The 134,156-nt window shown below is 40.8% G+C and overlaps 4 protein-coding genes across 6 annotated transcripts; all 4 read right to left on the bottom strand.

The window, feature by feature from the left end:
* Nucleotides 1-25,777: 25,777 nt before the first annotated feature.
* Nucleotides 25,778-49,189, bottom strand: bace1 (beta-secretase 1). 2 transcript variants are annotated; one of them, XM_082181126.1, is made up of 9 exons: nucleotides 48,397-49,185; nucleotides 41,840-41,928; nucleotides 41,528-41,744; nucleotides 41,297-41,434; nucleotides 40,782-40,916; nucleotides 38,947-39,048; nucleotides 38,702-38,851; nucleotides 36,562-36,733; nucleotides 25,778-27,260 (listed from the first exon to the last, which is right to left on the bottom strand). In XM_082181126.1, the coding sequence occupies exons 1-9, from the start codon at nucleotides 48,661-48,663 to the stop codon at nucleotides 27,016-27,018; spliced, it is 1,515 nt and encodes a 504-aa protein (XP_082037252.1). In that variant the 5' UTR covers nucleotides 48,664-49,185; the 3' UTR covers nucleotides 25,778-27,015. The 2 variants fall into 2 exon arrangements, with proteins under 2 accessions (XP_082037252.1, XP_082037251.1); XM_082181125.1 differs by having other exon boundaries at nucleotides 41,297-41,744; nucleotides 48,397-49,189.
* LOC309507041 (T-box transcription factor TBX1) lies at nucleotides 48,839-56,918 on the bottom strand. Its single transcript, XM_082181130.1, has 8 exons — nucleotides 55,864-56,918; nucleotides 55,138-55,309; nucleotides 54,672-54,773; nucleotides 53,965-54,136; nucleotides 53,728-53,883; nucleotides 51,762-51,829; nucleotides 51,517-51,641; nucleotides 48,839-50,005 (listed from the first exon to the last, which is right to left on the bottom strand). Exons 1-8 carry the CDS (start codon nucleotides 55,949-55,951, stop codon nucleotides 49,818-49,820), a joined length of 1,071 nt encoding a protein of 356 aa, XP_082037256.1. The 5' UTR covers nucleotides 55,952-56,918; the 3' UTR covers nucleotides 48,839-49,817.
* Nucleotides 56,919-57,057: 139 nt separating this feature from the next.
* Nucleotides 57,058-59,492, bottom strand: apoa1b (apolipoprotein A-Ib). The gene is made up of 4 exons (XM_082181135.1): nucleotides 59,405-59,492; nucleotides 58,682-58,728; nucleotides 58,252-58,396; nucleotides 57,058-57,967 (listed from the first exon to the last, which is right to left on the bottom strand). Exons 2-4 carry the CDS (start codon nucleotides 58,719-58,721, stop codon nucleotides 57,382-57,384), a joined length of 771 nt encoding a protein of 256 aa, XP_082037261.1. The 5' UTR covers nucleotides 58,722-58,728; nucleotides 59,405-59,492; the 3' UTR covers nucleotides 57,058-57,381.
* A 9,593-nt stretch (nucleotides 59,493-69,085) lies between these two features.
* On the bottom strand, nucleotides 69,086-102,097 carry septin4b (septin 4b). Of its 2 annotated transcripts, XM_082181127.1 has the most exons (13): nucleotides 93,238-93,288; nucleotides 84,720-84,842; nucleotides 82,043-82,360; nucleotides 80,475-80,571; nucleotides 79,889-79,975; nucleotides 79,696-79,819; nucleotides 79,381-79,515; nucleotides 78,572-78,689; nucleotides 78,384-78,485; nucleotides 77,445-77,541; nucleotides 76,907-77,069; nucleotides 72,234-72,330; nucleotides 69,086-70,158 (listed from the first exon to the last, which is right to left on the bottom strand). In XM_082181127.1, the coding sequence occupies exons 1-13, from the start codon at nucleotides 93,271-93,273 to the stop codon at nucleotides 70,090-70,092; spliced, it is 1,566 nt and encodes a 521-aa protein (XP_082037253.1). In that variant the 5' UTR covers nucleotides 93,274-93,288; the 3' UTR covers nucleotides 69,086-70,089. The 2 variants fall into 2 exon arrangements, with proteins under 2 accessions (XP_082037253.1, XP_082037254.1); XM_082181128.1 differs by lacking the exons at nucleotides 82,043-82,360; nucleotides 84,720-84,842; nucleotides 93,238-93,288 and adding an exon at nucleotides 101,410-102,097.
* Nucleotides 102,098-134,156: the final 32,059 nt, after the last annotated feature.

The following is a 134,156-nucleotide window of genomic DNA, read 5'->3' as shown; positions in this document are numbered from 1 at the left end:
TATCTCAGGCATGTTTTACACACAATTTCAAGTTGTAAATTCAAAGACATACAAAACAGTGTTGGGACAATGATAGACCGTTTGGTTTGAATTATAGTGACCATTATAGTGATCAGTGTTTGCTTTAGTTGGGCTCTTGACCCTTGACTTGTTAACGTTAGCTTTTTTTCTGGCTGTTGTAGTGTCTGTAAGGTATATTTGCTATGGCAAAAAAACAAACAAAAAAACAATGAAAATCCTGAGGATGAGCTGTTGCCGAGAGTTTTAGTAAATAAGGATGACCCTTATTTACTGATGGTGTCATCATCATGTAGACTGATTCACAGACTATATACTGTATATACTATATAACATGGTATATTGTCATGGTCTGCCTGTTTGTTTTCGTTTTCATGAACTTTTAGCTTGTATTTCCTTAGAATAGTGAACAAGCAATCACATGCTGTGGAACAGTGAAACTGAGATTCACTTCTCTCTTCTGCAGAATATTACCAGATTGAACAATATTAAGAATTTAAACAAACTTACACAGCAAGAAGAAAAGAGATGTCTATGAAAGAGGACAACTAAAATAAAATAAAATTATTTGCTTTATCAGTGCAAGTAAAATTTGTGAAGTTAGTTTATACAGTTGATATAGGTATAGAGAGTACTGAACATTTAAGCTCACATGTAGACATTTTTATAGCTTTATCTATTGATTCTAAAGCTCATTACCCTTATATATTTATATTAATTTAAACTGCATGCTGAATAATAATTGATAAACTTAAATTGTACATGTGTAATGGATTAAGGGGATAATAATTATACATAAAAAATATCTAAATCTTATCATTATAAATAAGCATTGCTAAAAGACAGACCATTTTTTCTTTGGAAATCATTTGCTACATAGTGACATTTAATTTGGAGTTGAAACAAGGGGAGTGACTTTGTTGCATTAAACATGTGACTTTGCTAACATCTGATTGGTCCAAATTATGGGCTTGAGATCTCTTACCTGGAAGACCCGGAGCAGGTTAGGCGTGGAGTGTTAGTTACTATGGCGATGAAACCAGTTTCATGGCTAAAACCCAGGGTTGGCACAAACTCAACTTATGTAACACACCGGGCTAGTCACCTGAACAGCTTCATGGTCGCGGCCCCATGTATCTGCATAAACAACGACTGACAAAGCCAACAAAACAAGCTTAGCAAAACAACAAGTTAACGAGACACACCTGATGAAGACAAGGGGAAAAAACTGCAAACTGACTGCAAAATGTCACATGGGACAGAAAACAGGAACTAAAAGTCCATGGACAAACACAGAGAACATGACAAGTGCTCATATCCTGAGAATGTGCTTTCTTTTTCTGCAATCCATCCAAAAGTTATTACATTTGCTGACTCAATTCCCAGCAGTTTACCAATACTTTTTTTTTTTTATTATACAAGATTCATGCTGTCCCTTTACTGCCATCCAGTATGCCAACAATAATACCATTTCTTACATTTCTTAGCCTGGAAATCCTGACCTAAATCTAAAAGATTAAGGTCGAGGGGCGGCACCAAGCATGCATTTGAAGATCTCACTGCACGCAATTGGATAACACTACGACCAATCACAACAATAAACCCCATACGCTTAGCTTCCAGCGCAGCTAACTGGTAGATTATACTCTTGCCGTATCCGGTCGACAAAACAGCAAAAACGTCCTTCTTGCAAAGGAACGATTCGAGCGGCGTCTTCTGTTCCTGTTTTAGATAAAAAGCCAAGTCTAACTCGTTCATTGTAGCGGTCAAAGTCGTTTTAAAAAACTGGTGTTCATCCATAGGCATCTTGCAATGTTTACTGATGACTTGGACGTCACAACGCTGTCTCTGGTCCGCCTATATCAGATAACCCGATGTGATTGGTGCAGCTCAGATCGAGGGGCATATTTAATGAGCTCCATTGCTCGACACCAGAGTAACTCACTGAGCAAATTCAACTTGTGCTCTGGCGAGAACTCTGGTTTACCAGGTTACACATGTCTACCTGTAGAGCAGGAGTTGGAGATCTAATTGCTCTAATCTTACAGTAAATTTAGTAGGAAAAGTAATACACTTTGAGCTTTAATCTTACACTAGAACTTGCTCTCATTTGTGAGAAACAAATAACCAGAGTTTTAGATACTGATAAGCAAAATCTCCACTTATCAGCCCATTTTCCTCACCTCATCACCTTTTCAACTCCTGCATCAACCTGGAAAAAAAGAAAAGAAAAGAAGTTCTTGAACTTCAGACAAAAAGAGCAGGTGCTGAGAGAGTGGTTAGGTCCAAGGGGACGGTTTCATACAAGGAACACACTCTTCGTTTTCATCCAGATGTTTCTTCTGAAGTTCACAGTAGGCAGAGAGTTTACGATGGTGTAAGACAGAGGCTAGAAAGAAGGTTGCTTTGAAATAATACAGATTATATTCCACACATATTGTTATCCTCTTTTGGTGAGGACTGAATTAGCCTAACAGTAATTTATTCGATCTTGACTATAATTAAGCATATTCAGTTGTTATTGCTCTATGGAGGTGTGAAAATGTGTATTTATATTTTAATGTAAGTGAGAATAATTTTATAAACAGGGTTGTGATAAAAAAAAAAAAAAAAAATTATATAGGCTTAAAAGATTAGTTCACCTCAAAATGAAAATTTCCTGATAATTTACTCACCCCAGTGCCATCAAGATGTCCATGTCTTTCTTTCTTCAGTGGAAAAGAAAGGCAACAAAACAGCAAAAACGTCCTTCTTGCAAAGGAACAATTCTGTTGCCTTTGGCTTGCTCAGTTGGGGATATTTTGGGGATATTTAATTTAATTTTATCAATCAATAAATTCCTCTTGAAACAAACTTTGTTGTATTATTTTAATTTAATACTGTGAAGCTGCTTTTATACAATCTGTATTGTGAAAAGCGCTATACAAATAAACTTGACTTGACTTGACTTGAAAAGATATTACGTTTTTTGAGGAAAACATTTCAGGATTTTGACATTTGACATTTGAAAAAATAGGCAAGGCAAGGCAAGGCAAGTTTATTTATATAGCACATTTCATACACAATGGCAATTCAAAGTGCTTTACATAGAAGAAATTAAAATAATGAAAAGAAATAAGAATAATTAAAACAGTTTAGAAAAATAAAATAAAATACAGTACTTTTAAAAAATAAAAAAGAATATTTATTATAGATCTTTCTTTCAAAGGATTCCCTTAAGACTTAAATCTTTCAACCTTCTTTTAACCTTCAATCTTCTTACGACTTCCATCTATCAACTTTCCTTTAACTTTCTTTTCTCCCTCATTTACTCACACGTTCTTTTCACTTTCTTTAGCACTTTAGCACTGCGTTCACATTCTTTCTCAGACGAAAACTTTAATATCGTCATTTAAATACTGTTCTACTTTCAAACCCACATTAATCACTTTCACATTATCACCTTCTGAGTGGGCATTTACAGTTTCGGGCTAAATGCCCTGCTGACATAGGAGAAATTAAAATAATTAAAAGAAATAAGAATAATTAAAACAGTTTAGAAAAATAGAGTAAAATACAGTACAGTACAAACAGTCGGACGAACAGCGGCACAGTGCTCATTCAGTAAATGCACAGCTAAACAGAAGTGTTTTGAGTCTGGATTTGAATGTGACCACTGTAGGAGCACCTCTGATCTCTTCTGGAAGCTGGTTCCAGCTGTGGCTGGCATAATAGCTAAAAGCAGACTCACCATGTTTAGAATGAACCCTTGGTATTTCTAGCTGATATGATCCTAATGATCTGAGTGATCTGTTGGGTTTATATTCAGTGAGCATATCTGCAATGTATTGAGGTCCTAGGCCATTGAATGATTTATATACCAGTAATAATACTTTAAAATCAATCCTAAATCTAACTGGGAGCCAGTGTAAAGACCTGAGGACTGGTGTGATATGTTCATATTTTCTGGTTCTCTTACGAGAGGTACTCTCGTACTGCGTAAATCTTACGCTAGGGGAACATCTCTTTTCCGCGAGATACTGAAGCCAAAAAATTATCCTTAATTTTGAAATAATGTAAAACGCGTTGCGGCAGCATGCAGACACAGGCGAGACGGCTTGTGCGCCTATTGGCTGCCCTGCGGCAACTGCAGCAGCCTATCGATAAGGCCCACTCGTGACGTCAGCTCCAATGGGGGCGCTTCGCGCACAATACGTCACGTCCCGCCAGAATGGGCGTGGTCTAGGGCTATAAACATAGCTTCGAGAGGCTAGCTCACTGATTTTTCATCTCTTCAGCGAAGCTCTCGCATCGCTGGATCCGGAGAGAAGCCGCGCCGTCTGAAGAAGCCTTTCAGCGGGACGAGTCGACACTCTGAAGCCGCTGGCCGCGCCGCCTTCAGTCGCCTTCCTGCTGCGCTATCCGGCGTTATATCCTTTCTCTGCTACTGTGTTTTGTGTATGTGTGTGTGCTCGCCGCCGCGACACACACTCTCATTGCACTAAAAGAGCTGGGCGTCTTTTTCAAGACGCCCCTTTCCTGAGGATCACGCAGCTCTCGCGCTCGCGCTCGCGCTCGCTGACGGCGACCGCCCTCACTGCGAGCCAGTTACTGCCTATGGTGACTCTGAGGACTCACCTGGCATCCTTCTCCGAGACTGCTCCTCCGCCCCCCCCAACCCGCAAAGCTCGCCGGTTCGCCCGCTTGCCTTGCCTGCTTGGGGGATGATACCTGCTCTCCCTCTGTTCGAGCCGCGCAAACCGCGCCGTTCACAGGGGATGTCAGGAGCGGACGGTCACGGGGCTAGCTTTCTCTCTCCCTCTGTTCGAGCCGCGCAAACTGCGCCGTTCACAAGGGAGGCTGGAAGCGGACGATCGGGGTTAGTTTTTCTTTACGTTACAAGAAAGCTACCCTGCCCTTGCGCCCCATTCACGCGTCACTCACCGGCGAAAAGAGAACTCAGTTCCCTGATTAGGCGACTGGAAATATCAATATTGCAGCAAACGAGCCTGTTGTAACACGCACGCTTGCAAGCAAACGCCGAAGAAAACATGTTGACGCTCTCTTATATGCTCATGCATCTATACACCTTTGTGTTCCCCCCTGTGGCTCAGTGGCGGAATCTTAGGTTTTTCGCACGAGAGACCGGGGTTCGAATCCCGGTCTAACGGCAGATATATTATGCCGCCAATGCTTCGCTCTGTCAGTTCCCTGAAAGGCGACTGCAGATGTGCATTTTGCAGCCAACGAGCGCGCTGTACAACCTGCTCGCCTGCACCCAAACACCGTTTCTATGGTTCCCGTGCGTCACTGGCGAAAGGAGAAAAGGGTGTTTTTAGCCCCGCTGCGGCCGGGCCGACCTCCACTCCTGACACATTTCTCATTCCCCTCTTAAGTTCAGGTGACTGGAAATGTCAATATTGCAGTGAGCGAGCCTGTTGTTTTGCACGCACGCCTGCAAACAAACGCCAGCATGTTGACGCTCTTTGATAATACTCGCGCTACTGAATGTCTATGTGTCTTCCTCTGTGGTCCAGTGGTAGATCATCAGATTTTCGCGCGAGAGACCCGCGATCGAATCCCGGGTCTACCGGCAAAACACATTTTTGCCGTCAATTCTCGCTCTGGCAGTTCCCTGAAAAGGCGACTGCAGATGTGTATTTTGCAGCCAACGAGCGCGTGGTACAACCCGCTCGCCTGCACCCAAACTCTGTTTCTATGGTTTCCGCCTCTGAAGTTCAGACGACTGGAAATGTCAATATTGCAGTGAACAAGCCTGCTGTAATACACGCACGCCTGCAAACAAACGCCAGCATGTTGACGCTCTCTGTTTCTATGGCAACTTCTCGCTCGTTCAGTTCCAGTAAATGCGACTGTTCCAGTGTATTCTGCAGTAAACAAGTCGGCGAAGCAGCCCGCTTGCCTGCACACAAACGCCGCTTTTACGGCTACCCAGATAAATCCCATAAGAGTGTATTTTCTGGTGTCCCGGCCACGGCCGATGGTGTTACGAATGTAGACGAAATGCCCACTGCCCAGTGCTCATTCCTACACACAAACACAGCCCGTCACACAGGGCTCGCGCACATGAAATCGACCCAGGTCGATTGCGCATTAAACGTGGTAAATGTGCCCACTGCCCAGTGCCCACAAACACTACGTTCCGCATATCTCAAGGTTTCTGTAAAAACAAAACCAACGTGCATTCGCTCTGCTCAGGCGGACAATGCTCTCAGTGTTGAAAATGTGCCCGCTATCCCGCGCCCACATTCACACATAGACATGACAGGTCCTACGGGACTCGCCCAGCCCTCCCCTCTCGGTTGACTACCGCAAAGGAGTCGAGCGCGGGCAATCTGCCCGCTGTTATCAGCGCGCCCCCTGCCTCGAAGCGCGACGCTTATGTTACAGCACACCGAAGCCCCTCTGTCGCTGAGCGACCAGAGCGCGCTCCGCATTCAGCCCCTAGCCATTCGTGCAGATGCATGGGCAAGGCTACCCGGGGGTTTTGAAGTGGGTGCTAGACATTATAGAAAGAGGCTATTCGCTACAGTTTCGCCGACGCCCTCGCCGCTATGTGACGCGCGTCGAAGCTACGGTAAAAACAGAAGTAGCACCACCTACTTCGAGCCGAAATTTTGAAACTGTTGAGCAAAGGGGCCATAGAGCCTTTATCTCAAGCTCAGAGTGAAGGGGGGCTATACAGCAGATACTTCCTGGTACTGAAAAAAGACGGGGGTCTCAGACCCATACTAGATCTAAGGCAACTGAACAGAGTGCTTGCGAAGCAACAGTTCAGAATGCTCACGACCAGAAAAACCCTCACGCAGATTCGCCGAGGAGATTGGTTTGTGTCAATAGATCTGAAAGACGCATATTTCAAATACAAATAGCGTCACGTCACAGGCGACGTTTGAGATTCGCCTTCGAGGGCCAGGCATATCAATGCTCAGTCCTGGCTTGTCTCTAGCCGCTCGCACCCCTCAGACTACAGGGCATGCGAGTATTGAACTACTTGGACGATTGGCTGATTCTAGCTCAATCTCACTCGGTGCTCATAGAGCACAGGACCATTTTGCTCGATCACCTCGAGAATCTGGGTCAATTGGGCGAAGAGTTCTCTGTCTCCCAGACAGATAATATCTTTTCTGGGCACAGAACTGGACTCGCTGTCTATGATAGCGCGACTGTCACCAGAGCGCGTACTAGACATTCAGCGCGCAGCGAGCTCTTTCCGCTGCGGCGCATCTGTCCCGCTCAAGAAATTTCAGAGGATGCTAGGTCTCATGGCCTCAGCATCATCAGTACTTCAGCTGGGCTTGCTTCGCATGCGCCCGCTACAGTTCTGGCTGAAAGCGCGAGTACCGTGCCGAGCGTGGGCTTCCGGTCTGCTTCGTCTCAAGGTCAATCAGAAATGCATCGCAGCTCTGAAACCTTGGAAAGCAAACGACTTGTACCAATCAGGTGTTAGCCTGGGGACTTCCTCGAGTGTGAAGGTAGTGTCTACGGACGCCTCCACCTTGGGATGGGGAGCACTGCTCAAGGGCAGACCGTTCTTCGGCCAATGGTCAGAACGGGAGAAGCTTCTACACATAAACTGCCTCGAAATGTTGGCAGTAGACAACGCACTGACGCGTTTTTGTCCCTAAATACGAGGACACCACGTCCTGGTCCGCTCGGACAACATGTCAGTGGTGTCCTACATAAATCGCCAGGGCGGCCTCAGGTCCCGAAACCTGCACAGGCTGACAGAACGCCTCCTGGTGTGGGCTCAGCGCAACCCGCTCTCGCCGAGAGCAGCGCATGTGCCAGGACTCCTGAACGTAGGACCGAACAGACTGTCCAGGAACAATGTTCCGACAGGCGAATGGCCTCTACACCCACAGACAGTCCAGCTGCTGTGGAAGAAATTCGGCAGAGCGGAAGTAGACCTGTTCGCGTCTCAAGAAAACGCTCACTGTCTGGAATTTTTCTCCAAGAGCAGGGACGCGCTGGCTCACGTATGGCCCCGCCGCCCGCTCTATGCCTTTCCTCCCGTCTCTCTCCTGCCTCAGGTGATAGAACGGATCAGAGAAGGATGCTCAGTGCTACTCGTAGCGCCGTTCTGGAAAAACCAACCCTGGTTCCCAGTTCTGATGCAGCTAGCAAGCACTGCCCCATGGCCAGTGCCAGTGAGGAGGGACCTCCTCTCTCAGGCCAAGGGCTCGTTTTGGCATCCGCGCCCAGAGCTGTGGTCCCTTCATGTTTGGGCCATCAACGGGTACCCGCTGACCTCCCCAAGCGGAGTGTTAAACACGATCACGCAGGCTAGAGCTCCGTCTATGCGACGTCTCTATTCCTCGAAATGGTCAGTGTTCTCCAGCTGGTGCACAGCTCGTGGCGTGTCACCCCTAGACTGTGGGGTGACGGAGGTTCTCTCCTTCCTACAAGAGCTGTTGGACAAGGGCAGGACCCCTTCCACGCTCAAAGTGTATGTGGCGGCCATAGCAGCGTTCTCAAAAACAACGCTGGGTCAGTCAGTAGGAAGGAACGATTTAGTCATCGTCTTCCTTAGAGGAGCTAAGAGACTGAATCCTCCCAGACCTCCCTCAGTCCCTGTATGGAACCTTTCTACAGTGCTGGAAGCCATGAAAGGTGACCCATTCGAGCCTCTACAGACGATTGATCTTGAACACCTGTCTTTCAAGACAGTGTTTCTTCTGGCTCTCGCTTCAGTGAAGCGCACAGGGGACTTACACGCGCTCTCAGTAAGCGCGACGTGTATGGAGTTTGGGCCTAATGACTCAAGAGTTATACTCAAACCTAAGCACGGTTATGTTCCAAAATCCCTCAACACACCGTTTAGGGCGCAGGTCATTCCCTGTCAGCCCTACCGGTCTCTGACGAGGAAGGAGACGCAAGCTTCCTTTGCCCAGTCAGGGCATTAAGAGCTTATGTGTCTCGCACGTCTGTTTTCAGACAGACAGAGCAGCTCTTTGTTTTCACTCTACGGACGTTCTAAGGGACTTGCCGTGTCGAAACAGAGCCTATCCAGTTGGATAGTTGATGCTATAGCGCTGGCTTATACCTCTAAGGGCTTACAGTGCCCATTTGGAGTCAGAGCACACTCCACGAGAGGCGTGGCCTCGTCGTGGGCTTGGTCTAGTGGGATTGCCTTGCAAGATATCTGTATGGCGGCAGGCTGGGCCTCCCCGTCTACATTTATAAGGTTTTATAACCTAGAGGTTCCCGCCTTGCAGGCTAAGCTGCTTTCGGTCTAAAATCGGTACTGTCTGCCCTGATGTGTTCGGGCCAGAATACTGAAACTGCTTGAGCAAATGCTCGCTGTTGGATCGCGCAGCTCTATGGGCAGTGTGTAAGACCCACTATATTCGTCAGTCCAGGCCGGGGGTCGCCCTGACTGTACGACACATCATCAGTATAACTGCTCCTTATAAGATGTTATATTATTACGGGAATGATACTATTCTAGCCACTCTTTCCTGGGTTCTCTGTGAGTCCCTTATGATCATGTACTATATGAACCCGGGCACTTGCCCTTGGGACTTTGGTGCTGGATCTTAGCATGCACGGCGTTTTACACTGTTTCCCCTAGCGTAAGATTTACGCAGTACGAGAGTACCTCTCGTAAGAGAACGTACTCGGTTACTAACGTAACCTCGGTTCTCTCTAGAGAGGAAACGAGTACTGCGTATCTTGCCGTGCCTGCACACGCTCTGGTTCGCTTCGGCGATAAAAAACCAGTGAGCTAGCCTCTCGAAGCTATGTTTATAGCCCTAGACCACGCCCATTCTGGCGGGACGTGACGTATTGTGCGCGAAGCGCCCCCATTGGAGCTGACGTCACGAGTGGGCCTTATCGATAGGCTGCTGCAGTTGCCGCAGGGCAGCCAATAGGCGCACAAGCCGTCTCGCCTGTGTCTGCATGCTGCCGCAACGCGTTTTACATTATTTCAAAATTAAGGATAATTTTTTGGCTTCAGTATCTCGCGGAAAAGAGATTTTCCCCTAGCGTAAGATTTACGCAGTACTCGTTTCCTCTCTAGAGAGAACCGAGGTTACGTTAGTAACCGAGTACGTTCTGCTCAGAATCCTGGCGGCAGCGTTCTGTATGAGCTGCAACTGTCTTATGGTCTTTTTGGGAAGGCCAGTGAGGAGTCCATTACAATAATCCACCCTGCTGGTGATGAAAGCATGCACAAGTTTCTCTAAGTCTTGTCTGGAAACAAAGCATCTAATTCTTGCAATATTTTTCAGATGATAGTATGCTGATTTAGTTATTGCTTTGACATGACTACTGAAACTAAGGTCTGACTCTAGTGTCACACCAAGATTCCTGACTTGATGTTTAGTTGTTTGACCCCTAGAGTGAAGGTATGCGTTCACTTTGAGAACTTCATCTTTGTTTCCAAACGCAATAACTTCAGTTTTGTCTTTGTTTAATTGAAGAAAGTTTTGACACATCCAACTGTTGACCTCATCAATGCATCGGCACAGGGAGTCAATGGGGCTGTAATCGTTAGGCGATAGGGCTAAGTACAGCTGTGTGTCGTCTGCATAGCTGTGGTAAGCAATTTGGTTATTTCTCATTATTTGGCTCGTTGGGAGCATATACAGGTTGAACAGGAGTGGCGCAAGAATTGAGCCTTGAGGGACTCCGCATGTCATGGATGTCCACTCAGACTTATGGTCTCCTATACTCACATAATAACCTCTCCCATCTAAGTATGACCTGAACCATTTTAGGACTATCCCAGAAAGCCCCACCCAGTTTTCCAGCCTGTCAAGAAGTATGTTGTGATCGACAGTGTCAAATGCAGCACTGAGGTCGAGTAGTACCAGCACTGATAATTTTCCTGAATCAGTATTTAAGCGAATATCGTTTATTATCTTTATGAGCGCTGTCTCTGTGCTGTGGTGCGGTCGGAAACCAGATTGAAAATTGTCAAAGTATCCATTCGAGCTTAAGAGTTTGTTCAGCTGATTGAAGACAACTTTTTCAATGATCTTGCCTATGAAAGGAAGATTTGAGATCGGTCTATAGTTGCTTAATATGGTCTTATCCAGATTGCTCTTTTTCAGGAGGGGCTTGACAACTGCAGTTTTCAGGGAGTTTGGAAAACTCCCAGAGAGAAGTGAGGCATTTACCACTTCTAGAAGATCTGCTTCTAAACTGTTTAGCACAATTTTGAAGAAAGATGTGGGAAGTGTGTCAAGGGCGCATGTTGATGTTTTAAGGTGTTGTACGGTTTCTTCCAAAATTTTGCCATCAATTTCTTTGAAGTCAGACATAGTAACTACTTTCTCAGGTGGTCTGATCTGTCTGACCTCAGTGCAACTCAAGGATGTGCTGATCACCTTTCTGATATTATTGATTTTCTCAGAGAAGAAAGAAGCAAACTCACGGCACTTGCTGTCTGAGAGCATTTCACTGGGAATCTGGCTTGGGGGGTTTGTCAGTCTCTCTACAGTAGCAAAAAGAGTGCGTGTGTTGTTTAAATTGCTGTTTATAATATTTGAGAAGAAAGTCTGTCTAGCTTTGCCTAGTTCCATATTGAAAGCATGCAGGCTGTCTTTGTAGATGTTATAATGGACTACAAGTTTTGTCTTCCGCCACATGCGCTCTGCTTTTCTGCATTGTCTTTTCATATGTTGCATTTTCAAAAAATACATTTTCTTCTTCTTTTTTTTTTCGTGGCCTTTCCAACGTGATGACGTAATACGTGGCGCGTCGCAGACCAGCACAAGACGAACAAATGTAGTAAAAAACTTTATAATCATTTTTTTAAAATTTTTTTTTTTTAAATGATGAATCGTTTCGCTAGATAAGACCCCATTCCTCAGCTGGGATCGTGCAGAGCCCTTTGAAGCACTTCAGAGCTCTTTGAAACGGCATTGATTTGAACTTCAACATTCTGTTTGCCATTGAAGTCTATTGTGTGGAGAAAAATCCTGAAATGTTTTCCTCAAAAAACGTATTTTCTTTTCCACTGAAGAAAGAAAGACATGGACATCTTGGATGGCACTGGGGTGAGTAAATTATCAGGAAATTTTCATTTTGAGGTGAACTAATCCTTTAAGCACCTGATAGTTCCTCACTGTTGTGTGGACCAATCGACGCCATATAAGGCGTGTAAGGGGCGGGGTTTAAATGCAGTAGCAGGGACAGGTAATAGACAGGATCAAACAATTACAGGGGCAAGTAGTTTTTCTTCAGGAAACTCACATGGTAAAAAGTGAGACGATTAGGATTCGTCGGAGATGGCAAGGGCAAGTCTTTGCTGCCTGTCACACTTCTAATGCAAGGGGAGTAATGACTTTAATTCATAAATCAGTCCCAATACAGGTTCAGAAGTTGACTAAAGATCCATTAGGAAGATATATTTATGCTACAGTGTACCATTTTTTTAAAGAAAATATCAATTTAATTCATGCATATGGTCCAAATGATGACAACCCCAAATTTCTTAATGATTTGCATTTGCTAACTGCTAGTTTGCCTGGATACTGTCTTATCGCAGGGGATATGAATTGTGTACTAGATCCTATACCAAAGATCGTTCCACAGGGATTGATAGAACGCATACTAAAGCTAGGAAGTTGATACAGCAATTTATGTAAGAGCTTAATTTATCAGATGTTTGGAGGGATCTTAACCCAGCAGCAGTATCGTATCCATGTGACTCCGGTAGCCTATGCATCAGACATACTCATGTATTGATTATTTTCTTATATCGGCACAACTGCTTAACAGATTGTACATGTCACAGCATAGTCATCTCTGATCATGCAGCGGTATCTTTATCATACAAAACTACAAAATTCATAAAGAACCCCCCTAGATGGCGCTTTCAGATAGGATGGCTTCGGGATCCAGAGTTTATAGAATATATGAATAAACAAATTGAAACAAATTTAGAAATGAATCATTCAGAAACATCTGCTGGTATTAGATGGGACGCATTCAAAGCTGTTATTCGAGGACATATTATTTGTTTTTGCAGTTCAAAAGCCAGGAGGTCTAGACAGGAAATGAAAAAATTAGAAGATCAGATAAAAAAATTAGAAAATTATATTTTCCGGAAAGCTACAGACACAGTAGAAGCAAACGAGAAATTATTATTATTACTCGGGTCCTGATATAATGAATTATCAGCAAGTAGAGCAGCTTCAAAAGTTTTGAGATTGAAACAAATTTTTATGAATATGGAGATAAAACTGGTCGGTTACTCGCATCCGACAACAACAAGCAGAACGTACCATCACTGAGAGTTCAACAGGAACTATAGCTGACCCTATAGAGATCAATTAAGCATTTAGAATTTATTATAAGTAAAAAAAACTCTATAGTTCAGAGTGCTCATTAAATTTGGATACACAGACGCAATCTTTAGATAGTCTGAATACAGATTTCAATTAAAAAAAATGTAAAAAAAATTATTGGATGAAGACCTCACATTACAAGAAATTGGAGAAGCCATTGGTTCTATGAAACCAGGAAAAGCTGCGGGTCCAGATGGGCTTCCTATAGAAATGTATAATACATTGTTTTGTTTTTTAAGTTATTAACCCCGTTTTTGGAAAATGATAGTGGAGGCCTATCATCAAGGCCTTCTCCCTACATCAATGAGAGGAGCTTTAATCACATTATTACCAAAACCAGGGAAATCAGACACAAAGTGTGAAAATATGCGGCCAATTAGCTTGTTATATTCCGATACAAAAATATTATGTAAAGTTCTAGCCAAGAGGTTAGAAGGTATTCTACCAAATTTAATAGGAGAGGATCAATTATTTTTCTAAAACATCTTGATACATCAATACCTGCTTTATTAGATCTTATTAATACATTTGGAGAAATTTCTGGATACAAAATTAATAATTCTAAAAGTTCCATTCTACTGTATATCTAAATGAGATTGACAGACAGCAACCTAGTAATGCTGGGTACACACCAAAAGATAATCGGGCTGATTTTGGGCCGATTTCTCCCCTTCCGACAATCCTAGCTATGTCCCGATTATCTTGATGGTTCTACAGATTATTTTATCAGATTTTCCCTTGGTGTGAGGTGTGTTAAGAGTGTCCGAACCTGCTCGGAAGAACGTCGGAGCCGCTCCGATCGCGAATCGTAAATATTAAACATGTTTAATATTTACGATCAGAAATCCTGATGTGTGGGGGGAACTCCGAGGACAAACACGCGCACGCTCTGGAGATTATCACGTGAAACCAGAGCCATAGAGAGAGAGAGTTGCGACACTCTTTGATGTCGCCGCTATGGCTGTCACGTGGTTCATGTAAGCCCCAATAGTTCCAAAACGTACGCTGGCTGTCATGTTCTTCTATGGGACAGACAGCAGCGATTGCATTATTGAACGGTAAATATAAAATAAAACACACACCCAAGTACTTTTTCAGCTGTTATTGCATTTTGTTAATGTCAGTTTTGCATTTGGAGATAAGTTTTAAGCTATATTTTTGGAGGGAAAAGCTTAGTGTTCATGTTCGCATGGGTAGTAGCACTGGCTTTAGCGGCTCTAACTTAACTTTTCCATATCATTCATCTGATGATGGACGTCTCATGATATTTATTTTAGCACAACTGGGCTGTATTAGGCTATTGATTCCCGTGATTTTGCTTATAAATTTTGATTCAGCCATTAGCCTACCTTCGTGATCACGCAAAGAGGTCTGCCGTGGCGGTCCGTTCAGAATTCGCTTAGAAGCTAGCTCACTTCATCTGATGAAAGTGGCCACCCCCAGGACCACAACGTGAAACATGATCATGTTAAGACTAAGAATATTATTTTAAGATTAAGCCATACACATTATCAAAACTATAACAGATTAAAAACGAATTTAAGCATGGCTGATACAAATGAAGGTTTTCAAATAAAATATTTTTTATTAAACAATGACAGACAACAAAAATGTGTGCTTGTGTGTGTGAACAAGAAAAACAAAAACCAGGGGCAGGTGATCCATGAAACAGACAGGACTGGTGATGGCCATAACAATCCTAAAGGTCCAGCATTGTTCTCACAAGCCGCTTCACTCAAGACAATAATAACATAATGAAAAGTTAGTATATCCCAAAAAATTTAATTAAATAAAAGTTGCTATAAAGGTGGTAGCGATTCATTACCGAACTCTTAGCTGACGAAGTCGCGCTAGCTAACTAACGTTAGCTAGCAGGCAGTGCTTGAAAATTGGTTGAAACAACCAACATAAAATATAAATAATTACGCTGTGCATGTACAAATGAAGACCAGTATAAGCATCGCAAAGGGCCTCTGATACAATATAGACAGTTGACAATTCAAAAGAGGTCGATATTTCGGCAACTTAACTCTGGAACAACTCGACGCGCAGCAATGTAAGTGAATGGTGTCCAACGCCCAAATGACAGTGTTTGGAACTATTCCGATCTTCATATCCCGGAAGTAGGCGGTTAAAAGCGCCGCCATTATTTACAACGGAGGTCTATGGGAGTGTCGCAACTCTCTCTCTATGACTCTGCGTGAAACGAAACAATATCCAATCAGAAAGCGAGATGATGGAAGACACGGTCATTCTCACACACACACACACACACACACACACACTTGCAGGAAGCTTAATGTTAAGATTTAGTATTCATAAGTGTACATTTCGAGGAAACAAGCCTTTGTTTTTCATTTTAAGAGCAGAAATTTTACAATACCTAAACACAATATTGGGTTTGAAAAAAAGAAAGCTGCAAAGTGCGTTTCAATCTGTAAACATTTTCAAATTTTTGTTTAACTTTTAAGTTTGTCACTGTTTATGTATATGTCTTTTTATGTTTGTTTATCTGCTTTACTCTTTGTACCCCCCTGACTGTAATTGTATAATTCTTAAAATCAATAAAAAAATTTTTTTAAAAAAGCTGAGTGTTAAGGGTTCAGTGAGGTTCTATACACTAGAGGGATTAAATAACTTTTTCTAAAGAGACAATAAATCCAATAAAGAATAAATAAAGACAATAAAGAATGAATATATTTCTGTATAAAAGGTTATATATAATGGTAGGTACAATGGTTTTTTCACGTGAATTTTCTGTGAAAATCATTCCAAACACTATCGCAATTTCTTCCTGCATATCGTCCGTCATGCTTATTCTGAAGTCTCACGATATTTCGCGAGATTTCCTGTGTTCATAGTCGAGACTCTGGTTGAAAATCTGTTTGTGTGTGGTGTGCTGTCTTTGTCACATCATGGCACACCACACACTATAGGAGCAAAACGCTTAAATCTAGGATTTTTTGTCCTCATGTTTGTGGTCTGTCACATTTTGAAAATCTTATAAGATGTAAAAAATCTTTTGGTGTGTACCCAGCATCAGTGTGCTGCAACCTTCAGTATCGTTGATTGTTTTACATACCAGGGTGTAAAAATTGCACCAACATTAGTTGTGCAAGTAAATTATGATCCACTTCTTGAAAGTGTTAATAGCTCTATAGAAAGATGGATGTCCTTACCCATATCCTTTATTGGCAGAATAAATATCTCGAAAATGAATGTTTTGCCAAAATTTGTATATTTATTCCAGAACATTCCTCTGCCTCCCCCAAAAACTATTTTTCAAAGACTTAAAAAAAATTCTCTAAATTCATCTGGAATAACAGATGTTCCAGACTCCGTCTAAACTCCAATTTAAAGATAAAAAAAAAAAAAAAAAAAGTCTCCAATCCTATAGTTATAAATAAGACTGCCGTATGGTATGATGTGAAATTTATTTTAGGTGTCTCCTACCCTTTATCTTGCTTTAGTCCCATTTGGGACAATACAAAGTTTAAACCAGGAAGATTGGACGCAGGTTTCAAGATTTGGCCAGACAAGGGCATCCGAAAGATAGCAGATCTATATGTTAACAACACTCTTATGTCAATTGAGGAAATAGTCAATACATATAATATTCCTAAAAAACATTTCTTTAAGTATTTACAAATAAGAAAGTAAAGGCTTAATTTCATCATTATACAATATGCTGGTGTCAGGATCAAAGGAGTCTTCAAAATACAAACTGGAAGCCTGGAGATTGGAGATTGACGAGGATATTCAGATGGAGGACCGGATGGAGGACCGGATGGAGGACCGGATGGAGGACCGGATGGAGGACCGGATGGAGGACCGGATGGAGGACCGGATGGAGGCATGTAAAGAGGCTCAATCACAAACAACGAACACACGTCTGAAACTGCTACAATATAAGTGGTTGATGCGGATTTGTATAACTCCAGTTGTACTGCATAAATATAATAAAAATATCCCTGACACTTGCTTAAGATGCAGTGAGTTTAAAGGTACATTATATCATTGCATATGGGAGTGCAAAGAAGTAAAAAAAATTGGAAAGGTGTGAAAGAAATGATAGAGAAGATTCTTGATGTTAACATTCCATTGTCACCTTTACTTTTTCTATTACATTTGTTTCCTAAGGAGATCAAGTTAAAAAAGAAAGAGTATATATTTATAAATATATGCATTCTTCAAGCAAAACAGCTTATTTCTTTAAATTGGAAAAGTATTTGTGCACCAAGTATAGGACGTTGGCTAAAAGAAATGGTAACAAATATGTCAATGGAAAAGGTGACATATTTTAAGGGACAAATATACAGTTTTTGATGGAGTTTGGGGACCTTTCAGATCGTTCTTAAAATGTGGCGGACTTGGAAAGGTGTCAATAAAAGACTAAGAAAAGAGGAGGTATAGAAAATATAATAATTATTATATAAATTATTATAAATTATTTATTATAAAAAATAAAATAAAAAAACCTGGGAAAAAAGCATTAATCATTACATTAAATAGAATAGGACTACACACACTACATTGAGGAGTACCGTTTTTTTATGTAATATGTTTTGGAATATGATGATCTCACCCTAACTTGAACAGATCTGTCAAACAAAAATTATGAATCCAGTTAAACATTTTCCCTGCAATACCCATAACTATCTAATTTAACTAAAAGCCTTCTTTCCTAAACATATCATAAACTTTCTCCACATCCAAAAACACTCCTACTAGTACTTCCTTGTTGACTCGAGTCTTCTTAATATCAAACTCCAGACATAGAGCCCAATCCATAGCACAGGACTTGACATAATTAAACCATTCTCTCCATAATCTTGCACAGATTAGACACTAAGGCAATAGGTCTAAATAGCTACTGAATTGTCCTTTTCTGGTTTTGTCACTGGGACAATTATCCCATGTTTCCAACTTGTTGGAAGAATCCCCTTTTCCAAACTTTATATTAAAGAGGCATGACATTATATAGAGATGTTCTTTCTCAGTCTTTTACTCTCTGGCATAAAGAAATCTCCAACACAATACATATTCCCTGCCCGCCCTCTAGTGGCCAAGAATGACAACTAAACTAAGACACAGTTTACTGGAACATTAAAAAGAATATGATTATGGGCTGGTTTCAGTCATTAATAGTCTAAAACACTTACAAACAAAAACAGTGCACTAAAGAAGGAAAGGCAATAATACATGTGCCAAATATGGACCTACCCGTACAGTAATAAGTAAACTTCAAGTTCATTTTTATTAATTATACTTAAGTAATGTTCAAGTATATTTTAAGTATATTTATATCAATGTACTAGTAGTATACATGTACTGCTTCAATACTAGTGACTAATTTGGCCCACTTTTTAGTGTATAAAAGTATACTTTTAAGTATACTTTAGGTGTAACAGTAGTAAACTTTTGAGTACACAATTAGTTTTCAACTAAGTGTTTGTACTGCAACTATACTAAAAGTGAACATAGGTATAGCACAATTTTTTAGTTTATGAAAGTACACTTTGAAGTATACTCTCAATATATGTTTATACTGCCAGTATACTTGTGTTTACTTTAAGTCAACATAGCATCATACTTAAAGTGCAAAAATAATATATAAATAGTAAACTGTAAGCATACTACTATGTTCCTATATAGATATGCATTTTTATACTTGAAATATAGGCTACCTTTAACTGTAGCTACTTTAACTCTTTACATTTTAAAAACATTTTATTCTAGATTCATTCATCCTTCTTTATCAACATTTTATCAAGTTTCATTTTAAAAAGCAACATTTTATCAAAACTTAGGTTTTTAAGCTTTTACTATGAATATGTTAGCCTTAAAGTTATGAATAAGCTGGTGTGTTTCAAAACAATGACAAAATTCACATTTAGGAGATATAAGCATTTAAATCTTACAGTCTCTCACTTCCACTAAAATAGATCAATGGCTGTTTCTCAATATGCGTTCTTCAGTGATCTTGTGTCCTTGTGTTCTCGTACTACGTCATCATCAACCGTCGAAGTTCAATTCCAATACTCAAGAACGCAAGTACAGAGGACGCATGAAGTGCCCGGATGTGTCCTTGATATCGAGGATGCATCAAATGCAGACCTGAGAGAATCGAACCGCTAAAAATCCCAGAAGACGTTGCGGGCAGTCGACGTACGGAAGGCTATAAGCTTTAAACTTCTCGTTCTCACTTAAGAGATTCCCGCTGCAAGCTCGAAATACGTGACAGCTCGTGAAAGTTTACATTTGTCGGTCTCTTTTGCTTCATTTTAATAAAGTGATAAAGACCTTAAGAAAGCGGCAGTATTTTTATTGGCATATTAAAAAGAATCTTAACATTGACAAAACATAGGTAACACATTCATGGATTTCATCCGGTCCCTTTCCACTGGTGTGTTAATCAAGCACAATGCAGTCTGCATTCATAATCTAGGTGCTTGATTTTATACACCTGTGGAAAGGGACCGGATGAAACCCATGAATAGGCTACTCATAAATACACATGGTAAAATAAAAAAGATATAAACTATGAAAACAATGTCTAATATGAAAGAAATTTTTAAAAGGTTGTGACATATGTTTGTGATGTTGTGTTGTATTTGCCGAGATGGTCAGTTAAGCAGCATCGCAGCACATCTCAATTCTCATAAAGATGCGTTCTGTGTTCTCGCGTCCTTCCGAGTTCGTTCTTTCAAGGTCGCCTGGCAAGACCAGTCTCAAAGAGAACGCAAGTCTGTTCTTTGCGTTCTAGGAAATTGAGAAACAGCCAATGATTTTAATAACATCACTGAGGACTTCAGCTTCTCATCACATCTTCTGTCCAATCAAATGCTCTCTAGAATCTAAAGCTCCGCCCCCATGCTATAAACACCACCTGGCCAAAGCATGTTTCGGTTTCAGTGGAAATTACATCAACACATCATACAAAGCTGCATGTTCCAAGGCACTTCAGTGGGCCTTTAGGGTGATGAACTGAGAAATCAAATTTTCCTTGAGCTTTTGACATTTAAGAGGTCATCATATTATAAGAATATCCTGTAAGTTTCAGAACTGAAAACGTCCTTGTTAGTCCAATAAAAGCTTTTATTGACACCAGGCTCAGCAAACGACTCGTTTTTCAAAGTGGGGAACTATGACGACAAAGAGGATAAAACACCACCCCCGCAGAAGAAGATCAACGCCTACTTCAACACGGCCGGTTTAGCCCCGCCCACCGATTCGCGCATTACACGCATAGCTAAATAACATAGGCCTACCTCGTGATGACAAACCGGATCGAGCTACCGAGCAAAAATGTTGTGCAGTGCCTGGTTGTGGAAGAAGACAGTCGCTGCATAAGCTTCCTCTGGATTCCAATAGGAATGCATGGTTAAACTTTATTTTTAATGACGTTCCAGCTGATGTGGGTAAAACATTGTCCGTTTGTTCGCTTCATTTCACTGAGGATTGTTTTGTAAACAAGACACAGGTCGAGACTGGATTTGCAGACCGATTAAGATTAAAAAACGGTGCTGTGCCTTCTATATTGGCTCCGACAGGAATGGTGCAACACACTTATGTGAGTAAAACAGTGTTTTTTAAACAGAAACGGTGATGCGTTGAACACATTGTTCTGATGACGCAAGAGTTGCAACTATGGCAGCTGAGAAGGCCATTCTTTGTGTTCTTTGTGAAGAATTTTCGGAGCCTGATGAAGTCGGTATAAATATGTGTTTAATACTAACAAATATGGCCGATGTTACAGTTACTGCACTTGCCGCCCAGAACAAAAGAGAACATCCCAATCGAGTGAAGGGATTGCTGAAACTGAAATGGAAGCACACATCTTACCTAATTCAGACTAAAACACATCTATTTAGCCTCACATACTGACTTTATTTGTAGTTCATACTGTTTTAATACCCTGTATTTTCTTTCTCATTTTTAGGAAAAGCACTTAATTACCATTGTTTATTTCTATACCAAATGTCATACACTTGCAATGAAGCTAAAAATATAAACAACTACATCATTATGTTGATATCCTATATTTTTACAATAAAACTTACGACAAACATGTCTTCTAATATCCTCAGTTGTTGCGTATACCGAGCTACATCGAACACATTTGTAAATTACTTTCCTTGAACCCATTGTGCGAGTTCACTTTAATACCGCGTGCTTTATATACATGTTGCTGCTGATTGGACTGCAGTTCTGACACACCCACCAAACAACGTATCTCAACGTATCTCAAACCCTGTTGCACACCGGTGCACGCCGTTTCCAGGAAACATGACGTTCAACCCGGAAAGCTGCGTTCACACTACAAGTGACTATGTCGCCAGTGGCTGGCGGTGAGGTCGCTAGTGGGCTTTCCCACTACTGGTTGTCTAGTAATGTTTGTGAGTGACATTCATGGAACACGGATGTTACTCCATGCTGTAGACAAAAAATCTGTTTTCTTGCCACTACAAGCTAACATTTTGGAAGGAAAAGTCTAAATATAAATGGAATCAGTACATAAAATGCATAATATTAAAGATGAATGAGAAACAGTGAGTGCTCTTTGCTATCGCGGCTATTTAACTGCGGCAAATACTGGTCTTTCTGAGTTCACGAAACCATTCAGGCTCGGAGTCAGCACGGCGAGTACCACTATGTACATGGAGACATATCATAAATTATTGGACAGTTTCTGACTGCTAAAATAAACTTCTCATTCATCTTGCCTCGGTCGGACTCGGCACTGAAGAGTGACGGATCACGCGCGCCCTACTGACTTAACTCCTATTGGTTGTCGCTCCCGAAAGTCGCTCTTCATTTGCATAAAGTTGAACAGATCTCAACTTTGTCGCGTCGCTGGACACGCCCCATCGGTCACTGTCGCGCGTGTCGCCGGAAATCGCCCGCTCCCCATTGAAATGAATGGTATCGTGTCGCTTTGTCGCTTGTAGTGTGAACGGGGCTAAAACCATAGCAAAACGTTGCGCACCGTTTCGAACTTGAACGTACCCCAGGAAAGAAAATGCCTCTGCACTCAATTGGATAGACCTACAACCAATCAGAGCAACGGAGTAAGTGACGTATGTTTTTAATTTATGTTTCCGATCGACAAATGCCTTGATCGTGGTCGATATCCTCTATAAAAGACGCGATTGCGGAATCTACACATGATGTTTCATAAACAAAGTTCGGGAGGAGCACATTCAAATAATCAATCCAATCAACTTGTCATCAAAAAATTACAAGCATGTCTACCCTATCAGCATGAGAAGAAGCATATCACTCTGTCAACTCACCTAACATTCCTTGACAGTTTTCAGCATCCCTCCACTTACTCTCGGCTTGTTCTTCCACAGCCAGGAGTACTTTGGGTTCGGGCCGAATACCGATCCCGGAGCCTCTCCTCGGACAGCACGCCAAATATGCATTTATTCTATCTGACTTATTTGTAAGTGTGAACTCGTGAAATCTCAATTCTCCAGCGGCAGTCATCTTTGTTGTAAATGAATTCAACCCAAGCGCTCGTTGGTGACGTGGATGATTACGTTACTGTTGATCATCTCTCCATCATCGTATAAAGCCCGCCCTGACAATTTGATTGGTCCAAACAGCTTTTGTTCGGGCATAATAGCTCCACAACGGATCAAGTCCAGACCGAACTTCCCGACCTAAAATTTTTGTGGGCGGGGCTAAGTTCAGCTGGCATCCAGGCTTCCTTTAACCCTTCCTGCATCGACATTTCATTCAGTAATGTAAGGCAGTTTTGATTTATATATGCTGTCTAATGTTTGATGATCAAATTATTTCACATTTGTGTAAGCAATCTTCTATGACTTGTTTCTGCTTCTTCACTGGTGTTTTGATCCAGAAATTTTGTACTAGAAGATACATTATACCTAACTCCCTATCGTAGAACACAGAAAACATTGATAGCTGGAAAATTCAGTCAATGGCAGGGAAAGTGTAAAGAAGATTTTAAGTAAATTACACAACCAGTGGACTAGCCTACACAAAACTTCAGATACTCAGAAATAGAAACATATCTGGTTCCTTCAACAACAAAAAAAGGTGGATTCCTTTCAGGAATAAAGAATCATAATAAATCAAGTCTAGTTTGCAATATGATAGACTTGAACTTGATGCAAACAGCAACCAGTAGTGTCACATAACAGAAGGGAACAGACAGGTGAGTGGATAAGAAGATGTTTATTATAACAGAGGGTGGAACGGGAGCAGGAACCAGGCAATGGTGAGTCTATGGCAACAGGAATATTCAGATGGCGACTTAGCTCGATGTTTAATGTTTGGTTCTTGACAGGTAGTGGAAGAGAGGTGAGAGCTGGCTCTGTGACAGGTATAGCCACTGTAGAGAGATAATGAGGTGCAATACATTACTACTCGTTTTTTGTATCTCTTTAAGGGGTATTATTGATGCAATATTATTCATCTTGGAAACAATAAATTTGGTTGTAATTTAAATGTCAACTATAACAAAGCATTACAGGAGATAATATGCAATGCACAATATAGTCATTATTCAGTATAATCCACTTATTCTGTCTTCTGATTCGATAGCGTCATGTACAGCAATATGATTTACAGAGTATTAATTGTCTTTTAATTGACCGGTAAGCCCCTCCCCTCGAACGCAGATGAGCCAATGTCAGTTGAGTATCAGTTGCACGGGGACCGGAACTCGGATATCTTTAGATTTCAGCATCATAGAGAAACATTGGAAGATCCGAAGCTCTCATCGGTTTGATGGTGTTTATGGTACAAAAATGGTAAAACGATATGCCTGGGGTACTTGTTCCAAGTGATTCCAAGTATCCTGAGAGGATGGGCAATGGAATTTATTTTTACAGACTAGTGTATGATTGTTCATCTGTGGTATGCAGCAGGTTCACATGGTGTATTAATCAAATGATGTGGGCGCAGTAACCTGGTTCCCTAAGGATTCAACCCAACCCCAATGAAGACGAAAACATTAATTTTCTGGTTGTCATACTCTCTTAAGTTAATGTTTAGTGAGTCCATGCTAACGTACAAACCTAAATAGCTAACTGTTCTCACGTCATGTACAGTGTTGGTCAAAAACACATAAACGAAGGTCTAAATTTCAGTGCCTCTCCATATTAAACTGGTTAAATGTAAATTAATTGAATCTTACCCTGTGGTATATGAACAGTGTTGATCCTGGATGTTGTCATCTGCGATTGTGACGACCGTAACATGAGACATTTCCCGCTTGGATTGTGATCTGTAAACCCTTGCTTCCAAATTAATCTTGTTACTTACCCTATTTATTTTAAAATCTTTTATATTTCCCTCCATGGCATAATAAGTCCCACTTGAATGCTCCTCGATGTGAGGTGGTCCTTCTGCGTCCAAAATTGATCAAAAACATCTTGGGGCAAGGTTTTCACACTGACAGCTGTCATTGTAAGACAGTTAGCAACTCGTTTGTTTGTCTGAGTACGCAACAGTAACTAAGGAGGGCGGGGCTTACCAATAGGTCAATTGTGCCCAACTGACCAAGTCAATGTGTCAAGTAACTACATTAGGTGACCAGGAACCAGGCTCAGTTAGGAGTTCAGCTCTAACAGTTTGACACAATTTGATAGATGACTCCAGACTATAGCACAAGTCAGTGTTTTTGTAGACTGATGTTATTTAAAAATATTAGAAACAATTCCTTCTGCTTGGAGAAGGCATGGACAGTGACAGAATTTGGTGAGATCATTGATGTAGTCTGATGGGCAGATCGAAAACATAGACCAAATGACCAGCAAGTCTGTTGTGGGCTTAGCTGACCATAGTGGTTTGCACTGAGGGCTTTTCTGGTCATCGAGGTCAGTGTTGCTCAAGTTAACTATCTAGCCTGGATACAATGGCAGAACAAAGCATATCAATGGTAGGAGCAGCCATGTGTCTGTTAAATAGGTTGCAGGGATGTAGAGTACACGGAGAAGAGGAGGGGTCCAAGTACTGACCCTTGAGGTACCCCGGGACCAGTTGATGTGCTTCGGACACCTCTCTCCTCCAGCTAACTTTGAAAGACCCACCTCTGAGGTAAGATGCACTTCATCAAAGTGAAGTTTCTGGGATGTGCAGCGAAGAAAGTGTGGACAAAATTATCTGATGGTTAATTGTCAAACGTTGCAGATAAATCTAGCAGTATGAGAATTTATGATTATGAAAGTGTATGAGTAAATACATTTAAAGAAAAACTATTATTAAATCTTATATTCCATGTAATGTTGTATTAAATGTTATCTTCCATCAAATCCAGTGATGCTACAATTTTGAATAGAAACATTATCTTTATTCCCGGAATTCCTTTGTTGCAAACTTGGCGAAGGATTGAATGAACACCTCTGTTCACCGGCAAAAGAAGCAAAAAGCAGATTGCCATGCAATGTTTCACACAACTGCCAAGAAATGAGGCCAGACACTGCTGTATTATGCACTTTATTGGATGTAAGAGCTGCCAATCTGGATTTTCTTTAATACATGTTACGAGTTAGCAGTAGGAACCTGCTCTGCAGATTTTTCGGTTTAGACATGTTTAGTTCTGGCTTAATCTGAAGGTTTGGTTAAGATGATGTAAGAGTGTGTGTGCTTTTCCTAATATATGGGAGTTATTATATGCATAATAATAAGCAGCATTTGTTTTAGGTGCATATATTGTTCGGTTGCATGTGAGAGTGTGTGCAATAATATTTGCAATGTGAAGTCAGCATTTCAGCTCTATACGTGTCCAGAGTAATGATACAAAAGCTGATGAATTTGTTACATCATTTAGATATGAATGTTTGAGTAAATCTCTAGAAAACATGCCCAGATAAGATATAACTACAAAATCAAAAGAAATAAGAATTTTAAGATCCTATTTAAGTCCATTGCCTAAAATAAAATTAATTATAATATATTATGTATGCATTTACATACTTGTACTTATTTATTTGCATTGAGGTAATGAAAATTTGGGAGAAAATGTTATTGAAATGGTCATGAAAATAGTCACAATGCACCTCTTAGTCCCAAAATAGGCTTTGTTTTTAAATATAACTTCTTATTGTTTTCTTTTGATTTTGGGGTAAAATATGACTGGACATGTTCTCTCCCAGTGACATTCATTATTACATATCATATACGTGTATTTACTGTAAGCTTTCAATTAATATAGTCAGAAGATCATATTGTCTTAGTAAGTAATAATAATATGAGTTCCTTATGGTATTTTTAGGGTCATAAACAGTGACTCAAACAGTACTCTGTTACTCTATATTCATTTTGAAGATCAAACAATATTTGTATTATAGAATATGACATCTTAATATAGCACACAAACTCACTCTCACTTTCAAACACTGACACACCCACTCATATAGTTTACATAACTTTACATGAACAGTCCCAGGACAGCTATCCACACTTAAAAGTCTGTAAGATAAGGGATCATTCACATAATGTACTCAAAAAGGTTTAGAGGTTACGAAATCCCTCCAAGGTGGGACAGCCCATGTTTGTTTGTGTGTGTGTGTGTGTGTGTGTGTGTGTTTGTGTGTGCATATTCACAATTATAACATATGCAGTTATCATTTTTGTAGCCTCATTAATATTTTCCCTTCTTTGAGAACCTCAAGGATGGCCACCTGTACAAACAGTTTAAATGCTGTAAGTTTGATATGGCTCACTTTAGGAGAGATATGTCATCAGAGAAATCTCCAGCGCCCAGAGGATGAAGGCAGCGCGTAAAACGCCACTGACAGACCATGAGGCACAGAGGCAGCATAAATAGGGCACAGATGCCCGCCATAATGTAGGCGATGGTCATCAATGTGGACTCGTCGGTCTGAGGGACATTGTAGCCACAGTCCTCAAGGTCCACACCATGGAACGGTCCCTCCACTGAGGCCGTACGGAACTCATCGTGGACTAGAGAGAAGGAGAGAAGGAAAATAACAAAGACAAGAACATGAACAAACACAGAATAAGGAAAAGAAGTGGGGTTGGTAGGTGACATCTCATTGCAGTAATGTGCCCAGATCATTTATTCTTATGTTAGTAATTCTCAATCATCTCAATGATGATCTCATAAAATCCTCATTACTGTAATATTATGTGTTTATAATATATTATAATATGCAATGTGTTTTTTGTTTGTTTGTAAGTAGTTTTTTTCTTCTTATATTTATTTTGCATTGCATTAGATTTTTCATGTTGTTATTGTCCCCTTTTTTAGGGAACGAGACGCTGCGTCAATGATGCTTTGGGAACGCCCCTGCGTGATTTTGTCTAAAGCACTTGTGTCAACTAGTCCAATGGCGAGACAGAACATCACGGGCGGGTGATGTCATGACCAGGAAAGCATAACAGCACATCTGGAATGACCAGCGTTAGCTTTTGTGCCTCAGCAATCACTAGAGCTTAGATTCTCTGCCCGAGCCCGAACTTGCGAACCCACGGGCCGGGTCGGGCTGATATTTTCCACCACTATCCTCGGCCGGGCCGGGCCCTTGATCAAGCATTTGTGTTTTTTTAATCATTACTTTATTAGCCTTATTGGGTGGACAATGCAACACGTCACGTGTCATGCGCAGCGTCTCCTCCACTCACGCATCACTCCGGGCCTGCTGTGCTGTATTGTGTAGTTTAAAGCAACACTATGGAACTTTTCCTCTTCGGTCCCCCTACAGGTTGGAATGCTGAATTGTCCATTACCACTGTCGTAAATAATTTAGCCTACCGCTACCTACTGTCGCGCACACACGCACTGTTTATCCAGCACCGGCTTTGCAATGAACGATGTCCACAGACAAGGTAGAGTATGATGCATGATTTTATAAAAAGTATGATGTATTGCGACATCAGAAACGAAGAAAAACTAAATAATGACTATTGTAACGCTTGCCGTAAAGCTGGTCAAATTTGTAGTTTTCTTATGTCTCATTAGAACTACAGAAACACGACCCGATCTGGCTATCTTACATAGTGTGGTTATAGCAGATAAAGGACCGCAACGCGGAAGCATAAGTGCCTTTCACCCTGTTACGACTTGATGAACCACTGAAACGATTTTGGAAACATTATTTTAAGGTAAAAAATGTTACATAGTGTTGCTTTAAGTGCAACATGGAGCTTGAAGATGTAAAGAAAAAAAGAAAAACAGCAGAATTGACTTTGAGCAAGTTTGGAGGAAAGTCGGAGGCATGGAAACATTTTAAACAAGTCGTGGGCAGTGACAACATATGTGTTGGATTTGTCGAGTGTTGACGTTTTTTTAACCGTTTCTTCATTCGGATCCATTTGCGATCCGTTCCATTCTGAATAAACAAACAACGCAGTTTACATGCTTCGTCCTGGTTGCATTATTCATTAAGATAATTCTAAACAGATTTCTGTAGTTCAAACAACTCGGAATTGTAGTTGAGAACGTCAGTTATAACGGCCCACGTACAAAAAAATGGTTGGGTTTAAATCGGGCTCATAATTACAGTTCATGTGTCGGCTGGCCCAGGCTCGATTTTTTTGGGCCCGATCTAAGCTCTAGCAAGCACTCTGTGTAAAACTGTTTGTCTTATTTATTGTTGTCTGTCACTATATCAGTCAGCGGTATACGATATTATGGTGAGCAAGCAAACATTTAGATTGTGTGGTCCTCCCTACCTTCGTTTCATTACGGGAGGGTATACACACGATTTATGTGTTGTTTGTTTGGGAACGGAGCATGTTCTGTCCGCGCTCGAGGGTGCTGACTGTGAGCATTGCGAGATACTATCGCTTCGCTCCCACCTATCACTGGTTGATGATGTTGTTCAGTCTCGCGTTACTCGCAGTCCCGGCCCCGTTGCTGCCGAGGCTGGTATCGTGGGGTTTGCAAATGGATGGGAATGGGTTAGAGACGGGTGCGGCATTTTCTCTGCCTTCACCCGGGGGATCCAGCACTCTCTCTCTGGGATTGAAAGCCCGCGCTGCGGCTTCTTCTGCCCCGGTAGAGAGCCTGGTGCTTCTGCAGTCTAGCTCTGAGGAGGTAGAGGTGCTGGGGGAATTGCCACCCTCACCCTCATCTCCTGCATATAAGGAGCATGCACAGTCAGCTCTCACTCTCTCTCTCTCTCTATTTATATATATACAGTGGGTACGGAAAGTATTCAGACCCCTTACATTTTTCACTCTTTGTTATATTGCAGCCATTTTCTAAAATCATTTGCTCATTTTTTTTCCTCATTATTGTACACACAGCACCCCATATTGACAGAAAAACACAGAATTGTTGACATTTTTGCACATTTATTAAAAAAGAAAAACTGAAATATCACATGGTCCTAAGTATTCAGACCCTTTGCTCAGTATTTAGTAGAAGCACCCTTTGTCACGGTTGGTAAATCCGCTGTCTCATTCTAGTCTAGTGTGTTGGTGTGTGTGTGGGTGTGTCTCGTTACGTTCATTGTTTCGAGTGGGCGTGGCCGCCCATCATCCTGATCAGCGGCAGCTGTATGCCATCTAGCAGCCTATTTAATGCCCTCTCTCCTGTCTCATGTTGTCAGATCGTTGTTTGAGTATCCCGTCCTCGTGCCTGTTCCCTCGTGTTTCCTGTGTACTGGATTTTGGATTACTTAACCTCTGATCTCACCACGGACTTATCACGGATTCACCATCACCTTCACGCTGCACTTGGGATTTTGCCTGTCTCAGTCCATGCGTCACACTCTCCTGCTGGCTGTGTTCCTGACCCTCAACTCTCCCCAGAGAAGTGCCTACCATTCGCGCTGGAACATTTATTGCATCGATCTATCTTTACTCTTGAGTATTTGTTGTCTAATAAATACATCTTGCACTTGCATTTGCTTCCGTCCAGTTTATCATTACAGAACGATCTGACCAACCATGGAAGCAGCAAGCGCAGCAACATTTAAGGATTCCGTTGACCACAGCAACGCCAGGATGGATCAGCAGCAGGATAGTATATCTAACAACGGACGCGCTGTCCAAGCGCCCGTGACGCAGGTGTCCGGGCTCACCCAGCAGATCCAACTTCTTAACGCTCCCACTGTGCCACCCACACCGCCCGTTCCCCCTGCCATACCGGAGATAGGACATCGTCCAGAGCCACGTCTACCTGTTCCTGAGAGCTATGCTGGTGAGCCTAATTTTTGTAGAGCGTTTCTCACCAAGTGTTCTATGCACTTTTCACTACAGCCGAAGACGTTCGAGACTGAGGAATCTAAGGTGGCATTCGTCCTAACATTACTGAAGGGAAGAGCAGCTCTGTGGGGAACGGCGGTGTGGGAGAACCAAGACCAATGCTGCGCCTCGTTCCGCGCACTAGCCGCCGAGATGAAGAGAGTCTTCGACCGGGCGGTAGCAGGCAAGGAGGCTGCCAGAAGACTAGCCGACCTAAGACAAGGAAGCTCCTCGGTGGCAGATTATTCTATCGAGTTTCGCACTCTGGCGGCTGAGTGCAAGTGGAACGAGGAAGCACAGTGGGATATGTTCCTGCATGGGCTGGCCGACCGTGTTCAAAGGGAGATGTACATGCTCGACCTGCCTCCTCGCCTCAACGGGCTCATCGATCTGGCGCTGCGGGTGGACGGCCGCATTAACCAGTTGAACCAACATGTTCACTCCATTCGTACCCACGGAGGCACCGGACCTCGAGACGGCGATGAGGAGAACACGGTCGGTCCCATCCACGATCACAAGCCCATTCAGGTGGGGAGAGCCCGGCTTTCCCGGGAGGAGAGGGAAAGGCGGAGATCCCATGGACTCTGCCTTTACTGTGGTGGCCGCGGACATTTTCTACACTCGTGCCCGGTAAAAGAGCAAGCCCGATAGTAAAGTTGAGGCTACTATCGGGTGGGATCTCCGCCGGAAAGTCCTCACCATCTACCCTCCTTCCGGTAAGACTGAGATGGGCCAACAACAGGACACACACCTGTCAAGCACTTGTGGATTCCGGGGCCGAGGGGAACTTCATGGACATTCACCTGGCACACGAATTACATCTCCCCATCTCGTCTCTTCCTCACCAGATCTCGGTCAGTGCTCTTAACGGTCAACAACTTCCCAACATTTCGCTCTCCACTGATCCCATAACCCTCATCACCTCCGGCAACCATACAGAAACTATTCCCTTCCTCCTCATGGATTCCCCGGTTGCACCTATCGTTTTGGGGCACCCTTGGCTGGTGAAGCACAATCCTCGTGTGGACTGGGGTTCCAATTCTGTGTCTATGTGGAGTGAGCCCTGCCATGGGTCCTGTCTTGTCTCTGCGTGTCCATCTGTATCTGTTTCTGTGTTACAGGAGAAGGCAGTGGATTTGTCAAACGTGCCCGCGGAGTATCTGGACCTGAAGGAAGTGTTCAGTAAGTCTCGGGCTGCTTCTCTTCCTCCGCATCGTCCCTGTGCTATAGATTTAGTCTCCGTCTAAGGGCAAACTTTACTCTCTTTCTGTCCCTGAGAGGGAGGCCATGGAGAAATATATTTCTGATTCTTTAGCAGCCGGATTCATCCAACCTTCCTCTTCTCCTGCGGGGGCGGGGTTCTTTTTTGTGGGTAAGAAGGACGGCTCTCTGCGACCTTGTATTGATTACCGAGAGCTGAACAACATCACGGTAAATAATACTTATCCTTTGCCGTTGATGTCTTCAGCTTTCGAGAGGTTGCAGGGAGCATCCATCTTCACAAAATTGGATTTACGTAACGCTTATCATTTGGTTCGCATCAGGAAGGGGGATGAATGGAAAACCGCGTTCAACACCCCCAGGGGGCACTTTGAATATTTGGTTATGCCTTTCGGGCTTTCCAGCTCCCCAGCGGTTTTCCAGGCACTCGTCAATGACGTGTTGAGAGACATGGTAGATCAGTTTATATATGTTTACCTGGATGACATATTGATTTTTTCTTCGTCTCTCCAGGAACATGTTCAACACGTCAGACGAGTGCTTCAGAGGTTGCTAGAGAATGGGCTTTTTGTCAAGGCGGAGAAATGCGATTTTCATGCATTTCATGTTTCTTTCCTAGGTTACATCGTCTCTTCTGAGGGAGTGCGCATGGATCCTGACAAGGTTAAGGCTGTGATAGATTGGCCAAGTCCAGATTCCCGTAAGGCCCTACAGCTGTTTCTGGGGTTCGCCAACTTCTATCTGCGTTTTATTCGCAACTTCAGCCAACTAGCCGCACCTCTGACCGCCTTGACCTCCCCCAGAACGACGTTCAGGTGGTCAGATACAGCTGAGGCTGTATTTGCTAACCTCAAGAGCCGCTTCGTTTCAGCTCCCATCTTAATCGCCCCTGATTCCACACGTCAGTTCGTGGTGGAGGTCGACGCGTCAGAGGTGGGGGTAGGTGCAGTTCTTTCCCAACGCGCTTCCTCAGATGACAAGATGCACCCTTGCGCGTTTTTCTCCCACCGTTTATCACCTGCCGAACGTAACTATGACATTGGTAACAGAGAGTTGTTGGCTGTCAAGTTAGCGTTGGAGGAGTGGCGTCATTGGTTAGAGGGGTCGGGGGTACCTTTTATTGTCTGGACCGATCATAAGAACCTTGAATATATTAGATCTGCCAAAAGACTCAACTCCAGGCAGGCTCGGTGGGCACTTTTTTTCGGACGTTTTGACTTTACTCTCTCGTACCGCCCGGGTTCCAAAAACATCAAACCCGATTCCTTATCTCGTATTTTTTTTCCATCCGAACGCCCGGTTACTCCCGAGTGCATTTTACCAGAGGAAGTAGTTATCTCCACACTCGTATGGGAGGTCGAATCGAAGGTCAAGACGGCCTTAGAAGGGGTAATGCCTCCGCCCGGTTGCCCACCGAATCGGTTGTTTGTTCCGGAGGGGTTACGGTCGACGTCATTCGATGGGGTCATTGCTCCAACGTGGCTTGTCATCCAGGGGTAAGTCGCACTAGTCACTTAGTAAAGCAACGGTTTTGGTGGCCATTAATGGCGTGCGACATTCACGATTTTGTTTTGGCTTGCTCGGTTTGTGCTGTTGGTAAGACGTCTAACCGACCTCCTGATGGGTTACTCCGACCACTGTCTGTCCCTTCGAGACCCTGGTCCCACATTGCGCTAGATTTTGTCACCGCCCTCCCGCCCTCTAGGGGCATGACGGTTGTTTTAACCGTAGTGGACCGGTTCTCGAAGGCGGCACATTTCATCCCCTTGCCCAAATTACCTTCAGCCAAGAAGACAGCGGTTACTGTAATTGATCACGTCTTTCAGTTACATGGCCTCCCGGTGGACGTGGTTTCTGACAGGGGTTCTCAGTTTGTGTCCAAATTCTGGCAAGAATTTTGTAGATTATTAGGAGCTACAGTCAGTCTGTCTTCGGGTTATCATCCCCAGAGCAATGGTCAGTCCGAGCGAGCCAACCAGGATTTAGAGAGAATGTTGCGATGTTTGGTTTCCAAAAATCCTTCGTCCTGGAGCCAACAACTTTCTATGGTGGAGTACACCCATAACTCGCTACTAGTGTCATCTACGGGCCTCTCTCCGTTTAAGTGTAGTTTAGGGTACCAGCCACCTATTTTTCCGAGCCTGGAATCCGAAGTCGCGGTCTCCTCCGCTCACGCCTTCGTCCAGAGGTGTCACCGCACTTGGACTAGAGCCCGCGAGACTCTACTCCAGGTGGGGGCGCGCACCAAGGCCAAAGCCGATCGCCACCGGTCTAGGCCACCCGTATACGTCGCTGGTCAAAAAGTGTGGCTTTCTACTAAGAACATTCCTCTCCGCTCCGTTTCTAATAAACTTGCTCCTAAATTTATTGGCCTGTTTACTATCACCAAGATTATTAGTCCGGTGACAGTCCGCCTCAACCTTCCTCCAGCGTACAGGAGAATTCATCCCGCCTTTCACGTTTCTAGAATTAAACCCGTGTTTCACTCTCCTCTTAATCCGCCTGCCCCGGTTCCTCCCCCGCCGCGACTCGTAGATGGGGAACCTACATATTCGGTACATCGTATTCTGGACTCGAGACGGAGGGGACGCGGATTCCAGTATTTGGTGGACTGGGAAGGTTATGGTCCGGAGGAGAGGAGTTGGGTGCCTGCCCGAGACATCCTGGATCACTCCCTCATCGATGACTACAATCGACAGGTAGGGTCGTCTGGGAGGCGTTCCTAGGAGGGAGGGAACCGGTTATCATTACACCCTTTTGATCTAATACAGCCATGAGTCTATTTGGGAAAGATGCAACAAGTTTTTCACACCTGGATTTGGGTATCCTCTGCCATTCCTCCTTGCAGATCCTCTTCAGTTCTGTCAGGTTGGATGGTAAACGTTGGTGGACAGCCATTTTCAGGACTCTCCAGAGATGCTCAATTGGGTTTAAGTCAGGGCTCTGGCTGGGCCATTCAAGAACAGTCACGGAGTTGTTGTGAAGCCACTCCTTCGTTATTTTAGCTGTGTGCTTAGGGTCATTGTCTTGTTGGAAGGTGAACCTTCGGCCCAGTCTGAGGTCCAGAGCACTCTGGAGAAGGTTTTCGTCCAGGATATCCCTGTACTTGGCCGCATTCATCGTTCCCTCGATTGCAACCAGTCGTCCTGTCCCTGCAGCTGAAAAACACCCCCACAGCATGATGCTGCCACCACCATGCTTCACTGTTGAGACTGTATTAGACAGGTGATGAGCAGTGCCTGGTTTTCTCCACACATACCACTTAGAATTAAGGCCAAAAAGTTATATCTTGGTCTCATCAGACCAGAGAATCTTATTTATCACAATCTTGGAGTCCTTCAGGTGTGCTTTCATGTGTCTTCCACTGAGGAGAGGCTTCCGTCTGGCCACTCTGCCATAAAGCCCCGACTGGTGGATGGCTGCAGTGATGGTTGACTTACTACAACTTTCTCCCATCTCCCGACTGCATCTCTGGAGCTCAGCCACAGTGATCTTTGGGTTCTTCTTTACCTCTCTCACCAAGGCTCTTCTCCCCCGATAGCTCAGTTTGGCCGGACGGCCAGCTCTAGAAAGGGTTCTGGTCGTCCCAAACGTCTTCCATTTAAGGATTATGGAGGCCACTGTGCTCTTAGGAACCTTAAGTGCAGCAGACATTTTTTTGTAACCTTGGCCAGATCTGTGCCTTGCCACAATTCTGTCTCTGAGTTCTTCAGGCAGTTCCTTTGACCTCATGATTCTAATTTGCTCTGACATGCACTGTGAGCTGTAAGGTCTTATATAGACAGGTGTGTGGCTTTCCTCATCAAGTCCAATCAGTATAATCAAACACGGCTGGACTCAAATGAAGGTGTAGAACCATCTCAAGGATGATCAGAAGAAATGGACAGCACCTGAGTTAAATATATGAGTGTCACAGCAAAGGGTCCGAATACTTAGGACCATGTGATATTTCAGTTTTTCTTTTTTAATAAATGTGCAAAAATGTCAACAATTCTGTGTTTTTCTGTCAATATGGGGTGCTGTGTGTACAAAAATGAGGAAAAAAAATGAACTTAAATGATTTTAGCAAATGGCTGCAATATAACAAAGAGTGAAAAATTTAAGGGGGTCTGAATACTTTCCGTACCCACTGTATATATATGTATATTGAAACTATTTTTAATATAGTTCAGCCTTTTCATCAACTGGCTGGCCGAAAGACAAGGCGCTCGGCCAAAAAGCTAATTAGACAAGCTTTTCCTGTCATCAGAATTACAACATCCACGTCGAGGGCCTTCCATTCTTTCCCGATGTCCACTATGAGAATTTGAGATCGACCTGGAGTATCTTCCTCAACAGACTCAAGTCTCTGGGGCTGTATAATGAGGTTGGTTCCCACCTCATTATATGGTGCCCATTCCTCTTTTGTACCCTAGGAGGCCGTTCTGCCAATCCCGCCACCCTCAGTGCTTCGGGGCACAGCGGTTTTCAGTGAGCGCATGCTCGATTTTCCTCGAAAGGGAACGTCTCAGGATATGACTGTAACCATAGTTCCCTGAGAAGGGAATGAGATGTTGCATCGCCCTGCCATACTTCCTTAATCCCTGTGATCGACTTGCTTCTGATAAAAGAAACTAATGCTGGTCATTCCGGATGTGCTTTTATGCTTGGCTGGTCGTGACGTCACCTGACTGTGATGTTCTGTCTCGCCATTGGACTAGTTGACACAAGTGCTTCAGACGCAATCACGCAGAGGCGTTCCCAAAACGCCAATATTTTATTTTATTTGATTGTGGCACAAGTGTCCTAATACTTTCTGAGGCCACTGTAAGTGGAGAAAATGCTCTCTCACCGTGACATGTGCTGACAGCAAAGCCAATGCGTTTGTGTTCTCGGTCAAACACAACATAGAAGCCCTCCATGATGACGGCACCCATTACTGTACCAGTGCTGGATTGAGACACAGCAAATTTATAACAGTCCTCCTGTGCCGACGCCACGTCCTCCACCGGCCTCAGGTACTGCTGCAGAGACCCAAGAGAGACAGACACACATCAGCTACACATCCATGCGTTCCCAAACCAATAAAGATGACAAAACAGATAAATGATTGTGTTGACAACAAGAGAGCATGAAGATTATTTGAAGAAGCCGATAATCTCAGCATGGTCAGTGTATCACTACTGGCTTGTACTTTTGGACCTGCTGTTGTATGAGTCTAGCTTCAAGAGAGCAACTGTACATCTGTGTTGTTATATTATCCTGATTTTATTCATATACCATTTAATAATTTATTCTTGCTCTTGCCAAGCTTGCTAATGTTGGATTAATTCAAGGGCTTACAACTCAGGCCGTCAAGATCACCTTTCCTGCAGAGTTTAGCTCCAACTTTCAACCTTAAATTCACCTGCCTGTAGCCCTGTACCTTTCTAGTGATCTGGAAGACCTTGATCACTTTGTTCAGGTGTATTAAGGTTAAAGCTAAATTCTTCGAGAAACCTCAAGAGAGTTGGTGTAATCATATGATTGTGCGGTTTCAAGGGAAATTTGTCTTCACAAACTAGGAATGTCTCAAGGTCATTAATTCACTGCACGTCTATTAACATGTCCATATATATAGAAAAAAAGATCCAGCTACTCCACCAGGTTGAGTGGTTGTAGTTGGTACAGTGAGTGAATTGCATTGAAATTTGAGATATAGTATCCCATGCATTGCGCTTTGCACATTTGAGCACAAGTGTCAAACTTTACTCTTGAAGGGCAACTGTTCTGCAGTGTGTAGCTCCAATCAGCTCCAAAACACCTGCCTGGACATTTCTAGCAGAGATGGTCTTATGATTGGGAGACATGAGGGTCCGTGGCTTTACCAGGAGAAAGCATAAAGGCCAACTTAAGCCGGGTGCACACTGCAATTTTGGCCACGATTTGGCCGTCTGAGACAAACTGTCGATTGATGACCGTTGCGAAATTTTTTTACCTCAGACGAAATTCTGGCAGTGTCAGAAGATTTGACTCATAGTCCTGCAGGGCGAGTTCTCCTACGACGACCATCAAATTGTCTTCGTTTTTCAAGACAAGCCATGACCAAAATTAACGTTAGAGATTTCTTTGTAGCCACCATTTCAATCCTGCATGTAACGCAACTCACATCACCAAACGTGTCATTGATTGATGATGTAAATCTCCAGAAAAGTTTTCTCACGTATGTCTGTTGTTAACGCGTCTTGACTGCCATACAGTATGACATCAGTGACAACTGAGATCTTACAGTGTGACATGGCTTATAGCGTTCATCATGTTCGTACAGTCTGACAAGCAACAATCGTAAAGGACTATTATAAATTGCACAGTGCACCCGGCTTTAGATCACGTGTGCCTTGACAACCAATCAAATTACAGTCTTGATGATATTGAATTTCTTTCAGTCATGCAACAGTCAATCACTGTTTGTGGATACCATTAACATGAAGTACCAAAACTAAAGTGCCCTATTTAAGGGTATAGGGAGCGATTTGGGACACAGCCCTTGATTAGCAGGTTCAGGTGTGTTTAATAGGGTTAGAGCTGACAGTGGCCCTCCAGGAGTTTGACACCCCTGTTTTAGCATATACAATTATTTTTCAAGTATTGCATGCTTTCAGAACACATGCACAGTACATTCTGCAGTAGCTACTGTGACAGTTTGGTTGGCACAAAGGGATAGTTCACCCAAAAATGAAAAATTAGGACTTACTTTAGGGAAAGCAGTCATACAGGTTTAAAAACCGCTTGAGGGTGAGTGAATAATGAGAGAATTATCATTTTTGGGTGAACTATCCCTTCAATATGGTTTGACCGATAATCAATTTGATCATTCTGACCCATATTTCAACTTTATCCGTTATCTTTATATATGGGTTATGTGGCCAGTTATCACCCAGCAGCCTCTTATATCAGTATGCCATCCTGGAAGTTGTCATAGCCATAGAATGAAGAAAGCAGAATGATGGTACCTGTGGCAGGATGGAGATTCGGAAGGACTGGTTTCTATTTTCACTCATTAGGTAGAGAGAAATGACAGGGAAGATATGCCAGGGTGTGGTGCCCGCCTGCCAACATACCAGCTGCTCCCCCAGCCAAAAACCTGAAGGAAACTGTTCAGTCTGTGGAGACAAAGATCCAATTGTGAGAGAAATCTGAAAACGTTTAACATGTTGAAGAATGAGTCCAGCTGAGACAGAGTGTGATTTAAACTGACCGATGAAGCCGCTTCAATGGCCTTCACAGCAGCCTGGAACACTTTACGAGGGAGACGCAGGTTTGTAGTGCCGCTGTCCACAATACTCTTATCATAGTTATACTGAGAGAGAGAGAAACAATAAGAATGTCTGCTTTTAGCAATGGCTAGTTTAGGTTACACTTTATTTTAAGGTGTCATTGTTACAGTGTAATTATACATTTAAGTACTGAGTAATATGTAATAATAACATGCACTTACTATAGGGTTAGGGTAGGATTAGGATTTGGTTGAGGGTTAGTTGCATGTAATTATGCATAATTTACTGTTATTACTATGGTAAGTACATGTAACAAGGACACTGCCAGACCTTACCAGGCTTTTTTTTACAGTAAAATACTGGCAACACCATGTATGAAAGAACTAATGTTAAACTGGTTTGTAAATTGTTTTCACACAGTCAGTTGTAGTTCTTGTGTTTCTCTGTTTTTGTTCTTGTTTCTCTGTCCTTCAGTGATTCTTCTTATTAGGTGTTCATCAGTTTGTCAATTCACTCACTTCTTTTCATTCACTCTGTCAAGGGGACTATATTAGTGAACTAATGTAGGGAATAGTGAATGAGTGTATAGGGTGTGATTTGGTACACAGCCTCTGAGTGTCGACTTTGAGCGGTGCTAATTCACAGTATATTCCTGTAGGCTACTTTCTCGAAAACGACAAATATCACCCAGAATGCATTGTTTTCTACGGTATATTACTGTTTGAATGGAAAATGGTATGATACTGTCAGAATTTGGCCTTTTTTTTACAGCAAGGGTTAACAGTGTAGTTTGTTTAATAAATAAAAAAGCAGAAGTCTGTTCAATTGCATTCTTTAACCATGACCAACTGGGAGATGTTTCTTCAAATATAGTGTCGGCATTTGGGAAAAAGATCCCTTAAAATGCACTACTAACAATGTCCAACAGTAGGCACTCCTTTGTCTTGCTAATGCTCCTTTCATAGGTTATTATTTGGATGCATATACAATAAAATAAAATAATATATGTTTTACAAATGTTTCATTTGTGCATAGACAGCACACAATCTTATTTCAACACATCTGACAAATGACTACGCTATTTTTAATTTAGTCATTTCATCTGAATATCAACATTTGTGAGATTTATTTAGTCAAAACAGTTTTACGGTTAATTGATCTACAGTAGATGTGTGTCTCTGAAAAACAGTGATCTATGACATTACAGTATGTTGAATATCAAAGTTTTTTGTGTCTATTTTTTAACAAGGGATTTGTGGATACATTATTGTTTTGTTTTTTTGTGGAGTATAAATTATATGTTTACTTAAAAATGAAAATGAGTAGTGACATACTGTGACATATTGTTACTCTTATTATTTTTACTCTTATTATTTTTAAACTGAATTCTTATTGTAATCTATCGGGTTATTGTTCAATATATCCATGAATTAGACAAATTTCAGGTATCTTCACTATATATTAAAACCTATAGGCTAATTGAGTGAAATCATTTAATTTGAATTCTTAGTGTTGATATGACATATCTTCAAATCTTAAAATATGGGCAATTAAATATGTAAATATTCATATGCCTCTATTAATGTCATGTGAAAAATATATACAAAAGGTTTAAAGGTTTTAATGTTTAAATGTGACCTTCATATAACAATAAAAAATTGTTTTTTGTTTTGTTTTCAGAAACAAGCCCAGGGAAATAAAGACACACATGCTTGAATATACTTGAAATGTATTTGTGTGTGTGCTTTGTTTTCTCAGTAGAAAAAAATGCTTCATGGCAAAAAAACGAGGAAAAAAAACGAAGACTTGTTCTCACTTCTTTGCAGTCCATATTGAGATCCTGTCCGTTAACCTCAATGCGCACGATGATGACCTCATAATACCACTCTCGTCTGATTGGTGTGTACCACAGCTCCCCAACATACAAGGACGGATCTACTCCCCCAATGATCTGGAAAGAATAAAGACAATCTGTGAATGAACAAATCATTTGTATAGCATTTTAGTGTTATTTTAGTATTTGTTTTGTTGCACATCACATATAACTTTTTAACAACATGTTAAGAGTGTGATTCAAAGATTTTACTAATTTCATATGACTGCACTTTTGTTCCTCAAAACACGCAAATCATATGGACTATTTTTATGACATATTATTGTCCTTTTATCGGAGCTTGGCAGGCTCAATCTCATTTAGTTTTCCATGGAAGAAAGACAGTCATTTATAGTAAATGACAGAATTTCAACTTGGGGTCAATTAACCATTTCTTGCACTGAAATGGTCTTCTTCTCTGTCATGTTGTCCTGTTCGATCTTCCCAGCGGCTCTCACCATACTGCCCCCTACAGTGGAGCTGCCGGCGCTGTAGTTCTGGGTGAATCCTGCTCCACAGAGCTGCAGAGAGAACACGTCTGGGACGCTGGTCTGTCTCAACAGAGAGTCGAAGAACGGCTCTAGAGTCTCATCCGGCTGAAAGACGGAAACCCTGATTAGAAAAGACTTTTCATTAAGCATTGTGAAGTTACGACAACACAAGCGCCCAGAAACCCTGCAGGAACCGACCCTTGCGATCTCGGCGTAGGCCAGCCCCAGTATTCCCTCCCAGTTGGATCCGTTGATGAAGAAGCGATCCGACTGGGTGATCGCAGCGATGTTGGCCCTCAGAGACACATTTGGGCCGTGAGGAATCGACACCAGATCAGTGCCCAGCTCGCCCTCCCACCGGCCCTGTGTGTACGGCACATACACACCGCGGCCCAGATCTCTGTACGATGACGAACTATCAACACAAACAGAAAAATGTTGCAAAGTTTATTAGCCTTTACAACATATGTCATGACACACTTGTGTGTGATTAGTTATTACTATACTCACAGAGAACGATGGTAATATCTGTGGAGGAATGGGTGAGCGGCGGCACCGACTGCAAAATTACTGCTCCCCGTATCAACCAAGATGTTCAACTGAAACACAAAGGGATTTAATCTGTGATTAAAGCTGCAGTCCGTAGTTTGTCCTCTTTGTCGCCATCTCTGTTTGAAATCTGTGATTGCAGTTATTCGCAGAATTATCAACTTTACGTGGGTTGTGAATCCGGTGTTTTGAGGAGAATGTGCGGCTGTCAGTCGCCGCCGGTGTGGATCCTGGCATTCGCAATCACAGATTCTACTTTTTGGAAGTATGACCAACATAAGAATTTTCACCGGAAAATGTCAAATGTCTTAAAGGGATAGTTCACCCAAAAATGAAAATTCTGTCAGTAATTACTCACCCTCATGTTGTTCCAACCCCGTAAGACCTTCGTTCATCTTCGGAACACAAATTAAGATATTTTTGATTAAATCTGAGAGCTGGATCACTCCTCCATAGGCTTCTAAGGGATTAAAACTGGCTGGCCCAGAAAATTTATTAAAGACATCGTTAATATAGTCCAAGTGACTCCAGTGGCCCAATCTTAAGTTTATCAAGCGACAAGAATACTTTTTGTGCGCAAAAAACAAAGCCAGCTCTCAGATTTAATCAAAAATATCTTAATTTGTGTTCCAAAGATGAACGAAGGTCTTACGGGGTTGGAACAACATGAGGGTGAGTAATTACTGACAGAATTTTCTTTTTTGGGTGAACTATCCCTTTAACGAGCAAGTAACATCCACTTTTGTTCTGACCAACAAAGGGAAAAAAAGCATTGCAGTAAATTGCGCTGATTAAATCTAACGATCGCTTATCATATCACGTCAAACCGTGAAAATTATACTTTGTTCTCAAATTGTTAATTTTAACAACATCAGCATTGCGTGACTACATTTAATGCCCTTCCGATATTATCCTTGTTTTGGCATGGGCCCGGTTAGCCTGACTACGTCAGACTTCCTACTTCCGCTAATTTCATTTCGCTCCTGTAGTCAGTCTGAGATAGCAGCCTATCTTTCAGTTTTCCACCGGCCTGAAAACAGCCGGGCCAATCAACGAACAGAGGGCGGGCTGAGAGCCGTGACGTAGACGCTGATTGTACCGTGGATGCGTAGATTTACTTCACATAATCTGCAAAAGTCATTCACAGCCATGTTCACTCCGGTATTTCGCTCGATGGTTTAGTTTTTGCATCATACTTGCGTTTACAGTGGAAGTTAGATGCGGCTGAGCATGCGCATAACACACGCCATAACCAAACGTTATGTGATTGGCTTACGGGTAACCAATGATTTTAAACTTCAGACAAGCGCCCCCCCGCGAGAGAGAAAACACTTCTCTATTATGCTATGCCAGACTCTGTATACGAAGCAAAGTGAAGTAGCAGAGTCTGGTATTACCAGGCTAGGGCCCGGTTGCAGTCTCTTTTTTTCTGTAGACACTCTTTGGTCTTTACTTAAAGACTTAAGATTCCAGCATCTATTTTTGACCAATGTTTTAAAGTAAAATAATTTTTACAGTTAAAGTAATTTTTTCATTTGTGTCAGGAGTGCACATCAATCATGCTGAATCAAACTGGTATTTACCATTTCACATAAAAAGAGAACACGTACACCTGCTTCCATTTATTTACGATCACAGGAATGAACAAAACAACTCCCTTCCTTTAAGTCCAAATGATTACACATTTAGAAACATATTGATAAAATGTCATATGTTTATGTCACATTTCTGAGCATTTATATCAATTTTCAACGAAATGATGTGATGATTGCGATTTGGTTTGAGCGATCTCTTCCGTCTCACTACACTATCCTTTCAGCCAGAGCAACAGAGGGAGCTCACAAGCAGAAAACAGGGGTAATGAATTATACGAGTTCAACGGATTGCATGTTTTTTATGACGTATATGCGGATACATTAGTCTGGTATCAACAAAGGCACAGGGAGGGAAGAGACAGATAAAACATGAATCCAAATAAATACACAATTATAATCATACATGATTTGTCTACGTTTTTCTTTGGTATTTTCCATAAACATATATGTTTTTATTATCGCAATGTGTCAGGAGTAGCCTTTAGCATTGCATATAAATATATTTCTGCCTCATATGGTGATCAGAATCATAGATATCCATACGGCGGAGTCTCGAACGGCATCACCGGCGGCCATCTTGTCACAGGCAGGCTTTCTGGCGAGCTCTGTGGTATCTGAAGTAAGGTGAGTGATCAGCACGAACACAAATACTCATATCTCGCTGAAATCTTGACGGATTTACAAACGGTTTGGTTTCTTACAAACGTTATTAACGTGGCTATAATTCCGAGTCCATGGTTATAATTATTATAATTATTCATATGTATGCAGTGTCATAACTACATCTCTGACATTTATAACAAACCAACCCGTTTGAAAATCGGTAGAAAATTGAGCAAGTTATGGTTATTTAAAAAGTACATGCAGCATTAAAACACAATGTTACGAGTGAGCGAGCTCCCTGGGGCAAGATGGCCGCCACGTGCGGACGTCGACCTCCATTGGCCAGCAGCGCGCACGAGACATCTAGCCTTTATTATATGATATCTATGATCAGAATCCCCATCGGATCGCAAGGAAGTTAGTGGCACTAAGCACTTTTCCACGTCAAAGACCGCTCTTATGAATATGAACGTTGGCGTGGATTTTAGCGTACGCACACACTGTTCAAATCTGTGCACCTTTTATACACGAGGCCCCTAATCTCTAGATGTGGCTCAGGTCTGTGACTGTGACTATTGCTCTGTTGTCAAATGTTTCTGACCTTGTGTGTGTTTGTGAAGGGGTATTTAAGAATGAGATATATTATCGATCTGCCTCGTTCACCAGCGACGGACTGGCAGCCTGCCTCTCAGCGTTAGACTCACTGACTGAGCGAAATGAGATCCACACTGAGGGAGAGCGAGACGGAGAGAGACAGGCAGGATGGGAAACCTGAGGACGAGAGAGAGCTGCCGGACATCTTCAGGACTTCACAGATCTCTAGCATGTTTTAGCAGATAGACTGCTATATTGGCTGTGTAAAAGAATGGTTGATTCATGACATATTATATTGATAAATCATACCGACAGACCACTTCTATACATAATACTGCTCTGTTGTAAAAATATCATACTTATACATGCACAAATTTATACCAAAATTAACTGAATTGTTCCAAACACAATTCTCCATCTCTATTAGAGAACCGTTTTCGATTCATCAGTGTTTTTGAATTCAGCGGTGGTTGATACGCACTTGACCTTCTTACCACGTCTGCCTATTCCTCTCAGCAGCTCTTCAGCGTTTCTCTCGAGTAGTAAGAATTGAGCTGACTCGTCATGTCATTGATTTGTCCTGTGGGTTTCCTGTTATTCTGCTCACTGAATCTGGCTTGTGTGCATCCTTCCTCTAAGGCCTGCCTTCACCTCGTCTCTCAGTGCTTCCTCTTCCTCATACATTATATGACCTTGTTGACCAGAAATGATATTGTGGCAATGGACCGTTGAAGATGTTTGGTGTGCAAAAACACTAATTCATTTCCTTCCACATCATTTTTAAGCTTGTGTATGACCCAGCAGACGGGCACACAAAACAGCTATAGTGATGCTACTAGCTCAGCATACGAGTTCTCTCTCTCTCTATCAGAGGAAAATGGGGTTTTATCACTCTGTGAGAACTTAGATCAAGTCTTCCTGTAGCTTAAACACTAGAGCATGACACTAGCAATGTCATGAGTTCAATTCCCAGCAAATGCTTGAATTTAAGCAAATGTTTAGTTAAATGTAAAGTAAGTTGCTTTGGATGCATAAATGTCCTTTTCAATGCAAACGTTTTAATAGAAACAGTATTGTTGGTACATGTTTCTTATAACAAAAAGATGGAATGTAGATCTGTAGTAGTGTATTATGTTCTGGGCAATAGTGCACTATTATTCTACGTTTACACAGTTTTTAAATAAAAACTTTTTTTTTTTTTTTTTTTTGCCATTCATTTACTAAAAACAATAATTTACACGAGAAAAGCGTTTTGGCAGCCTGAAAACGCAAACTAAAACGTGTTTCAGGGTACGTTTACACGAAAACAATGTACTAAAAACAGAAAAGTTTTCCATTTGCATTTTTCGCGTACAAATGACAACTTTGTGAAAACATTCCCCATTCACACGGATCTGCGAAAACGTCTAAAACACTGTATTCTGCTGCCAGGCCAGTAGATGGAGATGTCACTTTGTAAAGAAACACTGCGCGCCTAATATACTGAACACGTAACACGCATGAGCATGACGTCACTGTTTTTACAAATTAGTAAATTTGTAAAAAAAAAACTACATTTTTGTAGTTTACTAAATAACGGTATCGGTAACAAGGCGATAACGGTATCGTTTTCAAAAACTTGCACTTTGAATCCCGTTTTCAAAAGATTGCATTTTCAGACCCCTGAAACACATTTGTCATGTAAATGAACGGACAAAACACATACAAAAGTTTTCCGTTTTCATTTGAAAATAGTGTCGTGTGAACGGCCCCTCAAAGTGCACGTTTTTTGAAAACGATACCGTTATCGTCTCCATTAGCGCTGCTCGATTAATCGTTAAAAGGTCGCGATCTCGATCCCACACAATCTTACAACTATACTGTGTCTATTAAACCTTTGACAAAATCACACCGGAACATTCAAATCAGTGTTTGCACGGCCACTGATCCAGAAAGAACCGTTGGGATGTAGGCAATAGGTATAAAACAGCTTCACAAACAGTCTTTTCAACCACACAGTATCATTATTTTTGCATTACAAATATTCATATTATTACAGAAGAACTGAGATAAAAGTGGAAATTCAGATTTAAACACTGATGTCTACAGAAGTGATCAAAATTGAGTAAATTACCATTTAAAAGTAACATGGTGCTTCAAATAACGATTGCATTGATTACATTGTTACGCCACCAGGTGGCGACAAGTGACTTAAAACAATGCATTTGTCATTGAATCAATCAAGAGATGTTCATAAAAATGCTAATTCATCCAGTAATGAAACAAGTGAAGTGTTTATGAGCGAGTCATTGAATCGTTTATTCAAACCAATTTTTTTTAATAATTCATTCAGATTCATTGAACATTTTAAATCGGCCGCAGCAATAAACATTTGTCAGAACCGCTAGTAAATGATATGTTATTTTGTTTAGTTATCCGTTTGTGGGAGAATCGTGATTCTCAATTTATCCAGAATCATGGATCTGTAGTCTCATTTATGAAAAAAAAGTGAAGTTATGGCTGCATCTGAAATCGCATACTTCTCTAGGTGAAAAACAGTATTTAAGTCCGAATTCACAGTACTCATAAAAGAGTAGGTATAAAGTACCCGGATGAGCTACTACTTCCAGTGAAATTCTGAAGTGTGCATGACGGACACTTTACTATCCCATGAGGCCTTGGGAGTACGTCCACTCCAGATTACATTCATACTACACAGTTTTTTTGTTTTGTTTTTCGGCTGTGAAGTTATTCAAAATAAGTACCTACTCAAGAGAGGATGCGATTTCGGATGCATCCCCCGATTCCCAGGTGTATTACGTGTTCAGTCTATAGGTGTGCGGTGTTTCTTTACAAAGTGACATTGCCAACTACTGGCCTGGCAGCAGAATACAGCGTTTTCAGTCGTTCTCAGATCCGTGTGAACGGGGATCAGGGCTGGAGCTGTGAAAACTGATCCCTGTCTCAGCCTGTGCTCTTCACTACAGCTGTGACAGGTACACTTCACAAAACAGACTGATCCCACAGTCAGCGTTTAGTCGTTTAATCAATGGTCTAATATTTACATAAGGCACAAAGATCTAAATGAAACAGGCCTTGGAATGGAATACAAGCATACTGTAATGTGGACTACTATAAAAAATAAATAAAAAACACCAGTAAACACCAATAACTAGGTGACAATTACACAACCTATAGACTGCATATAGCATATTAAACTACCAGTTTAACACAGTATTACTATTTAACTGTTGGAATAACAGAAAGTGTATATCTCTTTAAATGACATTTTTATTTCACCAGTTCAGTAAAAAATAAAGCAAAGTATAAATAATCCTTCATTGCTTAAATCTTTTCTTTCTTTTTTTGTATTTAAAGTAATAGCCTATGTAAATATGTAATCATTTTCGAAAACGGGTTCCAAGTTAGATACTGCCGTAAATGTTAATTATATTATGGTTTATTTGGATACGTTTCTGTATTTCACTGTTATTGTGACAGCCATGCTGAAAGACAACTTCCACATTTCAGCCTTGATAAATAAAATAAAACACAATGTGAATAGATCATGTTGTCTTGGGCTAAATCTTGCCTGTCCAAGAAAATTATGAAACATAACATTTGAATGGCCTTTTTTTCTGGGGAGAGCAAATGCCAGTAGGCTACATCACAAACAGTATGGGTAGTGTGGAAGTGTGCTGTTTTGTTATATGGTGAGAGAGCCCGTTTATTTGGATTCAGTCTCACCTTCTGAGGTGCGGTGCCCACGGCCATTTCGATGTAATAACCTTGTCCTGACTTTCCACGAAGGTTGTCAATCATGTTTACAAAATTCATCCCTCGGACTCCTCTGCGTGTCCGGGCGGCTCTCGAGGGGCCCCGGGGGGCCGCGGGCTGTGACAGGGGCCCCTGCTGCAGGGGGACACGGAGCAACACTGAGCCCGAGCTGCCAGCGGAGGAGGGGACCGGTAGAAGGGCCATCAATGCCCATGAATACAGAAGCGGCACTCTCATCTTTACACGCTAGAAAATCCCTTTGTTTACTTTAGAATGCGTCAAGTGGCGGATCCCTAAGTTCTATTATGGCGTCGCATAATGTACAGAATGCCGACAGCAGAATGCGCAAATCCCAAATCCCAGCGAGCACTAAAGGACATTCGGGCTTATGTTTATTATCCTTCGTTTTCTCCATCCTCCGCATCTACAAACAACGGCAAACATTCCCGTTATCCACATTCTTATTTATAAGAATTGTTTAGGAGATTCCGAACTTGATGTCTATTGCAAAACCTTCCCGCGTGATCTTTAAGAAACGAACTGTTAAATTGAGACGTTCTATTTAAATAAATGCAGTAGTAAAGCAGGTGGACATCGCTCGTTTAGAGTTCGGTTGTTGAATGTCTGCCATTGAAATGTGCTCGACGTCGTGTCCATTTAAAGCTGTCTTTTGCCCTTTGATAATTTGACGGCGCAATAATCCGCATCTATATGTCCTCAAACAGCTCCTGCCTCCTCCTCCATCTTCCCTGCATCCGCACGCACTGGAGCGAAGTCCGAATCCTGACTTAATCATTAGGATGAATCAATTCTGTTGAATGATTCAGTCAGAGCGATTCGTGAAGCGTCCGACTGAAAGTGGTTTGAAGTAAAATAAAATAATAAATCAAAATGTTAGGTGGTCCCACAAACCACGCACATTCCACGCAACATTTCTCCTAAGAAAAACAGGCTACAATGATACAGCTATATATCCTGAAGTTTGATAGGGTGAAACGTTTTATTGAACCGGTTCATTGGAGCAAACTGCCCGAACGAACCGATTCGCAAAAATGAATCAGACATCCCTTACACTAGCGCACTGAGCGGACACCACACACTAATGTCAAGCGCTGGAAATGATGCATCATGGGGCTTGAAGTTCATTCATCAGACCATTATCCTCATGTGCTGTATAACATAAAAAAATAAAAAACTTCAATTGAGTTGTTTTTTCATTTTAATTGTTTACACTGCCTCAGCATGATATCTATCTATCTATCTATCTATCTATCTATCTATCTATCTATCTATCTATCTATCTATCTATCTATCTATCTATCTATCTATCTATCTATCTATCTAATAAATGACTGTTTAAATGAATCCCGCTCATCCGCACAGGGGTCTTGTTAGCCCATCAGCCCTCTGTCTGCTCTGTCCCACTGGCAGGGTAATGTGAAGAACACAGGAGTGCTGTAGAAATGAGCATGTGAACTTCCATCCCTCCTGTCTGTACTGCAGTCCATCCCTTCACTATACGACAGTGTCGCTTCATCCATCGCTGTCTGTAGGGTTGGATCATGAGGATTTGTACGAACTGCAAAGGGAGAAGCAGAGGTTTACTACAAACAAGATTTAAACAATTTTTTTTACTAAAATAGAGACTGCCTACAATAAAGGTCACTTATACACATTTTTTTCCCAATTAAACTGTTGTTAAAGAGCCCCTATGGTTTTTCGAATATTCTCTTTCATGCAATGTGTAATATAGCTGTCTGTGAATGTTAACGTTCTGCAAAGGTGTAGTCCAAAGTGCATGATAAATAAAGTTATTGTCTCCCAAAAGAAATAATCGACTCTGAACCGCCCAAAAGAGACACCTGTAATTCGAATCCCACTGCGTTACTAGATAACACATTTGCATAATGCCCGCCTATGTTCTACATTGTCCTCAAACAAGCTTGCTTCTCAAATCTCAGAGTTTAATGCGGGATTCGCAGAACGCTTGCTCTAGAAAGATGGGTCAATACTCTGTTTATTTGGACCAACCTGCTCTTCAGAATCACAAACTGAAAGTCAGAATAATTAATGATGTATTTTCTATCGGCTGTTCAAAATACGCAGTTTTCTCATAATATACATTGCACATCACCACATTTTTCAATGATTCTCAAACGATTCATTGGATGATTCAGTCTCTCTAAATCCCTCCTTTCCGAGAGCTGCTCTGCCCTGATTGGTCAGATGACCCAGTCTGTTGTGATTGGTCTACTGCTTACAGCACCTGTCGGAAACGAAACGGCCATTACCATAACTGAACTTCAGCTCCAGAGGCTTTCTAAATCAGTGATTGTACACACTGTAAAGACGGTAACAATGGAGTCGATTTTACCATATCAATCCAAGCGCGAGTCCGATGAAATATTGGAACTAGTTATTCAACCCGAACCTTCATTGCAAGGATGACTCGAACAGGACGTTTCTCAGTTATACACTGCTCAGTTTGAGGAACATTATGAGATGTTTCAACTGTAATTCCTCACCATCAGCATTAACAAGAGTATTTCCATCAATAAACCCATGTGTATATTTCTAATTTATTGCAGTGCTATATGCAGGAAGGCGAACTTAACGTGAATGACTGATGTAACATTAAACTTTGTAAAACAAATCTTGCTCCATCCTTTATCTTTACTCAAAGTAGTAAGAACGACAGACAATCTGCACTAATAGACACAGTTTCAGGTGATAGTGACACACAGCTGATAAGCAGAAGTATTTCAGTAAGACAGTGATAAGTTAGCCGGAAATGTACACAATATAAAACACAAAATTAAAGTGTTTTTTGACCTTTGATGCATGTAATGAAATGACCTTTGATGCATGTAAACCTGTTGTAGGAGACTCCAAAACAACATTAGGAGACTTTAAAATAGCTTAAAATAGAGGCACTTTAAAATATTCGATAAAATTATATATTTTTAATTGTTGCATATTATTGTCTACAGAGGCTATGCAATTAGCCTTGGCAATAGCAAGAAGAGTCATCCATTTTCCCCCAGTATGTTAGAAATAAATCCTTTAAATAAAAGCAGTAAGTGCACTTACGCGGTGCCTGTGGATGGTGTGGTGGCCTCTGGTCTTCACGCACAGCTCCGCTCACAGATGTTCCCTCAAACAGGGTCCAGGGCAAAGACAGTCGAGGAGATTCGGTTTGGCATTGAGCTGAAGGTCTAAGATCAGAAAGCATAATTATGCTCATAGTATCCATTCGATAACAGCTGGAGATAGTACAGAAAGTGACACTAACCATACAAATCTCTGGTCTAATGTTACACAGCATAAACATCTACCTGTTTTCAGAATCTGCTGTTCGAAAGCCTTTCGCAAAGGGGTTGCAAGCGATCTTCAGCTGGGTAATCTGTGACAGGAAAGACACGAGCATCATATAGACTCACTGCAAATACTTTATGCTGAACTTATTATACAGTTCTTGATAAAAATACAGTTCCATTATTTTTCTAAATGTCTACCCATCAAAAATATGAATAGAAAAAAAATTACAACGGTTTTGAATTATAAACCATTAACTGTTGCATGCATGCACGAAAATGAAGACTAAAATGGGTATTCCAAAATATATAGTCTTTATTTACACTTAATGCAAACGAGAACCAACAAAGACAACTGAAAACACAGAAACCTGATTAGTTTTATGTTGTTTAGTCACGACTGAAGTGAATGGGTAGTGTAATAAAGGTGTCCTACTTGTCACAAAATTCTCTCTTAATAAAACAGCTGCATTTTTCATACTAAATCCAAAGTACAGTTTGTCTTTCTTCATTTTCACACCTAAGATCCACGAGCGTACAGTATGTAAAGTGTCCTGTACATGCATTTGACAAAGTTCTGAACCAAACGATTGTTAAACAGATGGAATTAAATTGTATAATCGAATGAAACTTTTTTTCTTTCTTTTTTTTGCAAATATTGCAAAAACCAGTGAATTGATTTGCTGTCAAGCCAAAGACTCACAGCTTAGCGAACCATCCTAAACAGTGACATGAAAAGAATTTTTAAAATGTAGGTTACACTTTATTGGTGGCCCTCCTCTACTAACTATATGAGCTTTGCAACTACATGTAAACTAACTCTCATTAGAGTAGTGGACTGTTAGGTGTTCGTGTTAGTAGAATAAGTTGACATGTATTTGCAGGGTCACATATCAAGTCAAGTCATCTTCATTTATATAGCACTTTTAACAATGTAGATTGTTTCAAATCAGCTTTACATAATAGGAAATTAAAGTGTTTTGGCTTTATAGCAGCTCTAGAATAAAGTTATTGTCCAGCTAAAGTTAGTTTGATTGATTAACTTCCGTCGCAACGATCATTAGTTATTAACTTAGGGGCCGCTAACACGACACCGTTCTAACAGAAAACTCTAAACTTCAAAAACGCGAACCTGTGAGAACTTTGATGGCGTGCACATGCATATTACAAGTTCAGTCTACTGGTATGTGCGCTTGAACACATGTGCACAGGCGTGTAGTCCTTCCCTACAAATCAACCCTCAACATACTACTTGTCTGGCCTAAAAATAAATATAAATAAATAAAATTACATATAGTCAGTAGAATGTCTGTTGAGGAGCATCACAATAAAGAGTTAGCAGATAAGCAGACAGTCTACTAATACTCTGATAAAGCAATAAGCCCCTTGAAGCCGTGTTTTACAGTGGATATAGAACAGCTAAGGGGTGTTGTTAGGTGTTGCCTAAAACCCCCTTAGCTTTTCTAAATTCACTGTAAAACACGGCTTCAAGGGGCTTATTTATAAAGCGGTTACTCCATAAAGATATTCATTTTAATATTTATTTTATTCATAAAATAACCACCAGCTACAAAAAATATACCGTTATAACACATTTATTCCTCCGCCAAGCAATGTAGTCCCAAAGAGGTTGCCAAGCAACACAGAATCGGCAGTTGCGCAGTGATACTAATGTAATGCGATCACAGGTGTGTGTTTGTTGAGTAATTTACAATGGCTTCGAACGTGGCTCAACCAATCAGAATCAAGAACCTGAACTATCCGCTTTATAATGAGAGTTAGTTGACAAGTAGGTTCAAGATTACTTAGTCAAGAGAATATCTAAAGTGGACCATCGAAACAAAATATTACCAAAATGTATTAGAATTTGCTAGCCTAGACTACTTTACTAACACTTGCTAGTTAATTACTAATGGAATCCTGTTTGCTAGTCCTAGGCTTATGGGCTGTTTGAGGAATGTGTGTATGGATGTTGGGTGTTTGGTACCCTATGGTTCTGGTAGGCGGTGACTGCGATGAAGCGAGTTTCTGGGAAACTGAAAGTGCAGAAGTTGCGGTGAGCGAAGCGCTGACTGTTTCTGCTTCTGTCCACCAGAACCACATGCAGTCGCGGCTGGTAGCGGTGCATGGAGTTCAGGATCATCTAAGACACATGCACAAGAGTGTGAACCTCTGCAGGATCCAGACAGTTATGTACATTTGTGTATGTGTGTGTGTGTCTTACGTGGCCATTATCGTCCAGCAGGTTGTTGGTGAGTTTGAGGCGGTCGAATGAAACCGTCTGTTTGATCCACTGGGATCCCCGTGCGGGTGAGTCTGGATGGAAGTGCACTCGTCCCGGGGCAGCGATATCTCCTCGTCCCGCTACCAACCAGGAGGAGCTGTGGAAAGCATACCTGCACACAGGAACATCAAGAACGTCCAAAATACACCCGCTCTCAAATCAAAACAGAACCAACGTACCGAAGACCAGGGTTTGGCGGACTGCAGTGCATGAAGTCTGTGCACTAACATTTAAAATATGTTACTTTTAATTCTTAAATACAATACAATTTTAATTCTGTTGATTTTATAGAGTGTACAACATCATGTTAAATCCCCATATTCACGAGAAAATAAAGGATAATTAATTCAGGGCATAACAACTGTCCCTGAGCTCTCAGTCAGGATGGCCCTGCAATGGAAGAGGGCGACAACACCCTACTTTAAGCATGGAAAAACACATTTTCATGATTGCGCTGTAAGATTTGTGTTCAAATTGTTTGTAGTAAACTGTTGGGCGTGGAACATTAAATTAGGTTGTTTTTAGAGTATCTAAAATGAAAAAACTATAAAAAATGATTTAAACAATGTCTTTTGGAGTTTCGTCAAACTTATATTGGATATGCTAAATTTATTAAAATTGTTAAGAAGCCTTTTCTGTTGAGATACCTGTATCGTTTGTCATCAACAGGAATAAAGTCCATTAGAAGAACATATTCTGCTGCTGGGTCCATGCCTGAAATGTGTACTTGAAATGTAGGAAACATCCTTCTGTAGAAACACAAACAACATATCAGTGTCCACAGATATGACATTCAGAAATATTAATAACGTTAGCGGTATAGTAGTGGTGTTTTCTGGGGCAACCATCACTATTACCATTGCTCAAATCTCTAACCCCATAACTATTGAGGTTTGGTACTGTTTATGATGCCATTATGAAAGGACTCTTTGGAAAATGCCTTGAATAGCCTAGCAAACACTCATAACATCTTTGCAACCTCAAGAAACACCAACAATACACTAGAATCACCATTCACATTTTCTTCAGACAATGTAAAACCGGAATTACACATGACATAATGCATCAAAGAGGTCATATTAGCAGATGCAAAGGTGTAGTATTTGATGAAACCTTCCAGCTTTTGTGACAATCATCTCGGTGCTCAGCTGGTCAAACTGCCGCCACAGGCTCTGCATTTCCAGCTGAACTCTGACGCTGGCAACTTCAGGCGCTTTGCTGCACGTCCGCCCTCCGTCTGGAGAACACGGCAGGACCAGAGGACCGGCCTGAGACAACTCCGAGACTACTGATACAGGAGAAGGGTACAGAAAAACACCTTAAAGACAGAGTGTAACGAATGTCCACTGAAGGCAAGTTGATGTGCAGTTTATTTCAAATAAAACATGAAGTAAATACAAAAGAAACAAAGACCTTAAACCGTGGACTAAACAAACTCATCAACAACAGGTTACGAAGACAAAGCTAGACAAGAGACAATGGTAACATGAGGGTTACCGATATATATATATAAACAAAGACTAATGACTTACCAAGACACACATGAAAGCAATGAACAATGAACCAATGACAACGTGACAGAAAGACACGGCACTAGGAATGACACTAAGGAAGCACATGTCAAAAAGAAACCATGACTACGAAAACTACAAAACCAAGACACTTGAAGTGAGATTTAGGCATAAAATGAAAATTGTGAAAATGTGATATATTCACTGATATACTCAATTTCAATATCTCACTGTTTCAAGGATGCTACAATATTTTACTTTCAAAAACAAGATGAAAAATACTATTTTTATTTCACAAAGTACAAATAAAGTCAAATATGAATATTACCATTCATCATTACTGCTGTACTCTGAAGCCTGGTCCAACATCCAGTTGCATACACAATCTCGGTCTGAATGTGTCTGATCCCATGCATCTGTGCCTCATGATGGTGCAGTCGTGGCTTTATATCTTCTGAGAGGATCTAATATGCAGTGTTTCAGCACCTCATCCATATCACTCACTCACAACCCATGACCCACGATGCCCACAAACTTACTCTGTATTACACTCAAGTATTTGTTAATTACATATACATCACCCAACATTATTGACTGCGAACAGAAGAATCTGTTGGTCGTGGCAGCATTTGATCGATGCTTCGGTGTCACACCTCCAACACTCAACAAACAGCTAATTGGACTTTTACCACCATTGTTCTGATGGACAAAGCTTTGCTGCAAGGTCATAGTGATGACCTTTGATCTAGGATTACTCACTTAGGGACTGAATAGCTCTCTATGTGCACTCTTCGACTGAGGGTTACAGTCCTGTCAAGCAGTGAAGACAGATCTGTTAATAACGTCCATGCACATTTATGGAGCATTTCTGCAATACGCTCTTTTCATGAAGTAATAGTGTTGCCGCATATAGGAAAGAAAAATCTGATAATGAGATTTCTTTAATATCTCAATTGTTCTCCATGATCAACTTGATATTGCAACTTTAACAAAAGCACCAAAAGCATCCCGTCACATTTTGGACCATATTCTTGGATTTTAATGCAAATCTAGACACAGGAGAATGCTTCTGAAACTGGATTATCAAGTTTTAACTTGTCAATGCGCCTAAATAGCACAGGATTGTTTTTTTTTTTGTTTTTTTTTAATTATGGTTTGGTGTTGACACAGTCTTGCCTGAGGACATTAATATGGCCACCACATCCATCTTGCCCTATCACTAATAAGTAACAGATCGCTAAACCAGGATATATTGATCACCGGTGACACATTTTTGTAATCAACTCATTAATCAGATCTAAAATGTAGAAAAGGGTGTATTGTAAAGGCCATTGTTGTGCATTTGCATGAAACAGATAAGCAATGTTTAAATACCAACAACACCAAAATTGTAATTGCTAATCTTTATTTGTTCTTTATTTTGTTATGTATAATCATATATTATATGGCATTAATGAATTTTGTTGTTTCCATATAATTTCAACAAAACATCCAAATAAACCACATTTAGACATTGACGAAATAGTATGAATTTTTTTTTTATTATTATTATTTTATTTCATTGAACATTGAAAATCAGTTTTAACAAAAAGCAGCTTAACAAAGGATTTTTGCTAGGCATTTTTGAATGAACAGGTTTCAGTGTTCTTTTATTCATATCTGTGTTTGCCCATTAGAGAGAATGTAGTTGTGGGAAATTTGTCAAAAGTGCATATGAGTGTATTTGTGTATTGTGTGCTTCGAGTAAAGGTTGGTTATGCTGTGAGAAAAGCCTTCCAGATCATGGGTCGAGGTGTCGGTACTTGGCAAGGAAGAAGGGAGGGTGGGTGGTGTAAAAACAGTTGGTTTACTCCTTGCTAAGAGACTTTTGGAGAGCTTCAAAAATAGCCTGGAAGTGAGGCTTCACCTGCTCGCCCAAGTCGGTCATCTTTTTCCTCAGTTCTCCAGATCGCACGCTCTCGCGGAACTCCATGGCTCCCTTCTCCATCTGATCCTTATATTCCTGGATGTAGGGGTCCAGCTGGGTCTTCAGATCCTGCAGATGCTCCGTCAGCTTTTCCCGCACAATCTCCACGATGGGCATCAGCTTGGTCTTGGTCTCCTCCCAGTTGGGTGGGATCTTCTCCTGCAAGCTCTTGACCACTGGCTCCAGCATGGTTTTGACTTCCTCCATGTGCGCGCGCTGCTTGACCAAGTACTGGTCAAGGAAGGGCTTCAGCACGTCTCTGTAGTCCTCGAAGTGCTTCTCCAGAACCTGCCTGAGCTCCTCACGCTTGGGCTCGAGCTGCTTGCGGAGGTCCTCCATGCCCTTGGTCCACTTCTCACGTGTGGGAGCAGAGGCTTCCAGCACCTGGGACCCAATTGGGGTGATGACTTGAAAGACGTGGTGAAAGTAGCCATGGATCCTATCCACGGACTGGCCCAGGAATTCCCTAAACAGAAAGAGGATTTAGGTTGGTTGCCGCTGGAAAAACTGATATGGCGTTCCTGAAAATGTGGCCCCAGCCCGGCTGGACATTGAAACATTGGCACAATCAATGGCGTCGAATACGACAGGACTATGTATACTGTTTGAAACTAGTTTGAGAATACTCTTTGTCATATTAAAGAAGTAAAATGGGTTGTTTTAGTTTGACTTTAAGATCAATACCATGATACTCTGCAAATGAATGCACTGTTGCTCTAGAGGAAATGAAGAGTTTTTTTGCTTTCTTACTTGTAGTCTTTGAACTCTGTGTCATCGAGGTGAGTGAGGCTCTTGTGTGCGGACTGCTTCAGCTGATCTGCATAAACCTGGAAGGCAGACTTCACATGATCCAGCTGTGATGGTGCTTCGTCCGCCAAGAAACGGGCCTGGCAACCTGGACAAAGGAAATGTCAGTTCATACGCTTGAGTTTGGAACAAAGGGGCTTGCATTCTGATCATTTTAACTGAAAAGCAAAATCTGAGTGCGATTTTAAGACTTTTTTTACCCCATGGTTGTAAACTAGTAAAAAACCTCTTAAAGCAAGAACAAAAACTAAAGGTATAAGTCTCAAAACTGCATAAAATCTCATGAAAATGTTCTTAACAAAATGTATCTTAGCTTAAATTTTAATTCTGATTAAGAAAATAATTTTTGGAGAGAAGCAATGGGTTTATTTACCTGCCAGCAAAACAGTGAGGGTGAGGGCAACGAACCTCATTATGGATCTGGGTTAAAAACAAGCATCAGATATTGTTAATACAGTTGAAGCAGCTCACAATGAAAGGATTGGTTTGAGATTTTTAACCGAAGGGAGAGTGGACACGATTCAGCATAATGCTTTCTAATGTTATTAAACCTTTTGGTACTGTGATTGTTCTGGATTGACACTACAACTATTGCAGAGCTTGCGACCTACTCATCAACATATGTCAGCCTATTAGACTAGACTCTAATTTATCCCAGATTAGACAGAGTTACAAAGGCTTCACAACCAGATTAGCTCTCAACCACTACATAATCTGAAATCCTAGGATTAACTTGGACACATTGATGGTGGACCTGGAAAATTTAGCAGACTTCAGTCAAACCTATTGTTCCTTCCAAGCAGCTGAGGAGCAGAAAGGTGGCCAGATGCCTTCGAGGGTTTGCATGTCTACAATAATCTATCATATTTGATCAATAATCATTAGTCGTCCAACCAAAACAATTACTTTTGGTACTTTTAACAATAAAAATCAACTACAAAACATGTTATGTCAATGTTCTCTCAAAAACAGTTATATTTGAAAAGTATAATTCAATACAAATTGGTTGTTTTGCTAACAGTCCATGCGGTCCAGCTGTTTCCTGACACAAGCCTGTCCTCAGTTACTCTGTAGTTTGCGAGGTCGGGCTGCTTACCTGTTGATGTAGCTGGTCTGGGACGAGACTGAAGAAGCAAGGCCAGAGTTATGTCTTTTATAAGGCTCATCGGGAGGGAGGGGGAGTATCTGGAGCTGAACCTCAACCCCTCGCCCCCTCACCGCAGGGTTCAAAGGTTACCTTCTGATGGGACGGGGGAAACACACGCATGCATATACATGATAGATTGCTTCAGGCTCTTTGAGTTTTGATCATTCACATCAAATTTAGTGCATGAATGCCTATCAATTACTTCTTGTGTCACAAGTGAGAAATGTAGAGTTGGTACTTTATGGAGTTATTTCCTGTGGTCTGACCCTGAAATAGGACTTTTGATTATGTAGTTATGTATGTTAATTCAATCATATAAAATTATCTTTTTATTTTTTTTATTTTATCCAGTTCATTTAGATTTTGTCCCATGAGGCACATTTTGTCCGAACATCTGTTCCTTTACATATAAAATTTTCGGATTCAATAGTGACACAAAAACACATTTCGTCGTCAACACGTACCGCTGCTTGCTATGTTATTGCACATTTGACAAATAAAGCTTTGACTTCGAGACTTGAACCATTCTGAGCACTTTACAAATTTACTTGAAGTCATTCTGAACATTTTCTTTCTCAGAAATGTTGCTTGGACTTCCTCTGGAAACAATGACACCTGTGTGTTCTGCCTGATGTGATTAACAGGAGACTGAACTTTGTTGCATGATTTAATCACTTTGTTCTTGGACCATGGCACAAGAATGTAAATAATGATATTTAGCATAGCGTAATTATCATTTTCTCCCCTTAACTTTATTCACCCAATAACAGTCAACCACAGAACACGTTGAATGTAATAGGGATGTTTTTTGTCTAGTTGTCTAGTTTATTTGTTTCCAATTTATAATGTGTGAGTTAATATTCCTAACCATCTCTCTTCAAATTATATTAATGATTTGGAATATTAATTAATTCACGAACATGATTTTTTTGTTACTCTTAATGTTAGATGCACATGAAGTTATTTAGTCTGAGGTGGAAAAAATATGACTTCTTGAAAGTTTATCATCATTGACACTGTTTCCTGAGAAAAGATGATGCATCGTTCAGAAGTTTTGAAACGTTATTTTGTGTCCGAGTGAGAGACACACGTTCAACTCTCTGAGAGACCTGTGAGCAATCACACCTCTTGTGAGACTTAACATTGGCTTCAAAAGAAGTGTTTCTTCAATCACATGCCATCTGTTTGCCTTTTGTCATGTTTTCAGAAAAACATGAACCCTATACAAAATCAGGGGGGAAAAATCCCAAAGGGTTCATGATTTGTGCATATCAGCTCATCTGAGTAGGAGTTTAAGTAAACTAGAAAATCAATGTCAGCAGAGTTTCGTCCCTCATGTGTGTCTGTGGTTTTCGCTGTAAGGGCCAGGACTTGTGTGAATGTCCTCTGTGATAAGGCCTGCTGGGGCATTCGGTGTATGTGAGGAGAATGTCGTAACCGTTCATAGTACACGCTGTCTATGAGCACACAGCAGAACACTGCCAGCCACTGTTTCAGGGCAAATGGGGCAAAGAGTCATTCCAGCTGTTGGCTGAAGTGGACTTTGAGGCTCTGGTGTGTGTGTGTGGAGGAGCTACGAAAAACCGTTACGCACTCTTTGTAAAATGGAGTGATTCGGATGGTAACACTTTTTAAATGCACACACTCTTTTTTTGTTTCCGAAGCCTTTGGTATCAAATTCAGCTGCATTAAAATAATGGCTGTAAAATGGTCAATAATGAGCCAGTTTGATCCTATTGATAGACTCATGCATATTCATTTATTCATTTAGCAGAAGCATTTATTCAGTGACAGTTACTGCTGTGAAATTCCCAAACCCAGCAGTGCTTTCACGTACAGTTATGAGTTTGAGCGCTCCAGCAGGAGCCTAAAAGGGCATTAGTCATGCTTTTTTTATTTATTTTTTATCTGTTGATGTATGTTGTCAACTGAATACTGAGTTAATCATCTATTCAGTGGAATCAGTTTAGCTGTTGCTTCATGAAACTCTACTCAGTGATACATAAACAGATCAAATCAGATCAACTCTCATTAAATCACAAGCAAACCACAGAAATACAACAGTGAATGTTTACAACCATTCACATTTACAGCTTTGTATTTATTTAAAGTGTGCTTTGGCCATATTGACAATACTGTCTTTACTATTAGGGCACAAACTAGTGAATCTCCCCAGACAGCAACATAGTGTCGGCCCAGATCCGGCCCACATCTGGTACGTGTTGAATCCACATGTACAGTACCAGATATGGCCGAGATCTGGGCCGACACTATGTTGCTGTCTGGGTTTAGATGCTTTTAAAATCCCTAATAAATGAAAAAAATGTAAATGTTGTGCCCATGAAGCTATAGAAATTTTTAATTTCACGCTGTTCGGTCTACAGTCTATCAGCAACCGTTTATCCTATTGTCTCATTGGCTTTACATTTTTGATTTGAGTCTTTTTTTTACTTGTTTTTCAGGAAAATGCTTTTGTTGCAGTGTTTTGTTCAGTGCATCCATTTTTACGTATTTTTGAGTTGCATTGGATTTTTGTCACTGAAAATAAAACATAAACAGAATCTATTGTGCTGAAATGCTGATTTTGAACAGTGTGCTTTATCCTTTGGTGGTTGTCTGTAGAGAGCAGGCATTTAATGCTCCAGAATTGTAAGAGAAGTGGCAAACGTGTTTCTGTGATCTTTACATTTACATTTACATTTACATTTATTCATTTAGCTGACGCTTTTTATCCAAAGCGACTTACAATTGCTATATATGTCAGAGGTCGCACGCCTCTGGAGCAACTATGGGTTAAGTGTCTTGCTCAGGGACACATTGGTGTCTCACAGTGGATTCGAACCCGGGTCTCTCACACCAAAGGCATGTGTCTTATCCATTGCGCCACCACCACCCCGTCTTTATTTCCTGCCAGCACCATTCCCTTCTTTTCATCCTCTCTCATTCATCTTTATGAGCGCTTTAACACTCCTGGTCTTTGTCTTGTATCCCTCTGTCTGTGCACATGAATAGCCCTCTTGCATTAGTTCTCACCTCTGTGCCGGTGTGAGCGGAGACGTCTGGACTGGATCAGATCGAGCTGTAGAAAGATCTAGTTCCCTTTTGTACGGTCACTACGAGTTACGTACGAAATTGGGGGTTTCACTTAGAAGCCTATCACCTTCGAGTTTTAGAAAACGAGCCAATGGCATGGGAAATGCCTTGGGTCTGCGGAATTTGCATGCCACAACTTCGCCCCACCGCGTGGGTATAAAAGGAGGAGCGCTGGCAATCTCGCATTATGTTTTCGCTTCGGAGCAAAGAGCTTTCTTCACTCCAAAAGCCATTCTGAGTTATCTTCACTCTTTGTGACGATCTACTCTCCAGGTGTTGGTGTTACGGCGAATTCCAGTGAGTTCACATTGCCTGCTGATCTGTCGTCGAGGCAGCCCTTAAGGTTTGCGAACACAGGGACCTGGTGCTCCGGCACCTCGCCCGTCTGGGCCTTCGGGTCAACTGGGAAAAGAGCAAACTCTCCCACGTGCAGAGGATCTCTTTTCTCGGTACGGAAATCGACTCGGTCGCCATGTGCGGGCAGCTTACGAGCGAGCGTGCACAGTCACTGCTGACTTGCCTGAGATAGTTTGAGGGCAAGAGTGCGGTTCGACTGAAGTTATTTCAGAGGCTCCTGGGGCATATGGCTTCATATGAGACTGCTTCAGCACTGGCTTCGCAATCGAGTCCCGAGATGGGCATGGCAACCAGGCACGCTCCGAGTACCAGTTACTCCGACCTGCTGTCAGACCTTCACCCCGTGGACAAACCTCAGCTTTCTACAGGCCGGAGTGCCCTTAGAATGAGTTTCCAGGCATGTTGTTGTATCAACAGAGGCCTCCTCCACGCCTTTGGCATGTCAATTGCCTCGAGTTGCTGGCGGTACGTTTGGCTCTGCACCGCTTCCGTGCATTGCTCAAGGACCGACACTTACTAGTCCACTCAGACAATACCGCGACAGTAGCGTACATCAACCGACAAGGTGGTCTACGTTCCCACCGTATGTCGCAACTCGCCCGCCACCTCCTCCTATGGAGTCAGAAGCATCTGAGGTCGCTTCGAGCCATTCACATCCTGGGAGAGCTGAACCGTGCAGCCGACGAGTTGGTTCAGCTGATTTGGGAACAGTTCGGCGATGCACAGGTAGATCTGTTTGCCTCCCACAACTCTTCCCATTGCAGCCTGTTTTATTCCCTGACCGAGGGCACGCTCGGCACAGACACACTGGTGCACAGCTGGCCGCGGGGCCTCCGCAAGTATTCGTTTCCCCCATTAATCAGGGAGGACGAGGAGCAGGTCCTTTTGGTTGCGCCTCATTGGCCCAACCAGACTTGGTTCTCCGAACTCGTGCTCCTCGCGACAGCACCTCCCTGGCCAATCCCTTTCTCAGAGACGGGGCACCCTATGGCACCCTCGTCCCGATCTATGGAACCTACATGTGTGGCTTCTAAACAGAACGAGGCAGGTTTGAGTACCCTACCACCTGGTGGCTACCATTACTTCCGCTAGAGCCTTGTCCACGAGACATGCCTATGCGTTGAAGTGGAACCTCTTCGTCACCTGGTGCTCTTCTCGCCGAGAAGACCCCAGAAAATGCCCGATCAGTGTCGTGCTTTCCTTCCTGCAAGATGGGTTGAAGCGAAGGCTGTCTCCCTCCACCCTCAAAGTGTATGTTGCCGCTATCGCCGCACATCACGATGCAGTTGAAGGTAAGTCTTTGGGGAAGCATGACCTGGTCATCAGGTTCCTTAGAGGAGCGAGGAGACTAAATCCTTCTTGCTCTCCTCTTGTACCCTCTTGGGACCTCGCAGTGATGCTATCTGCCCTGCAGAGTGCTACCTTTGAGCCATTGCGGTCAGTGGAGCTTAAGTTCCTGTCCATAAAGACAGCGCTCCTGACCGCTTTGGCCTCCATTAAGAGGGTAGGGGACCTGCAGGCATTTTTGGTTGACGAAGTGTGCCTGGAATTCGGGCCGGCTAACTCTCACATGATCCTGGAACCCCGGCCTGGATATGTGCCCAAGGTTCCCACCACTCCTTTCAGAGGTGGTGAACCTGCAAGCGCTGCCCTCGGAAGAGGCAGACCCAGCCTTGGCACTGCTCTGTCCAGTATGCGCCCTCCGTGCTTACGTAGACAGAACGCAGTGTTTCAGGACCTCAGACCAGCTCTTTGTCTGTTATGGTGGGAAGCTGAAGGGAAAGGCTCTCTCCAAGCAAAGGTTGTCTCACTGGATAGTGGATGCCATTGTCTTGGCTTATCAGACGCAGGCGTGTGGCCTCCTCTTGGGCTCTAGCGCATGGCGCCTCGCTGACAGACGTCTGCAGAGCTGCAGGCTGGGCGACACCTAACACATTCGCGAGATTCTATAATCTCCAAATGGAGCCAGTGTCCTCCCATGTACTCGCCCCCAGTGGCCGGTAATAGGACCCGCTCGGTGTCATCGTTTGCTGCGCCATTCAACTCCACGGACTGGATACGTGCATATTCCACTCAGATGAGTTCCTCCTACACTGATGATGCCGTCATCAGAGTGCTGTCCGGTTGATCAGCCCTCGTGATTGGCTAGGTGCTTCCATGTGCATGGTTCCCCTGTTGGGTGACCCCCACATGTGTATTTCCACGGTAAGTCTCCATCGAGCTTGTGTTTTCCCTCTCTCTCGAGGTTGAAACATTCCACCCTGCGGGCTGGATACCTCTGAGTCTTCCATATGCAGCCCGTCTCGGGTCATATGTGTATATAAGTCCTCCCTTCGGGTAGGCATTGTGTTACATGTTCCTCCTGGGATATGTTACCCAGTGTACCTTGGTATTCTTGCGTTAAGCCTAGCCCTTCGTCCGTGCTAATCTCACGACTCAGAGCTCAGTCTTGCGCATGGCACTGGAGGACAGACGATGTGGCGTGATTATACTGGGACTCCCAATTTCGTCAGTCACTGACGTAGCGTCTCCGTTCCTTACTCAGGGAACGAGGGATACATACGTAACCATGACGATTTTCAGCTCAAATATCTCATAGTAATAAACTAATTATTTTGTTTTGTAGTGTGTTTTGGAAATTTTTGCTTCATCGCATTAACAAACTATCATGGCAGATGTAATTGAGTATACATTAAAGTAGGGTAGGATGGGGTGTTTTTACAGATGGATGTATATTTACTTTTAAATTGTAGTTATTTCAATATAATTATTTAGTATGTGCAGGATTATGATGCATCAGCCAATGTGTTATTATTGGAAATAGAAACAATTAGTTGTCCCTGGGGAAAGAAAACACCCAAACCAAATAACTCACAACAGATAAAGTAGAATCCCAGTCAAATAGGTTAATCTGAAAGGTACCTTTATTCTATGGTTTATATGCACAGGCATATGAATATTTAATATTTAACTGCCCATTTGAATTGAAGATGTGCCATAATGTCAACAGTATGAATTCAAATTGAATGATTTCTCTCAATTAGCCTATAGGTTTTAATGAATAGCAAATATGTCTCAAATGTAGGCCTGTCTAATTCATGGAAATGCTGAATAATAACCTCATGGATTACAGTAAGTATTAAACTTAAAAATAATAACAGTAACAACATGTCACTGTGATCCCTCTGTGCCAATTTTGGTGGCCCAAGGGTCTAATTGTATTATTTTAATTCAAAATAAAACAAATTTTTACTCAACAAATTAACAACATGAATGTGTCCAAAAATCCCTCATTAACAAAAAGATGTACACACACACAAAACTTTTATATTCAGCATAATGTAATGTCATAGACCATAGAAAATTAGATAAATTAACTTCAAAAATGTTTCAGCTGACTAAATCTCACAAATGTTGATATTCAGATGAAATTACATATTCAACATAGCGTAGCCATTTATTAAAAGTGTTGAGATTACTGTATGTCGTCTACTATCAAGAGGAAAATGAAGGTGGTGAGAGCTCTGACTTATACAAAACCTTCCCGGGAAGCTAATTTGAACATATTCATCTCAAATACACTTGAAAAGCTTCTTGTTTTTGGAATAAAACTACACCTCACTGCGTCCTGTCACTACCCTGAAATGTACCTCAAATTGAGAGTGCTGACCTCTATAAAGTCTGTCCATCTGTCCAGGGTGTTTCCCTGCATTCAGCACAAGACTCTGGGACAGGACAAGTGGTTTGGAAAATGCATTGATAGATGGAGCAAAATATTTCATTTGATTTAAGTTCATCTGGCATCAGCCCTCCTATCCCACACATCTAAAGGTTCATTAAGCTGTGCTGAATATTTATTTTATTGAATTATTTTTGGGGGATGTTGTAATTGTTCTTTAAGTAACATTATGATATGTTGTGTGACTGGGGGATTCAATTTATAGCTATGCGTACATCACTTTTGCAATTTTGCTAATACGTGTGAAAAATTTTAAACACAGCAACTCATTCTTTATTATGACAATTTATCATGTCAACAACACTAGGGAAATATATATATATATATACAGTACTGTGTAAAAGTCTTAGGCATGCTAATTAACATATTAACATGCCTAAGACTTTTGCAAAGTACTGTATATGCATCTCCCAAAAAAAAAGACCTTTATTTTTTATTTATTTTTATGCATTTCAGCAAAAAAGTTTTCAAGATCACGAGAAAAATGAAATGGCACATTTATGTGTCCCTGTCCCAAATGGCACACAGTGCACTTTCGGTCTTGTGGACTAACAATGGCTGCCGTGGACATCTATCTTGTGGACTAATAATGTGCGTGTGTCCGTTAAGTCCGTGAGACCGTAGGGTGTCCCATTTGTAATTTTAGGTCTCAGAAGTGTGCACGCGAGACCTTTGCGGTCGATATGCGCCCTCGATGCTCACGAGCCTGCACTGATGCTCCACAACTTCTTCCCGACAGTCAAAGTGGCGTTAACGTCACGAACGTGCGTACTCGTAGGAAGACCGCGAGTGCTTAGATTGCCATTTGGGACAGGGCCATAGTTGCATCTGAATGAAACTCCAATGGTCACTAAACACAGCAGAAATAGGGGGGAAATAGTGTCGTTTGCTTGCTGATGTAGGGTCAAATTACAATCGTTACAAAACACTGATCCTTTACCTCATTCACCCACATCAACAGAAAGACTGCAGGCCGTTCATGGCAAACTGGAGGACTTGGGGAGGAAAAGGCCTCTATAAAAAGTAAAGGCAGCGTGAGTTCCTGGAAGTTTTGAGGTGTTAAAGGAATAGTTCACTTAAAAATCTAAATTCCCCAAACTTGCATGAATTTCTTTCTTCTGCTGAACACTTAAAAAAAGATATTTTGAAGAATGTAACCAAAACCGTTGATGGACCCCACTGACTTCCATAATATGGAACAAAAGTACTATGGAAGTCAATGGGGTCCATCAATGGTTTTGGTTACATTCTTCAAAATATCTTTTTTTATGTGTTCAGCAGAAGAAAGAAATTCATACTGGTTTGAAACAACTTGAGGGTGAGTTTTCATTTTGAAGTGAACTTTTCCGTTAAGGTACTCTGTGAAGATGCTACATCGTAACATTAAATGTCTGGTTAACTTGCTGCAGGCATCCAGGACATAATGATCACGTTTTTCTGCCTGCTTGCACCCAAATGTTTGGAACAATTTAAATCATTTAAATAAAAGCAGAACAGACGGTTGAACTGCTCTTCTGTGTCCAAACGGATGCATTGATTGGCTGGATCATGTGTTCAAGGATCATCGGGGTTAAATTTGCTCTGACAAACAGACACCCACCTGCACTGATAAAGGTTTGTTTGTCACGTCCAGCAAATCTCAAAGTTCTGTTGATCAATTCAGTTGATCAAAAGTTACAGTGAAGACATTTATAATGTTACAAAAGATTATATTTCAAATACATAAATGCTGTTCTTTTGAACTTTCTATTCATCAAAGAATCCTGAAAAAAAAAAAATTGTACACAACTGTTTTCAACACTGATAATAATAATGAATGTTTTTTTGATCATCAAATCATCATATTAGAATGATTTGTGAAGGATCATGTGACACTGAAGACTGGAGTAATGATGCTGAAAATTCAGCTTTGATCACAGGAATAAATTACAGTTTAAAATGTATTAAAATAGAAAACAGTTATTTTAAATTGTCATAATATTTCACAATATTACATCATTGTTTTTTTTTGTTTTTTAATCAAATAAATGCAGCCTTGGTGAGAGACTTCTTTTAAAAAACATTCAAAATCTTACAGATTCCAAAATAATAAATTAATGTATTTATTAATTCAAATATCTCTAGTCATTTTATCTTCATTCATTCTTGGAAAAAGTAACGCACTATAGCGGAAGCCATGAGAGCCATCAATTCAAAGCAAAGCATTGTGAAAAGGGATTTTTAAAAATATTGTTAAGCTTGATCAGATCTCTAATACGGTTTCAAAAGGCCATTGAAATGAACATGATTATAATCCTCATGACTTGAGCCTATAATAGTCTCGACAGAAAAATGACAGAAAAAAAAGTCATAGTAAATGGGTTTATTCATTCACATCTGACGCAACATTTTTCAGAACTCTGTTATTTCAAGGTGTTTTTTTTGTTTGTTTTTATCAACACTTTTTACTCAGTGTTCTTTGTTTCACCAACATTACCCAAGAAAATATATACGATGCAGGAGAAATATAATTTATTTCTATGTACTTTAACACAGATATGGTCACAATGAGCACCCTTACCACAACTGAAACAGCAGAAGATATTGGTTGGTTCATGTTCTGAGGTCACATGACCACCACAGCTCTTCAACATGGCTGGTTATTCTGACAGCGAGGAGTGATCACTGAGAGATGACGTGAACGCGCCGAAAGCACAGAATCAGACGTTTCTTCTTTAAACATGCACTTGTGGAATGAGTTCAAGGCCGGGAACATCTTATCCAGAGGAGGAACAATACATGTGTTAGCCGTGTTAACAAAAATATCTCTCTACAGTACGTTATTTCTCCAATAAGAAAATAAAACTTTTTTTTTTTTCATTTAGAAACGTTCTAAAAGAAGCCATTTTGCAGTTTTTTTTTTTATAGAAATACAAACAAAACCAAAAGACATACATTACAACCAATGCAATTAATGAACATTGTACAAAATAAAGTTACACACTGTAGAAAAAAAAAGAAATTAAATAATTCCATCGTGTCTATCCTATGATATCAAGCAATTATAAAACAATCTTGGGGTAGAGACACATATTGGACAACAAGCGAAGTGGTTAAAGGGCTGTTGTCCTGAACCAGACGCCTTCACACGAGTGCCTGTACTTTATATTCAAACAGGAACATAGTTACACTGAATTAAGTTTAGTGTCAGTCAGAATGGAAACAATATCCTAGTCTAGAATAAAGGTTTCAAAGGGGGTTTTGCCATAGAAGAACCATCAAAGCCAATTTATTCTCATCAACATGTCTTGGTGAAATTTCACCTCAAACTCAAAGAATTTATCATTATTATTATTATTATTATTATTATTATTATTATTTGGAAATGAGACCCAGACAGTGTTAGTGAGAAGTGAAGACTGGCACGGACGGCACACTCAGTGATACCGCGGTAAAGCTCCTGATGTTAATACGCCTCTTTCTGCGTGTGCATCTGCTCCTGGATCTTCTGCAGCATTTCCTGCATTCGTCTCAACTGCAGAAGAAGAAGAAGAAGACAACACACAATCACCACACTGTACCACCAAAACTGATCAATCAATACTGACCAATCAATGAGTCTGAGGCTGGACGAGTCATGTGACGCTGATCACCAACCTAACCAATCAGATCAGCCAGGGGGAAGTCACGTGAGCTGACGATCAGTGCGTGACCTCGGGGATATTGACACGTTGGAGTTGTTACGTAACATACAACATATAAAGCTAAAATCCATACTACTTCCGATCGATACTAAAATCCATACTAATAATGCATGGCTTCATGTAATGTTATATAATCTCCATGTGTTAGACTGTACATGAGTGTCACCATTTCCAGCTGTTGTCATTTTCTGACTCATAATTATTGAAAAATGATGGATTGCACACCCAAAGTGGTGACGTGTGTCGTGACTGAATTCCCTGTCAGCAACTCAACAGTCCAGAGTCAATTACTCCACGTTTACCAAATCATATGTGTAGAGATCGAGACATGCATGCCTATAATGCTTTGCTTTGTGTGGAGCAACTTTATGTGAAGCCAAGCGGCTGTTACAGCTCAGAGAGAGAGAGAGAGAGAGAGAGAGAGAGAGAGAGAGAGAGAGAGAGAGAGAGAGAGACTGGGAACTGTGCAGTTCAAGAACAAGAAATGAATCAAGAATGGTGGTGTAAGTTATCAGAGTAAACCTTTGAGCAACAACTCAGTGCGTATGAATACAGATGTGCCATGTCAAATCATATCACCAGTGTTTACAAGACTTTAATCACAGACTGATTCCAGTGCAATAAATCCATTACAGAAAACGGCTCGAAAGCAAAGCCTTCGTTTATCTAGTTCAGCTCATGTAATGCAGTGACTGCTTCAGTTGAAGAAAAGAAGACTTCAGAAAGAAAACATTCATCTACCAATCTTCCAAAAGATATACAAAAATACCACCACTGAGTAAATGCTCCGTTTCTGAAATAAGTACAAAATATATTTTAGCCTGAAAATACTTTATATCACTGTAATATTTTTGAAAACTGCAGGAAATAATTCTCATTGCTGTAATATATTATATAATATATAACAGTTGTGTATTGTCCACTTTATTTTATGTGTCTTTAACTACTATGTACTTACAAAAAAAAGAGCACTTGTGTTAATTGTGTCCATGTATAGGGTTAGGGTTAGGGATAGGGCTTGGTTTAGGGTTAGTTGCATGCAATTATGCACATTTTACTGTTATTACTACAGAAAGAACATGCAACGTGTAACAAGGACACTGTAAAACAAAGTGCAGCTTCTGTGGTGTAACACGGGTACGTTTAGGACAGGTTTGGTTCTATGGGTAGATATGGGAGTCAACAGTGTAATTACAGATGTACTTTACAGAAATGAATGACAGCTGTATTTACATGCAGGTATTTTAAATATAATTACAATGTCAAATCATGTACGTACACAATAAATGCATTGTATCAAACGATTAATTTAAATGCTAACAAATAGTAGTTAAACACATTTAACACAAAGTGGGTTATAATATCATAGTATTATAGTTCATTCTGTTATTGTGTTGTATTTAATTCTGACTTATTTAATTAAATGGACAGTATGATCTAGTACTATATTATAGTAATGAGAACACATTATTGTGTTAGTGTGAATTTATAGGGAAAATGTGCTTATTTGCCATTTTAATAAAATCCTAACAACTGGCCTACTATTTGCATATAATAATCATCTTCATCATTTTGGGGTTGGATGTACATACGCTGGACATATCTCAGCCATTATGCGATGCAGGTTTAAAGTGCATCACGCCAGAGAGATGTGCAGGCTTTATCGCAGTGCTCCAGATACACCTACAGGGGGCGCCAGTGGCCATAAACCACAGCTCTAGAGGGGTGATCTGAGGGTCACGGGGTTAAATACACCGAACTACACGAAACCCTATCAGGACCCTGTGGGCTCAGCGTTGGGTTCGGGCTCTGAGTGAGCGTCCACGCACGGCTCCGGCTCCAAACGCTGCTCGTGGTGTGGTGTTTGCTCATGCTCATGCTGATCTTGGCAGGGAGAATGCCGTACCTCCTCGTCTTTCTCTCGGATGAGCTTCTCCGTCTCGTCCGCGACACCGGGCACCATGGGAATGGGGAAGTCGGTGCCGCTCTCCCTGGTCAGTTTGCTGCTCGGAGCAAAACAGCACATGCATGCAACGTACGGTCAGTTTCACTAGCAAAAGACATGCCATCGTTCACTGTAGCCCCAAAAAGCATACACATATCCCATGTTCAACTATTATCTAACATGAAATGAACGCAGTAAAATCTGCTGATATTCAATTAAACCGTGTGAGAATATATCTCAAATTCTTAATGTGTGACTTTGTGGCTAATATTTAGCTGTGTCCTACAGTTTGCAGGTAACCCTGTAAGGTGGAAAGGAAGGGACATCATTTGGACCATGATGCAGTGTAAACCTAACGGTGTGACTTCTGGTGTGCTGGCGCTGGCGCGTCACGCTGCTCCTGCTTGCTTGTCTATTAAGATCCTGTTTTACTGGAAGTCGATACACCTGGACTATTTTCGATAGACCTGGACTATTCCCCTCATGCTGACATCTGATACACTGAGTCTCCACTCTCTTTATCATTTGTACAGGCATCATTACTCCTTGGTGTGGTTGGGTAGCCTTCTAGATGTGAATTGGATCTGTTTTGGCTAATGCAGATATAATGATAAGTTGTTTGTTTGGGTGTCGAACAATCATTGGCCACGTCTCTGTGTAACTGCTTTCAAGCTCCTTTGTCTTTTTGCATTGTTTTTGGCTGACTTCAGTCAGACGGGTCCTTCTGGCACGGCTCAGGAGTTTTTTCATTTGCCTCCAAACATTCATGAATGGTGTAAACAGCTTGGAATTTGACGCTGCCCATGTTACATACACCTTTCGTGAAAGACACTTTGAGCTTTTCACCCGTGCTCCCCGTAAGTCTCGACAGAAAAATCATGCAAACTGAAATCTGAGGTCACTATTCACTGATCCCAAATTTGGCAACTTTTGACTCCCATCTTCAGAATTACAGTGAGCTCTGTTTAACATTCGCTCTATGATCGATAAAACATCAGAGCTAAATGACATAATCACTGACACGAACCTGGACATGCATTTCTTGAGAGACCTGGCAGGAGCCCAATGACTGACTCGGTTTAAACTTGATTACACCTGAATGCATGTATTTTAATCAGGCTTTGGTCTGACATGAGCATATTAAATATCAGCGACTGAGTTACATGATGTTCCTATTGAATACCTAGCTTTGAAAATGGTTGGTCAAACTTCACTAGCTGTGATCTTTTTCTATTGACCTGATGTTTTCCCTGAGATAAGTGAGCTACACAAGGCCCCGATATACTTCAAGCAAAATAGAGGAACGAACTGGTGAGGCGTCATTTTGAACAAAATCAGGCCAAAATTAAGTCTCCACTTTCCAGAAGAGTTCACTCCGGCTGGATAACACCTCTGAACTAGCACTGGTCCATAGAGACTGTGTAATAGGGCAGGTGTGCGCTGAGGCTCTGTCCTCCTCCTTCATTCCTCTGTTGAGTCTGTCAAGGTCAGACGTCTGCGAGTGAACACAAACACTGGAGAGCTGCTTTATAGAACACATTGAAGTGTAATTCTAATTAAAAGCAACACTAGCCATGTTTCCATTACAGATTTGCGCAAAACTTTTGCGATGTTTTCTAAATGTCGATGAAATGACGGCGATATTATGCAACTAAAACGTAATTTTTTCCTCTCACAATAAGTCATTCCAAAAATCATGGCGACGGATGTTGGAAGATTTACGTATATCTCGGCCTCCGCACTAGACATTATTTTTGATGGAGTGTGTATCCCAGCATTAATGGCAAGGACAGACACTTCTACTGAGAGCGGCACAGATGAGGAGTTTCTCCCTCCTTCTGCTTCAAGCTCTTGATCAGTTGTGGCATTTCTTTGTGGTTTACAATCCAGTATTCCCGTAATACATGTGTCTTTTATGAGTTTAATGAAGAACTCAGTCTCATAAAACACACCGCGTCTTCTTTAAAGAGTGATCGACTGTTACGTATGCCAGGTGACTGTAAATGAACTGTAAAAAAACTGTTTCCATTTCCAATCGTAAAAACGTTTTTTGCGATATATGAGTTTTTGCGAAATTGACGTGTTTCCATTGGCCGTATTTTCAATTCGCAATTTCAATTTGCGCAATTTGAAAGGTAATGGAAACACGGCTAGTGACACTGTTGTTCATGTTTATACAGTAAAGCTGCTTGCTTTAAAGCAATCTATTGTATAACGTGCTATTTAAATAAACGTGATGTGACTGGAGTGCCGAATGGCAGAGCTTGTGCAAACGTATCCACATCACTACGATCAGAGGCTTTCTTAACTGCTGTTTTCTCACCGCTGTCATTTTTGTTGTGTTTATTTTTTAAGTGAAAGGAAAGCGCGCAGCATATATTTATATATTCATTTAAACGTTACTCTGAGCAGCGTGTCAGGGTGTTCGCTAGCAGTATACCGCTACAAAGGTTTTATAAACTTCTTTTTACCCCTCAATGAAGAATGAAAAAGAACTTCGCTGTGAGTTTATCTGGGCCTTTACTCTTGTCCATGCAAGATTTATATCTGTTATTGTACTTGGGGATTTTAATACATAAAAATACTGTGCAATGTCTTGAATGTATGTCTGAGTTGGAATGTTTCAAACTTAATAGAACATTTTGCAACTCACTCCAGGGCTCATACACCGTCATATATCTGTATTACAGTAATGTCTGTGTTACTGGTTCTGTCTTTGCTTTCTCTGATCACAAACTTTACTGTAGCTTGAGTTTTCCAATTTCTACATCATGTAAGAAAAAATCCATTCTGTGAACCCATCGTCCATCTCTGTTTCTATAAGGGCCTCTACTTCGTCTTACTCTGTTTCCATACTTTTCTACTTTGTCAGACTCTTTATGATCTCACGGACCAATAGTAACGTGTTGTCTCTATAATAATGCTATTTCCCAAACACTAGAGAAAATGTGTGCATCCTTAAAAAAAATCTAGCTTAGATCATCGAAATATTAACAATTAAAGACCAATCTCTAATTTACCATTCCTGGCCACAGATTTAGAGAAAGTAGTGGCCTCTCGATTACGATCTTACCTAATTGCAAATGGTCTTTTTGAACCTTTCCAGTCTGTATTCTGTCCATCACACAGCACAGAAACAGCTGTTATTCAGTGATCAGTGACATCCTCCTGTCTGTGGATTCTAGGTTTATAAACATCCTAATTCTCCTTGACCTAAGCTCTGCGTTTGACTGTCTGTGATGATATTCTCCTCCCTCGCCTTTCTGAAATGACCATTATTGGTCCAGATCTTTCCGGACTCACTTCTTACCTCAACAACAGAAAGTATTTTATTACTATGCATCTGCTCCTCTCTGCCACATGGTGTTCCTCAAGGTTCAGTTTTTGGTCCATTTCTCTTTATCATCGACATGCATCCTATTGGTGACATCATACCTATCCATATAAGTTTGGACTTCATTTTCACTGTTATGCTGATGACAAAATTTACCACCAGCTCTGACATGCCATCTCTTCTTGATTCCCTTACTGCATGTATAGGGGATATCAAACACTGAATATCCCTGACATTTCTAAAAACGGAATAATAATAACAAAACTGAAATATTGTCGATTGGCTCTACTACACCAATCAAAAGAATAGTCCTGTGCTTTGATATTGATAGGGTTCATATAAAATCCTCCTCCGCTGTCCTTTTATTAAGAGTGATCCCCTCTACCAAGCGTTTGCTCACATCACTCCCATCTGTGATCTTCACTGGCTACCTCTGCATGACACATTTATTTTAAGATACATTTAAGGCTTCAAATTCCTTTAAATCCCTAAGTGTCAAACCTGCTTCACCCATTCCTGCCCACCAAAAACTCTCTTAGATTGTGTGATCTTGGCCTTTTGTCCATTCCTAGATCTTGATTGTCTACTATAGGTGAAAGATCACTTTGTGTTTCAAACATCCCTTCTTGATAAAACTTTAGAATACTGTTCCCTCATAAATGAATAACTACAGAGAAACCAATGAGTAATGCAGTATTAACACTCTAGTTACTTCTATTAACTAACAAGAAACTTTGATTAACTAATTAGTAAGTAATAGCACTCAGTTGGCTGAGGTCATTCAGTATTAGCTAATCAATAACTTTTTTTTTTATCTCCCAGAGGACTACTAAGAACTACAATATACAAGTTAATTAATGAGATAACGCACAATGTATAATTCATTCTAAAGTAAAGATCATGGTAACCCACTAGTAATAACTCAAGTGTTAGTACATAAGGAATTACTTAACAGTCTTCAGAAGTTAAAAGCATGATAATTCTGTAGCAATGACTGAAATCATTGTAAGCTTTTGAGGTTTTTGTAGCCTCGTCTCTGTCTACTTTCAAGACCAGTTAAAAACATAACTATTTGAAATGTATTTTCAATCATTTGTACTTGGTGTGCTTTGTTTTCCTTGAAATGTACTTTTTGTAAGGCTACCTTGAGTTATGGTAAGAACTGTTTCTTCTTTTCTTAATGTAAGTGTCATATATGTGACTTAAGTTTCCAAATACTTTTTGGGGCCACTGTTGTTCAAAACAAAAGCTGATAGAGAGAGAAAACACAGCTTCTTCTGCCTGAATCGTGGCTGCGTACTTGCGGTTGCGTTCTTTCACCACCATGCGGGTCATACTCTGGATGCAATGGGCTCTGTAGTTCTCATAGTGGGTTTCCCGGGTCACATCCTTCAGATCTTGCATGTGTGTTCGTACCAACATGTTCCTCAACTTCACAAAGTCACAGTGTGCTGGGTTCTCCACTGTCCAACAAACACACACAAACACACAGTACATATCCAGTCTACTAAAATGATCATAAAATAATTGTGTAACCCCTGTATGCTTTACTGACAGTGGGAAACTCGGTTACACTTTATTTTAAGGTGTAATTGTTACAGTGTAATTATATATTTAAGTACTGAGTAATATTAAGTATCTACATGTACTTACAGTACTATAGGGTTATGGTAGGATTAGGATTTGGATTTGGTTGAAGGTTAGTTGCATGTAATTATGCATAACTTACTGTTATTACTCTGGTAAGTACATGTGACATATGTAACAAGGACACTGTAAAATAAAGTGTTCCCGGAAACTCTTGTGAGGTGTGTTTGTTCCTGGATCAGGAATCATACCTTCTACGATTCCCCAGGGGTACAGACGTCCTCGAACCCTCTTGCCTTTGGCCTCCACTACTGTGTTACTGCCAATCACAGCAAAGGGAATGCTGTCCTGCAGGAGGAGGACAAGGAAACTAATCATCTCAACAGAAATCATGCTTTAGGGGTGTAACAAAAAAATATTTAAAAAAGAATAACAAAAAACAGCCATTCAAGTATAGTGCTAGTGGTTTATTTTATATATTTTTGGGGCTGGTTAGTGATTTCTTTTCTTGTTGCATCAAACTGGGTTCCAGTGCAGATACAAGACACTGGCCACTAAACAGAAGCAAATAAAGCTACGCTTTGATAGACAGAGCACTGGTGTGAGTTTCCAAGTGGGTGACTCAGTATTACTGCCTGTGAAGGGTTTTGCACGGTTTACTGGACCTTATTCATGTGGCTATTACATTTCTGGTCATTAAAATAAGTACATTTTTGGTACCAATTTATATTAGGTGTCTTTAACTTCTATGTACTGACATCTAATGAATCAGTTGATAAAATGCATTTATTGAGTACATACAAGTTCTTACATTGTACTTATATTTTAAAACCAGCTGTATGTAAATAAAGCTGTAATTAATTTCTGTAATTACATATATAATTACACTGTTGAGTTTTCCATTACACCTTAACCCTCCTTTAAACCTACTCATATCACCAAACCTGACCCTAACATTACCCGTATCCCACCTCAATATCAGATTAAGTGATTTGCAATACAATATGAACATAATAAATATATTGTACCTAACTATTTTTAATGTAAGTGCATGGTAGTTAAAAACACCTAATGTAAAGTGGGTCCATATTTTCTTTCATTCAACTACTGAACAACTCGCAAAACACACACATATGTTCTCTCTCTCTTTCACTGGCTCAGGACACAGTATGTGAAAAACACGCCTGAACCTTGAGCTCTTGGTCTTGCTGTTTGAAGTCCTCATCCTCATCTGAATCACAGTCTGGAAACTGGTAGATCTTTATTCCGTACTGTTCGATCTCCTCTCGAATCTGCCGGAGCACAAATAACTGAAGTAAGCCCAACGGTACATACACAAACAACACACGGGACAGGTTTCGACAGCTTGGGCACTTGCCTTGATTTTCTTTTTCTTGACCTCCATTGGTGTGAGTGTGTCAGCTTTAGCTAGTACAGGAACGATGTTGACCTTCTCATGAAGAGCCTTCATAAACTCCACGTCCAGAGGCCTTAAACTGATGCAGACACACAGTGACGATGATCACCACACACAACAGCACAAACTAGAAGTCTGTCAGCAATTTATATTAGGTGTTTGATTTCTCTGTCACTGGTGCTGGAGAAACTGTGCTTTATGTTGGTAATAGGTGAAATAACAACAACAACAATAAAAAAACATGTTGACTTGGCTTGCCTTCCCGACACAGATCACACATGACCAGCAGAGGGCACAGATGGATTGTGGGAGCTGGTTACTTTTTAACTGGCAGATCTCTCATTGAGAAAGAGTACTTACTTACTTAAACTAGGACTGTTTTTTATATACTGTATGACTCTAATAGTCACAAATCTGTATCTAATCTAGTATTTCAGACAGACATAAAGCAGTCGATCTTGTTGTTCACCAAATACAAAAGACTTATGGTGAAAAAAATAAGTGACGTATAAAAAGGGCATCTGGACTAAAAGGAAATGTGCGTATGTCGCATTAAAGGGAGTGAAATATGCATTATCAGATGGATTATGTCTTGCATAAAAGCATGTGCTTTACAGTACACATACTATCATACTATAGAAATGATCCCTGTTGAGTTAGATGAGCTTTAGCTGCCCTTATCAGCCTTGAGCCTCAACCACTACACCACACCACCATAAAGAAGTCAGGTTTGATCAGATCTGCGTTTATAATGCTAATGACGCTCATACCCGTGACCGAAGGGTGAAATGAAGTAGAGACAGCAGTGCACTCGGTTATCCTGAATGTTCTTGCGGTTCAGTCCGCTCTCATCTCTGAAGTACTGCTCAAACTGTTGGTCTATGTAGTCTGCCACTGACTTCCAGCTGAAAACACACAGATACAGCACTGAATCACCAAACCTGTGTCATATTCACTCCAAAATCAAAAGAATTATACAAGAAATTATGTTCTGCATAGAGAAAATGTTCAAAAAGTTGTACTGTCTTATAAAGTAATGTGAATCTTGTGAGATTAGCATGCATGATGTTACTGTAGCCCTGTACCATTCAGTGTTATTGACAGCATCCCCGAATCCTGGTGTGTCCACGATAGTGAGTTTGAGTTTGACGCCCTTCTCCTCGATGTCCACTGTGTGTTTGGTGATCTCCACCGTCTGAGTGATCCTCTCTACCAACAACACAGCCATCAGAACATACAGCAACACTCACAGCAAACAAGCGCGAGAGATGAACTCACCTTCAGCATTGAGCAGCTTGCGGTCTTTGTAGAGATCTGTAAGGAACAGACTGTTGACCAGGGTGGACTTTCCTAAACCTGACTCTCCTGTGAGGAACAAAAACTCCATCATCAATGACAGCATTGATAGTAAAGGAACAGTTCACCCAAAAATGAAAATCTTGTCTTCATTTCTCGTATCACCACGTTTGACATCAGTAACACAGATGAGTCTAGTCACTGACCTTCAAACTGACACTATATGTCTGAATGGATGTGAACAGGGAGATTTCCAGAGAATAACAGCTTACATTTCAGTCTAAAGCTATCATGTGACTCCATAAGAGTGCTTGAGTCATATGGACTACTATTATGATTTATGGTGCTTTTTTTTGGTGCCATTTAGGAGCTCGACAGCCTCAGTTCTCATTCAATTTCAGTAGGTGAAAAACAGCAATGTGAACAGTAAAAAAAAAAAAAAGAAAGATGGTTCACTACATTATTTTTGGGTGAACTATACCATTACAATGCAGAAAAAGGAGAACACACACTTTTCACAAAGTTTGTTTTGAAGCTAATTTCCACAGATATGATGTTAAAAAATTACCTGCCACCATTAATGTGAAGTCAAAGCCCTTCTTCACAGATTTGCGGTGAACCTGATTTGGCAAAGTAGCAAATCCCACATACTCCTTGTCTTGGTCCTAAACAAAGAAAGAAAGAGAGAGAGAGAGCGATGAAAGATAGATATGATAAATATAATTTAAAACAAATAAACATTCAAACAACCAACATATAACATATATTTAACTCAAGTTGATGGAGAGAGAACCCAAGAATAAAAAATGAAACATATTTTCTCAATATGTATTCAGCATAGTGAAACGTCAGCCTTCAGTTTGTAGGCGATATCTCTTATTATCATAACAGCCAGCGGGAGATGACAGACATTGAGAGAGTCTCTCTCTAGTAGGCAAACCACACGTGCCAGGCTTCGGCTTGAAGTGAATTAGGAAAGATGTGGGGTGGAGCGTCATAAATCCAAGAATGGGCTTTACGCCTTTAATTATCATCTTTTACAAACATGCTCTAGACCACCAACAGGATCCACTTAAAAACATGCCATTAAAATGTAAATCCATCCTCCCGAAAAGCAAGTGACAGATGAAACACAATCTCAAGAACCAAAATATGTGTTCAATTCAGAACAAAAACTATGAGAGGTATAGCCTGGTTAAAACCAGACCATTCTCAGTAGTAACCGAGTTATGGTCTGGCAAAGCTTCATCAATAACTCATTTCCAAAGGGGCGTCACCAACGGACGTCGCTCAAATGCCTCTGGGCGCAAGTGGATAGACCTAAAACCAATCAGAGCGATCGTCATCGTGTAAAGCCATATGCTGCGTCCCAATTCGCCTAAGTTACACTACGCCATAAAAGTATGTACTCTTTTTGTGAAGAAAAGGTATTTACTTTTGAATGTGTAGCAAAAAAGTAGGCAAGCTTCGGGACATACTACTTCGTCATCTTTATCGGACGGATCTGTCGCGTGTGTCCTGTCACTTAAACTGCCCTGTCAATCATCTTGTCACAGTTAAAATCCTCTATTAAATCTAATTTAATTTCCTACCGTTTCGGAGAGAAATGTAGTAGCACGTTCATCTGCCAGTGAGTCTTTCATGGAGACTGTCCTCATGTGTTTGCAATTTGAATATAATAATGCATTTAAAAGTTGCTGCGCTTCACCAACGGACGTCGCTCTAATGCCTCTGGGCGCAACTGGATAGACCTAAAACCAATCAGAGCGATCGTCATTGTGTAAAGCCCGCCCCAACGTTTCTGATTGGTGCCGCGATTTCGACGGATTAGAAATGGGCTTGAATGAGCTCTTTGCCAGACTACTTGTAGAGCAAATCTAAATTTGCCGGAAGTTGTCTGGGTTTTCCCAGGCTATGAGAGGTAACCGGGCAACTGAGATCCCTCACAAAACAATCCTGTGGTAATATTTGATATGTACCATGGTACTGAATGATTACCATTCATAGTGCTCCAAGAAACTTCAAAGAATACCATGATACATTCCAACATGTGATTCTTATGGTTGTTGTGAGTGATGTTTCAAGGTGTTTATGCACGGACGCTCATGACGGAAATCAGACCCCGGCGTTCATTACCTCAGTAGCGTCATAGGGGTCATAGCGACCCCAGGGGCTTTTAGGCCTGGATGGGCTGATGGGAGACTGCAGGCTAAAGTCCACGTGGCCCCGCTGAGCCCCGTGTCTGGACTCGTGCTCTAACTCTCCGGGGCCCCTGGGTGCCGCCAAGGGCCTCAGGAAGGTGGGTGTCCCCGGGGTGTGAGGCCTGCTGTGAGCCTCACCCTCACTATCAGCCTTATGGGGCCCGGGGTGGGCGAACGGGTGACCCTCTCTGGGCGGATGATGTCCCATGATGTGCTCCAGCTCCGAGTCCTCCGAGTCTTCCTTAGGGAAGTGCTGAGGTCAGGAGGGGATCGGGCAAGTTAGGGGTCGGGCCAGAACATATGGGCAGGTACAGAGGCGGTTTAATAGGGAAAGTTAAGGTCATGGAGAAGAGAAGCAAAAAGAGAATAGACCATTTAGTGGTTAGACAAAAAACACTGTGCATGCCCTTACAAAACATTACCATGGTAAATATCCATTTACTAGAGAAGTAACCCAGTAAATGAAAACTCCTTCAGTTTGACAGAAATTAAGGTTACCATGGTAAAAGTTTTTACGAGGTATTATGAATACAACAGAAGCACATGTGGTATAAGGAGTGTTCCTGAGGAAGATGAAACTGGAGTGCACGCGTCTACACTGTTGTTAGTGTCCACACAAGACGTCAGACATCAAGACACAACACAGATGACATTGATACTCCCTGCACAAGAGCTGATAACAATGACAGAATCAATGCTGTTGTGAAAATAAAGAGTAAAGATTCCTGCTCCAGTCCACACAGCCCTATTGAGGACCACACACTCACTCCAGATGACCACACACTCACTCCCTTCCACAGCAGATTGGCGAGACATGCGAGCAGACATACGAATGTTAAAGGGGTCCTATAATGCCCTTTTCACAAGATGTAAAATAAGTCTCTGTTGTCCCTAGACAGTGTATGTGAAGTATTAGCTCAAAATACCTCACAGATATTTTTTATAGCATGTTAAAATTGTCACTTTTTCAGGGTGCGTGTCCCTTTAAATGTAAATGAGCTGCTGCTCCCAGCACAGAGGGCGGAGCTTCAAGAGCTTATGTGTTTAGCAGCTCCGATTACCTCACACAGACACGCACTGAAAATTTCGAAAACTTTTAGCCTTTTATGTTCAAACCGGAGTCAGACAAAGATGGAGAGACTCAGGAAGAAGTGACAACATTTCTGAATGGTTAGTTGATGAATTTATGTAGCTGATGTGGAGTTAACTATCTTCTAGTCATTGATTAGCATATTCTGTCATGATAATCTATAAATGTGTTCCCGGGGGCGGGGTTTGTGATGTCACTAACCCATGAAGAAGCTCGTTGTAGTCCCTACCAGCCGTTTGTTGTAGTCCTTAAAATCGATTTCTGTAAAAGAAAATATCTCCCTTTGCTGTGAACCTTGAGCGTCGTAACTTTGCAGATGTTGTTTATGCTCAAACAGCAACATTACACACTAACTAAAGTTAAAAAAGTTCAATCATAATCAACAACCCCTTTAAAGAAGTTCTGTTCAACACATCAGCCATATACACGCTGCAAATAGCCATGCTTAATTTATGCTCTTTAATGAGCCTCTGACTAGCGAACTTAAACATGGCTGACAACCATATTGGTGTCATTAAACTCTAACAATGGCCTTTTTTGTCTTGGTAAACCTGTTCAAAGAAGGCCAAGACGCAAAACTAAAGGCTGCATGTGATAGGTGGGCACTGTGACCCTCTCAGGTTTCCACTGCTCTGAGACCTGTCCAGATCAATAATGCATTGTGGTGCAGTGAATCCGTGTTCGAGGTGCAGGCATGATCTTGTACACTGGGAAAGTGATTTTATAACGATGGTCATATGGTCAATCTGTTGCCACAACCTGGAAGACACAAACACTGAACTGAACAGATGTCCCATAAGAGTCCTGCCTGCTGTTCGTCTCTAACATTTATCACAGAATTTCCATCCGTTCTCCAATCCGCTTGTCCTACGCAGGGTCGGAGGGACTCCCAGAGTCTCGAGTCGAAGGTCCATCGCAAGCTTCTCACTTATCTCCATGTTTTCGGTTCTGTCAAACTGATTTTTGCCATTGAACAGGTCAAGGCCACATCGTCACATGACATGGCTTTTGCAACCCATTCGACTTCTGTAATGAATTGTTTTTGTTTTTTTTCTCTAATAGCAACAAGACATTTTGACCGGCAGATTCAGAGCATCTCCATGTATCCCACTGGTTACCTTGGGATAAATAAATCTCTATTTGCTATTACGGTGTAACCTTTGTTACATGAACTTTAACTGGCACTACAGAACTGCATTTGCGATTGACCTAAATAGCTATTTGACTGATCGTTTAACAATTTCCGTCCTAGGTGATATTACTCAAAAGGAAAAGTAATTTCCGTTATTACTTTTTGATGAAAGATTATAAAGACAATTCCTTAGAACAATGAACGTTGATAAATCGCTCACAATAAGAAAGCAAGTAAGAAACGAGTAAAACAAGGTCAATTTCAAGTTGACTTTAACAAATAATTAAAGTTAATATGCTGGCTTGTAGAAGAGTGGTCCACGTCTAAGGGCAGTCTCCTAAGAGGTCAAACGGACTCAACGAAGTGGGAGGGAGGGAGGATCACCAGTACCTTTTCCACTTTATGCATCCTGGGCTCAGGTGACGCCGGCATAGAGTCTTGCTCATCTGATGCCGAGTCGGTCTCGCGGTCACTGTCCTCCATCGCTACTGGAGCTACTGTGCACTCTGCCATCTCCAACCACAAGAGACAGGGGAGGAGAGGAGGCGCACGGCGGGGACAGACCGAGAGCAGTGTGAGGTGGAGGGATGTTACATGGGAGTAATGTTTGGTGGAAAGGATGGCAAGGGGATGAGAGAAAAAGAAAAATATGAAATGATTACATTATTGCAACAGGTCTTGATGCAGCCAATGGATGCCAGTGCACAACACCACAGCTGGCCACTGGAGCTACTCTCGGGATCATCGGGTTTAGATGTACTGTAGCTTGGATGATAGAGATATTTCAGTGTGTCGTAACTACCATATATGCAAAAACAAGTCAAAAACCACCACGTGATACCAGAACGTTATCACATTCAAATGGTGTTTGAACTGAATTTGCCAACACACATCTAACCAGATGTTTTATGGCAGTAGTAAGTAATGAAACGGCCTGTCAAATGTCTAAGGCTAACACTCAATTCTGAGGAAACCCACTAACCTCATGCTACATGCTAGCATGAATCAGTGTCACCTTGACAGGAAAAAGAAACTAGATTTTTGCATTTTTACACAGAAAAAGAAAAAAAGGGCCTGAACATATAAATGTTGTCGCAGGCCCTGTGATTTTTAGTGATGAAAATGAGTATTGGTAAAATGTTATTATGCTGATCATCTTCTAATTAAAGAGGTGGGACTAGAGATTATAAACCTAATGTGTAACCATACATAAATCAAGTGATTCATAATTATACTATAGTGCTAAAACAGCAATAGTGACGCTTGACTTGACTAACAGCACTAATGAAGAGCTTCCCGGATTAGGTGACGGTGACCTGCTTTACACCACACGCGAGCTGCAGAGATCGATGCTCAGTCTCCATCACCACAGGCTTCACTGGCCTATTTCAATCACTGCTCAATACTGAAACACGGCCTCCAGAAACAGACAGTATAGTGACAAAAACCTGGCTTGAAAATGTTGAAATGTCTTCATGGTAAAGCATTATTCCCCAAGTCTGTCTCAAGTCTAACATGAAGATTTCAGCTCAGCCTACTCAGACATTCAGTGCCATTCAGTTCATATTATTGAGACGTTACGGATGTGCTGGAGATCAGGATGGGGAGGGAACTGGCCAACGGCTCACGTCATGAGTTATATTATGTATCTAGCAGGAGCATTTACATCAGCAACATCCTCTTATGGCCTTGTGGAAAACAAAACTAAGCAGAATAAGATATTTATCATAAATAAAGTAAAACAAATGAAGGACAGTGAGCGATGCCCATATTCCACAACATGCACACAGAATCTCACCTGAAACGCCTCTGGGAGGATGAAACAGTCTAAACTTCTTGTCTTGTCGGAGCCAGCTCCTCATTCCCTCTCCCACTCTGGAGACCCGGTGGCCAGCTCATTATCTCAGGCTTTATACCCGGCCAGGCGGGGACACAGTGCCCTTCACTGCATCGAGCTGTCCCGCTGCCCCAGGGCACCAATCAGCAGCCGCCTCCACCGCAGCGCTATCGACACACACTACTCTAAACCTGACCCAGGACACACTCACGTTCAGCAGATACACACAGCTGCCATCATCTCCATGAGCTTCAAGTGCTTTATGGGGAATGAAGGATGTTCTGGAGTTGAGGGATCTGCTCAGTTAGTGGGACTCCACAGATATGCAGAGCTTTCAGCCGTACATTTTTGAGGACGTCGAGAATGAGTTTCACGCCAGGTACAAAGACACACACTCTCAAAGTGCTGTAATTGTTTGCCACCGTGGGCCAGATTTACTAAACAGGGCAGATTAGCGTGAGAGTAAAAAAAATTAAAAAAAAAAAAGTGCTGATGGGAGATGAAAGTTCAGAGTGTGATCTACTGACGACACGCGTACAGTACAGGCCACAAGTTTGGACACATTACTATTTTTAATGTTTTTGAAAGAAGTTTCTTCTGCTCATCAAGCCTGCATTTATTTGATCAAAAATACAGAAAAAAAAATAATATTGTGATATATTACTACAATTAAAAATAATTGGTTTTCAATTTATTATACTTTAAATTATCATTTATTTCTGTGATGCAAAGCTGAATTTTCAGGATCATTACTCCAGTCTATCACATGATCCTTTAGAAATCATTCTAATATTCTGATTCATTATCAAAGTTGGAAACAGTTCTGCTGCTTAATATTTTTTCATAACCTGTGATACTTTTTTAGGATACTTTGATGAATAAAAAGTAAAAAAAAAAAAAAAAAAAAGCTAATGTTTTAAAAATAGAAATCTTTTGTAACAGCAATATACACGACTGGTCAGTCATTTGGGGTCAGTCATTTTTTTCTTTCTCTTTTTGAAATAAATCAATTCTTTTATTCAGCAAGGATGTGTTAAATTGATAAAAAGTGATAGTAAAGAAGATTTATATTATTAGAAAATTTTTTTTTTTTTTTTTGAATAAATGCAGTTCTTTTTAACCTTTTATTCATCAAATATATTAGTCAGCAGAACTGTGTCCAACACTCATAATGAATCATCATATTAGAATGATTTCTAGAGGATCATGTGATAGACTGGAGTAATGATCCTGAAAATTCAGCTTTGCATCACAGAAATAAATGATCATTTAAAGTATAATAAATTGAAAACCAATTATTTTAAATTGTAATAATATATCACAATATTAAAAAAAATTCTGTATTTTTGATCAAATAAATGCAGGCTTGATGAGCAGAAGAAACTTCTTTCAAAAACATTAAAAATAGTAATGTGTCCAAACTTTTGACCTGTGCTGTATGAAAGAACACAGACACCGGATCATTTCCAGAATGACCAACACAATCTATCAAGAGCAGCGCAAGTTAGCGTCTGGTTTCAGACATGTTGTTTTTGGGTGGTAAATAATGGCGCAAACATCCGTACATTGACGAGCGCAAACCTTAGTAAATCAGCTTGTGTGATTCATGTAAATACTCTCCTCCCATTGTGTCTGAAAGGGAAATCCTACAATAAGTTCAGCCACAAAAATAACCCTGTCCATGTCTTTTCAGCGCTAATATTTCTCTGAGTGTCTTTAATAAATCCTGACAGTAGTTTTTTAAAACCAAAAGAGGGGTTTGTGCTGGTGCAAGCTGTTAGTAAATCTGGCTCCAAGTGTCTTTTAAAGGAATAGTTCACCATTTTTTTTTCCAAATGTCATTCACATTCAGTTATGAGACAAGAGAGAAGTGGCCTTTGATTTCATTTACATCAAACCTGACAGCAAGTCTGGACCTGTGCATGAGTAAATGAGTTCGTTTCTAGAAGGATTGTGAACTGTTTCTTTGATTACTTTTCAGTTCAGCTTCTTACTCATGCTGGAAAGAGGGCGGCCGCTGGCATGAGGTAAAGTCAAGAGTGTGATTATAATCGGTATTAAAGTCTTAACAGATCTCAGATGCAGAGAAAGATTTAAAGAGTGAGATTAAGGAATTTCAGAGCATGTCCCTGATCTCTGCAGAACTGGATTCTGGGCCTCAGAAACAATAGGTTCAGATATGAGATTGTAGAAGTCCACAGATCCATAGTTTGCCATAACAAGGCAATATTAATGCTTAAAGTATTTTGTGTCAAAATCTGATTTTGCAGTTTAGTTTCCAAGTATTTTTTTTTTAAGTAAATTTTTTTTTTTTTTAATAAATAAAAATCAACATCAACTGTATTTTTTTTTATATCTTCTTTTGTGTTCAACATAAGAAACTCATACAGGTTTTGGACCAACTTACGGGTAAGTAAATTATGACAAAATGTTCATTTCTGGGTGAACTATCCCTTTAAGGGAGGAACCTAACATACACCCTTGTTTGTCCACAGATGGTTTAATATAGTAGCAAGGTTAAGATTAGTAACCCAAAACCAATAACTTCAGTCTCGCTCTCATTAAAGTTTAAAGAGATCTCAGATTTAATGTCACACAGACGTGCAGGCAAACACGGGTTTGAAACCTTTCTTTTCCTTCTGTTTCTAAGCCAAATAAACTGAAGTGTCATCTGACAAAGCCTATAGTACTGTAGGAAACACTTTAGTTTAGGGTCCAGTTCTCACTATTAACTAGTTGCTTATTATCATGCATATTACTAGTACATTTGCTGTTAATTAGTCCTTATAAAGCACATATTAATGCCTTATTCTGCATGACTGTATTCTACATCCCTTAACACCTGAACTTAACTACCTTACTCACTATTAATAAGCAGTAATTAGGAGTTTACTGAGGCAAAAGTCATAGTTAATAGTTAGTTAATAGAGAGAACTGAACCATAATCTAAAGTATTATATTAGAGGAGCAGAAAACATCCACCTTTCAGTCGGTGAAGAAGAAAGCAGGTCATCCCAGCGCTTGTCTGTCAGGTCACTGTGGTCAGATCCGCTCAGCCACGCATGAACATCCAGCACAGATATCACACACACACACACACACACACACACCGCCACAAAAACACTACTGAAGCAGCCCAAAGGGAGACGACAACTGCAGAGGTTAAAGGCTGAAACTGTAAGGCTAACTGCTATACTTTTTAATAAACGATAAATGAAAAGAGAGCAACGCAGCAACACTACGCTGAAAGTTCACACAGTTTGATGTGATTGTTGGAGAGCTGCAGTTCAACACGAGCTCACTGGTGCCGCTACACACACAAACAATCCAGCTCGCTCTCACACACACGTGTCCACTTTGTGCACTTTTCAGCCAACAAACACCAATTTGTTGAGGTAGTTTAATGAAGAAGACCTGCTGAAGAATGTAACGCTGTGATCACGTGTGAAGCGATGTCTCAGCCGACAGCCTGAGATCTTTGGGTTCCTGCTGGACATCAGGAGGTCAGAGGTCAGAGTCGGGCTGGACGGGGTGTGAAGAAGAGGAACCTCTACATTAGCTAGGACATGTGCTTCACATAACCTGTGCTTCAGCAGGAGTGCTGACGGATATATCTGCAGTGAGCTGTAGGTGTGAGTGTGTGTGTGTGTGTGTGTGTGACAGCAGCTGAGTGTGTGTCAATGGAGCTGTTGTGTGAATCAGCACAGCGGAGCTCTTTGTGTGTGTGTGTGTGTGTGTGTGTGTGTCAGACTCCAGTGAAAGTCTCAAACAGGTGCACAATATCAAAATGATACACAACATAAACTTGAGCAACAATATCAAAATTAATGCACATTCATGTTCGAAAACATATTTTCAGTTTGTAGATGTTTTTACACGTATGCACATTTGAACAAATTTAAACACGTTTGTCATTTAAATTAAAATATTATTATATTGGCCATCGATCCAAAATTTCCCATATGAGCTATTCATTAATAAAACCATACAGATAATCATGCATTTTCCCAAAAAAGCAGTTTAGTTCACACAAAAGCTGATCAGTAGCCGGACTGGACTAGAGTCCACTTTATCATCCACTAATGAAATCACACTAGAACATCCTCACACTGAAAACATCCTCACACTGAAACATCCTCACACTAACACATCCTCACACTAACACATCCTCACACTGAAACATCCTCACACTAACACATCCTCACACTGAAAACATCCTCACACTGAAACATCCTCACACTGAAACATCCTCACACTGAAACATCCTCACACTAACACATCCTCACACTGAAACATCCTCACACTAACACATCCTCACACTGAAACATCCTCACACTGAAACATCCTCACACTGAAACATCCTCACACTAACACATCCTCACACTGAAACATCCTCACACTAACACATCCTCACACTAACACATCCTCACACTGACACATCCTCACACTGAAACATCCTCACACTAACACATCCTCACACTAACACATCCTCACACTGAAACATCCTCACACTAACACATCCTCACACTAACACATCCTCACACTAACACATCCTCACACTGAAACATCCTCACACTGAAACATCCTCACACTAACACATCCTCACACTGAAACATCCTCACACTAACACATCCTCACACTGAAACATCCTCACACTGAAACATCCTCACACTCACACTAACACATCCTCACACTAACACATCCTCACACTGAAACATCCTCACACTAACACATCCTCACACTGAAACATCCTCACACTGAAACATCCTCACACTGAAACATCCTCACACTAACACATCCTCACACTGAAACATCCTCACACTAACACATCCTCACACTGAAACATCCTCACACTAACACATCCTCACACTGAAACATCCTCACACTGAAACATCCTCACACTAACACATCCTCACACTGAAACATCCTCACACTAACACATCCTCACACTGAAACATCCTCACACTAACACATCCTCACACTAACACATCCTCACACTGAAACATCCTCACACTAACACATCCTCACACTGAAACATCCTCACACTAACACATCCTCACACTAACACATCCTCACACTGAAACATCCTCACACTAACACATCCTCACACTAACACATCCTCACACTGAAACATCCTCACACTGAAACATCCTCACACTAACACATCCTCACACTAACACATCCTCACACTAACACATCCTCACACTGAAACATCCTCACACTAACACATCCTCACACTAACACATCCTCACACTAACACATCCTCACACTGAAACATCCTCACACTGAAACATCCTCACACTGAAACATCCTCACACTAACACATCCTCACACTGAAACATCCTCACACTAACACATCCTCACACTAACACATCCTCACACTAACACATCCTCACACTGAAACATCCTCACACTGAAACATCCTCACACTAACACATCCTCACACTGAAACATCCTCACACTAACACATCCTCACACTGAAACATCCTCACACTAACACATCCTCACACTAACACATCCTCACACTGAAACATCCTCACACTGAAACATCCTCACACTGAAACATCCTCACACTGAAACATCCTCACACTAACACATCCTCACACTAACACATCCTCACACTGAAACATCCTCACACTAACACATCCTCACACTAACACATCCTCACACTGAAACATCCTCACACTAACACATCCTCACACTAACACATCCTCACACTGAAACATCCTCACACTAACACATCCTCACACTAACACATCCTCACACTGAAACATCCTCACACTGAAACATCCTCACACTAACACATCCTCACACTGAAACATCCTCACACTAACACATCCTCACACTAACACATCCTCACACTGAAACATCCTCACACTAACACATCCTCACACTAACACATCCTCACACTAACACATCCTCACACTGAAACATCCTCACACTAACACATCCTCACACTGAAACATCCTCACACTAACACATCCTCACACTAACACATCCTCACACTAACACATCCTCACACTAACACATCCTCACACTAACACATCCTCACACTAACACATCCTCACACTAACACATCCTCACACTAACACATCCTCACACTGAAACATCCTCACACTGAAACATCCTCACACTAACACATCCTCACACTAACACATCCTCACACTAACACATCCTCACACTTAAACATCCTCACACTGAAACATCCTCACACTAGAACATCCTCACACTAACACATCCTCACACTGAAACATCCTCACACTGAAACATCCTCACACTAGAACATCCTCACACTAACACATCCTCACACTAACACATCCTCACACTGAAACATCCTCACACTGAAACATCCTCACACTAACACATCCTCACACTAACACATCCTCACACTAACACATCCTCACACTGAAACATCCTCACACTGAAACATCCTCACACTAACACATCCTCACACTAACACATCCTCACACTAACACATCCTCACACTTAAACATCCTCACACTGAAACATCCTCACACTAACACATCCTCACACTGAAACATCCTCACACTAACACATCCTCACACTGAAACATCCTCACACTGAAACATCCTCACACTGAAACATCCTCACACTAGAACATCCTCACACTAACACATCCTCACACTGAAACATCCTCACACTGAAACATCCTCACACTAACACATCCTCACACTAACACATCCTCACACTAACACATCCTCACACTAACACATCCTCACACTTAAACATCCTCACACTGAAACATCCTCACACTGAAACATCCTCACACTGAAACATCCTCACACTAGAACATCCTCACACTAACACATCCTCACACTGAAACATCCTCACACTTAAACATCCTCACACTGAAACATCCTCACACTAGAACATCCTCACACTGAAACATCCTCACACTGAAACATCCTCACTCACACTGAAACATCTGGCGGCTTCTGTAGCTGAAGTCAGAAATCAGCTCACACTCGTTCCTAAGATCCTCCGTCACTGTAAATGCACTGAGCAAATGCAAAGTCAACATCCACAAAAGTGTGCAGACAGCAGACGTACCTCAGAATCGCTGTTGACTTCAGAGTTTGCTGCCATTATTACTGATGGAGAGCAAGCGCTCAGTGTTTAGAGAGAGAGAGAGAGAGAGACACACACACACACACAAGAAGGCACATGACCTACTGACTGTCTGTCTGCATCTTCATGTAGCTCATTTGCATAGCCACACCTCCAGCACATGCATCTCATGCCACTGTAAAAGCTCATTTGCATAGCCACACCTCCAGCACATGCATCTCATGCCACTGTAAAAGCTCATTTGCATAGCCACACCCCCAGCTGTCAGTCATATATATATGAATACCATCACAGAGTCATCCAGGGCATCACAGACCATCTGATCAAATTATAGCAACTAGAAATATGTATTCATATTTAGCTGCATTTATCACATTTACATGTATGTATTTAGCAGATGCTTTTATCCAAAGTGACAAAAGAGGAGCAAAAGCAAAGAGCCAGAAATGTTTATAATATACAATGCCGGGTTTATCTAGTTAACTAGATTAGGAAGCAAGCTAGAGAAGAGGAGAAATGCAGAGAAGAATTAATTTCCGTTTATCTCTGTTCCCTCATAATATTGTATTTCTCCATTGTCTCTTTCTTGTCTTTCTTCAAGAGTGATGTTGTCTTGCTAGAGGCTTTAAACAACATCTGTCCAGTGACTTTAAAAGGCCACGTGTCCCCAATCTGCAAAGCCTGGACACACACACACACACACACACACACACACACACTTATAAATATAGATTCTTCTATGTATTCGTGGGAGGACTGTGCTGCACATAAACATTACTGAACACTGCTCTTTTACTCTTTTAAAGTCTGACTGAATATTCTGTGAAAGATGCGTGATATTTCCGGCGGTGTGTTTGTGACACACACACACAAGTGTTTTGGTGCCGAGTGAAGCCTGGTGCCGCCACTGAACACGTCAGACTGACACATCTGAGCCCTCGCAGCACAAAGAACCCAAACACACACACACACACACACGACAACCACTCAAACACTCCATTAATGCAGATCACAGGACCAGACACAGCAAAGCCCATGTCAAACCATAATCTCAACACCATCATCTCGCAGGATTAGTGTTCTGGTGTCATTATATGCATTGTTTATCCTCTTGTTATGCCTTAAGTATGTCAGTGAGGTACAGAAAGAGGACAGGGGAGAGTCTTTATTTTACATATGTGACCCTGGATCAAAACCAGTCACATGTTGCAAGGGCATATTTGTGGCAAAAGCCAAAAATACATTGTATGGGTCAAAATTATCGATTTTTCTTTTATGCCAAAAACCATTAGGATATTAAGTAGAGATCATGTTCCATTAATATATTTTGAACATTTCTTACCGTAAAGATATAAAACATGTATATTTGTGAGTGAATGCAGCACAGTCGTGAACACAAATGAACAACTTTAAAGGAGATTTTCTCAGTGTTTCGATTTTTTTACACCCTCAGATTTTCAAATAGTTGTATCTCGGACAAATATCATATTTGTCATATCCTAACAAACCATACATCAATGGAAAGCTTATTTATTCAGCTTTCAGATGATATATAAATCTCAATTTCAAAGAATTGACCCACGTGACTGGTTTTGTGGTCCAGGGTCACATATATGTAACGCTGCGGGATGAGTTATTAGGGTTATTATACCTGAACTAACCTGGGTCATTCTAAGAGTACGTTTTCACGACAATGGTGTATTAAAAAGGGAAAAGGTTTTCCTTTGTTTTTCGCGGACGGACGGCAATGTTGTCAAAACGATCCCAGTTCACACGGATCCGCGAAAACGACTAAAACGCTGTATTCTGCTGCCAGGCCAGTAGATGGCGATGTCACTTTGTACAGAAACACCGCGCTCCTATAGACTGAACACGTAATACATGTGCATGACATCACTGTTTTCACAAATTCACGTTTACACACAGACGATAACGGTATAGTTTTCAAACAGTTGCACTTTAATGTGCTCTTCAGTCATTTTTGATGAAACATTTTACATGTAGCTTTTTTTGTTGAATTTTTTTACTTCATTGGAATGGTGTGAAACTTGGTAAAGGTTTTGGCACTTGCTATGTGAACACACAAAAAAAGTCTCATGGGCATGATTCGAAAAGGTTCAATGGTCCTGTAAAAATAATCACACTTGTGCTCCTCGCGGTCAGAAATGAGCGCATTGGAAATGAATGGGAGACAAATTTTGTCTAGTGAAAACTTTTGGTACTGCAGCCAAACTAAATCTTCCTGAAATTACTGAAAGCAAGTTTTTAGAGATATCAAGCTCAAATTTGGAACACAACTTGTTTAGATGTATGGCTTTGATTTTCTTGCAGTTTTAGAATTTTAGAGTGATTTTGAAAATATATATTTCATATAAAAATTTTAAATATAATTTTTGTGAATTTTTCATGACAATACACGTAAAATTCTGTTACTTTTTTTAAGCTCACTTTTTCACAACTTTTTTCACTTCAGCAATAATCTGCCAAGTGTCGTCTTTGAAAAGAGATCAAACTTTAGTCTGTTGCTCTAAAGCATTCAAGATTCACGACAGTTTAAGTTGGAAAATACATTTTCAGGTCTATGCTCAAAAAGTGAATAAATCGATTATAAATACAGCGTAAATACAATTTAGTGTAAAAAAAAATCCCCTAAAATACAAAATATTAAATAAAAAACATTATCATACTAAAATATTGTCCATTAATTTCATTGACAATTTTTTTTATAATTCGTTCATTTTTGACCAACACACGAAGGGTTAAATACCGTTTTCAACAGCTTGCATTTTTAGGTCCTCAAAACACAGCAGTCGTGTAAATGAACGGCCAAAACGCATAAAAGTTTTCTGTTTTTAGTTGAAAACGGTGTGGTGTAAACGGCCCCTGAACCTCGGGCTAACAGAATCCTGGCTTATCTTGCTTCATGTATCACACTGGAGCTTACATTTAATCCTGGGGATTCATAAAATGACTTTTCACTCCTAAACCCCGGGTCATCATCCGTATTTGCATGTTTGCAGTGTGTTGTGAATGTGAGGCACGTGATTGGCTGTCGGTTGCTAAGCATTTAGTCGTAATATTCAAGCACTGCATGGTTTCACACTGTACACGCTTGGCACTGCGATGCAGGGTTAACGGTGCAAACACATCTGTAATCCAGCTCTGGAGCAAGGGTTCATATTCCCGGGTAAAACATGGTGTTAACCTGCTTTTAAATTACAAATGTGAAACATTTCTTTACCCAGGGTTAAAAGCTGGGGTTCGAACAAAGATGGGGTTAAGCACAGTGTGAGAAGCCCTAGTACCATGTCAAGTATCAAAGTACAATGATATTACCATCTCATACTGCTGTACGACCGCCGTAATTATTTTGGGGGAAATAAATATTGAACTATTACTTGAATATTCTGCAGGAAAGCTTCGGCTCATCCAGTGTTCCTCCATCATATCCCCAAACATCATTAAAATGCTGCTCTCATCAGTGTTTATATTGTGAAGTGAGACATCAGCAGTTCTAAGAGCCATCTCAGATAACACACACACACACACACACACACACACACACACACACACACACACACACACACACACACACACACACACACACACACACACACACACACACACACACACACACACAAACTGTCTAGACAGCCGCTATCAGAAACAGGTACTTTGAAGAATCATATCCTGTTTGTGTCAGACTTTACATTCTCCTGATGTCAGGTTTTGCCCGGTTCACACGAGAGTGGTTTTACTCACGATCTTCAGGGGAAGTTGCTAAAGGCAGAGGTCCATTTGTTGCTAAGAGTTGCTGAATGATGTTGTGATGTCATTGTGTGATGACGTCAGTGCATTATTGCGGAGAATACACAATGAGATTACGCAAATCTCAGTGAAAAATATGATTTGAAATGTTCATTTATTTTGTAAAAAATAATATCAATATTTTTGATTTCTTTATGATCAGATATTTTTATCTTTAAATACAACATTGAATTACACATTTTTGAACAATTTCATTCTTATGTATTTTCTTATTAACTAGTATTTGGTTGGTGTGCTACACTCTTAAAAAGTCTGTAAAGTTAGGGCACAGTGTTAATATGAAGGAATTATCCGTACTGACTTCCACAGGTGTTTTACCTGTATTTTAAATTACGCATTGCATTTACAAATTTACAACTTAACGGTTAATGTCCTGCAGAGAATTACCAGTACCTTTTCCATTTTTCTACATATTTTGTCTTACAGTGTACCTAACTGAACAACAATTACTGGAACAAGCAAATCACATTCTGTATCATAAAAGAATAATTATTATTGAATAATTGCAGCTAGCAGCTTCATTCACATGCACTCTCTTCAGGCTGATATGCTGCTTAGCTGGCTAGCCGTTCAGTGGTTTATACTCTTTTTCTGTCATTTAGATCAATGTGTCTTTTTATTGCAGTTGCTAAAAGTTGCCAAATAAACGTTGAAAATAGCTAAATTTGTTGCTAGGGGATTTTGCTAGGGTAAGCTGGTAAATCTAGCAACAAAACTGCTAAGTTGTCAACACTGCACTGGAGGGTTTGGTCTCTGGCTGATGACGTCACTGCAGTGCTGATGACGACGGAGCAGCGCCCTCTGCTGCTGATCTACAAACACACATCCACATAAGGATATATATATATATACTGTATGGGTGATTCTATGAATGGAGATACATTTGGCATTTCAAAAAGTCAAAAAGTCAAAAAAAAAAAAAAACCTATTCACTAACAGAAATTCTTTCCAGTAGCTTATGGAAAACATAGTCAGTAATAAGAATTCAGTGCTTGCCAAACATAAGTTACTTCCTTTTTTTACCTTTTTTACAAAATAAATAAATAAATAAATAAATAAATAAATAAAGATTTCTTTATAGTATTGTTTGTCAACTCTGTTACAGACAAATTTGTCAACATTGTTCTTCTACTTTTGGTAACAGAGTTTGACGGTAACAGAATAGTCAATTTTAAACTTTTTAGCCCAAAACTCTTGCTAGCATAAATGCTAAGATGGCACTAATGAAATCATGATTAAAAGATTTTGAATCAAACCATTGTGTGATCAGTGATAAATTCGGTTTTCCTTTTGATATTGTGGTAACAATTCCGACATTTTACAAAATACCTCAAAAAACTTTTTAGATTACAATATTTTCTCAGAGAGAGCACACACCTTTCAGTGCTTTATTATTATTCGTTTTTACAGTGCCTCAGATCTTATCAGTGAGGGAAAGTTATATAATTTGCTGTTATGGGAGATAATTCCACCAATTTAAATGCAAAGTGTGGTACGGTAACCGAATTGGCTCAAGATTTATGGACACACATTTTTATAAGATAAAAGTTATTTTTAAAAGCAGTTCAATGTTGTAGAATTAGGAATGTTAGGAATTAAAATTAAATATTTTGATTATGCAATGATACATGATGGAAAAAATACACTGACTAATTCGGAAAACAAGAAATCATGATTTTCAGCTATATAAGACACGTTTAACAGAAAATATTATTGTTATGGCCGGCAACATCTTTTGATCCATGACAATGAGTAACAAATTATTAAAATAATAAAAAATATAACCTGAAAAAAGCAGAAAAAATAATGACTTTAGATACTAAATGTACCTGCAATTATAGAATTACCCAAACACACACACACACACACACATACAAACATATATATATATATATATATCCGTTGCGTAAGTCTTATTTATTTACACACTTGTGCCGTCAAACTGTTTTATAAATGCAATATAATACTCGAGGCAGTAATAAAAATATTTATTGAACAATAATATTTTAATTAAAAAGAATAGCCATTAAAAAGGACAATAGGAAAAAAAACACAAGCAAACAATTCAGTCAAACGTTCAAAAGCAGCGGTGTAGTAGGCCATACAGGCTTTCAGTGAAATATAGCCTAAATATAAAGTTATGAAACTTTAAACTCTTAAAACTACATTCCATGACACAATAACAGTAGTCTTTGTCAAAAAAAAAAAAAAACCTGTATTTGACACTGACAACAATGAAACAGTCCCAGTGCTGATACTGGGGGAATATAGCACGGCAGGAAAAGACTCTCAACCAATCAGATTTGACACCCAGAAAGCAGAAAATTACAATATAATGGAGACAAGTTTTGAGAACTGCAAAGACGACAGCACTGCGTAAACCTTTCAGCCGCTGCCTCAGAAGACGCAGTGTGGCGGTGACACATTGTCAAGTTATGAATAAGAAACCATCTGTAATGCAAACCCCTCCATGCTACTGTTGTTGTTGTCTCTGCCGCATGCCTACTAACACAACGTCATTGCCATAAAAACCAATGCAGATATTCTGGGAAACTAAAGAGTGCCACGGGACGCACAAATCAGATCTGAACAGTTGTGGTACACAGTGTAGACAGTCAATCATTTAGATCAGATTCAAATCGGATACACAAATATCCAAATATTCTAAGAGCCCATTTATCTAGGATATACTGGTCTCTAGACAGGACTTAGATCCCCCTCTCTGTGCTATTTTACAATAGTATGTCCATTTAGTGACAATCATGATCCAGATCACTTAGTAAAGTAAGAGCTCACCTCTCCTCAATGACTCATGAAATTCAAAAGGTGAAGGATGAGTTACAGGCCACAGTGCAACACGATTTGAACAAACCCTACGTCAGTAACAGTGATGCTTGATTTAGCAAATGCCTTATACAGTAGAATCTCCTCAAGACTACATGAGCTGAATAAGCAGCAATAGATTATATCATCTGTGTTCTTGCAAAGCAAAAGTTCCCACAGAGAGTAGATGTTCTGGGCTCTAGGTCTGAAAAACACTGTCTTGCAGTTTCCCACATACCTAGTTAGTTCTTTACTGTAGACTACGGCCTCTCAAGGACTGACTGGCGCTGGCAAAGTACCTTTCCCAGACTTCCTGTCGCATTCAATTAGAGTCTTTATCTACAAGTCTTCTAAGTTCCTGTTCAAACTCGATGCGGATCGAGCGATATCCCTGCCTTTGGCCAGAGCTGTGCGAGCAATCCCGTTCTGCTGATGAAGCACTTCCCACAGGAGGAGACGGGCCAGACGAGGGCCGGGGGCCGTTAGACGTGTGGAGGAACGTTGTTATCATGGGCCGGGCTCACAGAGTCTCTCGCACCTGCAGCTTCGACCCCACCATTCCCATTCATGTGCTGGCTGGTTCTCTGCTAGTGGCTAAAGAAAGTGAAAATTATAGGTGATCGCACATGCTTGAGTGCTGATTTATGGTTGAGAAAGGCAGCGCTGACTTCTGCCGCTTTGTTTAATTTGTTTAACACGCTATGCTTCAGGTACTTGTACAATTATGCCTGCTGAAGCTATAAAATGGCTTCATATAAATGAAACCAGCCAGTTAACAAAATACCATGCCATAAAGAAGTAGAATACACCAAGCCATTGGCGAAAGAAACAGTCAGCTGGTCCACCGCAGCAAACCAGCAGCGCACCTTCTGCACCCAAACCCCTCGTACGGCGAGCGATCAAGTATTTGTGCACATGGTAAAGAGCCAAATTCTGCATTCTCACTGTCAACAGCCATGACTGTCCAGAGGAAAAGCAGGATTACACTGTCTATTGATTTTCATTGGACCTCGAGTGAAAGAAATGGTGAATGGTACAATTACTTTTCCCATAAAGAATAAAGAGTCATGGTTCTTATCTAAAGTTCTCCGTGCCAAAACGGCGAGGGGCAGAGAGCGATTTCACCTGAGATGCAAACAATAGACGTAGACATAACAACAGAGGAATGTGGAAGGTCATGCCCCGGTCTTGGATTTGCTTGCTGCATTGTGAAAGAGCTTTTAGTCGCTATCATGGTGGCCTATAATTCCAGTGCATGAGGTTTATTAGCAACAGAAGGGCTGGACAAAACACCAAAAAAGTGTGTGATGAATCAAAACAATGTAAATCTGGTGCCGGTCTTGTTCATTACCTCCTTTGGAGTCTATGCTGAGAAAGACCTTCCTAGTGGTTTGAGAGATTGAAGTTGTGATACAGTTATTTGTAGTGTAAACCCTGATGCATCTCTGACATGTGAAGGATCACCTAGCATGACCATGAGACCTGAGCTGCACTCAAACCCACCTGAAACCTTTCTGGGGTCCCGTTGGACTTGGCTCATGTTGCAGACCTCTAGAGTACATGCCAATCTTTCTCAACTGACCGCTTGTGGTCCAATCACACTGTTGAGAAAGTGTAAACAGGGCTTGAGATAGCCGGATCTCATATCACACAGACTTTCAAAACTGTCTAAAGAAAACACTTGAAATGTGCATTTCACTTCAGCAAGGTAAATTATCTTGAAAAAAAAAAGTATGTTGCACTCTGGAATGTCCAGAGGAAGTCTGGGCCTTTTGTTTTTTTTTCAGTAGTTGACATTGTGTCCTCTATTGCAACACCCCTCCCTACAGTGTATCCTCTGAACGATTATCCCATTATGCCATTAGAGCGCACTGACTGCCGGCACCCCTCTGCCAAATGACATGCAGACTGGGCAACACAAACTGAACATCAGCCAGCAGGTCACTGGGTTTGCAAGCCACATATTCCCTATTAACAATCTTGATGTGTGAAAGACCAGCATCTCTAGAATGGCCAGGGTTTAAGCTCTTCTCAAGCAGGATCAATCCATAGTGTCCAGTCCTGCACCTGGAGGACCACCTTCCAGCAGTGTTTAGCTTCAACCCCATTAAACACACCAGAAGCAGGCAATCAGGGGCTTCAGGATCACTTGAAACTTACAGACAGGTTTGTTGAATCAGGATTGGACACCCTGCTTAAGATAAAAAGGGAGACTTTACACGGGTATCTTTAGAAAGCTGACATTTGATAGTATCCTGTTCAAGAATTACTTATACTATTACAGTAATTATATAACAATATTGTGTTAGTGTGTTAGTGCCTGATGTGTGCCATCTCTGCACCAATAGTGGAGCCAAATGGACTTGCACAATTATTAACTGCCAAACAGGTTTTCCCAAACATTCCCCAAACAGCCCAAACTCACACCAGCGGTCGAGTCAGTGGACACTTCACATGCTCGGCTCAAACAGAGTGAGGTTTCGAATCGCATGTTCAGGATGTCAAACCAATGGAAAAAGCTGGAAAAAACTGCACAAATCATGTGTAAGCTCAGCACTGTAACTGGATGGGTTTGGTTCAAGTCAGTACGTGGTGAGATATACGCCGATATGGCCATTGAGCGAGACCCCAGGTGTGATTTTGCCAAGTAAGACATGTTCCTGGTTCAACATGTTTTGTTGATCCTGGAACAACATTCTAGTCCGAAAATGTAGTCCTAAACCTAACCCTATCCATAACTTATCCCTTAAATCAAAGGCGAATAGCACGGATGTAGAAGCACCTAACCCTTAGTTTAAAAAAAAAAAAAAAAAAAAAAAAAAAAAAAAAGAAGCACCTAACCCTAATCGTAAGCCTAAACTTGACATAAACTGTAAACTTATCCCTCAAATCTGATTGGTTGATTGGAATGTTGTTCCAGGATCAACAAACATGTTGTACTTGGTGAAATCACATCTGTCCAGTGTGTGAATGATGTGTCCTGTAGCATTGGCTGTAGAAATGAAGATGAAGGCCATGATGACTGTGAACTCCAGACACAACAGTTGCGTAAGGTTCAGAGACTCGTCTCATCTTCACTGGAGGTTGTGCTGCACGTGCCTGTGAAAGTGTGCCAACATTCTCTGTCTTACTTCCATTTTTACCTTAAAACCAGGACAAGACTACTGGGAGAACAGATGGGGAAACAGCGGCATTACAACGGATCAGATAATGCTTCACATGCGTCTTTCTCTAAAAATACTCACTCACACACACTCATACATGTATACAAATATTTGCAAATATACATAAGCATCATGGCCACGCCCCGCTAAGAGAAGATATGATGGTCATTTCCTGTTGCAGGAAGACATGGGCTGCTTTAATAAGAGCATTACACTGTCCCTGAGGACGTGATTTAACAAGCAGAGACCAAGACAACCGCATGTCCTCTTCTGCTGTCCCGTCACAGAAGCCGTCGTCTTTAAAACAATCGTTTACATAAGAAAGAAAAATGTATCGTATATATCATATCAGTCAAATGTTCTTTGTTTCATTGGAGACAAAAGGATATGTTTTAAAGTTTAAGTTGCAATGGCTGTCGAAAGGACAGAAAGAGATAATTGTACAAATTGTACATTGCATTTCACATCTTCTTGTGTCAAGAACAAACCTGAAATGTAAGTTTTTCACACACACAAACTTCACTCTCAGATGTTACTGTAGCTCTCCAGACTCATCTGCACATGAGGATATTCAAGCTTGCTGTGGCTGGTTGCATCAGGTTTAACAACAATGACATGAAACACTAAACGCAACACATTAAGTTAGAAAATGCAGAAATGAGAATGAGATTTGAAGGGCTGCAGACAGAAGGGAAGACTGACTTGCATCTGTTCCCACACACAAAGCTGTCAAATGACTTTGAAGACTTGGAATTCATCACACAAGTCATATGCATAATGTTTATGTTTTTATGGCACTTTTTGAACTTTCGTTGCATGGAAAAGTGCAGCAAGGACATTTGCTTAACATCTCCCTTTGTGTGCAACAGGACTGATACAACATCAAGATGATTCAATTATATCAGAATTGTTTTTTTTGTTTTTTTTGTTAACTGTTCCTTCAACAACTCAACATGTGATCACATTATATAAATGGTGTGTGTTAACATGAGGGAAGATATATGGCAACAGCATCTGAAGCCTCGAGTGTTTAGCATCAGATCAGACTGATAGCACATGCTGAGATCTGTTTCAACTGAACACATGAACACACACCGAGACCAGTCTCACACCAGTTTCATCTTAGTAGCTATTTTGGGGAAATAGTGTCTCAAAAACTGTTAATGGTTGATGTTAAAGGGTTAGTTCACCCAAAAATGAAAATTCTGTCAGTAATTACTCACCCTCATGTTGTTCCGACCCCGTAAGACCTTCGTTCATCTTCGGAACACAAATTAAGATATTATTGATTAAATCTGAGAGCTGGATCACTCCTCCATAGGCTTCTAAAGACACTATAACTTGCTGGCCCAGAAAATGCATTAAAGACATCGTTAATATAGTCCAAGTGACTCCAGTGGCCCAATCTTAAGTTTATCAAGCGACGAGAATACTTTTTGTGCGCAAAAAAAAAAAAAAAAAAAAAAAAAAAAAGACTTTATTCCACTATTCATTTCCTTCTCTCTGGGCCTCGAGTTTTTTCACGTAGTGTTTTAACGCAGCGCGTCTGTGTTGTACGTCACACGTAGGGTCACTATTGGCTGACGCTGGTCATGTGTGTGATGCGTGTGATGTGCAACACAGAAGCGCTGCGCTATTACACTACGTGAAAAAACTCGAGGCTCAGAGAGAAGGAAATAAATAGTGGAATAAAGTCTTTTTTTTTTTTTTTTTGCGCACAGGAGTGAGACAGCACTCAGATTTAATCAAAAATATCTTAATTTGTGTTCCGAAGATGAACGAAGGTCTTACGGGGTTGGAACAACATGAGAGAGAGTAATTACTGACAGAATTTTCATTTTTGGGTGAACTAACCCTTTAACTGGTAACGGTTTGCTTAAAAAGTATGTTTGTAAGATCTCTCTTTAAAACAGTTGACACTTGCTTTGATATTTTGTTATACTACAACATATAACATGTTTAAGTGTTGAAATACTTGAATCACTGTGCATTTACACTTTGGTGGATGCATTGCCTTATATGGCTAAAATGAAATGTCTTACAATGTAGCCTATATTTTTATTATTTATCAAACAGATCACTAATAGAATGCACTGGAATTTCTGACTGTCTAGGACATATTATTGATGTTATTTACTTGAATAATACCAAGAAATATGAAAACACATTACATTTTTTTATATGCAATCCAAGTTTAAAATGTATGCATATGTGTTTTAACCTTATAAGTTCTGGAGTTTTTACTGCCATTAAAGTTTGTTTGGCTATGTATTAATAATAATTATAATAATATGTTTTACTTTGAAAGGGTTATTAGCTCATACAACACAATGTCCTGTCCAGAGAGACAAGTGATTTGTTTGTACAGACAGTTGTTCATACTTAACAGAAGAAATGATGTCAGCGTCAGTCGGATTACTTTATATGAATTGAAATGACTGATGACTGTATCGTTATCAAACATGAAACATGAAAAAGCTTGATTCCAAAAGACTAATGACTGGAAATAGCAGTTGTATGTTCACTTGTAAAAATTTGACTATAAAAATTTGACTATAAAACTGTTAAATAAATACAAAATCCATTTCTGAATAGCCACAATTATGTGAAAAAGTATGTGTTTTTCATGTTTTATCATGAGTCATTGTTCATGTTTAAATGTTCAACCACCCACTATATAAGCACAAAACTTTCTTCTAAACAGACACAAGTATGTAGGTTTTGGACTGACTTTGCTTTACTGTAAACATAACGTCCATAAAAATGTAATTCTGGGCAATGTGCCTTGCACAATCTCTATTATGACATGCCGAGATCAAATCCAAACACTGTGTGCTTATTTTGTAGCTCAGCATCATATTATATGACGTGAGCCCTGGACACAGACAGTCCGTGGCTTCAGCTCATGTATGGCTTTAAAGGTAGAGTATGTATGTTTTACATTCTCTTAATTCAGTTTATTAAAGTTTATAAAAAAAATGTTTTTAATTCTGCTTGGTGCCACTAGTGTCACAGAAACTACATCACCTTTAAAGGTGGTTTTGTCTCACTGATCAGGCCATCAACATTAGGGACAATGTACATTCATCTTTAATTCATCAGCTGTCAATCCTCATCTTTTACCGCAGTGTTTTAGGCCACAGAGTCCCTTGACGAACCGCTGAGACATGCATCGCTTTCTCAAGTCCTTTCACAGAGTTTACACTCCAACAGAGACTCAACATTAGAGAATATAGAAGACATTCAGCATTACATCAGTCTGGACTCTCAAGAGTCTCTTTAATTAACTCTGACCACTCTGTGCTCTAAACCAATCACAGTCAACCCATCAATTTACATAAATCCCTCAAGTTCGTTCAACTTCTGAACGTGCAAAGCTGAAGCCATTAGACTAAATGAGTCTACTGCAGTTCATAGACTTTTCAGGGTCTTGAACCCGGATAATGGCTGATCTTACAGGAATACACTGAATTATTTCTGGATCAGCCACTATATCCCATATCTATGGCATGCTGCTGACTGCCACGGACCATAAATAAGACTCATAAACCAGTTATAAAAAGAACACAATTAATTCCCAATGGAAGTCAAGCAGGCCGTCGTCAAAGCCAGGAGTTTTCACATTTTTGAAAGCCAAGTGCCACCAAAAACTATGAATGTAGGTATGTTTATACCGTGCAACACAATAATCAATATGATATTATAAAAACAACATGTTGACTTTATTATCTTTGTACAAAAACAAATGTATAAAATATTACCTGGAATATTTACTTCGTACTAAGTTGACTGTGTATCTAGTTAAAGATTTAACATGGTTGACGTGTTTATCTTGTTTGGTTGGTAAATAAATGCTTCAGTAAGACAGTGATACTGGTGTCTTCTCATCCTAGCTTGCTCTAATATTGTTGTCAGATTCAAATGTGAACAGCAAAAAGAGACAAGAGGGAGTGAAGTTGAATCTGAGACTTAACAACTAAAACAAGTGTTAAAGCAGCCATATTGTGTGCGGTAACCGTCAGTCCCATATGCTTTCCATAAACTCTGAATATTCCTTTTAATCAGCCTTAAAGTCCAAGAACTGTCTCCATTCATAATCTGCTGTCAGATTAGTGTTTCACATGTTGATGATAGTTTACTTGAGAATCTTCAAGAGTTCTCTCAGTGGGAAAAAGATATAACATATGCATTTGTTTTATAACATCTTCACAATTTCCATATGGTATCTGTGCCTGCAGGAACAGGAATGCCTGTCATTTACCGAGGTCTACACAATCTCATGTGCTTCATTTTAAATGCCTGTTTATTAATTATTTTCCCAATATCAAGATTTTTCATCATTTATTATGACACAACGCTTCTCCACTATTGACAAGTTTTTTCACTGTTATATGTACGCTGTTACACATCTTCTGAAAGAGTATAGAATCTCTGGATCCAAAAACAAGTGAAACTGCCTAATGTTATTGAATGAAATTAAAGCTCCAGGACTGTGAAGCTATGAGGGTGTTGATGGACTCGATCTACTCCATCTGTGTTTTGATAATCTTTCAGAATCTGATCCGGACGTTGTCTTTTGACAAAAATAATATTTTCTTAGCTTTTTGTTTAAAGAGTTCATCATACTATAAGAATAGCCTGTACGTTTCAGATCTGAAAACTATCTTGTTAGTCCAAAAACAGCTTTTATTTTAACCAAGCCCAGATAACGACGAATGAGCCTAAGATAGGTGAAAGACTACCTCTACAGAAGATCAACACCTACTTCATCATTGTCACTTTAGCCCCGCCCACTGGTGTGTTAGTGAGATGATGAGGAGAGAAGAGTGATACAGGATCACTGGACTAAAAATAACATTACCTTCCAAAGGATCCTAATGCCAGGAATGTGCTTATTTATTTTCAACAATGTGAATGTCTCAGTTGAGCATTATTTAATTCTATTCTGTACATTTCACTGTGGATCCTTTGGTAAATCAGTCGCAATTCCGGCACAGGTTTTGCAAACAGACTTTTATGATAGACTCGACAGTAATGCCACAACATGTACGTGACTGTGTTAATTCTGATGCCTGATCTGTGACCAGTGATTTCTGATATGTAATGATTCATGTGCAGTCAGATTTTCTTTGTCTATGTGTCAGTAAATCTAACCAGTGATTAATCGGTCAACTTCTCCCTTTACAATCGACTCTCGCCAAAACTCCCGTTATAATCAATGAATCTCTAACGTTGAGTTACAATAACGAGATCACTGCATTCACGAGCTCAACATGTCTGTGATCGGCTACATGCTCATCGCTGCAACCTTTCATGCTATAAATCTAAATATAATGCTATTGATCTAAATGATAATGCTATAATCAACACTTTAACATTATAAGTGCACCCTAGTAAACATTATAATATAATACAACAATATAGTTAATGACCCCTTTACATTTTTTATTTTTGTTTTTTAATGAAACTTACCCACATTCAAAAGTTGATAAAAAAATAAAAAATAAAAAAAAATGAATGAAGCTATAACAAATTGTTGAATGTTTACATATTCATGCAACAAAATATTCTGGTGGCCATGAAAGTTTTGTGAATATGATAAAAAAAATGCTGGCATTGGCTGGACTAGTTAAATTTGGACTGAATGTGCAAGCTATTCAATGCATGATGTAGTTGCACAGCCTCTGAAACCAGCTGACACATGCAGACACTTTTCACTATTTAATTAATACCATCAAGTTCTGGCCGTGTTGAGCATAATTCATCAGTTTAGGAAATGTCATATTAACAAAGAGAGTTATACTGCAGATTTCCCCCCAAAAGCAGTGCAGAAACTATTAAAAGACTTTGCATTTCCCCTCTGGGTTTGTTGATGACATGTTTAAACACACACAAACCTGATGCCCGTTAGTCTGACGTATATTCCAAACATCTCCAGCTGAACGACTACATCATCATGGCATTAATGTCACCTGCGACGTCCCATCGCTGTGTAACTCTCTCAAAACAAACATTCCTGCATGCAAAACCACCAGACCACCATCATAGCGACTAGATTGATGCGTTAATATTACCTACACATCAATGTAGCCCTCAGACAGATCTCACACAGGTGGCGAGACAGACGTGTGTTGCCTGCAGCAGCTGACAGATGCACAGATCCACTTACCATCCCGCAGAATGCTGATCAGCAAAACCACCTCAGCACAAGATGAATGAATCCTCACACACACACACACACATGCAGAGGCTCAGCAGCAGCTGCAAAAGGAGAACGAGAGTGAGCACATGAAGGCCAGAGAGACCGAATGCGCCCGGCACAATGGAGTTCAGGAAATACCAGCAGGAGACGCAGATAAACGGAGGATATGAAAGCAGCGGACGGAGCTGAGGGAGGCGTCTCCACGGGGGACCACTGTGAGGAAAACCCAGCAGAACAACTCAAAATACATGTGAATTCACTGATATAATATTTCTGTGAAAAGAAGATAGTGAAAAAAAAAAAAAAAATCCACCATGCATATCTTGATATCTACTGAGAGCCATGTCAACCGATTACTTTAAAATAAATATAAATGTATAAAAGAAGTGAAAATGCAGGGATTTTTTCTTCTAAATTACACAAACTAATGTCCAGAAAACTGGACAACTCTTTCTCAGTCCAGTAAGATTTTCTCTGATTTTATTTAACTTCCAGTAGTAAGGAACGAAACAATCACCAGTCGTGAAATACTGCGGGAAACACTTGTCAAGTCACGTCAGAAAGGAATCATTTATGTCAGCGTGTGTTGACATGCAGGCAAATGTCTAGCAAAGCTAATGTGCTATAATGAAACTGCTTTGAAAATATGACACCAGGCTATTTCCACATTTTACACTTGATACTGCTAATCCCTTTGATTCTTTGGAAATCGGGCTGTACCCGTTTAAGTATTTGGCTTCATCACTGGTGCTCTAGAGAGCCGATGGTGGACACATCCAGTCAGCATCTGCCTCTGATACAACAAGACTTCTAATGTGAGTCTGAAGCAATCATAGGTGTTTCCAATCCTGCTCCTGGAGGGCCACTGTCCTGCGGAGCTACAACTTGCCTCAACACACCTGCCTGGAAGCTTCTAGTGTGCCTAGTAAGACCTTGGTTAGGTGTTCAGGTGTAATAACTGGGGCTGGAGCTGAGCTCTGTGGACAGTGACCCTCCAGGAGCAGGACTGGTTTGCTGTTGGCAAAGATTTAGAAAGAACGGCACTGAACGGGCTGGCCACAGACTCATGAAAGTCTCACAAACCCATGGGATGTTTTACCAGCACAATCGTCTTTATTATGTTGAAGCATTTTCTATTCAAACAGGAAGTTGGGGCAGGACATATTGAAGGACTTGTCTTTTATAATAGCTTATCCAACGGCCCAGCACAACATATGCTGTTTGCTATTGGTAATCGAAGGTACGTGCTTTAAGAGGGAGAAACACTCTTATTATAGCTGACCATTTGATTGGACAATAAATTTGTGAACTATAGAGCATGAGCAGGAGATGATGCCATCGTTATGTTGTCCACATTCCTGAAGAACACTGCATTTGAAATCCATATATCTGCTAAAAGTTTATTTTACACACAACTACAGATATGGACTAACCTCTTTAATTTCATGGGGTCTTTAATACTCTTATTCAAAAATGACACACTCAGGCTGTTTACTGAACTCATGTAACTCAAGTACACACTTCCATGTTTCAGCAACTACTTGAAGCTCTTTTCTTTGGAACAGCCTTGATTAAATGCGGTTCATCGTTGCCAAACGCAATTAATACGACGCCAACCAGAGATCACAGTCGTGATATGGAAAGAGCATTTAAAAGGACATTTGAGCAACCAACAGAGCATTAACCTTCTGTAGGGCCAACCGCCGAGTGACATTTCACCAGCAGCGGCATCACACTGCTGGATAATTACAGGTTAAGAGGCTCGATCCATGTTCATTAGCTTATAGAATACATCTATGTCACCATTACAAATAAGCATTTAGGAACTTGAAGAAAATGAGAGGGATTTGTGTCTAAACTCAGTGTGACAATGCTAGGGTTTTGTGGGTTGTTGCCAGGCTGGTAGTATGAGGTTGCAGGGGTCTTTTGGTGGTTTCCATGTTGGTTCTCACTGGCTCAAGTCAAAAGCTCAGAGCTCACAGTCTGTAATGCTCTGGGCTGCGTTTCCTGAAACCTTCTTAACGCGACGTCGTTCTTAAGTTACACCTTAAGCTGTACCTTATCGTTAATACGTGTTTCTCGAAACCTTCTTAACGCGACGTCGTTCTTAAGTTACACCTTCAGCTGTACCTTATCGTTAATACGTGTTTCCCGAAACTTTCTTAGTTAAGTATACCTTCTGTTAGTCATACGTTCGGAAGGTTGGTCTGGACCACTCTTAGCTTTACCTTATCACTGTTGCAGGTCTATATGAATATAATTCTGAAGTTTTAATACACCCAGACAGTGCTCAATTAGGCGAATTCAAGTGTTTTCATGCAAAGAATAAAATTGTCATTACACTGATTGTTGTTAGATTTTTTTATTATATTATCCAAAGGTACATCAGCTGGCGAAGCATCAAAGGCTTAATAGTCTATTTAAAGGGAATGATTGTGGTGGGGAGTTTGCTCAAACTATGGCAGTGATACAGCGAATAGTTGTTCTAAAAGACGGCGTCGTCCGCGGATCGCTTTCAAAGGCCAGTGAAAGCATAGGCTACTGTCAGTTAAGTCCTATTCAGACGCTAATTGTTTATCATGGGCTCGTACGGTATTTTAAACATTTACAGGGCTAAATGAAAGCTCTAGCATAAGTTCTGCCGGGAAGACTCAATTGTTACGTCACTTTACCTTCTCATCTAATCCAATCACATTCTAATACTCGTGGTATAAAAGATTGGTACTTGCACACGTTTAAGTTCGCAGATGCTGACGCTTCCATTCACCTCCATCCTCCCCACCACCTCCAAGACGGATCCTTCCCTCCATCCCCCCCACCACCTCCAAGACGGATCCTTCCCTCCATCCCCCCCACCACCTCCAAGACGGATCCTTCCCTCCATCCTCCCCACCACCTCCAAGACGGATCCTTCCCTCCATCCTCCCCACCACCACCAAGACGGATGGTGGTGGTGGATCCTTCCCTCCATCGGATCTTCCCTCCATCCTCCCCACCACCTCCAAGACGGATCCTTCCCTCCATCCCCCCCCACCACCTCCAAGACGGATCCTTCCCTCCATCCCCCCCACCACCTCCAAGACGGATCCTTCCCTCCATCCTCCCCACCACCACCAAGACGGATCCTTCCCTCCATCCTCCCCACCACCACCAAGACGGATCCTTCCCTCCACCCTCCCCACCACCACCAAGACGGATCCTTCCCTCCATCCTCCCCACCACCACCAAGACGGATCCTTCCCTCCACCCTCCCCACCACCACCAAGACGGATCCTTCCCTCCACCCTCCCCACCACCACCAAGACGGATCCTTCCCTCCACCCTCCCCACCACCACCAAGACGGATCCTTCCCTCCTCCCTCCCCACCACCACCAAGACGGATCCTTCCCTCCATCCTCCCCACCACCACCAGGATGGTCCCTTCCCATACCTCACAGGGGGTCGGCTGCGCCCCTGCCTTTGTCTTCAGGCAGGATATGCAGAGTCCGGACCCTCAGATTGTGAGCTACGCCAAAGAACTTTATTGCTTGCTGGGCTGTTAATAAATGTATTATTGTCACAGTATTTATTCTCCCGAGTCTTTCTGGTAGAACTGATTTTATTGCCGTCCGAATCCATATTGTCAGTGTTTTTTTCTCAACCAACCCACGTAAAAATCCCTGGCCAAATTGTTTTTTGACAAACAGGTCGTGTGGGAATTTAATTGCCGTCTGAAACCACATCTCTGAGTTTACAAGAAGAGATTCAAAATCCACTGTTTAAATCCTTTTTGATCACTGCCGAGCACCGTATGTAAGATGCACACTTTTATTACTGAAATGCTGGAAAGTATTTACAAGAACAATATTTCATCGCAGCTCCACCTCAGCGAACAAAAAGGGGAAAGAGAAGAAAGCACGTAAAATTTTTGAAATGGTTATTGTGGCAGCAATATATGATCCAATTTTAAAATATGTAGGCTAGGCTATTATAGGCTATTATAGTTTGGATTATTTTTTATAATTCAGCAGCATCGCCTCCGGGTAACGTCACACGTAAGAAGGTATATCTTAAGCAGCTTCCTAAGATATGGTTCGGGGAAAACGCCTAGAAATGGTATACCTTTAGTTAAGTTATACCTTAAGAGTCTTCGTAGCGCGCCAAGAGACAACGTTATCAGGAAACCCAGCCCTGGACTCTAGATGACTTGGGTCAGTGACAGTCGTGATCTATACTTGGGGTTTGGGTCTTTGAAACATCCATAATAATGAGAAAGAGCATAAAAGAGCAATAGAAAGCGTTATGCTTGCCTTAGTTGCCTTCAGTGTTTAAGCACTCATTCCTGTGGTCGACCTGTCTGTACACTTTGAAAGGTTTTACTTAGAATCGTATATTTAATTGAGATGGGATTGTGCAGCATTGGTGATGGGGAATGTTTGGGAGAAGAGTTGTGTAGGGTTACGAGAGTGAACGACTGATACTGAGTTAATAATTAATGTGATGATGGTGGAGCGGGAATAGACAGTTGAATTAAAATCATGAGCTGCTTGAATTTATTCTACAAGCAAGAGCTGCTCTTTTGAGTAGTTGGCTACATTTCACATCAAGACTAAGGCCTATTTCAGAGGGCCAATTTATCTGTCACAAAACAATGAGGATCTCACCTGGGGTGATAGCATTACACTTATTTTACTACTACTACTACTACAAAAAAAAATAAAAAATCCTGCAAATATATTTTTTGTAGGCAATTTACTATAATCAAATGAACTTCCCAAGAGCTGTAGAGAGTGAAGAGCTGATGTTGTGTGACGCATCAGGGATAGTGGATGAAGGTTTCTTCCGAACATGGAGAAGTGGGAAGATGAAATGATGAGTGGAAGTGAGAGTGCACGAGATAAAAATAGTAATCGGACACATGTGTGATGTGGGAAGTGTTCACTCATGAGAGCTGTGGGAACAGATCACAACACCGGACACCCACATGAGGATGTAGGACTGCACCATCAACACACCAGACCAGCGAGCTTTCAGCAAAGCAATGGTTCACCTCTTCAGCTCAGTGAAAACTAACACTTTTTAAAGAGGATGGTCTTGAGAAGAGAGTGTCTTGGTTCATGTCTTCCTCAAAACAGCACATCAGTCCTTTTTACAACTGGCATTGTAATGACCTTTTAATTAGTTTTGTACAATTAATAAATACTCAATGCTCATTTGGCAAATCTTAAAAATGTCACATTTAATTCAATGTGTTACTTACCGTTTCTTTGTAAATTTAGCAATTTTTGAGTGAAAATAGTTTCTACATCAAATGTTTTTCAGTGTATGCAAATTCAACCGCTATACTATTCTAGATATATTCATTCCATGCAAGTTTCAAAACTGCAAATAGTAGTCAACATTTGAAGTGGATCAAAACCTTTCATCAAAATTATACATGAATTTTGATCAATAACCGTTCAATAACCCCTGATCTTATTCAGTGTATGATGATCTGATTATATAGGTAATGTGTTATTTTGTTTTATTCATTGTAGTAGCCATTTAATTCTACAGCATGAGATCTAGCAGTGTTGTGGTTATCAAATAATATGTTGGTTTTTTAAAATATTTATTGCACAAAAACTTTTAATCTATGGCATTACTTAGACACACAAAGACTATAAGAATCAGCATATGCATCTCAACAATGATGACAATCAAATGAAAATTTCCAGATAAACAGATCAACTCTGAGCATAAAACAAGCTACTAAAAATCCAGCTGCATAATTTATTAATGCCGCAACACATCCTGAGAGCCATGGGTGGGTTTTGATTGGTGGTACCCAGCATGCACTGCAGCATGAAGCATTTCATTGATTGTCACCATTGTTGAGAGTCATACACTGATTCTTGTTGTCTAAGTAATTATGTAGATGAAAACGTTTAATGCACTACATTTTTCTATATAGTCCTGTATAGTATTTGACTAACACATTAATAACACATTACCTATATAATCAATGCATTAGACACTGAATGAGATCAGAGATTCAGGCCACAACATGATGATGATTATGTCATCATCAATAAACAGCCAACATTACCTGATCACATTTTCTCTTGGCTTTTTTTGCCCCAACAAATGTGCTTTATAAACACACACTTACAGCAGCCAGACAAAATCTAACATTAAAGAGTCAAGAATCAAGAGCCCAACTAAAGCAAACACGGACCACCATCATGGCGACTTAAAATGAAACTATTGTTTTCATTAAAACAAATTACATAAAGTCACACTGGTTAGTAATAAGTGAAGCTGGTAACGCTGTTTGTGGAGTTGTTTAATCCTCCTCTGATGAGATCTTCACAGATTTAATGTCTTTTAACATTTAACTTGATTTCATCTAAGGCTGTGTCTGAAGTCAGTTGTTGTTCTTGTGTTTCTCTTTTCTTCAGTGATTCTGCTTGTTAACAGCAGGTGTTCATCATTAATGCTCAATCATCAGTTAATTATCTCATTAACTTCTACACTGCTTCAATGGTACTTTAACTCTGTAGTGTGCACACATATGAACACTGAGCAGTGTTAATTTAACATATGCATTTTGCTGTGCACTACTACATAAATATTACCCGTTTCATTTACGTATGACTGACACATATGAATCACATTCAGTTTATTAATTTGTTTATGTTGTGTAACTATGTAATCCAAATTGATGGAAATTTTATATGCAATTCAAATACATAAATCTTTTGTTTAGACATTATTTTATTTTTTTTCCAGTGTATAGTGCATGGGGTTTTACCAATCGGTTACTCTGCCTGTTGCCGTTAAAAAAACAATACCGGTACGGCAAATCCAACACAAATGGATATAGGCTACTGAATTTAGAGTGTGAAATTGACAGCATTTTAATGATTAATCTAAAATAATAAAATAAAAGAGAGGCCAGTTGTTATTTTGTCAGTTTTTCACACAAACATCTTATGCGAAAGATGAATAATAAATTAAAATAGATAGGCCTAGGCTATAAAACAAACAAATCGATGTAGTGAGGAATCTTCGTCTGCTTTTCCCTTCAGCTGTCAATCGGAGTATCAGGCAGTAAAAGTGAGAGATCTTGAGGAAGGCGCGGCGCTAAGTTGTGGCTGGTGTGACGCTTGGGTGACGTGAAGCGTGCTCCATTATGGACAAAAAGAGGGAATAAAATGTGAGATAAGATGGCAAATAAGAGCAGTATTTTACTGTTTGCACATGTGCATCAATCGGAGTGTCTAGTACAAGTAAACAGTGAGAGATCTTGAGGCAGACATGATGCTAAGTTGTGGCTGGCGCGACGCTTAGTAGGAGCCGATACGCGCGCTCCATTATAAACAAAAAGAGCGAATAAAATATAAGATGACAAATAGATAAATAAGAGCAGGATTGCACTGTCTGTTTGGACATGTGCATCAATCGGAGTGTCTGGTACATGTAAAGAGTGAGAGATCTTGAGGCTGGCGCGATGCTTATAGGTGACGTGACGCGTGCTCTATTATGGACAAAAAGAGCGAATAAAACAAGATAAGATGGCAAATAAGAGCAGTATTTTACTGTCTGTTTGCACATGTGCATCAAATTGAGTGTCTGGTAGATTTAAACAGTGAGAGATCTTGAGGCAGGCACGACGCTAGGTTGTGGCTGGCGCGACGCTTAGTGGGTGTCAAGACTCGTGCTCCGGATTAAAACGGCGGAAAAGGTGGCAAATAGGTAGGCTAAATAAGACTAGAAGTAAACACGGGATGCATGTCTTACTGTCTATTTGATCATATGCATCAGTCGGAATAGCTGTTAGGCAGATAAAAAGCGTTTAGTTAATGGTGAATATTGACCTATTGTGCGTACCATTCTTGTCCACTATCTACAGGGGATACGCGCTGCATTTTGTTTAAAAAACACCTTATACATTGTGTAAGGTCCCGAGGCAGGCGCATGTAACGGTGACAGGTCGAGTGGCAGCTCCCCCTGCCACGCAGAGATTTTACCCCTACTGGCAAAGCATGCAAACTGTTCTGTCGCTGCTGTTCTGTTTTTTCGACCAAAAAACGTCACAGCTGTCTTATAAAGACATCAGGGAACTGTGTCAATTTGTGTAAAAGTTAAACATGACGGTACATGCAAGTCAACGAGATGAATCAATGTAACACCACAACTACATAAATGTGTCCACTAAACGTCCAGGCGTGTCTAAAAGTTAAACTCTTCCTGAGTCTCTCCGTAAGGCTGCACACGCTACTGGATATTTCTGAGATTTTGGATGACTGAGATTATTTGCGTGTTTTGTTATTGCCGAGTATCTGAAGCTCGCGTAAAGGATCGGGCGTCTTCTGAATGGGGGCGGGGTGCAGAAGCTCATGCGGTGCGTTTTTGCTCACACCCAAAAAGTGGCAAATTTGACGAGCTATAAATGATCTGGGGATATTCTGAGTTGGAATTTCACAGACACATTCTGGGGACACCAGAGATTTATATTTCATCTTGTGAAAAGGGGCATAATATGTCACCTCTACGATTAACGGAAACACCAAAAGACTATAATGTGGAAGAAGTACAGTTTGGTGTACTTGGTTTGATTTGATCTGAGTATTTTTATTTATCATTTGTATTGCTTTTTGTCGTTGTATTGTTTTGTGGACCCCGGGAAGATTAGCACCCACTCCATGGAAGCTAATGGGGATCCAGTCTCCAATGGTTTGGAGTGGGGCGAGTAGAACCGGAGCGGTTACACCAACAGCACTGCCAACGGCCCCACGAGAGCTGGTTTTTAACAGCACCCAGATAAATGTATCAGTAGCAGAAAATAAAATGTTTGGAATTCACTACATCACAGGAGAATATATTTCATGGCCACTTGTAAGAGCTGAATTTTTCGAGGTGACCTCCGCCTGAATTCTCAGGCTAACTCTAAAAATAACCCAGAAATCTCCCAAGATGCACCGCCTCGCTCTGACCAGCCTAGTTCAAAAGAAAAACAATACTGCTTCCTCTCAGTCTGTCCCAACACTTCTGCGAGTAGCCTTAAACTGTCTTGCGTTCCAGGCATTCAGAAGGTGGATGGGTGTAAATCATAAAGTAAGTGCTGCTGTATAATCATTCACATCGGACTGAAAGACAAACAAACAGACAAAATGTTTTTCCTGTTACAAGCACTTTATTTCCTCCAAACACATCCAGTGATCCAGTCACACATGAAGCACTTCTCCCTGAGGAGAACTTCAAATAAATATGGAAATGAATTATAACGCTTCATATTTTCCCTGCCATTTGTTTTAATTGATGCCCGACTGCGGTGCACGAGCAGCAATCCAAAGCCAACATCAAACAGCATTCACTCTCAACCCGTCTCACTTCTGTAAAGTGACATTATGAGTGAACAATGGAATATGAGAACATAAATGTAAGGCTTGACTTTATCCAGGGGAATTAATTAGATGGTATAAAGTGGCTTTTCCACAAGAGAACCAAAAGTCTGTTTGCAGTGGATTAAAGTAGATTTACTCCCCTCCTCAAACACTCATTTTAAGAGGCTTTTTGAGCAGTTACATCAAGGCTAAATATCACGTTCCTCCTCCAGAGCATCTCCACTTATCCAGATGGAGAAGCTTCTTCAAATTAAGCACTGGTTATTGCCATAACCTTTATTTACATTAACCAGCATGAAATGACTGAGCTAACTATTGGTAATGTTTTAGAAAGGCTGTATCAAAAATGATCACGTTTGCTTACTTGTGATCCGGTGCGTAACTTGGATCCGGAGATTCTGTACTCATTCAGAAGAAGTGCAACACAGCGCCCCCTAACGTATATAACACTGAAAAACATGAATGGACCCTTTTCACGGACTGTGATGATGCGTTTTAACGTCATCAGCATCGTAAATCCTGCAAATGTATGCACATTTATAACACAATACTTTGTATTATATTACCTTTGCATCAAATTACAGGACTAGTTAACACTGCTGTGAGCGGCTGTAAGAGTGACGTCTTTCTCTCTTCTGACTGCCGTTATCAATCTCTCTCTCTTTTTCCCTCTTTTTGAAAGTATGAAAACACTATTGTGGAGTTTTTCTTTTGCTATTTGAGCAAATGGGAACACAAACATACATATTCAATGTAGTCACTCATTCACCGCCGTGAAAGTTTACCCAACTATGACGACTTCTGCTTCCGGCGGAGAAGTGTTGTGTCATAAATGACAGAAAAACTTGTCAATGGCGGGGAAAGAGTTAAGAAGGTCCATTCGTTTTTATATTTTTTTATATTTTGGAAAACAAACCAATGAAAAAGCCTCATGTGTCTAAATGTGCAATTTCTACCTGCAGAACTGTAGTGTGCATCTGAGCTTCACTTGAGCACACACATCATTTCACTCAGAATGCTATCAATCCACAACACACACACACACACACATAAAATCATAAAAAAAAAAAAAGAAGATGAACACATTCTGTGTTGTTATGAAGATTGCACACTTGAGCTTGTGTTATCGGTATTTGTGGGAAATAATGTGGGGAACTCCATACGACACATTTACATGATAACATCACTAACTTTTACCAAGTTAGTATCTTCTGTGGTTTGACACGGCAAAACAGGCCGAAGTCAATCCGTTTGTCTGAACCTCCAAATTATGATCCTCTATATGGGAAACTTACTTTAGAAGATTCTGCACTGTTAGCTACATCTAACTAATGAACAAAAACCCTCTACCACATGTATACAACACATTTATTACAACTAAACTAAACACTTTACCAACTGAAGAGAACAGAAAAAGACGACAATCAAACATTTTTTGGCTGCAAGGAGCTGATAATCAGCTAGAGATGATCAAATACAGAAACCCAGAGGGAATGAATACTAAATCAGTCCAGCATCAGCCTTACTTCAGCAGAGGAGGGAGGATCTAGCGGCTCGTCTGAAGGATCCAGCATCATCGGCTCCGTCCCGATGCACTGCTGCAGAGAGCTGAATGACTCTTCGCACAATCCCCTTCAATTAGTTTCCACGTCGCCGGCTCAGATTTGCAGAGGCTTTGCTAACCACAGCGGATTTCAGGGCTTTCTTGTTGATTACTACTCGCTCTACTCTAGCTGAGCGATAGGAGCTGATTTGTTCTGTTTTTCCCCAAGTAGCCTGCTAGCATGCAGTGCCACCCTCAGGTCCAGGCATTATAGCTGAACATTACCAAACTGGAAACCAGCCAAATGATTACATAATCATGCTTGATAACATGGGCACAGACCCAACAATACACTGGATCTTTTCCTTTTTCAGCAGAAAATGAGCTTTTGTTTGTTTTGGCCATTGCCAGGGCACTATAATGTTCTTGTGAAGTGTTAAGCACAGTTCTGTGCTACTACATGTATATTCTGAGTGGCCGCTAGGGGTCCTGAGCTGTTTCTAGGGCACTGAAAGGTGCTCAGTATGATTTGTCTAAATTCTTAAAGCAGTCTCTGGTATTTTTCCATAATCATATGTGTATTTATTATCCCAATTGTTAGCATAAGTAGCCTTTAGCATCACATCTAAATATATTTTTATATCAGGTTCCCCATCGGATCGCAAAGAAGTTATTTTAAAACACTTGCTGGTGTCTGAAAGCGAGTTTTGAGCTGTCTTATATGTTGAGATTAGCTGGTAGATATGAAAACATGGGAAATGAGCAGAGGTGTTGAGCGTCTCCAGACTCAGGTAAACTCTGTTCATAACCACTCCAAGCTTTGGACCAAGGTATTCGGCGGACCAAAAAAGCTCCTAAAGTGACAGAGGAAACGCGTCTGGCCCTGACACACACTAGCACACTCTTGGTCCAACAGTGGAAATGCACAATGCAATTCACCATTACACGCAAAAAACTAAACATGCATGGCTTTTAAGCTCACTGTAAATTACACAAATACATACAAATCCTTTGATATATCTGAATGCACAAATAAATGCACAGCCGTTCGCAAATATATATATACGCTCTGTTGCATCTTTAAAGAGGTCATGAACTGTGAAATAAAATTTCAGAAATGAAAACTTCCTTGTTAGTCCAAAAACAGCTTTTATTGTAACAAAGCCCAGATAACGACTCGTTGTGGAATGAGTCTAGGTGAAAGACCGCCTCTACAGAAGATCAACGCCTACTTCATCATTGTAGTAAGATGACGAGGAGAGAAGAGCGATACAGGATTACTGGACTAAAAACAAGAAGAAAAAGCTAAGAATGTGGTTATTTATTTTCAACAATGTGAATGTCTCAGTTGAGCATTATTTATTTGTATTCGGTAAATTTCACTGTGGATTAATTGGTAAATCAGTTGGAATTTCGGCGCAGGCTTTGCAAACAGACTTTTACGATATGGACTTGACCGTAATGCCGCAACATGTAAGTAACTGTGTTAATTATTATGCCTATATAATCATTATATGTAATGATTCATGTACAGTCAGATGTTCTTTGTGTCACAAATCAAGCCTCTGTGGTTCCTCCAACTCGCCACCAGAGGGCTCTATATCCCGGATATTAACATTTCACACTTTGACTCCATTTCCCATAACCCCGTGCCTGGTACTGATTATCTGCACACCTGCCTCTCATCACCCGGACTACTTATACAGCTCTTCTCAACTGCTTCAGTGTGAAGTCTTGTTTCACCCTGGTTTGACATTTCTGAGCGGTTTCCCTGTTTATGCTGATTCCTCGTTTACTGATCCAGGACTGTTCTACTCGTTTAAACCGTCTGCTTCATGCCATTGTGACCCTGCTTTCTAAGGCCTAATCCTGGCTTAATCTAAACCCTGTCTGTGAAACCAGGCCATTGACTAATAATGAAGCGAGACACCTAGTGTTACTAGATAAAGTATTTGTTGGTTATAAGCCTTGTAGAAATTTCTTAGACTCTTGGTGTAGAACAGGGTTCCTCAACTCTGGTCCTGATTACAGCGATTATTAAAGGAAACCATGAGTTCACCTCAAACCATCAGATTCATCTACGCAGATAAAAAAAAAAAAAAGGTCACTCTGAAAGTGACTTGCAATTGCACGTTTCAACCTCAGAATCCTGTAGTGTACCTTAAATATTAGAGAGCTTGGATCCCAAATGGTTCACATGTATATGTCTCAGGTCTATAGGAGTTACAGCCCTCATTTCTTCATCCTACACAACTTTTTTTGATTACATTAATGGAGAAAACCATTTCTGTTGCTTGAGATCTTATCTCTGAAGAGCACTTAAAGGGGAATATCTGTGGTAATCATAAACAGGAATTTTTGCTTCGGGTTACCGGGATAAGACTGTCAAAACAAATGAATTAGCAGGTCAGACAGAGCCGAGAGCATCTGTGGTCTTCAGTCTGCTGGTGTAATGGACTGATGTCAAGTGTTGTCTGGTCTGCGGAGGGGCTGAACTACTCTCCGCATCACACACAGTTGGCTCATATCGCACATAAAGAGATGAAGGAATCGGAGGGTTGGGAGCCTCATGTCCTGACAGGAAGTTCAATAGGATCTTTATGATTTGGTTCTTCCAGTGAGGCCTTTATTAACTTAAACTTATATTTTAATTTGTGCACTCTACTATATTCAATTAGTGAATGTTTACTGAAACTGTAGTCTCCAGCATGCTTTGTATGGGAATTAATGGGGAGAGTAAAATGTTGGAATGAAGTATTCGCAACTAAGCTGCCGGAAGCCCTGAAACAAAACCTGAAATGTGATGAAGCCTGATAAAGTCGTTTAGCTTACGAGCAAAGCCTTCTGATTGATACAAACCGCATTCAACACAACGACATAAAACCATTTCTATTGTCAAATACAGTGGAGGCAGCATCATGAGTCCAGGCAAATCTACCAGCAACTCGCCTCGGTTTAGCAGAGATCTGCGTTTGGGGTGGAGATTTGTTTTCCAGTGACTCAAAGCAGAAGAAACTGCAGGGATGAATCGTAAAGTTGTGATGATGGTTGACATGGAGGTGGAGTTTCAGCAGACGTGTGTGTGTGTGTGTTCAACCTACATTGTGAGGACCAAATATCCCCATAAAGATAGTAAAATGTGAATCTTTTGACATTATGGGGCCATTTAGTCAGCTTATAAATCATATCAACGGATGTTTTTTGAAAAATAAATATTTAGGGGTAGGGTTAGTGTAAGGGGAGAGAATATACAGTTTGTACAGTATAAAAACCATTATGTCTATGAAAAGTCAGAAAGTCTACGTAAATATAAGGTTCAGCTATACTTGTAAGGGGCAAATGTCCTCATTTATATAGTTAAATATTATGACAACAGACTAGTGAGGACATTTGGTTACACTTTATTTTAGGGTGACGTACTTGCATTGTACTCACTGAAATAAGAACTGAGTAATATTAGAGTTACAGTTAGGGTTAAGCGTTGGTTTAAGGTTAGTTAGTAATTATGCATAATTTACTGTTATTACTACAGTAAGTACATGTAATACGGTGTAACTGTGTCACCTTAAAATAAGGTGTTACCTGACATTTTAATGGTCCTCACTCATTAAAAAAGGCTTATAAACAGGCCAAAACATGTTTGTATTTAAATAGTGTTTTGCACATGTTTCTGTGATGATGTGGTTTAGGGTTAAGGCTTGGATTAGGCCATAGAAAATATTATATAAAATCAATGGTGACCTCAGTAATATAGTGAAACAAACATGAAAACCTAATGTGTGTGTGTGAGTGAGTGAGTGAGTGAGTGCGTGCGTGCGTGCGTGCGTGCGTGCGTGCGTGCGTGCGTGCGTGTGTGTGTGTGTGTGGTGACGTGAAGTAAAGGGAAGGAAACACACAGAAGGCAGACAGGAGCGCTTCGGATCGTTGAATGGATAACATGTTGGGCTTCTCACACACTCGTGTCACATCTTTACTTCATTCATAAAAGGAAACATTTATCTTAGATTTTGTAGTTATTTACAAAAATGCAATAGCAGTTGATAATACAGTATAAACTAGAGTTTAAAAATCTTAATAAAGTAATATGATGGAACATGCAACTGTACGTTCTGCCGTGAGATAATGCTGATTATTGTGACAAATGAACCAGTTAGGTCCAGTTCTCCTGCTAGATGCAATGTTTGATCAAAACTCAACACACATTTCCGAAGCCATATCATAGCTTCAGAGATTTTATTAAAAGTTTCTGTAAAAGTGTGCAAGCGTGAATGAGATGTTTTGAGGGAGATTTCCAGGAAATAATAATACAAGCTGTATGAACTCAGCCAACTTGAATGCATTAGTCATATGGTGATGTTTCTTGTGACTGCTACTGATCGCTGAATTGTATGTAAAAGAGTAGCATGAACACACACACACACACACACACACACACACACACACACACACACACACACACACACACACACACACAGAAACACACACACACAGAAACACACACACACACACACACACACACACACACACACACACACACACACACACACACACACACACACACACACAGAAACACACACACACACACACACACACACACACACACACACACACACACACACACACACACACACACACACACACACACACACACACACAGAAACACACACACACACACACACACACACACACACACACACACACACACACACACACACACACACACACACACACACACACACACACACACACACACACACACACAAGTCCCTCTGCTCGTCACTGAGGTTTAGAAATTCACGAGGGTGAATAAACACTGACTGAAGCAGCTGCGTTTACACACTGAATATCTAGAAATATATTGTGGCTGTCAGATGGGAGTATATCATCAGTATCTGCTCAGGTATTTTAGCGTGTGATAGTTGGCAGCTTGTGATGTGTGTGTTTTGAGGTCTTCTGTAACTGTGAACAAACTGCCAAAGGGCAAAAACAACATAAATCACAAGCTGTCAGTCTGACAGAACCTGCAGACACATCAGAGAAGTGTCTCGGGTCACAGCATGCATTCACACACACACACACACACACACACGCACACGCACGTGTGCACACACACGCACACACACGCACACACACGCGCACGCACGCGCGCACACACACACACACACACGCACACACTGTGTTTGTGCATCAACATCCAGACAGATGTGAAGGTAACGTGATCCAGCCAGAGGACACACACTAACGTGTCTTCATTAAGTCCGTCGAGAGGCTTGTTTTGTCTCAGCGTGACTCCACATTCCACACACAGGTCAATCCGAGGCTCTCGGTCACATGATATAAACACAGTTGACGTCTCAGTGGCCTGCAGTGCTGAAAGCATCCATCGGATAGATTATTCCTCTGGATTATTCCTTTGGCTTTTGGCTTGCTTAGTGGGGACATTTAATATTCAACAATATTATTGATCTGCCTGCATTGACACCATTATATGAGAAGAGAACTGAGCTGGATAATGACATCACTGTTTTCTTCAGAGCGGCTACATAAATGAACTAAATTAATAACTTTTTTACAGCAAAAATTAACCATCACTGAACTACCTTAAAGGGATACTCCACTTTTTTTGGAAATAGGCTCATTTTACAGCTCCCCCAGAGTTAAACTGTTGAGTTTTACCGTTTTCGAATCCATTCAGCCGAACTCCGGGTCTGGCGGTACCACTTTTAGCATAGCTTAGCATAGATCATTGAATCGGACATGACCATTAGCATCTCTCTCCAAAAAATGACCAAAGGCTTTCGATATTTTTCCTACTTGACTCTTCTGTAGTTACATCGTGTACTAAGACCGACGTATGTACACACTGCGTTGAAGTGTCTTCCAGGGCTTCAGGTGTAATCTCCTGTCCTGAAGCAGCGTCCAGTGTTCACTGCCTCCACATCTGCAGTGTGTGTGTGTGTCACCTCCACCCAACGCAACACACATCCAGTCTGAGCCCAGATGACATTCATTCAGACAACCAATGTCAAAAGAAGATCATGTTTTATTCCCATTATAAGTTATTCATTGAAAGAGCAGAGAAATATTCTAAAGTTACACAGCTAGAAAAAAGGGATTTTTGCCAAACATGTACTTGAACACATTGTTGTCACGTGACATCATGATATTGTGTCATGATAACATCATGATAACAACTGAAGACCAGTGGTCGGTGCCGATGGCCCTGTGGTCCGCGCACCAAGTTCAATTCCCAGCCAAGATTTCCCTGTCAAAATCTCCAATAATCCAATAAATAGACCAGTTATCAGAAATGTGAAAACAAACAGAGTCGGTTTCACACACATTTCTGAAATGAGACGATTGAAACTGCATTTCAGCTGATTGGCACACGCCCAACACTCTCTAACGGCAGCCCGAAACACTGCCTAGGCTGGACGGTCCTCTGATGTAACGCTCGGGTCACTCAGAGCCATGAGAACCAGGCTGGGTTATATTTATAGACAAGGCCTCAGTAACGCAAGCGTCTTTGGGTGTTCACAGGCATTCCAGAGTCACTGCAGACCACGAGGCTGAGGCCGAGCCAGTGAAGATGGAGGAGGACGATGGAAACAAGGAGGAAAACTGTTATCAACTACAGAGAAGCTTCCAAAATAACATCTTGAGGGTTTATTGTGGAGTTATGCAGCATGAAAGTGAAGAAACGAAGACAGAACTGTACAAAAAGTGATTGAACTGCAAAATAAAATCTCTGAACTCTTGTTTTGGGCTTGTGGAAGTGGAGTAGTTTAACTCTCTAACAGAGCCATCATCAGTAATGTTGTTTAGCAGATTACAACAACTAAACCAGTGTGGAGCGTCCTATTGGAGAAATGAAGAACGAGATCCACTGCTTAATATCATTATAATACAGTCACAGTCCACACCTACACACTGTCCACACCTGTGTCTTTCCTCAAATAACCTGTGTCCAGAGATGTTAATAATAATAATAATAGATTTTATTTAATGGCGCCTTTCATAACACCCAAGGTCACCGTAAGAGCAAACAAAAGAGTAAAAACAAAAAACAAAAACAAAACCATTAGCAGCTCAAAATTCACCAACATAACAGCACACATGCATCACAGATACAGCAGAATACAGGACAGGCCAATAGCAGGTCATAAAATACCTGGGTAAAAAGATAGGTCTTCAGAAGGGATTTGAAAGTACATGGACTGTCAATATTACGAATATTGAAAGGGAGAGAGTTTCATAGGAGAGGCGCCATGTGGCTAAAAGTCCCAGATCCCAAGTAGTTAAGCGTATATGTGGTGTAAGCTCGCGCTCGATCGGCCCAAAGCCGGCATCCGACCAGCGCGGAAGGTCTTAACGTGTTACTGTCCTTTTCTCGAGGCAAAGTATTTTTTTATTAAATGCAATACATTTGAATATGTATTCTCTCGTTATTTCATCTGACTCCATAAATGAAAAGGTTTTAATGATATCTGTGGATCATTAATTGTGAGCGAATGTTTGACTATTCCTTTTAACTCTTTAATGAAAATAATGTCAAAGTCTGTTAGAATAATCAAATGTAACAATTTATTATGTCAGGTAAATGTATCACGCCAATTTCATAATCAATTCAAAGATAATAGATACAAAACATAAAATGCTCTGGAATAAAGAGAAAAGATGCAACCCAACATTAAGATATACATGAGGCTGAGAGATCTCACTCTCAGCCTCACAGGCGAATCTGAGGTACAGAAAAGGCCCCGAACCCTTTGCTACATTTCATTATATAGACAGGACCTAACAAAATAAATTTGCATTCAGAGGTTACACCTTTTGGGGGTGTGTGACCATTTGCCAGGAGATCACCTTCCATTGTATGTCAGTTATCTTTAAACTCTTAAAAACCTTATTTGTGTTTTACTTATTTGGAAATGAGACATTTGTACCAGTCGCACTGAGACATTTCAAATGATACCAAACATGAAAAATACTCTGTGATAATCATTCACATTAAACATTTTCTTGGGTGTTTTACATGTGGTCTCAGCATGAGAGAGGGGGAGTGGGGAAGGGGGGGGGGAGATGTGGATTAGGATGACTCGGAGGTGAGACTTTTCGTCTCGATGGTGCACGAGGGCCAGTTCAAATGGTAATTTCCAGAGAGGTCCTTTTGTCCTCTCAGGGTCTGGTCGCTCTTCAACCAGACTGTCCGGCATTTCCTAATTTATCAATTCTTACAGTGGAGACACGAGAGAAAGTGAGAGTGAGGGGGTTAGACCACGTGAAGGGGTGTACATAAAAGAAGGTCCAGAGGAGCAAGATTATGAAGTGCCTTGAATTTGAGAAGCAGAATTTTGAATTCAATGCACAAAGGTGTCAAGTAACCAAGTACAAATTCTCCGTTAACTTACTTAAGTAGAAATTTTGGGTATCTATACTTTACTGGAGTAATTATTTTACTGGAGTAGTTATTATAAACATATACCATTCCGACACCCTATTGGTTTGTACGCGCTCCATTGCACAATGACACAAATCACGTCACACTCCAGCAAGGACACAGCCAGTGCTGGGGTTGTTACTAAAAAAAAAAACGTTTGAAGTTTGAAATGATTTAATTAGAATTATAATAATTATTTGAAAGCCAACCGTAAAAATGACATAAAAGCCCTGTCTGAGAATGACGTCACATTTATTAATGATACAAGATGAAGAACAGCGATGTTTGATGGTGGAAAGACTTTGTGAACACCCAAATGATGAGCTGCACTTTGATGACAAAACTCTGACAAATAATTACAGACTCCTATGAAATAAAAGAATTAGGCTTTGCCTTTTCTACCAAGCTTATCAAAACTTCACCTAATGAAAAGCACCACTTATTTTGTTTCTCAATTCTCCAGTGTTTGCGTTTTACTTCACAGCAGCTGTTTGCGTGTCGTTGGTTGCTTGGAAACAGACCTGAGAGTTGATTACCAAACTCGATGGAGGGGTTTAAGCTTTCCTAACTACAGATAAGATGAGATTTTATAAGATAAGATCAGAATCATAAATCAACTTAAGATTTGCTTCTGTATTCTAAATTAACTTGTCAGATCTTAACTTAAGACGTAAGATAGAAAGTTTCTGTAATACGCCCCCAGGTTAGGTTCACAGAGTAAGTTACCATGGTAACTGTCACAATTCCCCTGTATCTTTGTTCATGAACTTTTATTTTGATATGCTTTTGTCTTGTATTGCCTGTGTTCAGATCCGGTCTGTTTTCTTGGTTGTCTCACCTGTTCCTTACCATCCTTGTGTATTTACACCATCAGTTATCTTCTGTTGTTTGTCTTGTGTTAACGTTTCATGCTGGTGTTCGTGTGTATTGTTCCTAGAGGTTATTAAACATTTCATTGTTCTGTGTAAAGCATCTTTTGTGGAATATCAAGTCAAACCAGTGTGTTACAGAGTCACTAACTCGATTGGCCACCTCTGCCTGTGCCTTTAAAACTGTTTCATGCTGAAATTATGATTGATGATTTAAATGTGTAAAAAAAAAGTGAATTTTTTTTTACAAAACATAAAAAAAAAATAAAAAAAAATTAAAGAGTAATCTCAGATCTCAGACTACTTGTGGCCCAATAAACATGGAATTATTATTATTATTAGAAATTAAATAACTAAGTGACCCTGTGTTGCACCTTACAAGAAGTCTAAGAAAGTGAGTGAGCAAGAGAGAGTTTATGTAAATTACTGTCTGACACAAACACACTTCCAGGCCTATAGATGGTCAACTCCAGTAACTGCGGTCAAAAAATATAATATCTTTATATTATTATAAATTATGTTTGCATGTCATTTGACACACGGAGCCCGTTTAATTGGTTATGAAACAGCGTTTAAATCAGACACTGCATTTGCAGGAAAGGAAGATGATAGACAGTTTGTCTTGTCTAGTGAAGTGAAAGGAAAGCCTGAGATGAGTCCAGGTGAAGTCTTCAGGAGGCTGGAGAGACGCGATCAGACGTGACGTCACTCATTGTTCAGAAAGCCTGCGCTAAAGCTGCTTTTGTTGAAGGGATATTTAAAGCTGTGGTGTTACAGGTTGGAGAGGTTCTGGGAGGGACTGATGGGTGTTTTCAACACACCCGCTGGAACACTGAACCGAGGACGCTTAAGGACAGAGAAAGACATACACGTACAACTAGACATGTATGCAAGCAAACAGCCCAGTTTAAGGCCTAATAAAGTCCAAATATAGCCAGGAAGCTGACGTCTGACACTGCAGGCGTCACATACACACAGATATCTGTGGTTAAAGCTGTCTGCAGATCTAAAACTGGATGAGATGACATCACAACCACAGAGTTGGCTTCGGCGCAGTCGTGGCATTTGGGCCTTTTTTTCTGCGTTTATTGCAGCAGAAGCAGCAGAGATCTCCACCACACCCAAAAGACACCAGCAAAACCTTCACAAACATCCAGCGTGGGGAAAGAGGAGCTCGAGCTAAACTGAGGATGTTATTGTAAAGTGGTTTGTCATCAGTGGGTGCCGGTGGTTTATGGTGGGTTGTGATTCTAGCCAGTATATATAAAACATAAAACTGCTGTCAGTCTTCTCATTCATTCATTAACCATTTCAGCCTTCCAAAAAGCGCAGTCTGCTCTGATTGGTCAGATGGCCTCAGTCTGTTGTGATTGGTCTACTCTGCTCTGATTGGTCAGATGGCCCCAGTCTGTTGTGATTGGTGTGCTCTGCTCTGATTGGTCAGATGGCCCCAGTCTGTTGTGATTGGTCTACTCTGCTCTGATTGGTCAGATAGCCCAAGTCTGTTGTGATTGGTCGACTGCTTAGAGCGTGACTGAATCCGACTCTTGGTGATTCTATGGCCCATCTCGTACCATACACGAGATTTTTCCCCAACCCTCCCCATTACATGGCTTAGGACTCTCTCACACACACACACACACACACACACACTGGAGGTCTATACGGGTCCAAATATTTGTACTCGGACCTGAAGGGACCCGTAATGTACTATCTGGAACCGACCTGGACCCATCTATTAATTCAAAAGCTGGACCCGGACCCGACTGGACCCGATTGTCACATATTCCACACTAAATTGCTTTTAACAAGTCATTAAACCAGTTGCGAAAAATAAAACTTTTCATCTTACCTAATTTTAGTAGCTGTCGTCTTCCTTCAATTGTACCTGACTGACTGTGAGGCATTACAATCCTCTGACAAGGAAGTTCTATCCATGTCATTCCTCTCGTTATTCCAAGCTTAATCCACTCATTGTTTCAACTTCAAAAGTCCACTTGAAGTCACAGTGACGGATGACAAATGCGACTTTGCAGATTTGCATTTCGACTCGAGTTAACTCGCATAATAACTTGTTTTGAACTATAATAACATGGCCGCTGACGTTAGCATTATTTATTTGCTATCATCTCTGTGCTCTCTGCACCGAGTCTGACCACCAAAACTTAAGATTAAACAAGACGATTCATTCATATTATCATAAAATGGGAGAAAGTGTAAAGCACGGCTTGGAGGAATAAGTCCCACCTTTTAAGTACAAGAGCCAATGGTCAATTGGTAAAGTCATTGTGTCACTGCAGAAGCTCTTTTCAGAAGCTCAGAACTTTTCTTGTCCTAATTTTACAAGTCGCAAGTTACAAAAAACACACAAGCAGTGCTGACTGACTCCGATCACGGACGGGTGTTCTGATCATACTCGGGTATAACACACCATGTTAAACAGACCCGGGACCCGAAGTAATAGATTGGGACCCGGCTGACCATTTAAAATATAGAACCGAACCCGTAAAGGTCCCGGGTCGGATCCTGGGTCCTCGGGTCTCGGGTGCTCCGTGTAGACCTCTAACACACACACACACACACATTTACACATATGGACACTTCAGCGTGTCCTATTCACCCAAACGGCATGTTTTTGGATTGTGGGGGAAACCGGAGCATGCAAACACAGGGAGAACTGATAGTGAGCCGCCGTCAGTCTTTTAGACACACACAAAACAGACAGAATTCATAACATCCAATCTGTGGGTCATCTGTACAACTGAAGCACTACTGAAAATACAATGAAGGTATATGAGCTTCGTCGTTTCTAAAAGAGAGAACTCAGACAGAAATGAAAACTCTGTTGTGCTTTATTCATCTTCATGTTGTTCAGTCTTTCTTCTGTGGTACACATCACATCCACACGATCCAAATGAATGAGAACAGACTGGGCGGAGCGGGCGTTTTAGACTTGAAATGTAGTGCATGGGTTGTATGGACACTTATATGAGTTCGACATTATATGAGGGTGAGCAAATGATAACATATTTTTGTTTAAGGATTAACTATCACATGACATGCATGGAAATGCAACTACGTTAAACTTCTGTGTGACAAATCTCATTTTCAGAGTCTGAATGTGTTTACATCTTTACTTTTATAGGGGAGCAGAAAATACAAATGAGACTGAGATAAAGAGCGCAGAATAACAACATAGAAGTAAAAGAACTGTTTAATAGCTTTATTATTTCTCCTAGACATCAATGAGAAAACTGATATGTGAGAGAAATCCGTCAAGAATCTCACATGTCTCCTCTGAAGACATCTCAGTAATTTGCCAATGTCAAACGTCCATCAAAAGTCAGATAGGGGGATCTCAGTATGAACTCTTCCAGGCACAGAGGATCCGAGATGCTACTCACAACTGATCCATTGTATAGTTTAGTGCCGGAGCGATAATGGAGTTTGAGGAGAAACATCTGAAACAGCATCTTCTTCCCAAAGCTCATCTGCAGCAGGACACATTATAACACGCTGGCACCGAATGCACCCAAAACAAACGAGATGCTCTTGACAACACCACACTGTTTGGCAACAGCTCAACACATTCAAACACAGCTGCAGCGCCACATGACGCTCACTAGCCAAGAGCATGCTGGGAAACACCCATTCAGTATCTCCTCTACACGATCAGGTATTGAATGCTCGTGTTGAATGTCAGAGCAAACAGTGACCTGGCCTCTCCTCATCCAGTGGTTCAGCAAGCAGCATTCCAGAGGAGATCGGAACAAGAAAAACTGGGCTTGGTGAAACCAGTGACCAAACCCTTTCTTGAGCAACAGCAGGAATGAGAAACTGCTCTGGAGAACTCATCTCTCACAGGAATGACCATCCCATGATTCATAGCATGAGAGAATGGCACACTATCATTCTGCTCATATTATAGTGAATCCCCTAATGCACTCAACCTCTATTAACTGATATCGCTGTTTGGACAGAGGTAGTGAAGCGTGGGTGTTTCAGAGAAAGACTCATTTGCATTTTAGGCTCCCAATTTAGTTACTGTACATCATTGCTATCTTTAAAAAAAAAAAGAAGAACACTACGGTATGAGCAGTATAGTGTGCCACGCTTCTCATGAAACCGAGACACACGTGTTACATTAAACTCTCATCATGTGAACGCTGGCTTACCTCATCATCCACTGAAGAGAAGGATCCAACCGGGACGACGGATTCAACAGCACAACAAACCCAGAGAGAAAGAGAGCAGAACACACAGATTAACACACTTATATTTCAGGCAAGACACCTCCTGCATACACCTGAACACACACACACACACAATGCAAATGTGATGGCAAAATTAGACAAAAGAATAGCCAAAATCACACTGAACTCCACAACGAAGCAAATGAAAGGCTCTTTGTTAGTTGTGGTGTGATGTCAGACACACAACAGAGGGAAAACTGCACCAGTGACTGTGAGTTTCTACATATTCAAAGATTCAGATAACCAGGCCATGCCATAAAGCACCTAATGCAAGCAGTCTTTTATCTGTTAGACCTTGATGTGTGGAGAGCACATGCACAACACATGCTCTTCTGGAGAGTATACACAGTCATTTACAGGAGCACATATGCACATATGGACTCTTAATTACCAGAGACTTTTGGGAGATT

This window comes from Leuciscus leuciscus (assembly GCF_965113295.1).
Source record: "Leuciscus leuciscus genome assembly, chromosome: 9".
NCBI lineage: Eukaryota > Metazoa > Chordata > Actinopteri > Cypriniformes > Leuciscidae > Leuciscus > Leuciscus leuciscus.
The sequence above is the reverse complement of the archived record's forward strand: the minus strand, read 5'-3'. Positions and strand labels throughout refer to the sequence as shown.

Excerpts from the sequence above, each read along its gene's own strand:
- bace1 (XM_082181125.1), bottom strand. The coding sequence starts at position 48,663 with ATGAGAGTGCCGCTTCTGTATTCATGGGCATTGATGGCCCTTCTACCG. Across the intron at positions 41,745-41,839 it reads AGATATTACCATCGTTCTCT|TTCGTCATCGTACAGAGATC; the intron begins GTGAGTATAGTA and ends TTGTGTTGATAG. Across the intron at positions 36,734-38,701 it reads GAATCTCCATCCTGCCACAG|CAGTACCTGAGGCCGGTGGA; the intron begins GTACCATCATTC and ends GGGTCTCTGCAG.
- LOC309507041 (XM_082181130.1), bottom strand. The coding sequence starts at position 55,951 with ATGCATGGGATCAGACACATTCAGACCGAGATTGTGTATGCAACTGGA. Across the intron at positions 54,774-55,137 it reads ATTGTCACAAAAGCTGGAAG|AAGGATGTTTCCTACATTTC; the intron begins GTTTCATCAAAT and ends GTGTTTCTACAG. Across the intron at positions 50,006-51,516 it reads ACACCATCCACAGGCACCGC|TTCGTACAAATCCTCATGAT; the intron begins GTAAGTGCACTT and ends CTCCCTTTGCAG.
- apoa1b (XM_082181135.1), bottom strand. The coding sequence starts at position 58,721 with ATGAGGTTCGTTGCCCTCACCCTCACTGTTTTGCTGGCAG. Across the intron at positions 58,397-58,681 it reads CCTCACTGTTTTGCTGGCAG|GTTGCCAGGCCCGTTTCTTG; the intron begins GTAAATAAACCC and ends TCCTTTGTCCAG. Across the intron at positions 57,968-58,251 it reads ACAGAGTTCAAAGACTACAA|GGAATTCCTGGGCCAGTCCG; the intron begins GTAAGAAAGCAA and ends CTTTCTGTTTAG.
- septin4b (XM_082181127.1), bottom strand. The coding sequence starts at position 93,273 with ATGGCAGCAAACTCTGAAGTCAACAGCGATTCTGAG. Across the intron at positions 72,331-76,906 it reads GTGAAAGAACGCAACCGCAA|CAAACTGACCAGGGAGAGCG; the intron begins GTACGCAGCCAC and ends TGCTCCGAGCAG. Across the intron at positions 70,159-72,233 it reads TCCGAGAGAAAGACGAGGAG|TTGAGACGAATGCAGGAAAT; the intron begins GTACGGCATTCT and ends CTTCTTCTGCAG.